We start from the raw sequence: 130,869 nt of genomic DNA on the forward strand, positions 1-130,869 counted from the left end.
ATGATGCGTGAAAGTCTCTCTGCATTCCAAGATGGAACTAATGGATCGCTGTCACCAGTCACAATCAGCACTGTTCATTCAAACATTTATCAATTATAATCAGTATATATATATATATCGATATAAGATTAGTGGTTATTATTAGTGACATGAATGAGATAAATCTTATTACCAGGGCATGATATTTGATTAAGCCTCTGCCTAAGTGAAGGTTTTGTTTTAGGTTCCTCCTCGGTCAGAAGCAATGCTGCAACGTATTCTAACAGTGCCCTATCCCAATCCTTAGTCATCAATGGCTGCATTAAATGACCAAAAGTTGTTGAATAAATATGAGTTTAATTTATAATGTGAGCAAATTAATTTGCACGTGATAGTGGTGCAGGAGGTGAACTGCGAAAGAATCATGCAATTTGGTGATTTACTATGGTGCACCAGCACCAGGAAGAATTTGTTTTTCACACAACTCGCTCCACAAATTCTTTTTTCAAAAAATTCTTAAAAAATTAATAATACAATCGTTCCAATAAATTTCTTTTTAACTCTTTAAAGAATAAAGTATTATTTTAATTTTTAATATTTTATTTAAGTTTTAATTTTGTCTAAAACATTTAAAATATTTTATTTTTGTTTTAAATATTTTATTTTATTTTTGTTCTTTAGTCAAAACTAAATTTTTTTTTTCAAAAATATTTTTTATTTTTATTCTCTTATTTTTTTCTATTTTCACTCTCAAATCACTGTAATCATGAGTATGACCATTATAATTACGATTTTTATCATTATCTTAGATGAAAATTATAATAGAAGAAATAGTATTTTTTTTAAAGAATTAATTTTGACCTTAAGATTAAAATAGAATAAAATACGATATTTGGGATAAAAGTAAGATGTTTTGAAAATTCGAGACGAAATTACGAATTAAACTAAATTTTAGGAATTAAAATAATATTAAAATATTTTAATTGTTTTAGTTAAATGATAATTAGATCTTTAAAATTTTTGACTTTAGACTAATTAATTCCTAAAAAAATTACTAATTTGGTCCTCCAAGATAGCAAACAGTGAACACATAATGTTTTTCTATCAATTCATCAACTAAAACTTAACGGTGATGCTTATATATACTGTTAGTTACTCTGACGTGTTTATCTATGAAAAATAGTCATGTAGATAACAATTTTTGGTACGAAACTTTATTTGTTTTAATAGAATTTATGATAAATACTTAAAAGATAATAAATGTTTCATTGTCAAAAACTATATTATTTTCCTGCTCATGTGACAAAAATGAGAATACGAGATATGCACCACTGTAAATAATAAAATATATAGACAATTTAATTTTGTTTTGCACTATTTATTGAGAAAAAATTATATATGTCCACCGTTTACTATCTTAAAAGACTTAATTAGTATTTTTTTTCAAAGACTATAGTTCAAGGTCAACCATTTCCAGAATTTAATTATCATCACCTTATTCTATTTTTTTTAAATAAATACTATTCACCTCCTGCAAATTAATTTTTTTAAAAAATACATTCGTCTCCAACAAATTACTTTTCTAAAAAAATTAAAATAAAAATTTCCGAGGAATTGCCTTTCAAAAATTCAAAAAAAAAAATTGTAATCGGGCTAACCAAACAAAACGAAAAACTAATCATGTTCATCAGTGTTAAACTCTTGTACTTATCACCTTCTAATTATTATATACAGATTCTAGCACTTATTAATGTGCCTAAAATTAACATAATACTAAACTTATGCCTAGATATAAAAATGAAAGAAATGAATGACAATGAGAGCGAGCGATTATACCTTTTTGTAAGCACTAAGGACATGCTCCGTCACCTGGTTTGGGTCATACCATGAATTTCGAACTACAGCAGTACCAAACTTATCAACAAGCACTCTCACCTGATGACATTATATATCATGATGAAAAATTAAGTAACTAGCTTAGATATAGTATAGTATATATAGTATCTCAATTAAACAATTTATAATTAATTAATTATTTGATTACCAGCATTATAGCAAGGGATGAACGCAGGATGGCATAAAAGAATTTCCTAGACGAACGTATGATTTCCTTCATGATTGGTGTTAGTGCATGTGCCATGAACTCGACAATCTTGGAGGACATGTTATAAAGCACAGAATTTGGAATGTTGCTTATAGAGTAGTTATGTTGAATTGGTAGATTTTGTTTAAGAGGAGCAAGTATTGCTGGGGAAACAAGGATGAGAGCAGCAACACGTTCAGGAGCCTCAAAATATGCATTCACTGCTACTGCTGCACCCGCTGAATGCCTGCAACAACATCAGTTGTAGTGATGTCATTTTCTTATTAATTAGTAATAATAATAATCTAATATTGTTGTTTTATATTCCATTAATAATATTCTTTATTTTTAAGTATTTATAGAAAATATTTTTTTCATTTTTTTAAGAAAAATTTTACAAAAACATTGTCATGCTAACTACCTGACCCATTATTGCTGCCAATGACTCATAACTATAATAATGAGGATAATGTTACAATAAAGAGGTGATTGTTAATGAAAAGTGAATTTTTTTTTTATAAAAGAAAGTGTTATAAAACAAAAAATAAATCATGTGAATTTTTAGGCTTTTTATTTTTAGTATTGTGATTTAAGTGGTATTTTTTAGTAATGTGAATATTTGATGTATTTTTTTTAGTGTGGATATGACAAATTTGAGAGTTAGATTTGTGATTTTAAATTTTTTTGTTGAAAAAATATAAATTTAAAGGTCAAAATTTGTAGTTTATAATTTTTTTCCACAAAACTGATCTACCAATTTATTTATTCCTTAAAAAAAAAATTTAGACCACATAAATCTAAAACTCAGATCTTTCTATTATCCCAAATTGGACCCTAAATTTTGTTTCTAAAACAAAACTGAGCTTTCAATTTGTGAATTCCAATTAAAAAAAATAATCTTCATATTCATAAAAAACATACTATTTTTTTGTAATTAAGCATAACACATTCTGAATTTTTATATCTAACAAAATTAGCCAAATTTTTATTCTTAACTTAATTTTATTTACATTTCACTAAAACACATTTCTGTATTAATTAAAATAACAATATATAAAATTATACTATTCATATAAAAATGTCTATACATAAAAATAATAATTAAAATGAAAATACTTAATTATTATATTAAATTGAGATATCTTTTTGTGAGTAAATTATCTCTGTTAATATTTACTTAACAACTAAAACAGACGAGAAGAGAAGAGAAAATACAATTAATGAAATAACATAACATACCCTACTAAAATAGCGTTGCCAGCAGTGTTTACTAAATCAAGGAAGGACAAGGTTGCAAGAACTGAGAATGCCATAGAGTATGGATTATAATTATTTAGAGCTTTTACTGAAGAAGAAGAAGTAGAAATTGGTCTTGATGTTAAGCCAAAGGCTGGCCTATCAAAAGCAATAACTTTTGAACCGCTAACCTCAGCCAAAGGTTTCATCACTTGTTCCCATGAGAATACCGAGGCTCCAAAACCATGCAACAGAATCATAGTAGGATGAGATAATAATTCATATTCATCAGCACAAGGATGTTGTATCTTGTGGTGAATTTCAACTCCATTGAAATGACAAAAACAACTATCGTCATCAGCTAAGAGCTTTGGATCCACTATTAGTTCATCTTGATCCATGCCAGCTACCACATTATTATTTCTCTTCTTCTTCGTTCCCATGTTCAACAACTGCGATGCCTTCAAAACCTGAAACCTGATGCATGCATGTAACAAATAAGAAACACACAATTTCAGTAACAATAATCGTATTTTTCATATTGTTTAATATTTTCATTGTCTACTTGTACTTTTTTTAAAAAAAAAATATTACATACTCTGTACATACGCAAGAATTGAAAAGAATTTTGTGGCTATTTTTTATTTTTTCTAGCAAGATGACTAACAAAATTTAATATTTTTAGTTAATACTTGATTAATTTTAATTTTTAAAATAAAAATTAGCCTAAAATATTAATTAGTTAATATTGATAAAAAAAAATTGTTTATCCTTATATTTTTTTTTAATATGACTTTTTTGTCATACATATTTAGTAGTAGTTATTGTCATGAAACCACTCATCCCAAAAGCTTAAACTGATGGGAGAAGGTAATATCTTTAACATTTCCCCTCAAGCAAGAGCCTCTCTTTTGGGTTTGCTTGATTTTCTATTCTTTTTCACTTTTTGGGTTCTCCAAGGATCTGAACTCTTGATCTTTCGGACATAGAGCTCTGATACCATGTCATGAAATCACTCATCCCAAAAGTTTAAGCCATAGGAGAAGGTAACATTAATGGTTATATCTTTAACAGTTATTATAATATCAATACTACTAACACTACTACATACTTGAGAATTAAGAAAATAAAAGAAATGAACTAACAGATATATTTAGAAAATCATATGAAAGAAAAGATGCCTTCGTTACAATACCTCTTTATGAAGATAGAATTAATCAACAAGTAATTATTAATAACACGCTATTAATTTTTCTATAATAGAGCACAAAATTTTCTCTTTATGACAAAAGATTGGAACCAAAATATATATGAGAAAAGAAAATCTAAAAAGGACTTGTATTTTACTTTTTAAGAAAATACTTGCTCTGTAGAATGGCAAGTCATTTGAAATACATATTGTTCTCTATTTATAGAAAAGTTCTTTCACGATACTACATTAATTGGTAATATCAGAAGGACAGCGATCCGAATCGGCATGTTTAATTTTATCTTTGACTAAAATATAATAATAAAACAATTTTATAACTCCTAATAAATTTTCCATATTTTGCAACCACGTATATTTTAGAATTTTCAAGGCCACAAATTACAATGTGGCTTTTACAATATCATTTAAATTTTAAAGTTTCATCAGAATGTTTGGCAAACTCTTAACGATAGCTTTTTTTTTATTTCTTAATTTAGAAAAAACTATAATAATTCCCGTAAAAAATTTTGAAAAGAGAATATATATATATATATATATATATATATATATATATAATATTAAAATATATACCAATAATTAAATCCAAAGTAATAAAGAATTTATTTACTATCATAAGTTTGCTATATTTCTTTTTAATTTTTTTTAATATATTACTAAGTTTCAGTACTTTTAAGTTTTAAGTGGTATCATTTTTTGATATATTACATTATTCAAACGTATACATTATGATGCCTTGTTTAGAAATTTATTCTCTCTCCACGTTTCTATCAAATTTTTTCGTTGTAATAATCCTGTCCACGTAAATAAATTAACGAATTTAGTTAATTCGTCTTAAGTATAAGACAAAATTATAAATTAAAATAAAATTATTAAAAAAGTTATTAAAAATATACTAATTTAAAATTTTAATATATTTATTCTATATTTGTTAAAAAGATTTTAAATTTTTTTATTAATAATAATTTTAAGAATATATATTAATTTAATTAAACTCATAAATAAATAAATAAATAAATAAATAAATAAATAGTGCTAAAGATTTCTCCTAGTTGTGGACAATAAACTTCCAAGTTCGACCACTTGTCGGTCGTTGAAATTATTCTTGAAATTCATATGTTTCTAAAGTGATTCATGATTCACATGCACCAAATAGAAGACCCTCTAACTTACCGATGCAACTAACGCATTAATTATCGGACATTAAATGGCGGATGCTACTTGTCAAACTTAGCATTAAGTAATTTTTGTTTGTTTTTAAAGTTTGAGCTGAAAATTAAAATTATTTTTTATTTTTTATTATTAAAATTATTTTTATTATTATAAAATATTATAAAATTATCTTTTTTATTTTTGTTTTATTTTTTTTATTAAATTATCTTTAATAATTAATAAAAATAATATTCAAAAATAAAAACAAAAACACCCCATTTTCACTATCACTCGATATTTTTTTTTGAATTTTCTCTCCATTCCTTTTCTTTTACTCTTTTAGAATTCTTTTTCTGCGACGTCTTCTTTTTCTGCCAATGGCTCGACACTGTCTTTTCCGACGAGGTATACAATTTCGCCTTCCAGTCCCACGTTGTTGTCTTTTACGAGATCCCTGACTACACCGCATATGTCGTCGCCACCGGGTCCTCCACCTTCTGAAGGCCGTACGCTCCCACATCTCCGCCACTGAGTGCTCGCACATCTGGTATTACTAGGTGAGATCCTCGCAGAAGTGAGAATTTTGTGACGCACAACAAGTTTTTCACCTTTGTTTTCCTCACTTGCAACAATACTGTTAGAAAGGATAAGAGAGAATAATAGAAAAACTGTTTATGTGTATTCAAGTTGTCTATTCAAGTTGTCTACTCAAGTTGTCTAAGAATGATACAATATAAAAGGGTATTTATAGGAGTTAAAAAAATCGTAATAATAAAGACGTAATATTCTATAATAAATATTCAAATATATTAAATAATTCTAATTGATTCTAATTATATTCTAACAAATATAAGGCTCGATTCCTTCCCCGCCAAATGGCAAAACCTGAACACAATTGCCACTTCTCGTCTGATACAACTCAATCTTTCCATCACTCACTATCACCACATATGAAGAAATCTCTCCCACCAAGTCCAACCCGAGACGAAACACCGGACTTCCTTCCTCCTTTTTTTGTTTTTTTATTTTTTTGAAGAACATAAAAATCATTTCGTTCTTTTTAATTTTTTTAATTTCTGTTGTTGTTGATGTTGATCTAAAGTTACGGTTGATAATTGTTGAATTATTGTTAAATTTAAAATTAAAATATGTTTTGTGGTTGTTATTGTTGTCGAATTGGTTGAAGGGGGAGGGTTTTTCGTTTAAACTGAAAAGAAGATGATTGTTGAATTGTTGTTAAATCTGAAATCGAAATTTATTTTGTGGTTGTTGTTGTTGGTGAATTGGCTAAAAAGAAAAGATTTTTTGTTTAAGTTGAGAAGAAGAATTGGGGTTTGGAAGAGGAGGAGTTCAAAGAGAGTAGGAGGAACGGAATGGGGAGAAAACAAGGAAGAGTAGATCTGGGGAATGGGGGTGGGGGGTTTGTTTTTGTTTTTGGGAAAAGGGGAGTTCGAAAAGGAGTAGGAGGAAGGGATGGGGAGAGAACAGGGAAGAGATATCGAGGGTGGAGGTGGAGGTGGAGGTAGGGGTTTGTTTTTGTTTTTTGTTATTATTTTTTAATATTATTTTTATTATTTGTTAAGGAAAATTTAGTCAACAAAATAAAATTGATATAGAAAGAAACGATTTTATAACATTTTGTAATGTTGAGAATGATTTTAATAAGAAAAAAAGTCAGAGACGATTTTGATTTTTACCTCAAACCTTTGGGACAAAAAAAGTACTTAACCCTAGATGTTACTGTTTTTTTTACATATGTAAGAATGAGGTATTCTCTTGTTGTGTCAAGTGCATATGTGAAAGAATTAGAAGTGATATTTTATATTGAATTAGTATATATTTTTGTGTGTTACACGAAATAAGATATAAAATTATATAAAAAATTTTATCAAACAATTAAACAAAAAATATATATAATAATTATTATAAATATTTTATTAATTTAAAAATATTAAAAATAATTAATATTTATCTTAACTAATTTAGATTAGTTGAATAGTCATCCTATTTGTTTATTTAAATAAGTATTTTGAGTTTAAATTTTGTTTTACGTGTATAAGAACATCTTTTATGTTAGTTCTAATTTTAATTTTATTATTTTAGGTTTTGCAAGAATATTTGTAGGATCATATGTCATAAATAGTAATTTAAAATTAAAAATAAAATTTATTCTTCTAATGTTTAATTTTAATTCATTTAGAATTTTATATTATTTTAATTCTTTTATCAATATATTTATACAAGTGATAAAATTTTATTAATTCTCTATTAAGATGATACTGTATCTCTAAAATGATACTAGTTTTATTTTATAAATCAACTCCAATATAGATTTCAATTTTAAATCAATTCTCTTCGTAAAAGTACCAAAAGTGATACTCTAAGAATACTCCTTTAGAGATGCTTTTAGTTAATTACAGACCCTTAATAGATAGAGCATCAATATGTGGTGGATTAGTCATCGTCCTGTCGAGTTAGAAAATTCTTAGAAAAAATATTTGCCTTTAAAATAAACTAATTTCTCATTAATAGCAATATACTTATGAAATTTTGTCGATGTTGAAATTTATCTAAGATAATTTTATTTGTTTGTGTCGTATTCATTCTTGAAGTAAAAAACAATATGATCAACATTGTTACTTGTTAAAATTTCACATTTTTTGACATGATTTTTAAATTTTCAAACTTATAGACTTATGTCATTACAAAAATTATTAGATTGATTAATATTTATTGGTAACATAGTGTACCGAAATACTATTGTTAAGTATTAGTTAGTGTGAAGAGAAACCAATAATAATTTTTGTATTAAATATATAATTTATTCTATTGAAGAATAAATTAATATTTTCTAAACTTATAAATACATTTTTTTTAATTTCTTACACCATTTTATTGGATAATATTTGCCATTAAAATATAGCAAATGACCACATTATCCTACAATATAATATACAAAGTAATTTCTTATCTTAAAATTAATTCTGATTAGCGAGATAAAATTCAAAATATTTTTTATTTTTTTACTCAAATTTAAATTTAAATTTAGAATTGATTAACAACTCATCTTTTTTTAATTTCAATAACAAAAATAAAATTGGCTAGGTAGAAAATATTTAGCATTTAATAATTTTAATCATTTAAATTTTAGTTACCAAAAATTAGGTTAAAATTAATTATAAACTTAATAATCAATAATATATATTATATTAGTACATAAATAAAAATATCTAATGTATTATTTATTTTTTTTTAATAGGACTAATGTATAATCTATTGAAGATTGATTTATTGTCCCAAATTTTTTTCATAAATTTTGTAATACGTAAATATAGTGATATCATTTTTTATTATTATTTGAATAATTTTTTAATTATGTAATTAACTTAATTAATAATTTTTATTATTGCTTTTATAATAAAAAAGAATAATAATTTATACTATTTACTTATTTTTCACTACTAATAAGTAAGTAGGTATTTATACTATTATATTTATTATTCGAGATGATAACTTAAGTTATTTATTTTGTAGGTTAAATAATATCTTGTATCTTAAATTCATTAAATATTAAGATAAAAAAATTGTGCAGTAAATTATATAAATAGTCATTACAAAAAAGAAAAAATTTATTTATCATATATAATAATTTTTTATATATGTAGTCAGGGACGGATTTAGAAATTTTAATTTTAATATGGAGGGACCAAATTTTAAATAATTTTTTTTCATTCCATATAAATAAAAAATAATTAACATATAGTTATTAGAGTTAGTTTTTTAAAAGATTTATCAAAATATATATATAATTATAAATTCTTTTTCACAATTTTATTTTTAATATGATAGTTATATAAAAAAATATAACAATATCAATAGTATATATTAAGATTATCTATTTTAATTATGTGAGTGATTATTGTTATTTTTACTTTTTTATTACATTAGTAAATAATATTTAAAACTAAACAAATAATTTTTTTTAATTTGAATTAAAAAAGTTCTTATAAATATATCTAATTTTTATATATATTAAGTGTTATAATATTAATTAGTATATTATTTGTTATAAAAATAATTCAAAATATTAATTCAAGATATATTTAGACCTACTAAGAACTCAATAAAAGAAAGATCAACCAGACTTATTGTTAGGATTCCAAATCTAGCTTAGATTCATTACTTTAAAGGCCCAATGCAGAAGTCCACATGTCCCCCTCGAATCGGTTCAGATTGGATCTTTGTTATTAGTTAATTCATCATAATGAATTGTATTTAATGAATTAAAAGAAATAAATCTAAACACTCTCAGAAACATACCACGTTAACTCCATCATTTAAATGCAGAAACCTGATTTTTATATAATAGAATAGATAATAAATAAAATAGATGAGAATATGATATGAGATAGATTTTAATTATAAAACTGATAATATATAATAAATTTATTATGAATCCTTATTGCTTGTTTGTTGTTAATTTTTAGGTTATTATTTAATAATTTTTGCTTATAAAACTATTAACTACCTAATAATATGGTTCAGTTAATAAAAATTGATGAGTTTGGAAAACTCTAATTTAAGTTGATGATGAACAAACATTATTAAAATAATAAATTACAAAATTATTAATTTGATCTTACTTCATATTTGCTTAATTAATAATTTTGTTGTGCAGATTTTACTTTGGGCCGAAAAACAAAGATGTTGATAGCCCAAAATAAAAATCAGCATTGCTACAGGAAGCTGAATTATTAAATGGGCCAGAATAAACATTATTGTTGCAAGCCCAAAACAAATGTTTTCTTGTGAGCTCTATGTTTGATCCGAAATCAATTGTATCAGGAAAGTAAATGTTAATCAATTGGGTCAGATTAAGCTTTATTGCAATAAGGCCCAAATTCAATTTTGATGAATATTTCCATGCATGATCCGAATCCAAAGTCCATCAGGAAAGCAAAAGTTAACATTTGTTGCTTGCCTCCAACGGATTCCATTCCTCACTTTGGATGGAATTCAAATTTAATTTAATGCATTGGAAACATAAGCAAGTGAGAGAAGATTGATTTGACTAAAGGCATCATTGCTACACGCCAACTAAGGGAAGTAAAAGCAAGCTATTTTCAATTAATTAGTTCAATCACTTTGAAATAGCTTTACTTCAGATTCTTTCTTCTCTCTCTCATCTCTTTCTCTCTTCGGTTATTGCACAGAAAATATTGGCAGCCATGGAAGCAAAAGTGAGCTACCGAAAAGGAGAGAAAGCAAGTCTCAAGACCATCAAGCTAATGATGGCAAGAAAACATACTAAAATAAAAGTGAGCTGTGGCTAAGATACTTACCAAATGTGGTTAGATTTGGTGAGGCTATCTTGAGCCTTTCATGCTCAAAAATGGAAGAAGAAGATTCGGCCAGCTAGAGGAGATTCTTGAAGCATGGCTTGTCTTTGATTCTGCTCAACCACCACAGGGAGTAGCTAGAGTGGCGAAGTGATGGTTGAAGGCAGAGATTGAAGCAGATGAAGTCATCATCATCATGAGGCATCAAGGGCCAGAAATCCATCTTGGAGAGGAAGCCAAGGATGGAGAGCCCGGATTGATGAAGGGTGATGATCAAGAAAGGTCTAGAGGTAATTGCATGTTGGTTAATGCATGGTTATCTCTTCTCTCTCTGAGTGGCCGAACCGGTTATGTGTTTGTTGAAGGAGGAAGAAGTTGGTTCGGTTTTGGCTTCAAGTGTGGAGGCTTTCCTCTTCTTTAAAAAGGGGGAACAACCACTGTTTGAAGCAAGGAGAAAAGTTTGAGAGTGCAAGGCACAGAGTTCTCAGAGCTACCTGAGCTAACAGTTTTCTCTTCTCCTTCAATGTATTCTGTTTTGTATTTTTCTGTTTAATTTTGTCATGTCTTGAGTCTCATGGAAAAAAGGCAAACAAGTGAGGTTTGTATGAAAAAGCCATAGAGCGGAAAAAGACAGAGAGTGCAAAATTAAAAGAAAAAGCCATAGATGTCTTAGAGTTCCTTTGTTCATCTATGTTGTGTATCATGATTCTGTGGGAATCCCCTTGTAAGTTGGATTAGCACTTTACAAGTTGTAATCAGATTGATTATAGTGAAATTCCATCATGTTTGTGATGGAGACTGGATGTAGGCTGCACTGCACTTAGCAGCCGAACCAGGATATATCTGGGTGCAATCTTCTTCTCTTTCTACTCCATTTCTGTTTTCTACTACACAGGAGCAAAAGTCAGAATTATCTCGTGTCAAGTGACGAGACAAAACAAAAAGTCTCGTGGCAAGGGACGAGACAAAACAAAGTTGCTCGTGTCCAGTGACGAGCAAAAACAGAAAAGTCTTCTCTGAAGGTCAGCAAGTGTTAGCATCAGAAAAAGGTGGCTAAGATTCAATCCCCCCTTCTCTTAGCCACTGAAACCATCAATTGGTATCAGAGCTTGGTCTCAAAGAGATCAAGCTTTGCAGCTTGGAGTAAAGATCCTCATGGCAGAAAATAGTGGCGCAAGTGTGTTGTCCTACAATCTTGCTGAAGGTCAATCAAGCAACAGACCTCCCCTCTTCAATGGGAAAAATTATACCTATTGGAAGGAAAGGATGAAGATATTTGTACAAGCCGTGGATTACAGACTTTGGAAGATCATCTTGGAAGGTCCTAAATTTCCAACTACCACAAATGCCCAAGGAGTAATCTCTCTGAAACCAGAAGCAAACTGGACCGAGGAAGATCGGAAGACCGTGGAGTTAAATGCCAAGGCAACCAATCTGCTCAACTGTGCCATCAGCTTTGAGGAGTACCGACGAGTATCACGATGCACAACGGCAAAGGAAATCTGGGACAAGTTGCAAATCACTCATGAAGGAACTACCATTGTAAAGAAAACTCGGACAGACATGTTAAACAGGGAATATGAGATGTTTGCAATGAAGGAAGGAGAGTCTATTGATGAACTGTTCGAACGGTTCAATATCATCACTGTTGGCTTAGATGCTCTTGGAATCACACATTCAGAATCTGTGCTAGTGAGAAGAGTGTTGAGATGTCTCACAAAAGAGTGGGAAACAAAAGCTTTAATTATTTCTGAGAGTAGTAACTTAGATTCCATGACACTTGATGATTTGAGAGGAAATCTACTTGCTTTTGAAAACTCCTATTTGAAAAAAGATTCAAAAAAGAAAGGAATTGCTGTTTCTTCTATGACTAACCCTCTGGATGATGAATCCAGTGATAACTCTTCTGAAAATGAGTTTGTGTTGTTTGCAAAAAAATTCAAGAAAATGGTGAAGCTCAAAGGCAAAGGCAGTGGCTCAAGGAAGTTGAAGAAAGACCTTAGCAAAGTAACTTGTTACAATTGCAAGGAAATGGGTCATTTCAAATCTGATTGTCCCAAGTTGAAAAAGGAAGAGAAGCCGAAAAGAGTGAAGAAGAAGGGACTGATGGCCACATGGGAAGATTTGGAAAATGACTCAGATGATGATGATGAAGAGTCTGAGACTAAATCACAGCCCTGTCTCATGGCAAATGAGATAGATCAGGTATCATTTCAAAACTCTGACACTGAAGACCTTCATCTTATGATAGACCATCTTTCTGAAAAAATAAGATGTTTTCTAACTGAGAATCAAGATCTTGAACAACAAAATTTCATTCTTAAAGCTGAAAATGACTTTCTCAAAGAAAAACTAAGAGAGGCCGAAACTGCTTGTGATCTTGTAGAAGAGAATAAGCAGTTAAAAGCCCAAGTTAGAAGCTGTGAAAGTGACCATTCTGTCCTTGCATATGTGAATTGTTTTAAGCAAAGTGAAGAGTTGCTTAAAGAGGTTAAAAGACTTAAGGAAGACTTAGCCAAGTTCACCCAAAGTTCTGAAAATTTGAATCAAATCTTGGCTAGTCAAAAACCTCTTTATGATAAAGCTGGGTTGGGTTTTTATAAATCTGAAAAATCACATTATGAAAACATTGCTTCATCTTCGAATGATGTTAAGTATCAAGACCCAACTTCCTTTAACAAAACAGCAACCCCAAGATTTTGTAGACTATGTAACCGAAGTGGTCATTTTCCAGTTCAATGTTTCTTTGGAGAAAGAATGATAGGTGATAAAGTTTACAAAGTTGTTTTTGATTACAATGATCTGGGACATAAGAGATGGTTTAACGTGAAAGGATCCAAGAAAATTTGGATACCTAAGGTCACTTGAGTTTATTTTGTAGGTCTGCCTAGCATCCAAGAAAAAAGAAAATATGTGGTACATGGATAGCGGATGCTCTAGGCATATGACCGGAAAGACAACCTTCTTCATAACACTTGATGAATATGATGGAGGACTTGTTACCTTTGGTGATGATGCAAAAGGAAAAATAGTGGCTGTTGGGAAAGTTGGTAAAAACTTTTCTTCTTGTATAAATGATGTGCTCCTTGTAAATGGTTTGAAACATAACTTACTTAGTGTTAGTCAATTGTGTGATTTAGGTTTTGATGTTATCTTTAAGAAGTTTGTTTGTTTGGTTGTTTGTGAGAAAACTGGGGATATTTTATTTGAAGCCAAGAGATGCAACAATGTGTATGGATTAACTCTTGAGGATTTAAAGGAACAAAATGTAACATGCTTTACATCTTTTGAATATGAAAAATGGCTTTGGCATAGAAAGTTGGGACATGCTAGCATGTACCAAATTTCTAAGCTAGTCAAAAGGAATTTGGTTAGAGGAATTCCAAACATCAAGTTTGATAAGGATCTCACTTGTGATGCTTGCCAATTAGGCAAACAAGTAAAATCCTCTTTTAAATTAAAAGATGGAATCTCAACCAAAAGGCCATTGGAAATGTTACATATTGATCTTTTTGGTCCTACTAGAACTCAAAGTTTGGGAGGTAAATATTATGGTCTTGTTGTGGTTGATGATTACTCTAGATTCGGTTGGGTACTTTTCCTTGCTCATAAGAATGATGCGTTTTATGCTTTTTCCACCCTTTGCAAGAAAATTCAAAATGAAAAGGATTTGAAAATTGCCCATTTGAGAAGTGATCATGGAAGAGAATTTGAAAATCAAGATTTTGAAAAATTCTGTGATGACTTAGGGATTTCTCATAATTTCTCATGCCCTAGAACACCCCAACAAAATGGGGTGGTTGAAAGAAGGAATCGAAGCCTTCAAGAAATGACTAGGGCTATGCTATGTGAAAATGAGATTCCTAAATTTTTATGGGCTGAAGCTGTGAACACAGCATGTTATATTTTGAATAGAACAATCATTAGAAAAGGGTTAAAGAAAACTCCTTATGAGCTATGGAAAGGAACCCCTCCAAATCTTAAGTACTTTCATGTTTTTGGATGCAAATGCTTTGTGCTTAATAATAAAGAAAATCTTGGAAAGTTTGATCCAAAATCCTATGAAGGAATGTTTGTTGGATATTCCACCACAAGCAAGGCTTATAGAGTTTATCTCAAGGAGCATAGGACAATAGAGGAATCCATACATGTTACTTTTTGTGATTCTAACTTAATTCCCAGTACTGTGATAGATAATGATTCAGATGAAGAAGGAGCTAGAACAAGCAAAGAAAATCCTAAATCTGTCCAGAATGAAGAATCTGCCAGTCCAGTTTTGTCTCGTCAGATTGAAGGAGAAACTTCTGATTTGTCTCCTGAGCAGGGACGAAAAACTGAAACAGTGAGACCACCAGAAGTTCATCAAAGCTCAACACCTGTCCGAAAGCCTAGAGAATGGAAGTCCATGAGGGGCTATCCTCATGACTTCATCATTGGTGATCCCTCTCAAGGTGTAACCACAAGATCCTCCACCAAAAGGCAAACCGAACCTAACAATCTTGCTCTCTTGTCACAAGTAGAGCCCAACAATGTCAAACAAGCTCTTGAGGATCCATCATGGATCAAAGCAATGCAAGAGGAGCTTGCTCAATTTGACAAGAATAAGGTTTGGACACTAGTACCTCATCCGAATGGTAAGAAGGTAACGGGTACTAAGTGGGTATTTAAAAATAAACTTGGTGAGGATGGACAAGTTGTTCGTAACAAGGCTAGATTAGTGGCCCAAGGTTACGATCAAGAAGAAGGTATTGATTTTGATGAGTCTTTTGCTCCGGTAGCTAGAATGGAAGCAATTAGGTTGCTTCTTGCCTATGCTGCCCATAAGGGTTTCAAAATGTTTCAAATGGATGTTAAGTGTGCCTTCCTTAATGGTTTTATTGATACGAAAGTATATGTGGCTCAACCCCCCGGTTTTGAACATAAAGAATTTCCAAATCATGTTTTTAAATTAACTAAGGCTCTTTATGGTCTTAGACAAGCTCCAAGAGCTTGGTATGAAAGGCTTAGTGCCTTCTTGTTGGAAAATCATTTTCAAAGGGGAACCACCGACACTACCTTATTCATTAAAGCATCTAATGATGATATTCTTCTTGTTCAAGTTTATGTTGATGACATTGTATTTGGTTCGGCCAATGTTTCCTTGTGTGAAGAGTTTGGAAAACTCATGACTAGTGAGTTTGAGATGAGTTTAATGGGAGAGCTTACTTTCTTTCTTGGCCTCCAAATTAAGCAAACTCCTAGTGGCACTTTTATTCACCAAGGAAAGTATGCAAAAGAACTTATCAAAAAGTTTGGCGTAGAAAATTCCAAATCAATGGGCACTCCTATGCATCCCAATACTAAACTTGAAAAAGATGATGATGGCCAAGATGTGGACGAAACAAGGTATAGAGGAATGATAGGTTCACTCATGTACCTTACCTCCTCTAGACCGGATATAGTCCAAAGTGTGGGTGTATGTTCAAGGTTTCAATCACATCCAAAAGAATCCCACCTTACGGCTGTTAAACGCATCATTAGATACATTAAGGGAACTTGTAATTATGGATTAGGGTATCCTAAATCTGATGATTTTTGTGCAGTAGGTTTTTGTGATGCAGATTATGCGGGAGATCGAGTAGATAGGAGGAGCACCTCAGGCATGTGTTGCTTCCTTGGAAGCTCACTCAACATGTGGTCAAGCAAAAAACAAGCCACAGTGGCTCTATCCACTGCTGAAGCCGAATATGTTTCCGCATCTGCATGTTGCTCACAATTAATTTGGTTAAAAACACAATTGGAAGATTACAAATTAAAAATCAATAGTATACCCTTATTTTGTGATAATATGAGTGCTATAAACATTTCAAAAAATCCTGTTCTGCACTCAAGAACGAAGCACATTGAGATAAAATATCACTTTATTAGAGAACATGTGCAAAAGGGTACTATTGATATTCAATTTGTAAAATCTGAAGACCAAATTGCTGATATTTTTACAAAACCTCTCTGTGAAGACAGATTCTGTACATTGAGAAAAAGTTTGGGAATGTTTGATTTAAGTTTCATTGAAAATCTGTGAATAGTTGACTCTGTTCAGTTTTTGCTCGTAGGTTTGGACGAGATGAAAAATAATGGCATAATAGAAGAGCTGTGGTCAAGGGGGAGGCAACGCAGAATTCAAATTTTTATGGGCCCCACCAAATTTCCATGACCCTACCATAACAATTTTGTTAGTTATCTCTCTATGCTAATAAGAATCTTCTTCCTTGTGTCATCATATCTTCTTGGAAGTGGTTATTGTCAAATCAAATCCCTCTCTCCATCTAATCCCTTGATTTAAGGCAACAACTTTTCAGTTTTAGATTTCAAAAGTTAAAAGGGAAATCATCTTTTTGAGTAATAACCACCCCATAATGGTCATTAACCGCCCACTAATGATCATTATTTCCATCGTTCTCTCTCTCCAAGCCACATTTAATGCGTCACCCACCTTGCTTCTCTCCCACTCCACTCGGTTATCAACCACACCCTTTCATATTTCATTCCTCCATTACTATGAAAAAGAAAACCGCGCCAAGAAAGAGTGAAAGAATTCTTCTTTCTCAGAAACCATCAACGCCTCAAACCCACACTCATATCCACATTCATTCAACCTCATCATCTTCTCCTTCACCACCATCCAAACAAACAACCACCATGAGAAAAAAGGTGATTGCCCACAAGAGTTCAGGCCGAGGCAAGAACAAGAAACCCGTAGTTGAAGAAGAAGAGCAAGAATCTCATACTTCTCCTACTCCTTCACCTCCACCCTTATCACCGAAGAAGACTACCCCCGGAAAAAGCTCAAAGAAGAATCAAGGGTTTGCACTAAATGACACGACTGAACCTCCAAACTTGGAATCCATGGAATTCCGAGACAAGTATGGCAAGACTCACTCTCATTTTGATCCAAGCAGATTTAACTCCTGCACCTCTTTTGAGTTTCACAAAAAGGTTATGGAGAAACGTCATTTGTGCACTACCTATCTTATTAGTCTCGAAAATCTCAAGAGCACCAACATTCCCTCTCTGTTTGAACTCCTCAACTGGAAGCCTCTGCTCCTCATCAAAAAACCAGTGTACCCAGGTCTTGTTCGAGAATTTTATGCTAATATGCGACTCATTGATGGCACCCTTCATTCCTATGTCAAAAGGGTTCAAATAGTCCTTGATGCTGAGACAATTGGAGCGGCCCTGGGCTTCAAGGATGAAGGTCCGCGAGCATATATGGTGGAGAAATGGGACACACAAGTTGGCGTTTCACACAATACTGTTCTCCAGCACATTTGCAAGAACCTTTCTGGATTGCATGGCACCATTCCAACCCACAAAGCCCTTGGACCAGTCAATTCCCTGCTTCACCGAATCATCACTCATATTCTGACTCTCCAAAGCGGCTCATACAACCGAGTAACATTTTCTGACTGTCTCATATTGTTTGCTTTGGTTACCTCTACTCCTATCTCCTTTGGTTATATTATGATTAGACACATGTGGGATTCTGTTAGAAGCACCAGAAAGGCTAACCTGCCTTATGGTATGTTTTTAACTGGAATTTTTGAGTACTTTAAAGTTGATTTGTTGAATGAGAAGGTAGAAAACGATGTGTCTACAATTCGAGGTGGAGGAGCAACTAAGGAAACCAAAGGGAGAAAATCGGACAGTGAGCATGAAGGCAGGCCAGAATCTTCCAAAACAATCAGATCCATTCAACAGATTTTGGGAGAATTTTCAAACATGGCAGACATGATGTTTCGATCTCATAAAGAAGCCCGCAAGCAAGCTTATGAGAGTGAGAAAGCTTGGAAAAATTGCAAAGAAAGGGTCAACCTGATGCTGGAACGTCTTAATAAGGATTTGGGAGATGATAGTGGAGGAGACGCTGAGGAAGAAGATATTAACTTCTCTGATGATTAGTGACTGTCTTTACTCTGTTTGATATTGGCTCCATTAGGCTCAATCTTTTTTGTATAAGCATGACTTGATACTCACTGCTTTAGGATCATCTCTAGGATACTTTGATACACTTTTGCTATTATATCTTGATCTTTTTGTTATGTTAATCATGTTTTGTGCAGGTGCCCCTTTGATGACAAAAGGGGGAGGAAATTTAGGTTCCAAAATTGAAATTGGAACGAAACAGGGGCTGGAAAAACAGGGGAACAGGGGTTGAAATTTTCAATTTTGAAAATTTATGATCACCCTTGTTCAAAGAAGGCATGTTGTTATTGCATTATGGTCATTACTGTTTGAACTGCATTTTTTTGGTTTATCATGATTAGTTTATTTGGCAATTGATTTATAATGATTGATTTACTTTGATGCCTGGCTGCTGATTCATCATTGATAAACTTGTTGGTTTAGAAAATTTATTTTTGGCAGTTCATTTAATTTGTGTAAAATATCAAAACTGCCTTGTTTTATTCTTCAAATATTTTTCATCATGTTGATTTGCTCTGATATCCTAAACAGGAAAATGTTTGAAAAATATTTGGATATCTTTGGTTTGAGCAGTAAATCAGTTTATGATATCAAATGAGTTTTGATTATCAATTAAAACTGCTCATAAATCAAGCATTTAGCATTATAAAATTTGCTAAATAACATTGTTACTTGAAGCTTGATTTTAAATGTTACAGGTTAGTGCTTCCCTTGGTAAAATAAGCATACATCAAGGGGGAGCTATGTGACATTTAGAAAGGGGAAGAAATTCAAATTTAAAGGGAGTACTTTTTACTCAATCTTTAAATTTCTTTCCATTTCAATTTTAATAATGTTTGTCATCAAGGGGGAGATTGATGAGTTTGAAAAACTCTAATTCAAGTTGATGATGAACAAACATTATTAAAATAATAAATTACAAAATTATTAATTTGATCTTACTTCATATTTGCTTAATTAATAATTTTGTTGTGCAGATTTTACTTTGGGCCGAAAAACAAAGATGTTGATAGCCCAAAATAAAAATCAGCATTGCTACAGGAAGCTGAATTATTAAATGGGTCAGAATAAACATTATTGTTGCAAGCCCAAAACAAATGTTTTCTTGTGAGCTCTATGTTTGATCCGAAATCAATTGTATCAGGAAAGCAAATGTTAATCAATTGGGTCAGATTAAGCTTTATTGCAATAAGGCCCAAATTCGATTTTGATGAATATTTCCATGCATGATCCGAATCCAAAGTCCATCAGGAAAGCAAAAGTTAACATTTGTTGCTTGCCTCCAACGGATTCCATTCCTCACTTTGGATGGAATTCAAATTTAATTTAATACATTGGAAACATAAGCAAGTGAGAGAAGATTGATTTGACTAAAGGCATCATTGCTACACGCCAACTAAGGGAAGTAAAAGCAAGCTATTTTCAATTAATTAGTTCAATCACTTTGAAATAGCTTTACTTCAGATTCTTTCTTCTCTCTCTCATCTCTTTCTCTCTTCGGTTATTGCACAGAAAATATTGGCAGCCATGGAAGCAAAAGTGAGCTACCGAAAAGGAGAGAAAGCAAGTCTCAAGACCATCAAGCTAATGATGGCAAGAAAACATACTAAAATAAAAGTGAGCTGTGGCTAAGATACTTACCAAATGTGGTTAGATTTGGTGAGGCTATCTTGAGCCTTTCATGCTCAAAAATGGAAGAAGAAGATTCGGCCAGCTAGAGGAGATTCTTGAAGCATGGCTTGTCTTTGATTCTGCTCAACCACCACAGGGAGTAGCTAGAGTGGCGAAGTGATGGTTGAAGGCAGAGATTGAAGCAGATGAAGTCATCATCATTATGAGGCATCAAGGGCCAGAAATCCATCTTGGAGAGGAAGCCAAGGATGGAGAGCCCGGATTGATGAAGGGTGATGATCAAGAAAGGTCTAGAGGTAATTGCATGTTGGTTAATGCATGGTTATCTCTTCTCTCTCTGAGTGGCCGAACCGGTTATGTGTTTGTTGAAGGAGGAAGAAGTTGGTTCGGTTTTGGCTTCAAGTGTGGAGGATTTCCTCTTCTTTAAAAAGGGGGAACAACCACTGTTTGAAGCAAGGAGAAAAATTTGAGAGTGCAAGGCACAGAGTTCTCAGAGCTACCTGAGCTAACAGTTTTCTCTTCTCCTTCAATGTATTCTGTTTTGTATTTTTCTGTTTAATTTTGTCATGTCTTGAGTCTCATGGAAAAAAGGCAAACAAGTGAGGTTTGTATGAAAAAGCCATAGAGCGGAAAAAGGCAGAGAGTGCAAAATTAAAAGAAAAAGCCATAGATGTCTTAGAGTTCCTTTGTTCATCTATGTTGTGTATCATGATTTTGTGGGAATCCCCTTGTAAGTTGGGTTAGCACTTTACAAGTTGTAATCAGATTGATTATAGTGAAATTCCATCATGTTTGTGATGGAAACTGGATGTAGGCTGCACTGCACTTAGCAGCCGAACCAGGATATATCTGGGTGCAATCTTCTTCTCTTTCTACTCCATTTCTGTTTTCTACTACACAGGAGTAAAAGCCAGAATTATCTCGTGTCAAGTGACGAGACAAAACAAAAAGTCTCGTGGCAAGGGACGAGACAAAACAAAGTTGCTCGTGTCCAGTGACGAGCAAAAACAGAAAAGTTTCTCTGAAGGTCAGCAAGTGTTAGCATCAGAAAAAGGTGGCTAAGATTCAACCCCCCTTCTCTTAGCCACTGAAACCATCAAAAATGATGACATTAATATTTTTTCTAAATCTAGTTATTATTTATAATTAAAAAAGAGTCATAAATAAATTTATTTCCTTAATAAATGTTAATTTTGTTGTGAAATCCTATATTACCTTTAAAATTTTAGCATAATTGAGTCTGATTCCTACATTTTGAAATGAGTTTACTCGAGAAAATTAAAATGTAAATCATATTATTACATAATTACCTTATTAACATAATTAGTAGTGCTTACTTAAACAATTAAATTTAGCTTCTAATGATGTTAAAGTCAACCTATTTTATTGTCTTATGCCTTCAAAGAATTTACAAGACTGATATAAAAATCTAACAATTGAGAAAGAAAATTCATTACAATGAGTATATTCATTTTAACAAATATTCTTCTATCCAATAGTACTAGGGATGGCAAAGTGGGCCGACCCGCCCCAACCCGCCCACCAACTAAGATGGGTTTAAAGTGCTAGCCCGTTTCACTTTATGGCGGATTGGCGGGTCGGCGGGCTAGTTTGCTTGACTCTTTTTTAAAAAAAAAATTTCATTAAAATTAACTAAAAAATAATAATTAAAAAATCAAATACAAATAAAAAATAATCAAATTATAATATAATTTTTTTACTATTTTTTTTATTTTTAACTTCAATAAAATTATTTAAAATAATATTTTTCAATAGAACCATCTTTATTTTAAAAATAAGTCACATAATTTGAACAAATATACGAAATTGTAAAATAAAATAAATAAAGTTAATAACTAAAAGAAGAATAAAAGCAAAAACAAAAAAGTGTTTGAAAATTATATAATTATTAATTTTATAATAGTAATCACTCTCTTATTTAATAAAAAAAAGAAAAATAGAAATCTTTAGCTCGGCGGACCAGCCCATCTCGCCCCACCAAAACTCACCAATTTGGCAGTGAGGATTTGACGGATTTTTTTATTTTGGCGGGCTCTAGTCCGACCCGCCTTTTTCAGCACTACTACATGTTCAACTTCTATCGATAGAGGTAGAATGCCTAAATTGAGATATTTTAAGCTATAGTATCCATCAAACAAACAATCAATGAAATACTTATATGTCTCCTCTGATTTTGAGTACATTTATATATAAAAAAAAATTATATATAAAGAAAAAAAAATTGAAATAGAAGAGGATAAAAATAATGATTTTTAGAATTTAGTATAGCCATCTATATATATTAGACCAAGAGACTATAAATATCAATTTGAATAAGTACAAAATTATAAAATAATTATGTCATTTGAACTATAACTCATTTGACCATAAATTTATTATTTTACTGACTAATAAATTAACCAAATTAATAAATTAAAAAAATAAATTAAAAAATACTAATAGAATATTAAAAAAAATAAATTAAAAAATATTACCAAATCAAATTGATATAAATTATAATAAATTATGTGATATTTAAATTTTTAATCAAATTAAATCAATTAATTAATATAATTAGTTTATCGTAATAACTTGTATTTAGTGAATTAAAAAAAATAAATAAATAAACTCTCATAAACATACTACGTTAGCTCTATCATTAAGTGTAGAAATTCGATTTTTATATAATAAAATAGATAGAATAGATTATTAACATTTTCTCAGAAAATTAATAAAATATTCCAGGATTAATTGTTCCAATAATCATGTATCAACCAAACAAAGGGATAAATTTTCAAAGAAAAAAAAAAAGGAGGATTCTGGATTGCTGGTAGTAACATTCCCAGAAATCTTACCGAAAGGGTCTTTACTCTCTAGTCATTATCTGCTCCACGGAACCTTTAACGCTGTCAAACTTTTCCAATATTTCATTAAGAGCTACTACATCAAATCAAAATCAAGTTCATTTTGATTAATTAACCTTAGTAACAACAAATCCCATAACTAAATTACAGAACTCTTATCTCGACTGTCATCTCTTGACTTCGATATTCATTAATGGTTGAATTTCCAGAGCCATCAAAATCCCAGAGCCGCCATCACACGTCTTTGACATTGATAATTTGATATTCATGAATGGTTGAGTTCCTGGGAAATAATGGCGGCCATAAAAAAAATCACAATAATAAAATAAAATAAAAAACTAATACATACAGCCAGCCACCAGAGATGCTAAAAGGTTTTATTTATTTAGTTGTTTGCTTACTGCTTGTCAAATACATACGATGCAATATTTCCTGACTTCCTCTTCACTTGCCTCTATCAAATAATATGGCAGCAAATTGGGTTTAGATCTTGTGAACACTAAAACCTGAATCCTCTGATGTCATATTCTCGTTCCAATTCTCATATTCTTCCCCACCAAAGACCACTTGCTTGATTCCAACAAAACTATCGTAAAATAAATAAATAAATAAGTATCGAAAAGAATAAGATTAGAGTAAACAAGTCAAACATGTTTTTTTTTTTTATAAAGTAAAAGCAAAACAACATAAGATTTATCTATAAAGCATAACTTTTCAATCTCTCAACATTTCTTAGAAGAAATATCCATTATAAAGATCATGAGTTTTACACCAAATAGATGTTAGGCATCTAATCTTATCCCATAAAATGTTCTTGTAAGAAAATCTGTCATGGAAGTACATAGTCCAAATAGTAGCGAAAAATGCACAATGCTGCAAACATTTTGGCTCTTTTTCTTCTAACAAACCTAGTCAATAGAAAATGTGAATTTGACACTGAATTTGCCTTCCACATAACACAAATAAGGGGAGATAGTCTTATTAGACCTTCGAACTGGAACATGTATTCATATTAATTTTGACTAGATGGAAATGGCATGTATTGGAGGAATGAGTGAAAAGTTGGAAGAATTTATAACTAAAACTACCAAAAGAGTCAAGAGACCATTTATGACTAGATGGAAATAGCTTGTATTGGAGGAATGAGTGAAAAGTTGGGACCATATTCTTTTGTAGGATTAGAAGACAAAGAAAAGCCATCAAGGAGACTGTAAGAACCTGGCATCTAGAGAAAGTGGAAGAATGAAACAGTAATAGAAGGGCAAGGGAGATGCAAATATCAGTGAGATATCACCCAATTTCCCAGCATTTGCTTGTATTATGCAGTAAAAGGACATACTGATCCCAGCGAGTGATCCCACCGAGTATCCAAAGTGCCACACCAACGGAAAACTTCATAATCTTTTCAATTGGTGTTTGCCACTCCTACTGAAATATGGAACAATGATAAGTAGTACAGAGATAACTAGAGAGTCGAGATTGAATGAGCGTGATGATCCTCATGTATCCTCAAGCTGGCATCAATGCTCGAGCTAAGTTTGGTCTCGGGAGGAAAATACACCCTTGACAACCTTGATCTGTGATCCCAACTCCCTCAATTGTCAAGGTAAGTGCAAAACCAGATTGCAATCGGAATTAGCTAGTCCTTCAAGTGCCACCATTTGAGCAACCAAGTCCACTACTAGAGTATCAGTCATGCATTATCTGAATCTCTTCAATCAATGCATTTCACTGGGATATGAGATCCACAAGCCAGCCTCCACACTACTGTTTCACATGTCGCTAGTGCCGTTTTATTTGTCAGTGTATTCTGGTCCCTTTTAGGTGCTTTGTTTCTTGTCTTTGGTACAAAGTTTACTATCATGGTATGTTCACAAGAAAATACCTTCCACTACTTCTGAAACTCAAGACATCACCTTGTTTCTCTTATTCAAAATAGGCATACATAGTAATGATCCTATGACAGGTATCTTCTCTAATACTCCATAAGTCACTCTAAAAGTTGAACTACAAGAATTTGTTAGCTTGGATTAAGCTTTTGTTCCTAGGTCAGACAAAATAATCATCTTAAATAAAGTTGAAGTTTGAGGAGCAACAAAAAGTTTGATTCAGCAGAAGTTACTAACCCAATGGTGACTCAGCTCTCGCTTTCTAACTTTAAAAACTTCCTCTCTTTACAGGACCCAAATACTAAACTTTAGAATATGACTTCATCTATTCACTAATAATATTCAGTGCAAATATGATATAGATTTGAAGTTAGCCTCTTATAAGCCAGGAGACCATGACATTATGATGTCTGTTAACTCAAGTACATGCAGCTATAGAAGAAATGAAAATTTTCTGGTAACTTGATAATCTCCAGGGATTACTAACCAAGTGAGATATTGTTGGCATTTCATATTTTTTGATTTATAGTTTCTAGATATCAACCAAGCATTGACCTAATGAATAAGCTCTATTTACTACTGTTATTGCTCATGCAAATTATAAAAAACTGTTTGTTTCCAGATGATTTTAGTTGGGGTGTTGCAGAATTGTAGTTTTTCTTTTCACTGTAAACGACTAAACTAATGTATCAATGGAATGGAGAGAAAGTAGAAATCATACTCAGAACTTATCTGTGTTAATGCATTTATCAAGACATCCAAAAGCAGCGGTTCACTGGTTCCAATATCTACCCTGTCATTTAACAATGAAAAATTATTAGTATTTGCACTTTAAATCCTGCTAATCTACAAACAGTTATTAACAAGGAAAGACTATACAACTAGTTCTGCACCATATTCGAGCCAAGTTGTCTTGAACCTCAAGATCCCCAATGTTGTAAAATGTAGTTGGTGTCACATTAGCTCCTTGAATAAAATCATAACTTGGCCGTTTCGTGATCGGAGATTGTGATAGCTGCAGGATTAATGATAATTCTATAAGCAACACTATCAAGCCTAAATTCCATTAAAAGAGAGTATTGCATCCTTGGAAGAAGAGAAAAATTTACTTGCATGTTCATCGAATTACATCCACCAAGACGTCCAACAATATGCCACGATCGAATAGTCTGCAATGACCCACATTCAACAAAACATCCAGGCAGAAGCATATGCATCATGATGAATATGCAAAAACAACATAGACAAAGTTCCTTACATCACATATTAAGGAGATGTCTTTTTCCAGTGGTGTATTGTAAAATTCAAGCCATATATATGAGTTTGAAAAATCAAATCTGAAAACACCAATGTCAAAAGCCAATAAGAAAAATGAACATTTAATTATTATATCACAGATACTGTTAATTAAGCAAAGTAGAGAACCACACATTCTAGCTATTAAGGAGGAAGAACCACTCCTTAAATACAATATCAAGCATCATATATTACCCGATGTGCAACTTTGGGCATCTCATAATACTCAAGTCCCTAACAATACACCGCCCCTGGAGAGTTGACGTCCAAAGCAGCTTCACTCTATCGACATTGACCAATGGTAGCCACTTGGCTATCAGTTATCAGTGTTCGATATTCACCTTAATCCAGCCTAGAGTAGCCCTTTCCATGGCACTGACAACTAGGCTCTAATACCATTATTAAGTACTTAAAAAAAGTAGGGAACCCCACCTCAAAAGCTAGCTATTAAGGGAGGAAACCACTCTTCTTATCCCATACTACCCTATGAGGGACTATAGGCACCCGATAATACCGAAGTCACTAATTGATACCAACACAAAGCAAATACAAGAGGATCAGGTGGAAATATTGTCAAGATGAAGGATAGGGTTGAGAACAAAACAAGTGACCCAAATACAGTTACAGAAAGGGAATACAAGATTTGGTTACTGAAAACAGAAGACAGCATGCGATAAATAGTAACCGGAAGCAAGAACAGCACCTCTGTCCCACCCCGGCCCAAAAAAAGAAGAAACTGGGAACAAGAAGAGGAGAGCATGGTACGGCAGTGTAGCACTAATTCACCCATGCAATGAGAACTACACAAAAGGAACTCCAAATTGAGTTTTGATTTGTTGATAAATATTTTTGAAAAATTAGAAAAATAACATAAATCTACTCGACATTAAAAATAGTCAAGTTCAGTGTGATTGATCATAAATAAAACTATAAAAAGTGACAAAGTATCATGACCCAAAAGAAGACACAGTACAACTTGGAACTTAAAACATCAAATCAACTAAAACAATGGGAGACATGACATTACTATTACTCCATTAGGAGGACCAAAAGTGTGTACCCCAATATGATTTACCAAGCAAGCTAGACAGATAGGATAGGTTAGGTACCATTCTTTGGAGTTTGGCAAGGATAAGATGACAAATTGGGCATGGCTATACAAGGGTTTAAGGTGAGAGTACATACACCAAGTCCTGCTAGAGCCAATAGCAGCAGGACTCGCATCCATCGCCAATCAGTTATGATGAATTATGGTTTTGTAGGAAGATAGAATCTTTGGTAAAGGAGATCTAAGAATTATGAGAATGAGTTAAACGGTTAAGAAAAAGGAGATTACATGGAGACCCAGAAAAGTAAAGGACAGAATGAATTCTCATTTTGTAGAAAGATGGTATTTAGTAAAAGAGATTAACCAATTATGAGAATGAGTAGAAGAGCTAAAAGAAAGGAGATTACATGAAAAACCAGAAATGATAAGGAATGAGCAGTGCCAACCCCTTTGAGGTTGCCTTTTATAACCATTAGCTAAGGTGACAACTGGCAAACAACCTGAGTGGAGAAACTAGATAAAAGGGCTTTATTAACAGAGGCACGAATAGTGTCAATAAATAAAGAATCCAAAGACCGAAGAAATTAATTGAGGGAAACAATAAAAGAACTACAAATGGCCAGAATAGAAATCGTGGAACTAGAGTTCTAGAGCAGTCAATGGTTTTAGGTGCACATTAATGGTTTTACATGAAACAATTTAAACTTTTCAATGGTCTTTACTGTCAAATTCCTTCTATACTACCTGTAATAAGAAAAATTATACCACTATTAAGTATAATCGTATCATATACTTTGGACCAACAGAAATACTGCTCTAGTGTCATACACGATAGTAGGAAAGAGAAAATGACAGAGTAGTATAAATAAGTTGACCAATCCAATCACTATACCAATTTACTAACACCAATAATTTCAATGTCTCGACTATATATCTTTAGAACTTCATAATGATAAATCCTCACAACTTTGCAAAAACTTCTCAATGCAACAAATTATGCAAGCTCCCAATCCCTCTAACGAAAGCACCTTATTGTAAGATGATTACTGCGAATATAATGACAATTTATAATTTAATAAATGAAATAAAACATCAATAAAGTAAACACACTAGTAACTCTCTTACAGAAAACTGAGAAAAACTGAAAACTTGACAAGAAACAGGAAACTGCATGCTGCCCAGTACAAACACATAACACACATTTGAATGTTTAAACATACTTGTTAACGGACACTTTCATTGGTACTCCTGATCCCGTCTTTGTGTGCAGTATTTTGTTCCTTTTTTTCCTAATTCTGTCTTCCATCTGCAAATCGAAATAGTTCATGTGACATAAACACAAACAATATCCCCAGCTTAACTGTTGGAATCTGTAGGTACAATAATTAGAACCCCAACTCGTATATTTAGGATAAATGTAGATGTTTGTATATTTGCAAATATATCTATATTTACAATTCAATGTATATTTTATAGGCCCGGTTCCATCATGTAGTGGTGAGACACGAATTTTATAAACCATTCTCTTTTTTTTTTTCTCTCTATCAACAGCAACAAAATTCAAAGAAATTTGAAGCTACTCCTCCATATTTTTCTTTTTGATCCTTTTACTAGGATGGTCCATTTTTCCCCCTCAATATGAAATGTAAGAAGGCCATCCTTAAAACATTGGGATCTAAATAACACCTACTTGTACCAAGATAACATCTTACTACTCAATGCTAGAAATTATGGCACCATCTAATACATGAGTTACTTACTTTGGATTGAGCCTTTTGGGGATCATCTAGTAAACTCCCAAGAATATCAGCAACTTCTGGATCTCTCTCATGATCTTTCTCTGGCCTACCTGTAAATGGTCCTTGGCCATAATACCCACCAACATCATTATCTTCTTTTAACCCCTCTAAATCAATGTCGTTTGTTTTCCTTCTTCCATATGTTTCTTGAGCCAAAGTCTCACTACTACCATCATCATCAGCAAGATCTTCCTTAATAAGATCTATATTGAAGTCCTCACCATTCAAGTTTGTAAACCCACCTCTAGAACAGCATAAGGGAGTCCAAGTTCTTGGATAGCTAGCGCTTTGTAGAAAAACCAATGAAAATTTCATGATTTGATTGTTATGGGGAAAAGGCTTGGTGCTTGCAATGGCATTGCATAGAGGAAGGCATGCAAAAGGATGTAAGATATTCATGTGTTGTGTGAGAAGCTTGTGAATTGTTTTCTGTTGGCTGAAGAATAAAATTTTAGCTTTAGGCCTCTATCAACCTGCAGCAGGATATTAGCAAGAATGAGTAAAGTATATCACATGAAACCAGCAAATACTACCAATGTGGATAGGATAGCTCAAAATAAGAAATTAAATAAAATGCAAAAATAAAGTTAACGCTGAGCTAATTTGAAATAAGTCAACCAAAGCCAACAAATTTGCAACTTGTAAGTTGTAGAAGAAAACATGTTAACCTAAACACATGTTAATCATGCAGAATACAAGCCCAAAATTAATGTCCATCATATGAAATAAGAATGAAGTGAAAAAAAGGTGGCAAAGGGTCATAGCATGTAAAAAGGTTTCATGAAGAGAGAAGAAAATGAACGAAGTATTTGAACAACAAATGCACCGCTTGCCTCCTTCACAAAATAAGCAGTTATTGAAATCAGCACCACTTAGTCACTAGTTCAACCACATACAGTTAAAGCTATCGACACCCCAAATTTCATAAAACTTATAAGCTGATAACAAACATATTTTGCACAATTCCACAAGTTCAACAAGTAAATAAACAACACAAGTTCCCGATTAGAAATTTGAAACGCAATTAAATGACACAAGGGAGTCAATTGGATCTACTTGAGGTTTCTTTCTTTGTAAAATAATCTAAAGCTTCACGATATGTTAAATTTTTCGTTTGAAGATGTTCTCCAATTATTACATATAAAACCAACGATGACCCTCAGATTGGACATATAAGGTTCTAAAATCCAGATTGGACATCAAACCACTCAAGCAACCAGGTCAAAAGTTCAGAGATCCAACCAATCGAACTGGGCATCAACCGGATTCCACCAAATTATAGTAAAAATCTGTTGTATTACTTAATATAATAGAGCAACTATGGGAGCAGGCCCCAAAGTTGGTGTGGGATGTTTTCAGGATTATTGGAGCATTTTTGCTTCAGAATGTATAATAATATATTCAAAATGTCAGTGTTTGACTTAAATCCTAATTTGGGACAACATTGAATCCTTTCGAAACTTTTTGGGACAAAAATAGTACTCAAAACGTTAGGGACCAAATTAAGATTTAGCCCAAACATTGAGGACTAAAATAGTACTTTACCCAAATACAAATGTCATTTCCCTCAAGCATGGACAAAGTAAAAGTTCAATAATCAAGTATGATTCTACAACACAAAACAAAAAGAAAGTTTTTGCTCAATAAATAAGGTTCAATATGTCATTAAACAAGTGATTTGAATCATTCTTTTTCTACCTATCTCAATTTATTGCTCAATCCTTTGCTTATTATTTAATATATACTATGCAAATAAGAAAAATCAGGCTGGTTTCTAAAGTAGTCTGAAAATTAGCTCAGGAAACCTAGGATAGCTGGAGCAACATATACATATTCGTAGCATCAACATATCGCATATTATCCTTACCAAATAAACTTTGGGTTAACAAGAGTGTTTGGTAAAATCATTTTTAAAATTTAAAAATACTATAATAGACATTAATATAAAAATTAAATTTGGATATTAATTAATGGATATGATTATATTAAACTCTTTAATTTTGATAAGCATAAGTCATCTTTGAAAAACTCCACCTTAGGTGCTTTCAAAAGCACCTCTATCTTTTAAAAGCTGCAAGCACAAGCACGTGATATTTTTTATTTACCAAACACAAAATGAGAAGTTCCTCTTCGAAAAGCTTTACCAAACCAAGTCTTAGTCTTGTATGCAAGAGGTAGGGGCCAACATGTAACACCTTAACAAATTATTAGCATATGAAATAGGAATTCTGAGAAACTAGATTCTTCGGGAAGTTCCAATGGCAGTTTCAATAATTTTCTAACATCGTATCCAGTCTAATTCCAAACTATTCTGATCAAGTTATAAAAATTCTATCCAATGTGCAAGTTTTGACAATTCTTTGCCTTGCATTTATCCAATTGCAAATATTATTCTTATAATGTATGTGGATCATAGATAATCATAGCTTCAACGGAGCATTAACTTTACTCCTCATATATACACAGGCATTTCAAGTTTAAACTTATTATTCTCAATTACATCTTCAATCATGAAAGCAACTATCTCATTCTTTTTATGGTTTAGACCGTAATTCTTTTCTGTTGTTTGTGTACCAAGATTTGATGGCATTAATAGAAGAAATAACTCAATTTAAAGTTACAAAGCATTATGACAAAATTAAGAAGTATACACACAAGATGAAACTGTAGCAAGTTCTGAGACAAAATTTGTGGTGATGACATTGGAGTTGAATTTTGAAAATGGAACCAAAATTTATGCTTTTGCTTCTACTGAAATAAATTCAAATAAAATTTTCATTAAGAAAATAAAACATCATCAGTGACAAGGATTTCGGCAGCATCAACAACAACAAGGAAAGTTTCAAAACAGAAGCTGCACCACTAGCAGCACTGCACCAGCAGCAGCAACAAGGCGGCAAGGAAAAACAATGTAATAAACAAGAAACAGAAGCAGAAATCAGTACCAGGAAGAGAGACCGACTAACAGAAGGCGGCAAAGCTCGCTGGGAAACAGCGAACTGGAGGAGCAGCGGCGAAATGGAGGAGAGGCAGCGAGATCGACGAGAAGAGACTGGCGCCGCCGTCGCAGAGAAGAGTGGTATCAGTCGGCGTTTAGGAGACAAGACGATGGAATCCGCAGTCGGACGTCAGCGCAGAGAAGAGGAAGAGTGGTATCGGCGTCGAAGAGAAGGTAGAATGGAAGAAGAAGGTGGCCTCAGCATCAAAGAAAGGGTAGAGTGAAAGAGGAGGACGTTAGACCTCAACACTCAACAGTGCCACAGAGGAGGAGATGAAGGAAAAATCTGTGTTTAGACAACTCTTTAGGCAAAGGATTCGGTGATAATGTGATACTGACCCGTGACATGTAATTTTATGTAAAACTAGACTTAAAAGATTAATTTAAAATATATAAATTATTTTAAAATTTAATAATTATAAAATTAAAAAAATATATACATAAATTAAATTTTTAAAGTCACCAAAAAATTAAATTTTAAATAAAATTATAAAAATATTCAATTTGAATTTATTTATTTGATTTTATATTATTATTTTTTATTTTTTAAGTAATTATTTTTGTTTATTTTTTAGATTATATTTAAATATTATAATATAAATATAAATATTTAATTATTTTATTAGTCTTTATAATTTTATTAAATTATTAATTAAAATTTTAAATTATTTTTAATTTTGTAATTAAATTTTTTTATGTCAAAATATTAAAATTAACAAAATATTTTTCTTAAAAAATATAAAAATTTAATTATAAATTTAATAAGATTATAAATCTAATTTTGAAGAGATAACACTATAGATTACTACTAATAAGGAGAATGATTCCCGAAAAATTAATTAGAATTTTGGAATGAAATTACTCTCATCAAAGATTTATGTATTTACGATTTATTTTGAAACTTCAGGGGTAATAAGTAGCCACTTATGCTTTATGCGGACAACATTCTTTTGACCTTGACGGTGTAAATGCAATGTAAATATGTAAAGAGTCTCCATGGAAATTGAAAAGTCATAATGACATATTAGGAGTCAAAGTTTTGATTAGTGGTCTTATATCTCATGAGATAAATTGAAGAATATATATTGACCTGTTAGTTTGTCGTCTAATATTATATCATATCGTAGATAACAACATTTTTCGTAAGAAACTAAGTCAATTTACGAAAGAAAAAAAAATTCCTCCAATGACTGATTAAAACTGAAGGACTAACTTGATAAATTAAAAAATTGATAAACTAATTTTATTAGGAATTTGATTATATGGTAAAAACGGAAATATTAATAATTTAATATGCAAAATATAAATTAAGAGATTATATTATAAGATGCATTAGAAAATAAAAGAGGGTAAATTTGAAGGGGCTCCTTGTAAGAGGTGTTGATAATTTTATAAAGAAAAGCATAAATAACTAACAATATTTTTGAATAATATGTGAACAATGTGAATTAATAAAGTTAAAAAAATAAATTTAGTTAGTAGTATTAAATTAAAATATAGTGTATTTTTATTTTATTGATAGTTGTTCATATTGTTCTAAAATTGTGAATTAACATGCAATAATCATCCTTGAAAACTAACTGTGAAACCGAAAAATACATTTTTCCTCAAAGTTTTTGAAATCCAAGAAATCCATCCGATTCATTTTGTCATACAACCGCCCAGGTGTGCCAATTAGTTCCTCTATCTTCTTCATGTCTGATTTCACCTCAGACAATACTTTTTTAACCTTTTATATGAGCATAGTAGCATGTATACACTTGATTTGGTTGTTGCAATAAGCCACTAACATGTATTGAACACTTGAAAAAATAGTCCCTTCTACCTTAGAAACACCTTTGAGATGTTAGAACAGATGATCTAATCAATAATTTTCTTTGAAGCGCTGTGCAATTAACACTTTACCTAACAAACATCTATCTATGAAACTAAATTGTTGACAAAATTCATCATACAGAAAATTGTCTAGCTTTTCTTTTGGCTAAAACAGAATTCTTTTAAGTTTCATCCACAAGTTCTTTGTTGATTCTGGTGTAGTAATATAAGTTATGTTGGTCCAAAGAAATCCTTCAATACATCTTCCAGACGTAGCATTCTTGTATATGGTGAATGCTTCTTCCATTATTTTGGCCTGGGAGAGCAACTCTGCTCTCTTTCTTCCAGATGGATGAGTGAAGAGATAGTCCCAAAGTGCCCACTCACCCTTGACTTTTCCCAGCTTCTCATACACTGTGGGCGCCACCCGTGGATCATATCCGGCGGAAGCAATTAAGAGCATGCCAATGTAATCCGCTTCCATTTCCATCCTGAAAACAGGATTTAGTTATAAAAATTTTAAAAAGGAAAAGTTTCCACTTCAACAAAATATCTACCAAGAGAAACAAGTACAAGCAGCATGTAGATGATTATTTAAGCATAATCCAAAATTTAAAACAACATTGACATGCTGATAGATGGCACAAAATAATGTCTCAAGGGAACTACAATTGAGGATGAATGAGGAAAGACATGTCAAAATTTGATTACTGTATCACAACAAACACCAGAGTTTTAAATGAATTATTAAATCCAATCTCACTCACAAATTTTATTCAGAAAAGATATCAACTATCATTCCCTCAATTGAAATTATGGTAAAGCATATGGTAAATGAAATGGAGTTCTTATTTGCTTGGAACTATCAAAATCTTCCATGAACTAATATGTTATGTGGAATAAAGCACTAAAGCAATCCACAACAGCATTCTACACTATTTTGAGAGCCATGACAAACATGATGTTAAGTAAAATGCAACAAGTATAATCAAAGAACCACAGAGGAAATTGACTTATTAGAAAGACATGAACCAAGTTATACAGTCGATAGAGTGGTAGCCTCAAGAAAAGAGAAGACATTATGGTGACGATTTCCGGGGTGACAAATCGATAAAGAATAAACTGCAGGATAGCAAACCACAATCTCTTCGTCATATATTCAGCGGTGTGTCGGGCCAAAGCATGACCAACCTAATTAAGAAGAAAAAACAGACAAATAAGCATAGATATCTTTCAGACAAATTAATAAACCAAGAACCAAGCATAGTTAAACAAAGCGCAATTATACCTCATGTCCAATTATAGTGGCAATCTCAGCATCACTCTTAAAATGCTCTAACAATCCGGTGTATACAACAATCTTACCACCAGGTAGCCAAAAGGCATTGACATCCGACTCATTGACAACAAGCACCTCCCAATTCAATCCATCGAGATATGAGGCAGCTGGCCCTTTCTTTCTACTTTGCTGAACCCAACTGTCATCAAGGATTTCATCTTCCTTGTGCCAACCACTCTCTGCCTTACAATAAGCACTAGCATTAGTCAACGATTTCAGAGTCTCCTCAGTATCCCCTTCAAACCCTGTGACATATGCTTGATGCATAACCAACATCATTCCAAGCTTGTTCCTTGCTCAACCCTCTCTGCAAGGTATCAATGATTTCCATTGATATCATCCTTATCCTCACACTCTGAGGGTGTATGGGAGGCAAGACCTTTCCCTTGAAACTCGCCTTCTGTTTCTCGAATTCAGCCTCACCAAGTTGCCTCTCCATGTCATTAGATAACAAAATGCAGCGGGTTCTCTTGGTATATGGAACCGTTTCTAAATCCCGAAAATGCATAGTAATCAATATCCCTGACAAAACCAACAGAACAAAGAATACAAGTCTAGGATTCCGCATATTTCGGTAGCGAACAATGATCAGTTGGCGAATCACTAGATACACGACGACCGTTAACCATGACATAACACCAGAAGCAGCATAATGCGCCATTGTCGTAACCGAAATGCGTCAAGTAATGATCTTTGGCATCTGAATCAGTTGAAGACTAATGGTGTTGGTAATATTGGAACGAAACAACACCGATTGTGTAATGCAGCACCGGGTTTTGAGTTTAGAATTTTTTAAGAAAATGAAGGGTTTATAGGGTTTAGGGTTGTGTTGCACATTTTGTTCACTTCCACAATTTTGTTGGTTGCATTTGAGGATTGAACAAATAAATGGAAGTGTAAGCGACACTAGAGAATAGAGTAACGCAGGTTTGATATCCATAGCCATTTTGAAAAAGAAAAAACTACTTAGGATAATAATAGTAATACAATCTATTTGATTAGAGTAGTGGTAACCTTCTGGATCTGGAACTCTAATACCATGTCCTAAAACCACTCATCTTAAAAACATAATCTGATAAGACAATGTAACACTAATAATCATATCTCTAATACTTTCTAAACCTTCATTGTACACATTGTACGCTTAGGTCATTAGCTCCCTATATTTTCTCATTTGATTATTTTAGTTTGATGATGTATCAATGTGAGGCTATTATTTATAAACAAAAAAGTTTGAAGAGACAACATTCTGGATTACTACTAATAAGGAGAATGATTGCTGAAATATTAATTAGAATTTTGGAATGAAATTACTTTAGTCAAAGATTTATGTATTTATGTACCAATGATTTTTCGTTTTATTTTGAAACTCTAGGAGTAATAAATGACTTATGCTTTATGCGGACAACATTCTTTTGACCTTGACGGCGTAATTGCAATGTAAATATGTAACGGAGTCTACATGGAAATTGAAAAGTCACAATCACATATTAGGAGTAAAAGTCTTGACTAGTGGTCTTATATCCCATGAGATAAATATGAAGTAAAAATTTATTTAATTTATTTTTATGTGAAATTAATATTTAAAATTTATTAGATAAATATATATTAAATTATTTAATAATTTTTAATTAATAAATTTACATGAACATAATTAAAATAATAACTGAATTTACAATGTAAATAAATATTATTAAAAATATAATTTTTTTTTTTTGAGAAAATAATAAATTTGATCTTTTCTCTTTTATTATAATCAATAGTTTAATACAAAAATTCTTAAAATGATTATAATAAATATATATTAAAAATCAATTATTAAGTCAAATTTTATGTTTAATAAAATATATATTGACCTGTTAATTTGTCGTCGTGTAAGATTTAATATTATATCGTATGGTAGATAATATTTTTCATAAGAAATTAGTCAATTTATGGAAAAAAGAAAACTCGTCCATTGACTGGTTAAAACTGAAGGACTAAGTTGATACCCAGATTTAAAAATTGAAAAACTAATTTTATTACAAATTTGATTATAGCGCAAAAACCAAAGAACAATTTGATTGGTATCTCACGATAAGCACTAGAATCAATGGAATTGAACTTGGAAATTGGAATGGATGTAATATGTTGACATGCAAAACACCGGGGTCAATGTAAAAGGTTGACATTTTGACTTTTTAGTGTTAACTGTTAAGTATATCGGACCTAAGTAAATTAGTCTCTGAATATGCTATTTTTCAGTTTTTAAATTGATCAATTAATCCTTCAGATTTAATTAATCTAGTTGACCGGTCAATGACTTCAACGGAAAATTAAAATGAAACATTAACCGTCACTTAGTATGACATTAGACAAGCTATCATAGTTAAAAAAAGTGTTTTAAATAGTTTGGTTCTCCAAATTTGATCAAGGTTTTATTGCCATGGTAAGATTGGATTAGTTTTAAAAAAGTATTTATTTTTTTATTTTTCTACTATTAAAAAATAATAAAATAATTGTGAACTTACTTGAAATTTTTTTTTCAAAAAATTATCGTAAATTTTATTGCGAATTTATCACTCATGAAAAATATGTAAAATTTTTGTTGCAAATTGTAAGATTTATAGCAAATATCGTAGCTATTTTTTGCACCAAAAAAAAAATATTACTTGTGAATTATTGTTGCAGATTTTATTTTTTGTGCAGTTGGCTGCATCAATTACTTAGGATTTTTATTATAGATTAATTGTTTACGAAATTTGTTGCAAAAAATTTAGCTGCTGTCTTTTTTGCAAATTTTGTTAGTTGTAAAGTATACTGGAATAATTACTTGTGAATTTGGCTGCAAATTTTATACATGCAAAAAATTCGCAGCTAAATTGCATTAAAATTAGACAAAGTTGTTTGATTTTTTCACAAAATTCCCTGCAACTTTTACAAGTTTTTTGCAGTAAAAGTCACTAGTAAATTAGCTGTAAAATTAAAAATTCACAGCATGCAATAGTTATCCATGAGCTCATATGCTGCAGATGTAACTTAGAAGTAAAAGTCGCACGAAACAAAATTACTTGTGAATTTCAGTCAAAATTCGAAAAGAAAATCGCAGCTAACTGACAATATTGTTACCCAAATTATTAATTAACGTGCAATAATCATATAGTCAATTTATATTCCAACAAAATGTACTAAAATTTAGTTTTTTTAATGGTGGGTTATTTTTACATAATATTAAATATTAGAATATAGAGCAATACTAGGGGCCAGCAATTTTTGTGATTGTTAGCCATTAATTAGCCATCAATGATGATTTGATGATGTGAGATTGGTGTGAGATTTCATCCAATGGCTCACCTTTCAATAAAACTGCTGGTCCCTAGACTTTTCCTAGAATATATTAGGGTAACAACATGTAAGTTATTCTACTCTCTCTAAAATAATATGTAAGTTATCCTTTTTGATGTGTCACATTTTAATTGGGTGTTTATTTTAAATTGAGTTACCTTCTCCACTCTTTCGTCGCGGTTGCACCTCCCAAGCATCACCGACTCATTAGTGTTTCATTTTTCTTTTCCCAAATCATTCTTCTAGAAAAGGTATTCCAACTCTCGTTAATTGCGTTTACTCCTCCTCACTCCTTCGTCGTAGTCATTACGCCTTCCAAGCATCACCGTCTCATTGGGTGTCTTATTTTCTCTTTCCAAATCATTCTTCTAGAAAATGGCCTCCAAACATCACTGTCTCATTGGTATTACATCTTCTCTTCCCAAATCATTTTTCTAGAAAAGGTACTCTAAGTCTCTTTAATTACGTTTACTCCTCTCCATTGTACTCCTTTGTCGTCGTCGTTATCCCAAGCATCACCGTCTCATTAAGTCTCTTGTTTTCTCTTCTCAAATCATTCTTTTAAAAAAGGTACTCCAACTCTCTCTAATTGCGTTTACTCTTTTCCATTCCTTTGTCGTCGTCGCTGTGCCTCCTAAATATCACTGTCTTATTGGGTGTTCCAGTTTATTCTTCTGTCAAGTTGTCATCATCTTCCAAAGATATTATTAACTCTCATAAGATTAAAGTAACTCAAGTTAAAATAAACACCCAATTAGAATACAATACATCAAAAAAGGTAACTTACATATTATTTTAGAGAATGTAGGATATCATTTGCTATTTTATAAATATAAACAAAAAAATTTGTTACTAAAATTGTGAATTAACATGCATGCAAGCAATAATCATCCTTGAAAACTAACTGTGAAACCGGAAAATATATGTACCTCAAAGTTTTTGGAATGGATACCGCTAGGGAGACAATGGACTATTTGTACAATGGGTACAATGGCTATTGAGTTATAAAATGAACATCTCTTATACTATCTAGAATAACCATTCGAGTATAAGGGATAATAAATATCTTTTCAAAAAATTAAACTAATTTTAAAGTTCACCAAGAATTAAACTCTTGACCTTTTGAATGTAGTCCTTTAATACCATATCATGATACCACTCATTCCAAAAGCTTCAACTGATGGAAAAATGTAACGTTAGTGATTATATCTCTAATACTCCATAAACCTCTATTGTACACATTGTATAAATATTTCATTGACTCCTCATACTTTTCTTTTTGGAATATAGGAAATCCATCCGATTCATTATGTGATAGAACCGCCCACGTGTGCCAATTAATATGTTACCGTCGAAAATTTTTTATACTAAATTTGATAATAATAAAATTTATTTTTACACCTCTATTTATCGTTGGATTAAGTTACAAAATTTTAAATTGACCATAATTTATTTCAAAAATGTATTTTCACTTATAGTCATAAAAAAGTTTACTACTAAATCCGTTGGTAACATCCGTAGCTAAATTCGAGCGCAATTCTTGTACTGTGACAATGTAACAACTAACAAGTATATATATAAACATAAAGAAGTAAGGGAAAAAAGAAGAAACAAAAAATTGCCAAAGGAAAAAAAAGTTGGAGAAAGAAAATTCGAACCGAAAAAAAAAAAGGAACTTAATCAATCCTAAAATGATATTATATATATCATTATTAACTACAAAAATATTATAATTATTCATCTCAAGTAACGAGTAGCAAAATGCAATATAAAAATAGAAACAATCTGCTTTAGTTTTATTTAATAAAAAAAATTCACATCATATATTAAAATATTTGATCATTTTAAATTGATAAATATTGAATCTGACAAATAAAAAAAATAAAAATTAAATAAAATATACATCGAAAAAAATTAATTTTAATGTACTTTTGAATGACTATTTTAATTTGATGCAAGTATAAAACTTCGTTAAAATTATTAAAAGATTACAAAAACTATTTTGATTAAGTACTTTCAAAATAAGAAAAAAGATTGACGAATGCACAACTTGCGATTTAACATTTTAGATGTGGGCCTTTGTTTTTTCCTTTTCAATATATTTTATGTTAGTAAAAAATTTCAACATTATGTTCTTTCTTGACACACACTACACATTCTATCAATGAGATGTATTTCACATAACCACATGTAAGTAAAAAAAAATCATAATTTTATTTCATTACTATTTACAAAGTAACTTAACCACAAAAAAAATGAATAATCATACGTTATAAATTCTATATCATTAAAAATATTAATAATAACTAATGAATAATTGTAAATCACAAATTTTATTGTTCCTAACACTCCTGTTTACATAATATATCCGTCACTAAGAAGTACAAATCCAATTAACTAACCTACAATTACTTATAAATACCCGTCAAATAGTTACAAATGACACAAATAATATCAGCAACTTGCTCCACATATTCAGCATATTTGGGTAGCGAAGAATGATCAGGAAAAACAGGATCACTTGGTGAATCACCAGAAACACAACCTTCAACCGTCGCCATAACACCAGAAGCAGCAACATTAACACCTTGGTAATCCTTCGCCTTCAGCATTTTTTCAGCGTATACCACTTCGCCTAATGCGCCTTCTTCGTAATCGAAATGTTTCAAACACAATTGGTAATGATCCTTCGCATCTGAATTAGTTGAATTTCTTATCAGAGACTTAATGAGCCTAATTGTGCTTGTAACGTTGGAACGAACAACACCAATTGTGTATTTTGCAAGGGTAATTAGATCTGCACGGTTTGTACCACCGGGTTTTGAGTTTAGAATTTTTGAACAAAATGAAGGGTTTAGGGTTGCGTTGCAAATTTTGTTCACTTCAACAATTTTGTTGGTTGCATTTGAGGAGTGAGCAAATAAAAGGAAGAGCAGCACCACTAGAGAAGAGAGTAGCGAAGGTTTGATATCCATGGCCATGTTGAAAAAGAAAAAAATTACAGAGGATAATAATAGTAATACAAACTGTTTGATTATTTTAGTTTGATGATGTATCAATATGAACCTATTTATATAAAAAAAAATTGAAGAGATACCACTATATCATAACACTATGGATTACTACTAATAAGGAGACATTCCCGAAAAACTACGAATGATTTTCCGTTTTATTCTGAAACTTGAGCAGTAATAAGTGGCCACTTGTGTTTTACACGGACCACATTCTTTTAACCTTGACGGTGTCTTATGTCAGGTTGTATGGGCCATTAAGTTGCTAGAATTAATCTCTTTAAAAGATGATTAGTATTACGGTTTTGTTAGATAAACAATAATTTTTATAAACAATATGAACAATAATTTTTATAAATAATAATAATAATTATTATTATTAGAAAAAGTAATTGTCTTTTAATTTTATATTTTTTTATTATTATTCTTAATTTTAGGACAAATTATGTATATAAATTATTTAAAAATTAAATTTATTAGATTATGTTAAGATAAGTATATGACGTGGATAACCATTAATATGGGCGACTTAAATTTTTAAAGAAAAAATTTAAGATTTCTACGAAAATTAGCTTTTAATAAAGGTTGAAAAAGATAATCTTGTACAAGTATAAATAAAATTTCATAGTGTGAAATATAAGAGACATAAAATATTTTCTCTTTCTCTACGTGCAATATATAAAATTCTTCTTTTACTTTTCTTTCATATACTACAACATATAATATTAGTAATATATTAATCATTCTTATTATATTAAAATTGTGGTGAATATTATTACTAGATTTATTTAATTATATTTTTTATTTTATATTACTTTTTTTATTTAATTATTTTATATTTATTTTACAATAGATTACAACTTTTTAATATATTAGATAAAATTATAACTTTTCTATATTTATAGAAACTATTCCAGGATATAGTGGTTTTCAATTGAAATTAATTCGTTATGTGATTTACGTAGAATTTCGTGCTGTACAGAAACTGCTATAGGATGTCTAAAAAATTTTGTTGACTAAAAACCTATAGCAGTTTGTGAAAAAAATATTGTCTTGTATAAACTAGTGGTGTATGCACAAGGGATTATTTAGATAGATAAATAATTCAAAAAATATAATTTTTTTATAAAAAAAATAGATATTTAAATAATGATAATAATAAATATTTTTTAATAAAAAAAATTTTAATTTAAAATAATTTTGATGGCAATACTAAAAAAAATATTGTATAATTAGTATTTAGTATTTTATTGTGTATGATATAGTAAATAAAAATAGAAAATAAATATAAAATGTGTGTCATGTATGTTTTATTGCTTATTTTTATTTTGCTACTCCTATTAAAACTCTCTCCATCTTTATGAGGTCTATAACTTGTTGACTTGTTGTACTATCAAAAAATATAGCAAGCTATATAAAAACAAAACTACATTAAAAAAAATAGAATTAAAACTGAAATTTTATACCACATATAATATTAAATACAAATTTAATAATAAAAATATAGTAACATATAAAAAAAATTATAAAGTAGCACAATGACCTCTTTTATAAATGGTTTTAATTTGATATAAATTTTTATTTTAAAAACAATTGTATAAACTTTTTTAAATAGTTTTATTTTGATATAGCATCAAATCAATGTTCTTTTATTTTTTATTTTCTTTTATATTAAATTATAAGAAAATGTAATGTTTGAGAAAATAAAATATATTAATTCTTTAGTTTAAAACTTATTCAGAATTAAGTTAAATATGTAATTACAGTAAAAATTATGATTTAAGTTAAATATTTTTATTTTATATTTTTTACACTTAATTTAACGAGGAGTGTTAGGGACAGTACTTTTGTTAAATTCTGGCTAGCACTTAACTATTAAAAGAAAATTGAATGATTCTACACCATTAGATACAATCTCATACTATTAAAAACATCATTAATAGCTAAAAACCACAAAATCTGTTGACCCGTAGACTTTCTCTTAATTTAAATCCTTAATCATAATTTAAATAAAATAATTAAGTTTAAAATACAATTTTATTGTTCTCTCTTAGATACAGTATAATAATTACACTTTAAATATAAATTAGTTGTATTTTATTATATCTAAAAAATTGTAGTCACCTAAAAAAAAATATCTAAAAAATTGTCTGCTAATATATTACTTGTGCTTTGCTAGGGCTAGTTGTGCTCTGCTAGGACTATTCTTTGGAGAATCCTAATTTTATGCCACATTGGTTTATTAGTGAGGCATAATTCTGCTGCATCTCAACTGAGGATTGCGGGAGAGATCCTATTTGTTTTCTCTATAATTGAGGATTCATCACAATAAGAAAATTGCTGAAGAGTTTCACTTTGTTCTTCATCACAAAAAGACATCTTATTTAACCAATAAATGGCAGCAGAGGAAGTAAGGCAAACACAAAATTCATATTTGTTAGGAGAAGAGGAGATAGTATAGATGGAAGAGCAAGATGTACGTGAAGGAATTGAAAATTGCTCAAGAAGTGTAATAGGAAGACTCATGGCGGATAGAGGCTTTAGTGGGGGCATAATGGAGGCAGCACTTAGTGCAATCTGGAACCATCCCGATAGCTTTCGAGTCAAAGCTCATGGTGACAAAGTGACAATGTGTTTCAGTTCTTTTTTAAACGCAAATCTGACGCCATAAAGATAGAAAAGGGATTCCCCTTTACTCTTTCAACAGGTTGTGATTCACATAAAACGATGGAGTGCAACTGTCAAAATAGAAGAAGATTTCACACGGATTCCAATGTGGGTGTAAATGTGGACTATCGAAGTAGAGAAGTGTTAGGAGGCAGTAAGTTAAGGGTTTATTATTCTATTCTCAGTTTTCATATTTACTTGATACATTCACTAGAATTTATTATTGACTTGAGCGTCGGAGTATTTTTGCGGGTATTCTCGCAGCCATGTTCAGTCCAGGCCGAAGTATTGCTCTCCTCCTCCGTCAGTAAACTGCTCGGAATTGCTAAAACTCGGCCACCCCAACACACGGACGAATCACTAAACAACATCAAAACTTAAACCAAAATACAGAACCAGACCCCTCACACAACCACCAACACATCCTACCTCCCACCAATATGCATAGCCCACAACAGTACATTAATTATGTCTTACCCGAACCAATTCCAGCAGTGAAAGAAGACCATGGAGGAATGCAAATTGTCTCAAATGTTGAACTCGCAATAGGCGGTCGCAATAATATGAAAGGAGGAAGCAGAAAAAGGCTAAAACTAAAACGTCTAGCAAGAAAGGAGGAAGCAAGAGAGAGACTATTTGTTGGAATCGGCCGTAAAAGAAGTTCAGAACAAAAGGAAGATGACTTGGAAGTGGATAGCATGAGCAATTCAGACACAAATCTTGCTGAAGTGGAGCACCGTGCCATCCCAAAATGGGCACCGCAACAATCATGAAGATGCTCACGTGAAACTGCCGGGTTTGGAGAAACTCCAAAAGTTCACAACATAAAAGAGATATGGATTTCCTATTCCTCTGAGGTGCTGTTTCTGAGTGAAACAAAGCAACAACGCTCATGTGTTGAAAGGCAATTAAAGGAATGTGGGGTAAGGTGTTCATGGATTGGATCATATCTACAAATCTATAGTATTTATTTGCATTCGATTCAGAATTTACGGATATAATCCGATCTATAACATGATTTGATTGAATCCACAATCTAACCAGATTGGATCATGAATATATATCTGATCCGTATATCCGCACTAAATAATATATATATGTTATTTTTATGTTTTATTTCTATTAATAATTATTATTCATATATGTTATATTATTTTATTTTTTGTTATTTAAAAAAGTTGGTTTAATAATATTTTAGAAATAAATATGTTTAAAAAAATAAAAAAAGGTTTATCAGCGTGAAAAAGAATTTTACTTTTTTTATGTAGAAATAAGTTTTTTTAATATGTTTTTTATTTTACAGATATATTCGATATCTGGTAAATATATGGATCAGATCTAAACATAAAAAATACAGATATTAGATCCAATCATACAAAATGCAGATATTTAATGCATATCAAATTGAGATTTTGACCATACCGAATTTGATAAGCAAAATTTTTTAATAGAAAATAACATTTTGTATTTTGGATATAAATAAGATAGATAATAAAATTAATTTAGTGTGATTGAGTGGTTAGCTTATTAGTCTTCTTAGTTCTTAAGTATAGAGAGTTTAAATCTTCCTTTTTACATGTAACAATCTATTAGCCAATTATAAATCTTTAAGGATATGTAAGGGGTTCTAATTGTATATATAACAATCTGTTAATTTTTAAAATAAGTAAATATTGAAAAAAATTATTTTGAAAACAAAGAAATTATATGGAAATCAACCATTTTTTCTTATTGAAAAATTATATAAAAAGAATACTTAGAAAGGTGGTTTAGCTTCATGATTTATTATATTTTTCATCATAAAATAAAGAATAATGATATATCATTCAAAGAAATGTGCTAACTATCTCAACAAAATATATGGCATTTAACATTCTTTTTCTGTTTCTCATCCACCTCCTTTGTCAACATCGATACCATCATCACCTATTGAGGCTGAACCCATAAGCATCCTTCCTCCTTTTTTTAACCGGTTGTGAAAGTCTTTTCTCCTAATCCTTACCTTTATCCTGCCCCCAGTTTCATATAATCCTTTGTAAGCATGATAATATCAACCTTGCATGCATAGTCATAAACTTGAGGTTCAATTGACTAAATAGCTTTTCACTATATCAGAGCAGCACTACCTTTTCTCCATCTCTCAACAGTATAAAGCAATCAAACGCCTTCCAACCTAATCCATCACGAGCAAACTCCTCAAAAATACATTCAATAATACTTTTTTAACCTTTTATATGAGCATCATACACTTGATTTGGTTGTTGCAATAACATGTACTGAACACATGAAAAAATAGTCACTTTTACCTTAGAAATACTTTTGAGATGTTACAACAGATGATCTAATCAATAATTTTCTTTGAAACACTGTACAATTAACACTTCACATAACAAACATCTATCTGTGAAACTAAATTGTTGAAAAAATTCAGCATACAGAAAATTGCCTAGCTTTTCTTTTGGCTAAAACAGAATTCCTTCAAGTTTCATCTACACGTTCTTTGTTGATTCTGGTGTGCAAATATAAGTGACGCTAGTCTAAAGAAATCCTTCAATACTTCTTCCAGACCTAGCATTCTTGTATATGGTGAATGCTTCTTCCATTATTTTGGCCTGGGAGAGCAACTCTGCTCTCTTTCTTCCAGATGGATGAGTAGAGAGATAGTCCCTGAGTGCCGAGTCACCACCGGTGACTTTTCCCAGCTTCTCATACACTGTGGGTGCTACCCGTGGATCATATCCGGCGGAAGCAATTAAGAGCAAGCCAATGTAATCGGCTTCCATTTCCATCCTGAAAACAGGATTTAGTTATAAAAAATTGAAGGAAGAAAAAGTTTCAACTTGAACAAAATATCTACCACGCGGAACAAGTACAAGCAGGATGTACATGATTATATTTAAGTATAATACGAAATTTAAAACATTGACATGTTGATAGATGGCACACAATAATGTCTCGAGGGAAATACAATTGAGGATGAATGAGAAAAGACATGTCAAAATTTGATAACTGTATCACAACACCACAGTTTCAAATGAATTATTAAATCCCATCTCACTCAGAAATTTTATTCAGAAAAGATATCAACTATCATTCACTTAATTGAAATTATGGTAAAGCATATGGTAAATGAAATGGAGTTCTTATTTGCTTGGAACTATCAAAATCTTCTATGAACTAATATGTTATGTGGAATAAAGCACTAAAGCAATCCACAACAGCATTCTACACTATCTTGACAGTCATGACAAACATGATGTTAAGTAAAATGCAACAAGTGTAATCAAAGAACCACAGAGGAAATTGACTTATTAGAAAGACATGAACGAAGTTATACCGTCGAGAGAATGGTAGCCTCAAGAAGAGAGAAGACATTGTGTTGACGATATCAGGGGTGACAAATTGATAAAGAATCAACTGCAGGATAGCAAACCACAAGTTCTTCGTTATACCTTCAGCGCTGTGTCGGGCCACAGCATGGCCAACCTAATTAAGAAGAAAAAACAGACAAATAAGCATAGATATCTTTCGGGCAAATTAATAAACCAAGAACCTCCTACAAATCTTAAACTGAAAAAACAATTAGTTTAACAAAGCACAATTATACCTCATGTCCAATTATAGTGGCAATCTCAGCATCACTTTTAAAATGTTCTAACAATCCGGTGAATACAACAATCTTACCACCAGGTAGGCAAAAGGCATTGACAACCGGCTCATTGACAACAAGCACCTCCCAATTCAATCCATCGAGATGCGAGGTAGCTGGCCCTTTCTCGTGGCCTTTCTTTCTACTTTGCTGAACCCAACTGTCATCAAGGATTTCATCTTCTTTGGGCCAACCACTTTCTGCCTTGCCATCAGCACTAGCATCAGTCAACGATTTCAAAGTCTCCTCAGTATGCCCTTCAAACCCTGTGACATGTGCTGATGCATAACCAACATCACTCCAAATTTGTTCCTTGCTTAACCCTCTCTGCAAGGCATCAATGATTTCCTTTGATATCATCCTTATCCTCACACTCTGAGGGTGTATAGGAGGCAAGATCTTTCCCTTGAAACTCTCCTTCAGTTTCTCGAATTCAGCCTCCCCAAGTTGCCTCTCCATGGCTTTAGATAACAAAATCCAGTGGGTTCTCTTGGTATATGGAATTGTTTCTAATTTCCCAAAATACATAGTTATCAATATCCCTGACCCAACCACCACAACAATGAATACATGTCTAGGATTCTCAAACCACTTCCTTGGCCCTCTAGGCCTGAAATGATGCACATTGTAGGGATCCACATAATAGAACCTCCTACCCCCAACATTAAACTGGTTGTGCAAGTTCCTATTAAATCCACCACCCCATGTGACTACCCTAGTAGGAATTGAAGAAAAAGACTTGAACCCATTGGCATTCGACACCTTAGAACCCGAATCCAAATACCTAGATTGGAATATCCTCGAACCACGTTGGAAATTTTTATTTTGGGGAAGAACCTTTGAAGCCAAGGTCCGAAAACAATCAAGAGCAACCTTTCCCTTTCTATAAGAACCCATGCTAAATACACAGGGATTACAAAAAGGCCTATAAATGGAAAATTTCAGAACTTATGGAGGTGAAATGAATTAAAGAGAAAAACTAAAAGAACATGAATGAAGTAGTAGAAAAGGCTTCGAATGACAATGATTACAAACAACCCTGCAAAAGAGAGAGAAATGAAGGTTAGATAAGAGCATGAAACATTAAGCTACTTAACTCGATTTTCATTAATTCCCGTCAAAATCAAAATCCAATTTTTAAAGTTCAATTGTAAAGAAGATAGAACCTTTACAACTAGCCTGGCATGAACTCAATGAATCATGCAACACAAGCAGAGAAGAAGGTAGGTTGCTATATATAACATGGAATCAGCAATGAATAAATAAATTGAATCATGATAATCAAACCAATAGAAATGAAGAGCAACTCACCAAAGGAGAGGGTTAAGGTTCGAAGGCGAATAGGGAGACGCAAACAATCGAAAAGAAGAGAGCATCTGAGAATGAGAGAGAAGAGAAAGAAATGGGGATCGAGAAAGAACGAGAAGAAACGGAAAGGAATGAGGGACGGGATTAGCGTGATTATTGAGACATAACCCAATTCCCGTTCACTGTACTAAAATATTTTCCGAATAAATAATCACTCTACCGAATCAATTTGATTATTGTGCCAAAACTTTGATCAAGTAAATCACCGTTTATTTTCCGTGCACCAAAGATTATTAAAAATTATTAAAATTTATTAGTTTTAGTTATTATTTAATTATTAATTTTTAATTTAATAATCTAATAATATACTTTATCTCGTATATTTAAAATATCGATGATTGACTAATAACCAAAATTAATAAAATTTTGATGATGTTTTAATAAAAAATAATAATATTTGAAAAAAAAACAAAATATAATACTTTTATTTAGGGATGTACATGAGTCGGATCACACCGGATTTGGCTTAACCCAGATCCGACTCGAAATATAGACTGATCCTAATTTTTAGATCCTAACCCGATCCTAGACCCGATGAAACCTACGCATCTTTGGGTCGGGTGAAAATCGGGTGAAAACCGGGTAAAAATCGGGTCTTTAACATGTAATAATTACTTAATCTCCAACAATTATTTCACAATTTACATAGTAAAACTCACTTAAAAAAAATATAACAAGAATCAACCATTCTCTAAAATTAAAGCATAATCATAATCAATACTAATATTGTCTAATAACACCAAATATTTAAATCAATATAAATAACACAATATTATGCACTAGTCTAAAGTTTTATACATTTTAAACATAAAACATTAACTTATAATCTTATAATGACTAATAACACAAAATATTATGATTTATAATATTTAAATTTCACATAACAATAGCTATCATCCATCATTAATAACACAAAATATTAATTGTGTATGATGGCCGGGTCACCGGGCCGAGTTCGTGCGGCTCGAGTTATGGCCCGGACTCGACCCTAAATAATGACCAGGTCTATTTTTAAGACTCTTATCCGATCCTAAATCCAATAAAATTACACTAAATTAGCCTTTAAAATATTCAAAATCAAGCCGAATCTTCGAGTTGGCCGGGCCATGTATACCGCTATTTTTATCACCCAAAATTTGTTTGCTTTTTTTTAAGAGGAGGAGCACAGATCAAGTGGGCTCATCCCAATCTGGGCCCAGATTATGAGTTCGTTTTTGGTTATTTAACATTATATATACTACTTCGGACAAAAAATGTTATATATAATGATATATTAGTATAATCTACTCTTATTTGTTATGTTGCTTATGTATAAAATTATAAAAGTCAAATTAGTTTAGATGAGATAGGAGTCATAGGACGTGGAGTCCTGTGATCTACTCGGATTCAGAGTGATTGGAACCTGGAAAGAGTATTTTGGAAGCTACTCAAATTTACAAGAGAGACCGATGCTAATTCATTCTAGGGGTATAGTTATTAGAATCAAATTGTTCAACAGTATTGAATTTAGAATTGGTAGATATAAAATAATTAAAAGGTTAAAATTAAAATTTAAAATATATATTATTGTTGACACTTTAACAATAATCAAATTTCAATGCAATTCCTAAAACAGTAGTGCTAGGGGATTAGTACATTTGGTAATTTATATTCATTAATTAATTATTATTAATATTTTTAATAGTATAAAATTATATCTAATAATATGAAATTATAATAAAAAGTGTTGGCTCTCCTAAGATATTCTCTTCTTATCTTTTATTTAAATAAACTAATAGAAGAACCAAATTACTCGATTTTTTTAAATGGATTTTAAAAATGTGATTCCTCTAAATTATATAATATATAAATCGACCTAGACTTTTGTGTTTTAAATAATATATGAATCATGTTACCCTGGAACGATTTATGCATAAATTTTACAAAATGTATATAAATCGTCCTAGGCCACCATGAGTTACATTTTTTTTATCCTAAAGCTCATTACCCTAGTACGATTTATGTGTAACTAGTCATCCCTCAAGACCCTAGCACGATTTATGTATTACTATAGTAAGGCACATTAGGATGGACGATTTACATTAAAAAACACAAAGCCCATGACTATGGAATAATTTATGTGCCAAAGGAGGTTATAAATAAAGGAAAACTATGAATATCGATCCACAGTGAAATTGAGAGTTTTAGGAAGATGACTGTGAAAATGTGTTTTTGTAGTTCATTGCTAGAGAAAAATTGATGAAAAAGTAAGGGTGTAACGTTCAATAGTAAAAAATAGGTCAGAGTGTTCGTAAATCCTTCAACGAATCTAAAGAATTTACGAAATGGTATATTATAGAAGTAAATAAAATTCATATGAATAAAATTAAATAAAAAATAAAAAATTTTATACACAGTATAAATATAACATAAATATAGTACAATAAAATATACAAAAAAAATAAAAATATCATAAAAATTAATAAAAATAAGAATTTATATAACAATATTTGTCATATAAATAAAAAAATATAATAAAAATACAATAAAAAATTATATGAACAAAATCAAATAAAATAAAGAAAAAGATTTCATAAAAAAATATATATATAAAAAATAGTATAATAAATAATAAAAAAAATAGTATGTACTCTAAAAATATAAGATCAGCATACTAAAAAAATAATATAAAAAATATAAGATCATATTGTATTTTTATGTACATGATAAATATTTTTTATATTCTTTTTTAGTGTGCTGATCTTATATTTTAGAGTACGTATTACTTCTTAGTTCATATGAGTTTTTTTTTATCATTTACTAAACTATTTTTTATATGTATATTTTTTATAAATTTTATTTTTATTTGATTTTATTCATATGATTTTTATTTATTTTTATTTTATTTTTTATTCATATGACAAATATTGTTGTATAAATTCTTATTTTTATGATATTTTTATTTTTTTTGTTTATATAAATTTTTTTATCTTTTATTGTACTATATTTATGTTGTATATAAAATCTTTTATTTTTTTATTTGGTTTTACTCATATGAATTTTATTTACTTTTTATCGTAATTTTATTTACTCATATGAATTTTATTTATTTTTTTATTTACTTCTATAATATACTATTTTGTAAATCCTCTAAACTCAGTTGAAGGATTTACGAACACTCTGACCTACTTTTTACTGCTGAACATTACACCCTTACTTTTTCATCAATTTTTTTCTTGTAATGAACTACAAAAACACATTTTCAGCTATTTTCCTAAAACTCTCAACTTAACTATGGATCGATATCTATGGTTCTCCTTTATTATAACCTATTTTAGCATATAAATTATTCCATAGTCATAAGCTTTGTGTTTTTTAATGTAAATCGTCCCAAACCATATTAATACATAAATGGTGCTAGGGTCTTGAGAGATGATTAGTTACACATAAATCGTGCTAGGGCAATGAGTTTGAGGATAAAAAAATGTAACTCATGGTGGCCTAGGACGATTTATATACATTTTGTAAAACACAAAGGCTTGAGACGATTTATATGTTTTTAAGCATTGCATTTCATGCATAAATCGTCCCAGTGTAACATAATTTATATATTATTTAAAACACAAAAACCTAGAACGATTTATATATTATATAATTTAGGAAAATTATGTTTTTAAAATCCATTTAGGAGAATAAAGTAATTTGGTTCTTCTCTTAATTTATTTAAATAAAAAAGCCTAAAAATAACATATATAAAAAATAGACATTAAATGCAAAGGACATACCCAATTACCCATGGTTGTTTATGTATTCCTTCACTTAATTTGAAGCATATAAACTCAATTACCACTCAAAAGTTATTATGTAAACAAGTACAGACTTTGATATAACAAAATTAAGAATGATATTAACTAAATCAAAAGGCATGGTGATATAAACAAGCAAAAGAGACTTTTTTTTTTTTTTTTCACTGGAAAGGGAGGAAATTCATTCAACGGGAACCAAAAGGTCCAGCAACGCCAAATTGAGTACATGAATAGGAGCATCCTCCATCCACAGAGAATTTGAATTGACAGGTGCTAATTGTGCTACTTCATCAGCAATTTTGTTTCCACCTCTCTTTACATGATTGAAACTAACTAATCTAAAATTACTTACTAGATCTAGAGCATTAACAATGAAAGTTCCAAAACAAGAGTCCAAATTACCTCCTTTTTTTGAGAGCATTCACAACCTCTATATTGTCACTCTCTAATGTAATATTAGAAAAACAACACTCCATTGCTAATTTTATACCAACAAAGACTGCATAAGCCTCTGCCTCTCGGGGTTCAAGTGGGTACGGTATGACCCATGAAGCTGCTGCCATTATTTGGCCTCAATTGTCTCTAACTACCACTCTCACACCACCATTAAAATTTCTGAAGATTGCAGCATCAACATTAACTTTCAGGAGTCAGGACAGAGTCTGGTGGGCACTCCCAATTTTGCATTGATGGACGCTGCTGCTCATTCCCTCTTGTCCTCGTTTCCTCTCTGATCTGGGTTTGCCAAAATTCCTCAAAGAGTGATCTAGCTTTTCCCAATCTTCTTCGATCTGCAGCACCTTTTCCTCAAACACCATGGAGTTTCTCGCCTTCCACAATTGATTCAGCATGTTACGGAACAAAACAAACACTCCTTAATACGCTTCTCTTCCATAGAATTATGATTCGCAAGTTTATAGTGGTCACTTCCAAACTTAGAAATTCAATGTTTCTTCTCTTATGATATCCACATAGATTCACACACAACTTACTTACTTGATAGATAAATAAACATCACAAATTTTTCCTCATTTCATTATCCAATAAATCTAGATATTTCCAATCTTGACCCAATCATCTTCCTACTTATCACTATTGATAAGCTCAAAACAATGCGCATAGCTGCTGCCAGAGTAAGCAACACACCTGAATAATTTCCCCTTGAACAGCTTTGCAGAACAATATAAGAACAATCCTTTCCATCAAAACTACTATGAGAGTTATTCATCTTCAAAACATATTATCTAATCACTATAACTAATCATCAATTTATCTAAACCAATTAGCATCAATTTATCCAAAACTACATTAAAACTGAAAATACTAAGCATGAAAAATTAATAGATATTAAAGAATAACTGAAAAAAAAAATAAAACAAAAATCACCTACAGAAGCAGAAGTAGAAGTCGATTCAGAGGTGGAGCAGCTTCAGAGTTCGGAGCTTCAGCACAGCCACACCTAAATCAACTTCATCATTACAATTACAGCAAAATGACAAATTAATTAATTAGGTAAGAAGAATGTAAGAAGCTGTGAAGGATAGAGTGTGAACCACGGAAGACAGGGCCAGGGGGAAAACAGGGGAATGCAGCCAAGGACTCACCACAGCGGCTTGGCGACGGAACCGGCGAGAAGGAGGCGACGAAGCAAGAAGACGACGATGTCCGAACCAGAGGCGGCGATTGCTGGTTGCTTCTGTTTCTTCTCGACTGATCCGGCGACGACGAGACCAAGGAGGGCGGCGACACACGAAGTCACAAACTACGGGGGAACGCCAGCGATTGTGATTTGTGAATGAAGACCAAGAAACTGGAAAAATGGGAGACTCTGTTTTGGACACGAGAAACTGGATGTCAAATTTCAGTCCTTTTAAATTTTAATATTTTTTGGAGATACGGCTAATTAAAATTTTTAGGGATAAAAAATAAAATTTTTGTAATATCTTTTTTTAGAAATATTTTTATTTAATTTATTAAATTTTAAATTTATTTTTTAATTTTTATATTTATCTAAAATCAAACATAATTTAATATATTTTACATTTCATACAGTATAAAAATTTAAATCAAGTTTAGTCTTTTAATTTTACTTTTCAATTTTAGTCTTCTTTCTAAATACAATTTTAGAATTTTGAGGTTAAATAACCTTGTTTATATTTTTTATTTTAAATAAATTTGTCAATCTAGATTTTAAAAATCGGCCAAGTTATTAGATTTCTATAAGAATTGATCAGATTAAAACAGATTCTATTAAATCTAATGTAAGAGCGGTTTAAAAAATTGTTCGACTCAGATAGATAATCGAATAACTGACCAAATGACTTAGTTGAACCAATTAAATCAAGTTGAATTTAATTACTATATTGGGAATAGGGATGGCAAAACTTTTCGAGACGTGGGGATCCATGTAGAGACTGTTACGAATGGGGATCCGATTATGGAAAATTTTTTCCGTGGGGATGGAGACGGGGGATAAAATTCTCCCGCGGGACCCGAGCGGGGATTCCCGTCCCATCCTCGCTAATTCCCGAAGTTCATAAATTTACTAAATTGTCTTTAATAGTTTATTTCTCATATGTATTTTTTAGTCATTTCACACACACAGAAACCCAAAACTCCTAATCCTCGTTTGCATAACTCTTCTTTAATTCAGAAATCCCTAACGCTGTCCATACTCCATTCAACTTCTCTGCAGCCACCTTCTCGCCGCTCTCCCTTCTCACCGCATCGTCACAGCCATGATCCTCACCGCGTCGTGCTCTCTATTTGCGGCGTTCCTTTCCGTAACTTTGTTGTCGTGTCCATTCTCTTCTCTGTTGTCGCGTCTCCCCTACTTTGTCCACTTCTCTATCATCTAGCTTGCCGTTGCGTTTCCCCACTACGTCATTTCGAAAGAAGTCACCATCTTGCGTTCCCGCGAGGAATGAGGCATGGGGAGCAATATTCCCCCACGGTGGGAAATGGGGACGGGGACATAGAGTAAATCTGGAGGCGGGGATGGGGAGTAGGGAGGCATCTCTCGCCCCAGCCCTGTCCATTGACATCCCTTATTCGAAAGTCGTCTATCCAAACTGAGTTTAATTATTATATTCAGAGGCCTTCTATTTTTTTCATTATTTTTTTAAGTTTTATTTAGTCACCAAAATTATTTAAAAAAAATTGAAAAGATGACAATGGTAAATTTTAATAACTTATTTAATACTTCTTTCTCAAAAAATTATAAATATTTAACGACACTGAATGTTATTTGGATGTGTTTAAGTTAAGCACATCTTGACATTTGCTTAAGCAACTCGGTGAAATAACCACTCTATCAACTTCGTTGTTGGAAAAAAAATTATTTGTTTTATTTTTTTGTTTATTTATTTTATTTATTAAAAATCCTCTACACGGAGGCGCCAACCTACCCGCACTCTCCCAGTCTCGCTCTCTCTTTCTCAGCTCTTTTTTTATTATTTTCATCCAATCATCCCAAACCAAACCCCATTTCTTTCTCCAAAATCAGCATAATACGATTGACAAAAAATCGATTGCGCTGCTATTTCCAACCAAAAGGATTAAATTTTTGTCCCCAGATTTGAAAAATAAAAAATGTCATCTTTCAGGTTTCCGTTACAATAATTTTCTGAAACCAAAACATGCCAATATTTTTTCCTATTTAATTTTTATATTTATATTTATATATTGGAGAACCAAACAATTCGAATATTTCATTGCTTTTTGTCCCCCCACTCCACCTCCATTTCTTTTCTTTATTAAAGTCCAGGAAATTCTCTGCTTTTTATTTATTTATTTATATTTTTATGTTTAATTTTTTTTATTATTGTTATTGTGATTGCAGGGTATTAAATTCTCTTCGGCGATTCAGAATTTTAGCTGGAAAATCTCTTCTTTGACTTGTAAATGCAATTCTGTAGATACTTTCCACCTTGGTTTTGTCAAATTCTTGCGTATATGGGGTGAGTTCTATGCTCTTTTTTTCTGCTTCTATTTGTTTGGTAGCTGGAAAAAACAAAAACCTCGATTTCCATTTGAATCTCGCATATGCCGTTCTTCTTAATCTGAACTGAAATGCTTTTTCTTTTCTAATTTAATATAGAATTGTTATTTATTAGTATAGTTTCAGTCCTTTTAGCTATCTGTGCAAGTGAATAATCAGCCAAGTGAGTTTTTGAATTTTTGTGTTTAGGGTTTAGGGTAGGAAACATCCAAAATCAGTAGTTATCTTAGTTGATGTGATGCTGTAGTTCTGGAATTTCAAGAGACTACAATCTATTGATTTGAAAGTTTTATTATTTTTCATATCAAATACCTTTCTAGGCAAGTTAAGGTCGTAATATTTTTTCTATAGTTTTGTTGTGTTTTTCTAATCATGTTTGGGAATCTTTGCTTGTACTTGCTTTGTTTCCAAGCAAGCATAATAAATAAGATGTAGTGAACAGGGTTAACCCTTGATAAGGCTTTATTGTTTGTCATTCTTTCATTGGATTCTTTGGAAGTTTGCCATTAAGATATATAGATAGATTTTGCTTCCTCTATAGGGTTTTATAGGGAGGTATGTATTCTAGATGTTGCTTTTTAGCACATTTTGGTGTATGCTCTGGGAAGAAACCGTGCTGGTCATTTTTACTGTTTTGTTGTGCCTGCTTTCGCGCTCTCTTGCTTTCTGCTATGGAAAAGTTAAAGCTCAAATGCAAGGGGGTTTTCTGTGTAAGTGAGAGTCGATTATATGCTAATTTTGATTTCAGGAAATTTATTTTTAAGGTAAATGGTGGATTTCTTTTTTCTTTTTAATTAATATGAGAAGAGTAGAAGGATTTAGTTGTCAAGAAACTTGAATAGTTCAGGTCCCTTAGGCTTGGTTTATCTCATTTATAATAGATTTAATTGTTTTGTGTTTCAGTGTTTAAATTCAAGGTGTGGTAATTGGGTAATAAAAATTCGAATAAGTGGAGTACTGGTTGTTAAATAGATAATTATGTTGTAAGTTTTGGGATACTTTACTGCATAACTTTCTATTACAAATACTTCTTATATGTGTATATCAATTACAAAAATTGGATTTGTTAGATTTTTGTTGTATATGTTCCAGTGGTAATCTATGCACAAAATGATTTGTGCACGCGTGTTTAACATTAGTTTCTTTTTTGCCATGGCATTATTCAACACTAATCAAAATATGTACTGTTTAACCTTTAATGCATGGTTATAATCAAACAGATATAATCTTCTGTAACTGAAATATGGATTGAATTGACTGATTCAAACAAATAAATTTTTTAATACCAATAGCTTGTATTTTTTTCAAACAAACTATAGTAGGCGAGTTGCATTTTCAAGAAGAATATTGAAGTTCCTAGTTCAAAACCTTAAAGAGAATAATAGTTAAGGAGGTCTCTTAGTTTTAATGGTGCGTTTTAGAGGTTGGCCTCATAATAGTGTATGTGGTATTAGCCTAGTCAATTGATTAATATCAAGAACGTTTAATTATTATGTTGATTCTTATAGTCTTACCAAATTTTTAATTAGGTCCTTACAATTTAATGATTGGCTCTCTATATTAGATAAAAGTTTTTAAATAGGTCCTCTACTCTTTTAGAAAAAGCAATCTTAGGATATTCCACAATTCATCCTACATCAAGCACGAAAAGAATATTCTAAGAATATTTCATATTTTTTTAACAAAAAACAGTTAGCAAGGACCTCATTGAAATTTTTTATCTAGTATAAGGATTCAACAAACATACAAACAGACTACGCAATTACATTTCTCTTTATTTTAGTTTCTGCTTAAGGGATACCTTTTCTGTGGATCTATTCAGAAGTGCTGCAAATATAGTGAAGCTATCATGCTAGGTTGTGTTATTCAATTTGAGTTGTAATGGGTACCTGCATTGCTTTATCATTAACATCATGTTCTAATTCAACACGAAAAAACAAAGTTAGTTACTAGTTGGTGTTAATCATACTTTTGGTTGAATCTGCTTTGTAACAGAGCAGAGGTTGCCTTGGATGCTTCACAAAACCTTCAGTAACTATTCCAATGGACGAGCCATCTAAAGGACTAAGAACTCAAGGTCAAACAGTAAATAAAGACAACAGAACAGAAAATATCTGGAGCAGCAGCACTTTTGAAATGGATAATAGTGCTGCTCAGTCCCAGAGAAGCATCTCATCGATCGTAATGTCAAATAATCCTTCTGATCCTCAAAGTAGTACCGGGAGTGAAATTGGTCCGGCTGAATTCGTCAACCATGGCAAGTTTTCATTTATGTGCTGCTTCATTTGACAGTATTAACTATTAAACTTTTATCAAAGTATGCATATATTCTATTGATACTGACTTTCTCTGGAGAGCCTCATTTGAATTATCATACTGTCATGTGCGGCTATCATTTGCTTAATATTCCCCTTTTGAAAAAGACATTGAAAACTAGTTTTTCCCATCTTTGTGTAGGAGTAAAATTTCTTGCTTCTATGTATATAGTTCTTTATTTTTGTTTCATATGTTTTCTGATGTTTTATTTTTATTTTTTATATTTTTTTTAAACATATTCTTGCATATCAATCATACTAGTTATTTTTAATGACAAAGAAGTTTCACCTGTGCAGGTCTTCTTCTCTGGCATCAGACAAGGCAGCAATGGGTTGGGAATAAAATCTCCGAGAGTCAGAAGGAAGTTCGAGAACCGAGAATAAGGTATATCTATATATTAGCTTTCTTAAATGAGGACTTAGTATTGGGCTGTAATATCAAACATCTTACAAAGGAAATGGTAGCATTCCCTATTTCCCTTTCATCCATATTCAAAGGGAGTTATGTTTGGTATCTTTGACTACTTGCTTCCAAGTATAATCTGCTAGTTTACATAAATTAGTGATCACTGTCCTCTTTGGGAACTAGTTTATGAATCAGTTTTTAAAAAATTTCATGGAAGAAGCACCCATCCATGCTGACAAGATTATTATTAGTTTGTTGGGTATGCTTTAGCTGTATAGCCATCTTTTTACCAAATGTCTCCTATCTATATGGTTGAAGTCTTAATTTAAGAGAATGCCCTTTGTATTTGTCAATTTAAAAGGGTTAAATTAATCTGTTTTGCTCTGTAAAATTGTGTTTTGTCCTTGTATTTTTGTTTCTGTTGGTCAAGGAAAATTAAAATGTCTGGCTTTGGTCCTTGCCTTTAGGTTCTCTTTGTTAAATGTTGGCGTGCTAGACAGATATCCAATTCTAGCATGCCGCATCTGGTTTGCCATGTCAGCATCTAACAGAGACAAACTAACCGCAAGGACCAAAACCGAAGATTCCTAATTTTTCTGAACCAAGACCAAAACAAAAATATTACAGAAAGCAAAATAGAAAAATCACAAATTTCACAAGGACAAAAATTTGACTGTTGATCTCATGCATAAGCACTCTTGATATATGAAGAGACTGGTAAACAGACAGAAAGTTAGCATTCACTCCCCAGTTACTCCTTTGAAGTTTATGTCAATCTCCAATTCTGAGTTTATTTTCCACAGTTCGAACGCCACCTACGACAACCTTCTCGGAAACAACAAACACTTTCCTCAACCAATCCCTCTGAGAGTAAGCACCTGCTGCTTCATCTATTTACAGTCTTCTCTTACACTATTAGTTCAAAGTAAAGTGACTGCTTAAAGAACAAGGTTTTCATTTTGTGTCATATCCTTAATTGATTATTTTGGTGTCAGGAAATGGTTGACTTTCTTGTTGATATTTGGGAGCAAGAGGGTCTATATGACTGACCAAGGATCTTTTTTTTTTTTAAACAAGAGATTGTTGTGAATGGTGTAACTGTTTGCAAGCTATTGCTACTCCCTTTCTGAGGCTTCTATTCTAAATGAATTAGATTAAATTAATTTATAATGTCCATTGATTAAATTCCTACTGCAAATTATCTGGTTTCTCTTTTCTTGTAAATTTTTTCCGAGCTTGAAATGACGATGATAGCATAGCAACGGTGCCAAGCAAAACTAGATGAATATTTAGAAAGACAAATCATCGCCAGAGTCATTGTATTTGTGTATTCACATGTGGTATATTTAGAAGACGACGTATATTTTTCCTTAGTACTTAAAAAGTCAAAATACACAGTTTTGTCACTTGTGTATTTACGTAGTCATACATGTATACATTTATTGTATTTAATATTTTTAATTATTTTAGAAGTAATTAAAAAATATAAAATAAGAGAAACAAATTAAGAATGCAAATTAAAGTAATGTTAAACTATTTGAGTTGATTTTATATAGTTTTTTAAATATTTTTGTATGGAAAAAAAATTCTAATTAGGAGAATAGATGAAATAGAAAATGTTAAAGGTGTTAATTCTTCAAGAGCTAAATCAATAAAGGTATAAATTTTAGAGAGAAATTTAAAATTATCTACATTTTTATTGTTATTTGTTAGTTTTTTTTGTCCATGATATTTTCCAACTTGACATGTCAATAACTAATTCATTACGATTTGAACTCCATTTAAAGGTGATCAATGAATTGTTGTATACACAATGCAAGATTTGAATTTTCATACTTGTTTAAGGAATCAAGTATGCTGACCACCTGACCATCCAAGATGTGTTTGTTAGTCTATTTTTTACAACCACTCAACTCCATATGGCAGTTATCCTCAACGGCCTTAAGCTTGTTCTTCTTTAAACACAAACACAAACCATAAGGGGGGTCGTGGGGACAAAACGGAAATGAAGCTGATCAAAGTCTGCACAAATTGTCTTATACTTACCCTCCTTTGGACTAGTTTTACAAGCCCAATCCCAATCCCAACTCCTACACCATGGCCGGAGCAATTCCACGCGCTGCTGTACATGAACCTGAGCAGCACGCGGCTCCAACTGAGTGACCTGTGGTATGACTGGCCAAAGGGACGCAACGTGAACATATTCCAGAGACAGTTAAGTGATGTGTTGTACGACATCGAGTGGAACAATGGCACCACGTTCTACTACACTTTGGGGCCTAACGGAACCTGCAGGGTGGAGGATTTCGAGGTTGGGATTCCCAGGCCTGATTTCATGGTTGATGGTTCTGTTTATCTTGGAACCCAGGTCACTGATGGCATCCTTTGTAATGTTTGGGAGAAGATTGACTTCATTTGGTACTACGAGGATGTCCTTTCCAACATCCCTGTTCGCATGGATTTCTATGACGGTATGTGTTATTCATTCTTTTACTTTTCTTTACATTTTATTTTAGGACCAAGATAACATGCTAGTCTAGACAATATCGACCATTAGTTAATTCAACTTCTAGATCACACATTTTAACCATTTGTGTTCAATTTAGAGTGAAGTACCAATTTGGTTTTTGTTTATTTTTTAGAACATAATGCGACTCTCAAGATAAAAATAATTCATTTCTGTCTTGTTCTTTATTTCTGAGACACAATGTAGTTTTTGTAGTATTTTTTTTGTTAACTCTAAATAAAAAAAAACTAACATTTCAAGTTTAAAAATGAATAAAGACCTAATTATCTCTCTAAATTTAAATTAGTTAAAAATTTATTTGTTCTTATTTTTTAAATAATATCTTTTTAAATTATTTTTTATTTATTATATTAATATTTTTTTAATAAATAATTGAATATATGATATAATAAATACAAAATAATAAATTATTTAAATTTAAAAATATTATTTATTATAAAACTAAATAAATAATTCTCTAATATAATTTTTAAATATATAAATAATAAATATTAAAATAAAATTAATACTTTAATAATAATAATCCTATGATATACTATTAATATTATGATTTAGATAATTTTTATAATAAAATGAAAACTAATGAATATATTATTTGATATATAATAAAAAAATTTTGAACAATAACAAATTTAATTTTTTATTTTTTTAAACTAAATTAATAATTTTATTTAATATCTTTTGCACTAAAATATATTATGAATAAATTATTGATACTAAATAAAATAAAATATATAAAACAAAAGAAATAAAATCCCTAATTTTCATTCTCGGCTTAGATCTCACAAATTAGTTTGATTTGTGTGTGAGAGAGAGCGCACGCTTGAGGAGGATGAAGTTGAGGCAATGAAAAACTAGAAAACTAAATTAACTATGATCAGTGGCTGGCGGAGTTTGAAATGAAATTTTGGGAGGGTCAGATAGAAAGTAATTATCAAGATGCTTTTGATATGGACTCTATTTAAAATAATCTCGTCTAACTTCATCTCTCTGATTTGGATGATATTGCCAAATTTAAAACTTTTCTTAGGGTATCATTCCAAAGAATTAAGGTCAAACTCATCAGATGCAACTCTTTAAATTTTTTAATGTTGTATCTTACTTTTTACGTGATTCATTAAAGTAGAAAAAATATCTACAAGTGTTAATATTGTAAAAGTTATATGTTTTCTTTCTTGAATATTAGCCATCCTCTTAAAAAATGTATCATCAACTCTTTGATTTTTTATGATTATTTTTTATAAAAATTTAAATATATATCCGATAAAATTTATAATATTTATTGAATTTTTTATTAATGTATACAAATACAATAATATTAATACTTATTGAATATTCTAATATTTTTTATCATATAAAAAATTAAATTAAATAAACAATAAAATATAAAATAATATTAAATTACATAAATAAAAAATACTTAATTTTTTATATTTGAACTCAAAGATAGAGGAAGTGTTGCTTATTGAATAGAGAGTTGCGAAATGCGAATACACTTAATTCAGTCCAAATCTAATATGTTTTAAATGTTTAAAACTAAAAATTATTGTATAATAGAAACAAGAGATGAAGATTGAACTTTAGTATTTTAAGTCATAATAAAATATTTAAGCTAATTGAATTATTTTTTATTTTTTAAAAAAATATTATTAATTTTTTTAATAAAAATTTAGGGAAAACATGGCCATTTTTTATCTGAACTATCTGAACTAAGCTCCGTTATTGATTATGATGGTGGTGAAAGTGGAGGTGGCAGGGACAAAAGAGGAAGTACTGTCACACGTATTTGAAATAGAAATAGTGAGTGAACGAAGGGAGATGGTGGTAAGTAATGGTGATGAGACAGTGGACGGATAAATTTATAATTTTATAAGAAAAGATAAGGATAAATTAATATTTTTATGTAAAATTTATCAATTGTCTAAATAAATTAACTATTAATTTAAAGATTAGATCATTATTTTATCGCAAAAGATATAATTTTTTAGGGCATTTTATTATTAATAGTTTTTAGGTATCATTTTATCAATTAAAACTTTTTAATATTAAAACAATTATTTACTCTAAAGCTTATTTGATACATAAGTTACTAGCTAAAACTCTAACAAACTAAGTGTGCAGCAGCTATTAATTCATGGATCGAATTGTATTCGGAGATTTATGTAAATATTTGTATTCGATTTGAAAATTATAGATACGATCTGATTTTTATATTGATCGGATCGGATAGATCCGATCCACACCATTTAAGGATCGGATCACGAATATCTGTTTTATATTTATGTATTCAATTCGCTAATTTGTATAATAATAATTAAAAAATAAATAAATATATATTTAGTATTATATTACTTGTTGGTATGTTTTAGTTAGTAATTATTATTCATATATTGTATTATTTTATTTTTATTATTTAAAAAAAGTTTAATTAAAAATATTTTAAAAATAAATAAGTTTAAAAATATAAAAAAATATTTTTATTGAATTTTTTTCGTTAAAATATGATTAAAAAAAGAAATTCAATTATGCAGATATATCCGATATTCGATTCTATCTGATCTGCACATGTGCGAATCGAATCGAGTCGGATCTAACACTAAAAAATGTAGATATCATATCTGATTCGATTCGATAAAAATTATGTGAATCAAATTGAATTTTTGGTCATAAAATGAGGCTGCTTATAATTGGCGGTGTTGACGTTGTTTTTCAGGAATATCGATACACGTGATGACGTTTGAGGTTGGTGCTGTTTTGCCGGATTCATCGGTGACCCAGGCACCCGTATATTGTTTCAATCAAGGCCAGGCATCTCCGCTATAGCTAGTACATGCACGGTGCCAACACGTGATATTCACTATCGTGCGTCGCTGTTTTTCTTCTTATGATTTTATATTGTATGTCAATACTGTTTCTAAAATATAAATAAGAGGTAAAAAAAATAGAGGGATAGATGTAGATATTTGATCTCTATTTTTAAAAAAGTAATAAAAAAAATAGAAGATAAAAAGAAAAAACTGGGGTTCAAATAAATATCTAAATTCATTATTTTTATATTTTTATTTTGAAGACAATATCTAAATATAAATAGACATGACTTTTGGTTAATATTTTTTTTTAAGTAAAAAGAGTTCAATACAATAAGATAGAGTAAAAAAAAGAAGCAATAAATTATAGACTCTTTAATAGTGCAAATAACCTCTAGTCATCTTTGACATTATCATCAACAATAAAAGAATTCACTATCAAACCATTCATCAAAGTTTGCAAAGGACCTATTAATAATTTTCACTACACTTGATTTCTGATTGTTAAAGATTTTATCATTTTTTTTCTAGTCAAATTGTCTAAAAGACAGTGAAAAAAATTGAACTACCTTTTTCTTTCTACTTTTGTTGTGGTAAATCCGTCCAACTTTTAAAGTATTGTTTGAGAGTACATGAAATAGTCCACATCTTTTCAAGAGCGAACAACTAAGCACACCAAACTTGTCAAGTAAACTCACATTTAATGAACAAGTGAAAATCAGTTTAACAGATTTATTACATAATACACACACATGATCATCTTAGTCAATAATACCTAATCTACAAAGTCTTTCTTTTGCATTCACCCTGTCAACCAACCCAAACCACATAAACAACTCAACTTTTGGTGGGACAAATCCTCGCCAAATTGTACTACTTAAATTATAGCTTGTTATATCCTCCAAAAGTACTTCTGCCGCAATACCTACACAAATGAGTTAGTTGAAAAAAATACCTTGTTTATCAAATGTTCAGATCACTCTATCCTCTCTTTCAGTTGTTAATTCTACTGATCGCAGAACCTCATGAAGCTGGTTTACTAATTCTAACTTCTACTGAAATAACTCTCTCCGCCATTAAAAATTTAAGATCCACTCTAACACATTCCAAAATCCATAATCCCCTATAACAGAATCCCTAAAAGTTTAGACCGATAAAAGTCTTGGAAACGTATCTTAGCACCCCACTTGGTAGCCAACTGTCCTCCCAGAATCGTATCATCTTGCCATCCCCAAGTTCCATAGAGAAGCCTCTGATCTGATCATCTTGTCTCTTACTTGTGACGCTAAAAATTGTAACTGATGTGTATCCTTTCACGGGCCACCTCTTGCAGGTATCGGTTGTCTACAAATCATCTCGAAAGAATTCATGTTATTACATGAGCAAACAATTTTCTATCATAGTGGGCAATCCTCATTCGAAAACCTCTACCACCACTTAAACACTCCTAATCCACCTGCCTTCTTTGGGGCTTAAATAATTTTTCTTTCACCAGAGACATCACATTTCTCCATCCTCCTTGTTCCGCAAGAATTACCTCTGTAAGAAAATAAACTTTTTTGCTACTACCCTCCACATTTTGTACAAGTTAAGGTAGTAAATAGGCATGTTATTAAAAACAGATTTAATGAGAACCAATTTATCCAATTTTATTGAGGATCTTTATTTTTTATAGACTTAACTTTTCTTCCACCTTGTTGATTATTGGTTTTCATGTCTTGACTAGCTTTGAATTCGCGCAAAAAAAAATACCAAAATATCTGACTGATAACAACGTCTCCTTACATTTCCAAAAATGACACATTTGTCGTGTCTAATTCTACTCACAATTTACTAGAATCAGGCTGAGCTTATTAAAGTTAATACTCAACCCTTATATCATTTTAAAACAGTGCAACAGCCTCTTTTAGTTAGTGTTGCTTCACTTACCTCTAAAAGTTTTATGCTAACAAAACACTATCCATAAAAATATGGAAATGGATAAGTAAATAATTTTTAATTAGTTAATTTTAAATAACTGTAATTAATAATTAATAATTTTGTATTTTTAAAAAATAAAATTTAAATCATCATTAGCTAATAATAATTAATTAGTATGAAGTACAATTGAAAAACGGTTATTGAGTTCTTGTTGGCTAGATTCTTATTAATTATCTAGTAAAATTATATATATATATAAAAGAAAACCATGACGTATCACTTATGCAATATGCTAACTACACCGAGCAATGAATAACTTTGTTTTAGATAGTATTTATTTTCAGAAATTAGAACTGAAATTTGAGAATTAGAATTTAGTATTATATTTGTTAGTTAGATATTGAAAATAAAATTTTAGTTTTATGACATAAAATTTTAATTTTTTTAGCACTTTTAGAAAATAGAGATATAAAAGACCAAAATTTTTAAGAATAGAAGCTAAAATTTTAATAATATTTCTTCTAAAAATTATTCTCATTTAACTTTTTAAATTATAAATCTATCCCTCAATTTTTATAGTTATCTTAAACTAAACATAATATTGAGACATAACTCAATTCAATGCATTTTATATGGGTTAAGTATTTTTTTCGTCCTTAAAGTATGTAGTCAAAATCAAAATCGTCCCCAACCTTTTTTTCTTATTAAAATCATCCTCAACGTTTTTAAACGCTTTAAAATCATTCTTTTTAAAAATTTTAGACTAAAATATCCTTCATTATCATCTCTCTTCTTCACCCTCCTCACTCCACTATTCCTCATCCTCCTTGCTTCATTCTCTTCACACAAATCTTCAACAACAACACTAACTATTTTTTTGTTTCAAAAAATCAAATAAAACTAACACAAAATCAACAATAACAATATACAGATTCAAAACTCTATCTACAACAACACCACCACATTCAAATTCAAGACAAAAAAATTTTAAAATTCAATCTTTCAAAATCAAAGAAAGAGAACGCAGATTTCAGGAACAAATCGTGGGTTTCCGTGCTTGATCTTCTTCCCCTATTGGAGTAGCATCATCGACTCCCTCAGTTTCTCTTTTAAACACAGTTTATACTATAAAAAATGTTTCCAATGTACCATATAGTCATTAGAAGCATGGTGAATAATTATGCTATAGAAAATAGTCAACTAGAGCAGTCTACATGTACACTAAAAATTTTAATTTGAATGGAGTAACTCTCTAAAGTCGTCTTCGACAATGATATCATACACTAAAATTGTTTATAAGATTTCAATTGCATTAATTACATATCTGATATTAGTAAAATTACATTTCGTTAATCTCTAACTCTTTTTCATTAATGATGCACTGATGTGGCCTTTTAGTGACATATGTCATCTGGTCACGTGTAACGATATAATGTCATCAAAAACACATCACATACTGACTGAATGATATATCATGTGTTACAATACTATTTTATTATATGTCACAATATTATTCGTCCACATGTTATTCACAAAATTATCATTGTAAATGCATTAAATTGATTCCTAATTTTGTACTAAATAACTTATTTTAGTTTTTAAAATTGAATTTCGTACACTAAATTAGTCTCTTCGTTAGATTTTTCTCATTTTTTTATAAATTTTAAATTTTTAATATTTTTGTAAAACTAATTTTAGTTATATGTTCAAAGTTGTTTAAATACAAGTACTTTTATAAATTTTAAAATTTAGTTTTTATCATATAAATTTTTTTTATATTAATTTAATATTGATAAATTTTATAATATATAATTATATTATTTAATAAAAATTATATGATTGATTGAAATATATATTTTTTATTTTAGGCCAAATAATTTGTAATTCATACAAATAAAAAAAAGTTGTGTATGTTGATTTTTAATTTTCTTATTATAAACGCACATATTTCGAGACAAAAATAAAAAATGTGTGTTTAATTAATTATTTAATTTTTTATTAAAATAATATATTTATTTTTATATCCTAGTCTAAAACTTAAAGTTAAGCCTAAAAAAAGACAAAGTCTAAAGTCATAAAATTTACACGTTCGACTTCTTCGAAACAATTTTTTGGCGGGACTAGAACTGTCTCTACTAATAAAACTTATATACTTAAAATATGAGATCATAACAATTTCTATAAATCTCAACAATCTCTCTAATAAAAGAGAGTAACAAACCCATCGTCAAAGATAACATTATTTTAAATGAATTTGGATCATCTAAAGTTTGAATTTCACTTTAGAGAGTAAAGTGTGATATTCTCCTCTTAAATAGTTTTTCTTTCATATTTATTCTTGGTCCCACCTATAAAATAAATGGTGAGAGATCATATTTTACTCTCTAAAATAAAATTCAAACTTTAGAGAATTCAAATCCATTTCAAATATGGTTATTGACTTTACATCTACACTTATAAATATCATGATACCCTTAAGTATTCATCGAACTCCAATCTACTAAAAAATCTGCCTAAAATCCTTACTAACTTAAGTATTGGAGTCTCTTGCAGGTACCACATTTCACCTCTTTAAAACACTTATATATTACAAAATTTATCTGTATTATTGTTAAAAAATTGTATTATTAAAATTGAAATCTTTAAAATATTTTATAAAAATACTTGTATTTAAAAAAATATAATTGAAATTAGTGTGTTAAAAGGTATTGAGAATTTTAAATTTATAAAAAAAATTAGTAAAAAGACTAATTTAATGGATACTATTTAATTTTAATGACTAAAATGGGTCAGTTAATACAAAATCTAAAACCAATTTGATGTATCTATAATAATGACGTAGCAAATGCACATGAAAAAAATAAATATTGTGACATGTTACATTAGTCTATACTTAGTCAAATAGTATTATGACATATGACATAACCATTAATTTAGCATGCTATCGTCTCTGATCAACCTTTCATGGACAAATTATGATGTGACATATATTATTAAAGATTTATATTATTATGCCATATCAGTAGATCATTAATAGAAAATGAGTTAAAAATTAATGTGATGTATTTTTGTCAATTTCAATAATATAATTAATATAATTAAAATTTTAAGATCGGTTTTAATGCATGATGTTAATCTCAGGTAATATTACGAAAATTTACTCATTTTAAAGGGTAGGCAGCGTCACAAAAAATATATTGAATCTTGATTCCAAAGTTTAATTAAGATTACATCCTAAAAAATGATTTAAGAAATAACAAATAACTACGTATTATAATTTATAATTAAATTATTTTTAGTGTAAAAAATATTAAAGTTAACTGCATTTTTTTACAAATTGAAGTTATTTATAATTAAAAATCTAACTAGATCTTTAGTCGTATGTATTTTAAAAAAAATTCTGTTAATCTTAACGTTTTGATATAAAAATAATTTAATTATAAAATTAAAAGTAGTATAAAGATCCAATTAAAAAAAATATAAAGACTTAATTAAAAATTTAATAAAATTATAAAAGCTAACAATAATTAAACTTTATTTTTATACAAAAATAAAAATATATACAAATATTTAAAAAATGACGTAAATAAAATAAGACAACTTATTTGTTTTTTTTTTCCTTCTTCTTCCTAGAAGATGTGTGTAGTCATGAGCGTTACAGCAAATCAAATTGGCTCAAGTGGCTTGAATTTGTTTGGTCAAGTTGTTGTAAAATTATTAATTCTTATACTTTTATGCATTCCTTGCATTTGAATAGTTTGTACCTTGTATTGGGTTGGGCTTGTCGCTTTGTCTTGTGATAACGCATAAAAGTAGTTAGCTGCTTCCCAAGTTGGGTATAAAATAATATTGTGGATCATATTAAAAGTGAAATTAAGGTGTTGATTCATTGCAGGTTCATGAACATCTTCCTTGCTTTTCAAATCATTTGAATAACGCAATTTCCATCATTATCACCATAATTATACTCCCATTTTAAAAGTTGCAACTAGTGAGTCAATTTTGTCCCACTAACAAAAAATAAATCAGTCAATGTTTTTACGTAACAAATTAATAAAAGATGAATACCTTTTGTAATATGTTTTTTGTTGGATGTTTATTAAAATTAAATATTTTTAAAAAATTTGGTCTAAAATTAAAAATACTAAAATGCATGCTTACCGTTAAAAGACCATACACAAAGCTTAAATATTCTAAAAGAATTAGTAAAAAGGGGTAAACATTGTAGCTGAATTATTAATTTATTATCCTTGGTCAAAAATACAGTGAAGTACAGTGTCCTTTTTTCTTCAATTACCCCAACAAGCCCCAACCTCTTGTGTTTCCCCATTTATCACTAATCTCCTCTTTTCTTAAACAAAAGAAAATTGTTATGTTATGCTATTATGAGGATTGTACTATAATAATAATAATAATAATAATAATAATAATAATAATAATAATAATAATAATAATAATATATAAGTTTATTTAAAAATTTAAATAATTTATTTAAAAAATTGAAATTACTTTTATAACTAAATAATAACAATAAAAAAAGTTGTAAATAAAAATATAAAAAAATTCAAATCATAGTTACTCATTATTCATAAACTGAGATGATGATATGTATTCTATATTCTTCTATTCCAATCCACTCCATTCTCTCATCTTCCACAGAAACATTCAAAGTCCAAACATGCTTATCTTTTTAACATGACCTGTGCCCAAACCACTAAACATATCATTTTCTTACAAGAAACATTGATAATAATATATTTAAAAAATATTATTATTTATTTGAAAAAAAAATCATTGTGGTTTCTGGTTTGTGGTATTCATGGTAGGAAGAAGAATAATGAATAATAAGTAATAACAAATAAGAAAACCCCACTTTCTATGGACACATACATTGCATGTGCCAACAAAACACAAACCCCCCAATTCAATGCATTGGTCTTTTCTAATTCTATGAATCTCTCTCTCTCTCTCTCTCTCTCTCTCTCTCCCTCAAGTTGTTGTAAATAAAAACCTTCCCTTTCTCAAACCAACCGTTATTTTTTTTCCTCCATTCACACAATTTCCATCTCTTCTTCCTTCTCTCTCTTTTTTCCCTATGTTTTAGGGTTTCAACATTCTACAATCAAAAATCAATCTTCTCTACCCTAAATTCATCTCATGCTTTATTGCTCTCAAGAATCAAACACAGCCAAAACTGAAGTCACCGCCTTGTTCTTCTTCGTGTTCTTCTTCGTCTTTTTTGCTCTCTTTGGAGGGTTCTTTTGTGGAGAACGGTGCGGATCTGACCTCTCACGGTTTTTTGAGCTGTGCCAATGTCTAAAGTCTTCGGCTTTTCCGGTGAGTTAATCGATTCATGGCTTTGTTTCTTGTATTTTGTGGTTAGAATTGAGAAACTTCAGTGTTTGATAATTTGTTGTTTTTATAAGTAAATGATGAAACTTTATCATGTGTTTGCTTTGAATATCTTAATTTGTGTTTTGTGATGGTTCGTCATGTTGTTAACTGTTACGTTACAAAAGTTTCCGATTTTGAAACTGTGTAATCAAATTGCATGTATAGGCTGAGGAAGATGATATAGTTTTTATACGTAGGTACTTTTTTCTCCGTGTTTGATAGAATGGATAGGTATCTAGTGGTTCTGATAAAGATATGAACACTAAATGGAGATATAGATAGAGTGTTTTGTCCTTGATTTATGTCATGTATTGCTTTTCCAAGATGGCTGAGCCATGAGTATTTTATCTGTGTACCTATGATGTTATTAATCTCGTTAAAACTTGAAAGTGGATCTGAACCTGTTGTTGATTTCTAAGGATGAGTTTTCAAGCAAATATGTTACTTTTGTTGTAAGGTCAAATATTTCTTCAAAAGGATATGTAGTTCTTGTTGTTCCTTTCAGTGGTTAAATCTTCATGTTTTGCTACGTATATATGAATGATCTCTGTGTTTCTGATTTTGTTCCTGGTTTGGTTTTCAGGAGTTGATAATTTTTGCCCTGGTGGGTCAATATATACCTGTGGCAACCCCAAGGAAGCAAGTTTATTCCTTCCTCTTGGTCCACAAGTTGATGTTTACTTTCCACCTCGGAAGAGATCGCGGATCAGTGCTCCGTTTGTTTTCAATGGAGAATGGCTTGAACAGAAACAGAAGACATCTATTGAATCATTACCAGATGAGTGCCTCTTTGAGATCCTTAGGCGGTTGCCTGCAGGACAAGATAGGAGCGCCTGTGCTTGCGTTTCCAAGCGCTGGCTTATGTGTCTAAGCAATATTTGCAAGAACGAAATTTGCTGCAACAAAAGTGCTGCACCAGAGAGCAGCCTTAGTGTAAAAGAGGGGGATGATGAGGAATTTGGTGGCGAGGGATACCTCTCCCGGAGCTTGGAAGGAAAGAAGGCAACAGATATTAGACTTGCAGCAATTGCAGTTGGAACTGCATCTCGAGGAGGATTGGGGAAGCTTTCGATCCGTGGAAGCAATTCAGACTGTGTGGTGACCAATCTTGGTCTCAAAGCAGTTGGTCATGGATGCCCTTCTTTGAAGTCTCTTTCTCTCTGGAATATTGCTACAATTGATGATGAAGGCTTAATTGAGATTGCAAATGGATGTCAACAGCTGGAGAAGCTTGACCTTTGCAAGTGCCCAGCAATAACAGACAAGGGTTTGATTGCAGTTGTGAGGAAATGCCCAAATCTGACAGAGTTATCGTTGGAATCTTGTCCTAACATTGGTAATGAATGTCTAAGTGCTATTGGGAAAAGCTGCTCCAATCTGAAGTCCATAGCCATCAAGGACTGCAGTAGTGTTGGTGATCAGGGAATCGCTTGCTTGTTTTCTTCGACGACTTTGCTTCTGTCGAAGGTGAAACTACAAGCATTGACTATTTCCGATCTATCGCTTGCTGTTATTGGACATTATGGAAAGGCAGTTACGGATCTTGTCCTCAATTCCCTCCCAAATGTCAGCGAGAGGGGTTTCTGGGTTATGGGCAACGGTAATGGATTGCAGAAGCTGAAGTCACTTACAGTTGGGCCCTGCCTAGGACTAACAGATGTTGGTCTTGAAGCCGTGGGGAAGGGTTGCCCAAATCTGAAAGCCATCCACCTTCGCAAGTCTACACTTTTGTCAGACAATGGGTTGGTATCATTTGTGAAGGCCACTTCATCTCTAGAGAGCCTACAATTGGAAGAGTGCCACAGAATTTCCCAATTGGGTTTTCTTGGTGTTCTTTTCAACTGTGGTGCCATATTGAAGGCAATTTCTTTGACGAGCTGCTTTGGGTTCAAGGATCTGAATATGGTATTGCCCCCATCATCCCCTTGTGAATCTCTTCGGTCCTTATCAATCATTAACTGCCCTGGTTTTGGTAATGCTACCCTCTCTGTCCTGGGAAAGCAGTGTCCTCAGCTTCAACATGTTGAACTGAGTGGACTCGATGGTGTGAGAGATGCCGGGCTTCTCTCATTGCTCGAGAGCAATGAAGGTGGTCTGGTCAAAGTTAATCTCAGTGATTGCGTAAATCTGACTGACAAAGCTGTTTCATCATTGGTAAATCTGCATGGTTGGACTCTTGAGGTTCTAAACCTTGATGGTTGTAAGAATGTCAGTGATCCTAGCATGGTGGCAATTGCTAAAAATTGCCCATTGCTATGTGACCTTGATGTTTCCAAGTGCACGATCACTGATACTGGGATTGCAGCCCTGGCGGAAGCGAAGCAGTTCAATCTGCAGATTCTTTCTTTGTCAGGTTGCAGTTTGGTTTCAGATAGGAGCTTGCCATCTTTGAAAAAATTAGGCAGCACCCTTTTGGGACTAAACATCCAGCACTGCAACTCAATAAGCAGCAGCACAGTCGACATGCTTGTTGAACAACTCTGGAGGTGTGACATCCTCTCATGAGCAAGAACAACTAATCTCCCTCCCGCAAGTTAGCCCAGGATCGGAACAATCTCGACGCTAGTTGGACAGTTATGATTAGTATTGCACAGTAGTTTTTGGGTCCATTAACTTTTGGGTCTTGATCATCATCCAGTGACTCGGGTTCACTTTTTTTCAGGGCTTGCAGCCATTTCACCACAATTTTTTGCAGGTTTCCTTTGAAATGGTAACCTGTTCTAAGGTTTTTTGGCCGTCCCATTCATGGGATTGCCACCTTAATGGCTGCATTATCTCTGAGAACATAGTTACCTGGTTCTGGATTTAGGAATCTTTCTTCACCATGTTTATGGTTTTTCAGCTACTTTTACCAGAGTCTTTTCAATGTTGTTTTACCAAATATGCCACAATGTTTGGGTCTCCCTTTTACTCAAAGGGCACAATAGGTTCCACTTTGTGTTGTTTTCAGGTTGCTTGCAGTTGTTGAGTTCAGAGTTAATGATGCCTTGTCCTTATAGTGGCTTTGGCCATGGCAGCAAGTTATACAGTTCTGCCATGACAACCTCTTCTCTCTCCTTTGGGAAGTTGGTTGTTTTTTATATTCCAAGGTCCTAGTTTTCTCAAGGCTTCAATTTTTTTTATGGACTTGTAACTGCAACTTCTATACAATGTAATGATGTTCATATGTGCCCTTTGTGCTGTAATGCTATGGAAAGTTATGAATAAAATTTGTAGTTTGGTTCCAAATGCAAATGTGTTAAGGTATGCGTGTATATACTTTATGGTTTTCATTAGTATGTTGATAAATCATCAATTTTTCTCACAGTATGCTGATAAATTATGCTTGAATCCTTTATAGAGACATTATTCATTCCGTTTACCATGTCGTTTCCACTATTACAACATTTAGAGTTTTGATACAAATGTTTATTAAGAGTGATCACAAATTTTCTTTATTCATCATTCATATATCTAACTATTTTAATGTATTTCATGAAGTCAAAAATTTTATTGTTTGAAATCATGTAGGCGAGAGTTTCTCATTTTTAGTTGTGATGGGAATATCACTTTCAATTTGCATAGCTATTTGAATCATCATGCCATAATTAGTTACAGTCTCCTTACAAGTCTATGTCTTTTTAAGTTTATGTTTTTTGGCAATTAAATTAGTTCAACTCTAACAAAAATCAGTTTCATTTTCGTTAGTAAGAGCATGTTTGTATTCTGTATTCTTCATTTTTTTCGCGTTTTGAATTGTGCAAAATTTTATCAGATAAATAGCATTCAAATTTTGTAATCATGATATAAATTTTTTTATTTTGACATTGAAATTTTTTAATCATAATGTATTTTTTTCGTCGTTAAACCAATTGTGTGATATTTAACGAAGAAGAATAAAAAGATAATGATGATGAAAGAACAAGAGAAAAAAAAGAAAAAGAATAAATCAAATGAAAAAAGAAGAGGAGGAGGAGGTGGTGGTAGTGACAATGATGACAATAACAAAAGAAAAAGAAGCGTGTTTAAAGAAGATGAAAAAAATCACGCGTACAGTACAGTAAATACCGCATGATGTGAAAAAAGGTTACAACTTGGTTAGACTTGATTAGATAATTCATTTTGTTGTAGAGTTTTTCGAATTAATTAACAACCTAGCATTGCTACTAAATATTGTGTTTGAAATATTCGCTATTTTTTAATTAAAATTCTCAAGTTACTTTTTATTCTCACGATTTTAGGAAAAGTGTTCGAAAATCTTTTTAACAAATAAACTAAAATTTTAGAATAAATGGTCAAACTAGTAAGGAAAAGTGCTCGAAAATCTTTTTAACAAATAAACTAAAATTTTAGAATAAATGGTCAAACTAGTATTTAAAAGATCACTCGTTCTTTAAATTAGTTTTTATAATTTTTTTTAATTAAATTCGTCCTTTAAAATTTTAAGTTAGTTATTTTAGTCTTTTCATTGCTAACGGCGTTAAAATTTGTTGATTGACACGTTTAGTGACACCACAACACACATCTAGTAGTACTAATTGGCAGCTAACATGATAATTTTATGAATTTAGATCAATTCAACCCCAAATCTAGGGATTCCAATGTCTTAAGTTCTCCCCTACTCCCTAAGGCGCGGGGATCCCCATGGGACCATCCCAAGTGGGGATCCGACTGTAAAAATTTTTCGCAGAGATAAGGACCGGGTACGAAATTTCCATGAGGCAAGTGCAAGGATCGGGCGGAATTTTAGCTCCTGTTAATTTTCGAAATTCATAAATTTATTTAATTGTCTTTAATAATTTATTTTTCATATAATTTTTTTAGTCATTTCACATGCCATATATGTAGAGAGAAAAACCTTAAATTTTCAATCCTCATTTGCAGAGTTAAATCTCAATTTGGCCCTTGAAATTTGGTCTGATACTCAGAATGATCTCCACAATTTCGTTGGCCCCAATTAGAATCCCCAAATTTATAATTGTGGCTCTAACTTGCCCCTGCGATATTCTCCGTCACCGAAATGCTGATCTAGAGCAATTGCATGACATGGTGGAAACTACTTAAACGATGGCGCATTGGTTTCGCGCGCAAACCCTTTGGAAACCACATAGTGTAAGGGTTTTTTTTATTTTTGGCAACTTATGATCGTCATAGTGGAAAGAAAAAGAGTTTTAACCCACAAAAAACTGAAATGACGTGGTTTCCAAAGTGTTTGTGCTCGAAACCAATGGGCCGTCGTTTAAGTAGTGTCCACCATGTCATGCAATTACATTAAATCAGCATTTTCGTGACGGAGATGGTCGCAGAGGTAAGTTGGAGCCACAATTTTGATATCCTTAGTATTGTCCATATTCCATCCAACCTCTCTGCAACTACTCCTTTGTCACTCTCCCTTCTCACTGCATTATCATCCCTCATCGTGCTGTCAACCCTCACCGTGCCGTTTTCTCTGTGCGCGGTGTTCTTTCTCCTCTTTAATGGTGCATTCGTTCTCCTATCCGCCACTCTGTCGTCGTATCCATTCTCCTCTCCACTGTCGCATCCCCCACCTCGTTCCCTGCTCTATGCTTTACCTCGCTGTCGCATCTCCTTACTGCATCAGTTCGAATGAAGTCGTCGTCTACAAATTAATATTTTTGTATAAAATGGATACTTGCAGCTCTACTCTTATAAAAATTAATAATTAGTTAGAACTATTAGAGAGATAAAAAAATGGAGTCCCATAAGAAATGAACCCCACGGAAAATAGGGATGGGAGCAATATTTCCCATGGTAAGGATCAGAGGCGGGGCGGAGAGTAAATTTGGGGTAGGGACGAGGAGCATGGAGGCATTTTACGCCCCTATCCTATTGTCATCTCTTCAATTAGATTTTTATTTGATCTAATTTCATAAATTTATCATGATAATAGTCAATTAAGACTCCTATGTGTGTGTTGTAATATTACTTAACGTGCCACAAATTTTGGCACCGTCAACAAAAAAAAAAAAGACAAAAAAATAACTTGATTAATTTAAAATTTTTAAAGAACGAATTTGATTAAAAAAATATTTTAGAGACTAATTTAAAAAACAAATGATCTTTTAAGAACAAATTTACTTATTTATCCAAACTTTTATTATAATAAGATACCTACAAGTAGATAAAATCATTTTGATTAACAAATTCATAAACAATCCTTCATTTAAGAATTTTAATAGTATTAAACTATTAATTTTAAGGACTTGACTAAAATATAACCCTAAAAGTATTGGTTAAGAGAATAAGATAAAAAATAAGTAAATATTTTTTAGCGAATTAGATGAATACAAAATTTTGAAAAATAATATTTATATTATTAATTATGTTAGGTATATATAAAAATTAATTATTAAAATTAGTTATATATTAAGATAGAATACACATTAAAATATATCTATACATATTTATATATAAATATATGATATTTGATTTTAACGTGTGAATAATATTTGTTATATTATATATTTTATAAAATCCTTTAAACTTGTAATAGTCTAAATAAGTATCCGTTAACAAAACTCTTAATTTTAATGATTAAAATAGCAGATATTATGAAGGAGACCACTTTAATAAAAATACTAAAAATATCTTTTTTTTAAAGATGTTTATATATGTTATGTTATTATTGAATATCTTTATTAAATTGGTTAATAATTTGTTTTTTAATAAATCAGAACAAAATAAGTTTATTATAACAACAATCATAAATCCAATTGTCTATATTATAATTATTAGATTCGATTTGATCCGATTGAATTATACAATCTAAACCGAATATATTTAAATTTGTTGATAAAAAGACAATTATATCCTTAATTTTTTGTTTTTCGAACATTTAAATTCCTAAAATTTAAAAATACAATTAAATTCCTAAAAAAAATTGAATTTATTGTTATTGTTATAAAAAAAGTTGATTTTATTCTAATTTATTAAGAAATTTAAAAATAACGGTTTATTAATACGTCAAATAATAATACGATACGTATAATGTCTTTACAAAAAGATGTTTTATGCATCTTCGCATCCTATTATGAAATCTAGCCATTCACATTTTGTTGTTTTTGTGCTGGGGAAATGAATCTGTGGTCTGGTTTACAAATCGTCCAGGTTGCATTTAATGTGCAAAACACGGAACTTTAAGAAGCTTTTGGAATCTGTTACTTACATAATCTTAGGTTGGTGGAACAACAATTATTGACAGAAGAAGGAAAAAAAAAATGTATGGCACATGGAACTTCACATGCATTGTCATGCTTCAAGGTTCATGCACAAGCTCTATATTACTTCTTAAGCATATATGAACCCTCTTTTATTTTTTGGCCCCACAAAATAAATCATTAATAATTGATTCTGCGAAAGACATGTCCCATTTTCCTCCACTAATAAACTAATTTGACATTTTTTTAAATATGATTGAACTATTATTATTTGAATTTTATTATTAAAAATTCGATTAATCTTATTTTATCATTGTAGGTTCATGAAAAAATAGAAGTCTTCTAATATTTTTTTAGAATTTAAATTCGAGATTTCTTATCAAGAAGCTAAAATAATTATCAAATTGAATAAATAATTTGATATTGAATTTATAAATAGACATATTATAGTAATTAACAAAATTATAAGCAGCACTATTAAATTTTACATGATAAATTGATAGAAAAATATAACTTATCCATTATTTTTTATTATAAAAGACTAAATTGATATTTTTTTTTAGAAACTAATTAATTTGAGATTAAAATCTTCAACGTAGATTTATGAAAAACAGAAGTCTTTTAACAAAATTATCTTTTTATTTTTAGAATTTAAATTTAAGATTTTTTTTATCAAGAAACTAATATAATTATCAAATTGAATAAGTGTTATCGGATTCTCTAAGCATAAAATCTAGTATTCTATTAATAAAATCAATAATGTTATTGACATGCCAAATATGATTAATACATGACAGAGCTTGATTTCAGACAAGAAATGTCAATTTGGTGTTTGATTAGAGAAGTATTTATGATTTTATTCAATAAATCGATTGATAAGATGAGGTTTTGTGGCAAATCTGGAGTGGTTAATTAAGAAGGGTATCCAATAAAGTGAAGGTTTCTTTTCTTTCTTAACTACTACTAATCATTCATGAAACTACTATTTTAGTTTTTTAAATTTTCAGTTTTAGATAAAATAATATTCTCTAAAAACAATAATGACATTATAGTCTCAAAAATTAATTTTATTTAACAATTAGTATCAACTATCAAGTATGAAAATAATACTCTAAACAAAATCGATTTTCAATATTAAAACTTGCAACCATACACTACAAGGGAGGCGCGAAATGGCGGTGGTTTTTTTCTTGATTAGCGGCGGTTTTAAACCGCCGCAAAATAAATGCCGGCGGCTAACCGGACCGCTATGGATATGGGCGCCGGGATTGGGTTTGGCGGCGGTTTCCAGCAACCGCTGGTATAACCGCCGCTAAATCAAAATTTTGCGGCACACCAATAGATAACCGCCGCCAAACCAGACTGACACGATTTGCTTCATATTTACCGGCGGTTTTCGAACCACCGCGATTTATCTCGATAGGTCCAAGTTGCCACACGTTTAGCGGCGGTTTTAAACTGCCGCTAAATAATACTATAATTTCGGTCACAAATATCGACGGTTTAAAACCGCCGCTAAATTAAAAAAAATAAAAAAAAATTGGATTTCTCAAAAAAAACACACATATTTTTTAAAAATATTATTGAATTATTTTTTTATTCTTTTTAGATTTTTTATTATTTTAAGAGTGAATATTTTCAACCTTAGAATCTAAACTTTTAGCAAAACAAAATAATATATTCATAAAAATACGAAGAAAATAAATCTCTTTCAAAGAGTTGCTTAGTCTAATTCAATAAAATATTTGCTTCAATCAAAAAGATCTCCAATCCTAATATTCTATTCTTCACTCTATCATTCCACGAAACTCATCCCTGCAGTGATGTCTGATGGCAGCTCCTTGCCTTGCCGTTGAAACAGATCGCCTTCATCTTTTTCTTCTCTGCTGCTGCCTCATCCTCCATCGCCTTCCTCTTCAACTTCTCGCCTTCCAGCTCTGCTTGGAGTTCAAGCAACTTCCTATGGATCTGTGGAGATTAAGCACTACACAGCCAAGCTCATATATGCAATTCCTCTTTTATGGTTTTTACCTTTAAAAAAAAGCTAACATGTCTAGTGAGACATACATATATGCACAATATAGATGTAATAAGAAAAATCAATTCCCAAATTCAAATCCAATAAATCCAAATCGATATAGACAATATTTTAAATAAAATTGAATTGGATTGGGAAGTAAAAGTGAAACCAATACTATGCAAATTGTAACAAAATTATATTAAATATCCTATATAAATCGATCTTGGCATGTATTTAATATTTATAGTCCAATTGTATGTCTATATACGAGTATAGGAGGAGTGTCTCATAAATTGCTCTCTGCCTTAGTTGTTGTCGTAAGTAACCAATATAACTTACTAAATCGTTAGATCAACGAAGATTTATTTTTGTCTTACTAGTTTGTACCCAATAACAGTTTAACTTCATATACACCCTCATAGTAAATTATTAGACACTTACAATGATTTACATGTAAGTTTTGAGTTTACTTCGTCAACAACAAATTAGAAAAGAGGACACAAATGCATATATTTTTCAATCAAGATATTCATGTAGAATTAATTTTCAACCAATTTATGTCTGATAAATCCAACAAGTAACTAATAAGATGAAAATGCATTCAGGATATTTCATCAGTATATAGGTTCCCTATAAGATTGAGAAAATGTAAGGATTAGTTTGATAAATTTACCTTTGTGGATTTGAACATGATTTGTGCAGGGCAGTTAAGGAAAGCCTGAGACCCCTTCGTTAGGCCATGAGAACCCATAAGAACAGCTAAAAGCTTCACATAAGTTTTCCATGGATTCACCATTTGCTTCCTTGTGAAGCCTTGAAGGTAAATCAGGAAAAGGTAAACAAACCCTTGAATAAATGTGAAGTACCAACCATAGCTGAAAATTAATAAACCACCAAATCATTATTAGTCACAAATTAATATCACTAACAAATAAAAATAGTACTAATTAATTCATCGTATATCTTGCTGAGGATATATATATATATATATATATATATATATATATATATATAGTCTTACTCCTAAATCCTAATATATCTATCTATCTATCTTGGTCAGCCTATATATAATTGTTGCTACACATTTTAATCAGCACGAATCCCTTCAGTCAAGTTTATTATAGGAGCCAAACTGTGACCAACCTTGCTACAATCAAGTATATATATTCTAATAACTTGGGGATATGCATTTATCAAAAAAGCATTTAAGCACCACAAAATTGACAAAATTGGAAATTAGAAACAAAATTTTTTATCTTACCACTCTAATCTTGTTGGAGGTAAACAACTCTTGGACATAGTTGCGTTCCTTTGAACTCATGCCACCATGATAACTCTATTTTAATCCAAGTCAAGCATCAGATTTATAATTCAGCAGCAAGGCTTAATAGAATTATCTACATATTGAAAGAGAAATGCACAGCTAACCTTTGCCGAGATATTGTTATCATTCAAGTATCAACTAATCATATCAGTTTCAGACTGCAACAAGAAAAGAAATAATTGATTCCCAACAAGAAAAGCATTATAACATCACCACTAAAGAAAGTAAACTTATGTAATTAACTATCTTCTATCTGAGCAATTAGCCATATGTAACAACTAACAAGTACTACCATCACTAGTAAATAAAACTGGCATGCAAATCTATCATCTGCAATGGCCTAAAAACAAAAGTTATTGCATCTTGTGCAATAAAAGCAACCACTCTGCAAGAGTTCAACTTTTTTTTTTCACTATCAAAACCAAACCAAAGTAGCATTCAGTTGCAGAAACTCACCTTCACTGCACCTTGTCTAAGCTGGTTCAGTGTTTCAGCTGCTTCCTCAGTTGTCTACAATTGTTTAACAACGAATCAAACAAAACGATTAAATAACCACGTCTCATACATCCATCAGAATAAGTAAATTACATCAGATGAAATACCTGACTGCTGCTTAAACTACCTTTTCATATACAAGGTTAAGACAGCAGAACAATAGATGAAAATTCCAAGCTCAGAAGCAGAACATAGATGCTATTAGCATACAAAGAGCATAATGGAGATCAACATGAACACCTTAGCGTTTCTTTATATGATTTATACACGTACCTAAGTCCCTTTTTTTAATAATTCCAATTCCAAAAATGGAAAGCACAATCCATGACCAATTGAACATTCCTCTAATAATGATAATGACCCTTTTTTTATATTTTACCTCATTAGTGCTAATAACTAGTTTACTACTATTTCGAATTAAAATTTGACTTGATTAGAATGTTAATAACTTAGAAGTTCTGATCCTGATATATGGTAGATAGCTAGTTATTAGTACTGAAGTTAAGTCATTTCTAACTTTATGGAAGAACTCTAATAAAGCAACGCATGAAGGCAATCGATCCACATGATTCAGCTGAAATTAAGCTGAGCTGAACCTTAAGGCTCTCAATTGATAATGTAAGTGTGTAATAGATTCTCATAAAAAGGATGGTTGGGGACCTTATTTCAAACAGTTTCATCCATAACATTATGTCAAAAACAGACTTGAACATTATTGAAACTGAATCAATCAAATAACTTTTTTCATTTATTTACTCTAACTATCAATTTTAATACAAAGCACACAATAAATAAAAAAAGTAGTACCTTCAAATTCCTAACTCTAAATAGCAACAATTAACCCCAATTAATAGAACATATAGACAAATTCTGAATCAAAGTAACCTGAATCAAAATTTTGAACCAAGAATGAAAACAAGAAAGAAAGATCAATGTGGAAGAACGAACCATTAACAGGGGAGAGGCCACGATAGCTCAGATTGGCGCACGGGGGAGGAGGGTGTAAGGGTTTCACGCACGATCGAGGAGATGGAAAACTTCGACGCCGGTGAGAGAAGGACAGAGGGCAGCCGCGTGACTCCACAACCACACAAAGGCGCAGGGTGAATCGAAGATTAGGGATTTCAGGCACCGTGGATGAGGGAGTATGGATTTCAGGCACTGTGCAGGAGAGTCGAAAGCTTGACGCCGAAAAGATGAGGATGGATCAGCGACGCACGGTGGAGCAGTAGTGCCAGGGTTTCATGCGCTACCAATCTCACTTTGCGGGTTTCTGCAAGATTGGGGAAAATATTAGTTATAAGATAACAAAAAAAGGCAAAATGAAAATTGAATTATGATAAAGATCCAAATTAGCGGCATTTCAGATGCAGTCGCCACCAATGGTGCGGCACATGAAGGATTGGTACTTCTGCTGACATGTTTTGTGGCGGTTAGCTGAGCGGCCGGCAATTTTTTGCCGCTATGTTCCGTGTTTCTTGTAGTGATACTTAGAAATGATATATTTTTTACCTTTTAGATTTGGTAGTTTTACCATAACTGATTTTTATATTTGATAAACAATTTATATATTTAATTGGATTTTTTGTAGAAAAATTTCAATAACTATTTCAAAGATGCATGAAAAAAGAGAAAAATTTATTGAGAGCTCTTTTTTCGTTTGCCCAAGATTCTAATGCATAAACCTTAAACTTATATATTGATATTATCTTTTGAATTTATTTTTGTCATTGACATAAATTTTTGAATACTATTTTAATAAATATTTTTTTCAAATTGTAACTTTATCGAAAACTATACTCTTATCATTTCTAAAATAATTAAGATGTGAGTTTAGCTATATGTGTTTCTTAGCTTGCACATGCTATAATTATTAACTAAAGTATTCTTTTAGAAATATATGTACGAATTTTACATTTTTAATTTATTTTTATATATTTATTAAAATAAGTAATTTAAAAGTTTTTTTTATAAATAATATCTTAAAAATTTTGTTAATTGGTATTATAAGAACAGAAGATAACAACACTAAAAAATATATTTTATAAAATTATTAAAAAACTTAATCTTTTTATATTTTTAATATATTAAATACATAAAAAAATTTATTATTATATATTTAAAATGTATTTTTAACGCATAAGTTAGTTAATCCTAATTTTAATACGGCTTTTTAAGATTAGATTAGATAAACCTATAAGATAAGATTTGTATTATGTAAGAGTGGGATGGATTTGAACCGGATTAAGAGAATTTGGTGATGAAATTAAGAAGGCAGCAGCAGCTTCTACGCAAATTACTTGGAAAGTTAGATTCAATGCATTGTGTTTGTTGAAAATGACATGAGAAAAGCGTAGTAGGAGAGAGGGTAAATGTGAGCCACCACAAAAAAATAAAAGGTAACCAAAGTCAACGAAAATTTATGTCGTGAGAGAATTTTAGTTATCATATTAGATAATAGTAACACGTATGTGGTTAAAATTACTTACCATATCATTATTTCAACTAGTGGATTAAATATTTCAACAGCTAACAATTTTTAAGAATTAAACATTTTATAAAAACATATAAAGTAATTTTTTAATATATCTATTAAAATGAATAATCAACAAAACTTTTTTAATAATAATTAAGATGTGTTATTAAAATATATATTAACTATTATTGTTGTTGTGACATTGATTTGGGTGAGATTTGTGAAAAATAGTTAAAACGCAAGATTTGGAGATAAATAAATTTGTGAAAAAAATATCTCTATTAATAACAAATAAGTAATACAAGAACTAATAATGAGAAATAGAAGTGAAAAATCAGTGTTGAGACCTTCACTAATGTCATAAAAGGATGAATGAACCTTTTCTTTTTAAGTGGACAAGGGTTGATTAAATGCTGTCGAGTGTTCTGGTAGAACACCGAAATGCCAATTTGCTTGTGAAGTTAATGAATAAAGTGAAAATCACCGAGAATAATTTAAAGAGAAAAAAGATAGACTTTTGAGCTTCTAAGTTTCAGAAAAAAAAAATCTTTTCAAGAAGTGATTTGTGGTCTTTATATAGTGTAAAATAATTTTGAGGAGAGAGTCTATTGTCCAATAGTTATAGTGTAATGTTTGGCCTATTTCTTTTATCTCAAGACTTGTTATTAAATAAGGTTATTGACAAAAAATATTTTTAAATGTTTCTATCATTTTAAATATTTTTAACTATAAATGAAAAAATTTGATTTCCACAAGTTAAACTAAAGTTGTGTTAGGTGTCCATGACAAAAATATCTATGAATAAAAGAAGTGTTCATAAACACTATAAAATTCACTATCTTTATTTATAGGGAAAGTGACACTCCCCTCTCCTGAGAGATACTAAAATGACACTTCCCTCTCTTCTATTTGTAAAATGTACAGTTTAATCCATTTAGTTAAAAATGTTAACAGAATATTTCATTTAAAAAAATTAAATATTTTATTCAACAAAATTAATATTCTAATTTACCATACTATCCCTTTATATTTATTTACTGACTAAACTCAATTTCTGAGTTAGGATTCCAATTCCCTCACAGTCCGTTCCAGATTACTAGCTAAGCTCATATTTAGATCAGCATTTAAAGATTGTTTTAACTTTTTTGCTATCCATGTAGAATTAGCATTTCTCTTCTCAGATTTTCTAATACAAGTATGCCTTGGCTCATAACTCTTGATCATAAAAGCAATACCATCTGGAGAAGGAGAAGCATGAATCCTCCAAGGACAATCTTTAGAAGCACAAATAGCAGTCACTTTTTTCATTGTCACTTTTCACTCTTATTATATTAAAATTCTCTTGAATTATGTAATCTCTCAAAAAAATTATTGAAGGGTATATTAGAAAAAATAATTTAATTATTAATTTTTTAAAAATATTTTAGTAAAAGTATAATTTAATCAATAAAAAAATAATTTATTAAAGAGTATTTTAGTAAGCAAAATTTAATGACAAAAAAATAAAATTTTTTACTAAAGGATATTTTTGTAAAAATAATTTTGTTTTTCAAAAAAAAATGAATAAAGTTAACATTAGTTAACACAAAATTTAAAATGGATTAAAGAGGAATTTTTTTAAAGGTTATAGGGGAGGAGAATGTATATTTTATAAATAAAGGGGAGAGGAGTGTCATTTTAACATCTCTCAGGAGAGGGGAATGGCATTTTCTCTTATTTATACTACTCATCATTTTCCAATTATTTTTTATTTATTATTTTAGGTATAGTTACCATTGTTTATTTATTGAAATTAAGTGAAGAAGTTTCAAATCTTCGATCGGTTTTATGTCAATGTATGTATCTTTTTTTTTGTCACATTGATATTCCGTGCAATCTAACATTTCATGGAACAACTCACATATATTATTGATCAAAAACCAAATTTATTCTTATATTTGAAAAAGAGAAAAAAAAATAGAAATAGAAACAAGCATTACTTTATTTTTTCATTTTTTTTTTGTCTTTGGTTGATTAAATATTGGATGACAATGGGTTAGATGAAGAATTTGTATGCTGAAATTTTTTTTTTATAAAAGTAATATGTAAGTTGTAATTTATATAATTATGTGTATATTATTAAAAAATGTTTGTGAACTCGAATCAATTCATAAATTTTAAGTTAGTTGTCCACTAGATAAAATTATTAATAAGTTAAATCATAAATTGAATTCAATTTTTTTTAGTCTAACTCTTAGTCGCCCCAATTTGATTTTTTTTTTTCGGTCAAGCTACATTAGGAGAGGCTCAAAGACCTCTCATTCGGAGAGTTGACAAAATTTTTTTAATAAAAGTAATATGTAAGTTATAATTTATAGAGAAAATGCCACTCTCCTCTTCTGCGAGATGCTAAAATGTCACTCCCCTCCCCTCTATTTTATAAATGTACATTTTTCTCCCTTTTAACTTTTAAAAAACTTTCTCTTTAATCTATTTTAAATTTTTTGTGTTAATAATGTTAACTTTATCCATTTTTTATGAAAAAAAATAAATTATTTTTTGAAAAAATATCCATTAACAAAAATTTTATTTTTTATCATTAAATTTTGCTTACCAAAATATCCTTTAATAAATTATTCTTTTATTAATTAAATTGTATTTTTAACGAAATATTTTTAAAAAAATTAATAATTAAATTATTTTTTTCTAAGATACCTATTTTTCAATAATTTTTTAATTATTAAATTGTGATTTTACTAAAATTTTTGTTAACAATTATTTTTATATTTACTATTAATTTTTTTATATTAATATATATTATTTTAATATTAAATAAAAAAATCTTACCACTGGTAATATGTATAACAATTAATATTTATTGATATTGAAAAATAATCTTACTAAAATTTTTTATTTAATGTTAAAATAATATATAGATATCGAAAAATTAATAGTAAAATATAAACAAATTGTTAACAAAAATTTTGGTAAAATTATAATTTAATAATTAAAAAATTATTAAAGGGTATTTAAAAAAATAACATAATTATTAAATTTTTTAAAAATATAATTTAATCAATAAAAAAATATTTTATTAAAAAATATTTTATTAAGCAAAATTTAATAATAAAAAATAAAATTTTTGCTAATGAATATTTTTTTAAAAAATATTTTTTTTTTTAAAAAATGAATAAAGTTAACATTAGTTAACACAAAAAATTTAAAACGGATTAAAAATGAGGTTTTTTAAAAGTTAGAAAGGAAGAAAATGTACATTTATAAAATAGAGGGGAAGGGAGTGTTATTTTAGCATCTCACAAGAGAGGGGAGTGGAATTTTCTCTAATTTATACAATTATGCGCATATTATTAAAAAGCGCTCGGGATTTTTTTTTTTTTTTTTTTTTGGACTTGAAGCGCTCGGGATTTTAAACCAACTCATAAATTTTAAGTGAGTTGGCCGATTGGACAAAATTTTTAATAAGTCAAGTGGTAAACTGAATTCAATTTTTTTTAGCCTAACTCTTATTCGACCTAATTTGATTTTTTTTTTTTTTTTTTGAGGGGCTCAAAGTTAAGACCTTTCATTTGGAGAAGGGGACAAGTGTTATTTGAGGTTTATTGGCAATTTGATTCAATTTAGTTTTTGGACGTGGGCAATTTGATTCACTTTTTTCTTTTTTGGTATTATATATTTTGATTCACTTTTAATGTCAGCATTATCAATCTTTGTTTTTGGTCAACGGACCTAGGATCCATCTTTCGTTTTTAATCAACGGACCTAGAATTCATCTTTATGAATGATTAATTAACCAATGGGCAATGGCCAATTGGCCATCCACTATTTGGGCTCTTGGAGAGTTATTTTATTAACGCAAGTTGGCACAGATGGATGAGGGTCTGTGTCCCTTAACCATCTCTCCCGGGTTCGATACTCACTGGAGGATGGGAATGGAGTTTGCTTGCTTGGGAGGGTCGCCCACTTTGTGTGCCTCTGCAGTACCCGAGGGATTAGTCATTGGGCTTCCGACCTGATGGATACCCTGGTACACACCAAAAAAAAAAAAACTTACTAAGGAATTACTTGATTCTTTTGCTTTATTATAATGGACGGCTTGGATAATTGCGATCCATGGTTACTAATTCGAGGATTTTGGTGTTGAATTGTTGATGGATTTATTAAGTTGCTTTTTATTTTTATAAACTCTCAATGAGACGGCATTTTCTTTTACAAGGTCATTGGAAAAGAAGACATGAAACTATATTTTGTAGCATATTGTAATATAGAAAGAGTGAACTAATGGTGTCTAAATTTCAATTGGTTAGAGGTTTATTTATTTTTATTTTTTAAATAATATTTTTTTAAATTATTTTTTATTTATTATATTAATATTTTTTTTAATAAATTTATTGAATATATGATATAATAAGTACAAACTAATTAATAAAATTATTATGAAACTAAATAAATAATTTTTAAATATAATTTATTATTAATAATAATAACCCTATGATATATTATTAGTATTATGATGTAGATAATTTTCATAATAAAGTAAAAACTAATGAATATATTATTTGATATATACTAAAATTTCTTTTGAGTAATAGCAAACTTAATTTTTATCTCTTTAAACTAAATTAATAATTCCATTTGATATCTTTACACTAAAATATACTATGGACAGACTACTAATACTAAATGAAATAAAATATAATATATATTATGGACACTATTTATAAACTCAACAAACTCAAAGTATAAATAATATTATTAATATATTAATAATACATATTGTCCTAAAATTATAAATCAATAAAGATTTATCAATATAAAAATAATATAAATTAATTAAAATTTTACGTATATTAAAATTTAATTATTTTCATAGTATAACTAATTAATAATTAAATTTATATATATTTTATCAAAATCATTATATATGACTATATATACAAGAAATTGAATTTTAATTTACACAAAATTTTAATTAATCTACATTATTCTTATATTGATAAATTTTTATTAATTTGTAATCTTATGATAATATGTATTATTAATGCTTTGAGTTAGTTGTGTTTATAAATGGTTTCCATAATTTATCCATATATTATGTTTTATTTCATTTCGTATTAGTAGGCTGCTGATAGTGTATTTTACTTCAAAGATATCAAATAGAATTATTAATATAGTTTAAAAAGATCAAAATTAAGTTTGTTAGTACTAAGAAAAAATTTACTATATATCAAATAATATGTTTATTAGTTTCTATTTTATTGTAAAAATTATCTAGATCATAATACTAATAGTATATCATAAGAATATTATTATTATTATTAATATATTATCTATATTTTAATGTTTATTATTTATATAATTAAAAATTATATTTAAAAATTATTTATTTAGTTTCATAATATATGATATTTTTAAATTTGAATAATTTACTAAATTAGTTTGTATTTATTATACTATATATTCAATAATTTATTAAAAAAAATATTAATATAACGAATAAAAAATAATTTAAAAAAGATATTATTTAAAGAATAAAAACATATAAACCCTTAACCAATTTGAATTTACAAATAATTAGATCTCTATCCATTTCTAATAACCCAGCCATGTAACCTAATATGTCATCGTTTTTCATCAACACTTAACGAAAAAACACCTACAGTGGAAAATAGAGAACAAGTACCAAAATAGAATGTTTTTATTTTAAGAAATCACATTATCATTGTGAAAAGTTAAATAGGGACCAAATTAGTAAGTTACTCCTATAGAAATTAAAAGACTCTCTGTGTCCTAATATATCAACGGACTGAACGGAGTATTGGAGTTTGTGGATTTGACTCCTCTAAAATACACAAAATGGCACTCTGTACAATGATAATGTGATCTCGTAAAATTACATAAAATTTTATTAATTCTATGCTGCTTAACTCTTCACCGCATTTTATGTAGTTTAGAAAAGTAAAACTCGAGGTTACCGAAATGATGTTTCTCTTATAATTTTAAGATTCAAATTACGAGCATAAGCATTTCAATAAAATGAGAATAGAGTGAAGGCTTAAAAACTCCGCCATACCAACTAAACCCACATTCATCACAATCACAATTTGCAGAATGAGTAACAAGTCATTTAAGTTCATTTATAAAAATAGTTTAATTACACCACTAAAACTAGTAACAATAACCCTGAAAATTCCATACCAATTTTCATAGATAAACTATACGTTTACATATAAAGCTTGCTAATAAAAATTTGGTGATACTCCTATCTTTACATGAAGGTGGCATTGTAAATTATTAGATGGTTTAATATGTTTGACTGAATCATCTAACAGTTCACAATGTCATCTTTTATATGAAGACGATCATAGAAACATTTCCATAAAAATCTCTCCCCCCACCCCCCTTTTCCAGGTCCTCTTTTTCCTTTCTCCCACTTCACCCTCTAACCAAACACACCAAGTAACTAAGGGTAACAATTAGAGCTGAAAATCGATCTAGTCTTACCTAATAGTGCCAATAGAGATATTTGATCCGTATAATTTAGCACAAGGTGACCACAAAAACAAACATCTTGTACATTTTGACAATGTCAGTTGTTTTAACAAAGCAAGCCCTGAACAAAATTCACTTGTACCATCATCAGCTGCCAAACTTTTTCTTCAATTTGTTTTCATCAAACTATATCAACTGAACAGAACAAGTGCTGCATACCCAAAATTAAGATCAACTACAATTTATAACCTGACAAAATAGCTACATACATTGCTGCAAGCAAGAAAGGAGAATTTCATAAGGACCAAACCAGCAAGCTTGAGAGAGTAAACACAGAAAAAAAAAGTGCTGCTTGGACAAAATGACAACACAAACCATAATGCAAATCTGCAAGCCTCCATTGTCAATTAATCTTTGTTTATATGCTTTTTATGATATTCACCAGATGAATCTATCCATTTCTCATGTAATATGCTGTTCTGCTTAATGCTCAGCTGTGATCGGTTTTTGCATGAGCTGAGGGTTCTCTTCAACTTCTGTATCACCATTTACCTGAAGTTCTGCTTCATCTGGATCGTCGGAAGGGACTGCCCTAGGAGGTAGAGGTTCAATGTTCCCACTGATTGAAGTAGTATTCTCTTCATTTTTTGTAGCCACCTTAACTTTCTCCTCTCCGGCTGTAGCACTAGTTGAGTTGGTATCTTTTTTTGTTGCACTAGGCAAGGTCTTATCGCCCTTCACCACCTTAGATTTAGTCGTTGCAGCTGTTGAATTGGAAGATAGTATCCTTTCAGAAGCTAGTCGAGTAGGAAGAGATTTCCTTGGCGGTTTCTTTTGCTCAACTGGAACAGTTTCTTTAGTCAATTTACCCTGAGATGCCTTCTCGTCCAGACTTAACCGACCCTGTTGAGAACTGCTGCTAGTATTTCCATCTGAGTCTGGATTTATTGAGCCCTTTTTCCGACCAAGCTTGGGGGATTTTGCTCTTGTAGTTGGTATCTACGTCAGTAATGTCCAAATTATTATAATATTAAATTTTCTGATTTATAAGACAAAACATTACACAACAAGAATAAAAGAGAATATGAATGATCCAGAAGAATTTAAAATTATATAGTTGAACTCAATCAGATAATTCACCCAAGGATTTAATTTGAATGCATTTTGCCAACATATAAAAGTTTTAGAAATAAATCTAATTATGTAGCTACATCAACCTAAAGTGTGACCCAGCCACCCACTATATTAAACAAAAATTATTAAAAACAGAATCATTTCATTGAATGGCAGTGTCACAGCATACTGTATCACGATCCAAATCTAGAGGTTCCCCATGGATATTGAAGAAAGCAGTTAACTGATATGAAGAGTAATATCTGAATTGGTAATTCTAGTTTAGTTTTGAGAATGCTTTGAGATCTGCCAAATGAAATTGACATCATAATGAACATCAATATAAGAAGTATGCATCTCAACTCTCATACATATGACATAAATAGCTAACCTTTTATTTCACCTATCAACCATTTTGTGATCACAGGATACTTAAGAACATCAGAGAAACTTATACAACAAAGTGACAGACAATGATGTCTAGAAGTGGATACAGTAGGAAGAAAGCTTCCATCGGCAAAATAGCTTGGTTCCGTGCACCCTTTCATTCACATAGCAGCACAGATATAGAATACATACATAAAATATAGCTTCAGATGAACACAAAATCTTCTGCAACTATTTAGTGCCTACTGCAGAAGCATGAATCATGCAGAGGACCATACATATTCAAGAGGGAGAGAGATTACCTTCTTGAGCTCCACCTTAGGAGGAGGAGGCTCCTGGTAGAAACTTGGCATTGGAGTTGCTTTAAATGTTAGACTCTTCCTAAGCATCTTAATCTCGGCTTCTTGAGTCTCCTACAAAGAAGTTAAAGATTGGCATGATTAAATGGCAAACTCCACAATCTAGATTTAATGTCAGATGTCAAATATTCTCACCTTGGATTTTGCTTGCATGTTATTCTTCTCCACCTCCTTTTGATGAATCTTTTCCTCAAGTTTGGTGTAAAACTGCTCTCCAAAATGCCAGTTTGTTTATTAGCTACAAGGCTACAACCTTATTTGGGAAAATAATAATAGTAAAAAAAAAATCCAAAGTAAGTGCTAACATATATTTACCTCTTTTCTTCTCTCAGCTCGCTCACCACACTTGAAACTGAATCCATAGTTCGGAAGTGTCCCCACCCTACGTGGTTTGTCATCTTCTGCACCGCTATTTCAGAATAGATTAAAGATAAACCACGATAACACAGCATCACATTCCTCTTTTCACTTATGCGGAACAATAATATATAAGCCCACTTTTTAAAAGGATACACTGAAGATTCTGTTTCTCCGTGAGCTTTCTCAGAGGGTCCCTTTTTCACTGATTTTGTTTTTGTATTCTCCCTGTATCCAGTACATTATAGTCCACCAGTCAGCTAATTACAATAATCAATTCTATGTAAGTTTCATATGATGAAACATTCACAAATAAATGAAAACATTACGGACGTTGGTATCTCAGAAGATGCTGCTTCGGATTTTGAAGAGTGCTAAGATAAACAAAACACAAAATCATCAGTGATGCATTTAAATAGACAGAATAGAAAAGGAAAAAAGAAAGAAGGTATATAAAGCATGAATGGGTTATCTGAGTTCCCAAGTAAACATTTTGGAAAGCAAACAAATTTAACCAGTGTCTACCTTGGACGATTGATTCTGCCGATCATTAAATGACCTGGTTTTAGCAGGCTGTCGTGGACGAGCTGAAGCACCATTTGAAACAGCAGATGTGGTCTCTTCAGCTTTTCCATCTTTTCCCCTTCTCACCGAACTAGAATGTACACCTCTGGAACTTGGTGCTTTGGTATTGTTATTCTTCACAGGAGCCTTCCGTGCTTTTGATTGCTGTGTTTGGTCTTTGGCTTTCGATTCCTCTTCCTAGAATTGAGCACACACATGAGATCTGAATAATATAGCTAACTAATGAAACCAACTCCAGTAAAACAAAAACTTCTCAGTTCTCACCTTTGAATTGGTAACATTATTTCCTCTCATGTAGTCATTAGATTCTTCATTTTCTCTCGTAGATGAGTCATCAGTTGTAATGCTATCATGCTGGTTGGAATTTTCAGTTGGAGACGCAGCTTCTGTATTTTGGGTGACACTGTGGTCTACATCATTCAAAGCGATGCCATTCTCTTGTTTTTCAGGTTCCTCAAAAGCACCATTTTGGTGGACCTTTTCTATCCCATCATCAGGTGAAAGGTTATTTGGATCCATCACTCGCACAAAGCTACAATTTTCACAAAAACAATGAATAGCCGCTTAGAGATACAAGAATGTTATAGTAAACAAATTTATCATCACTAGTGCCAGTGTTGTTTTCTCACAAAGGTTCTTCCTTTTCCTTATCCACATTGCAAATTTAAATAAAGGGTATACTCTGAAATGTCCACTTACCCACTTGAAGGAACTAGGACTGAGATGATAAAATAGAAGACCTGTAAGGTTGTTTGAAAAGTTACTTACCAGTCAAATTGAATAAAGCAACACAGTCATCATAATTCAAAAGTATTGCTTTTTTTTATTTTTTTCCCAAGTGAGAAACGTACAAATTCAAAATCATTTATCACTGAAAAATATATACAAACAATTCATTTTCCATGGGATGGAGATTCATCAATAATGTCTAATATTTTGTTTGTATAGTCTCATAAGTAATGCTCTCTTGTTTACCTAATGCACAAAGAAAACTTCGGCAGAGTGAAAATTCATTCCTATCAGAATAGATGAAACAAAACCAGACTTCAAATAATTGAAAGTGCTGATACAATTGAAATTGAAACATCCAAATTGACACACTTATGCTGCATTTGCTTCATCAACCAATGAGAAAAGGCACTTGTTACTACTAAGCCAAACATGAACAATACACGATTGATGACTACAACTGCAAATAAATCCAATGCCTAAATACACAAACAAACAAAAAAACAAAATAATCAATCAAATAATAACCCCAATCCCCATTTTTGTGACCGCATATTCGTCATCGTCATCATCACCATCATAATCATAATCTTAGTCATAATAATAACAAAACAAATCGGCACAAAAATACTAATCTCACTTAAGTTGACGGTTTTCAAAATTAAAAGAAAAAAGAACATTCGATCAGTTTCTGACAGTAAGCGAGTGAAATTCAACGGAGTCAAGATAGGTTTACCTGGTAAAAAGGATAGTCAAAATGCCATGAAAGATTGGATAGAGAACACCATTGATAGATTGATAGTAGAGAGAGAGAGAGAGATCTAAGAGATAGAAAAACGCAGAATTAGAGAAATGGTGAAGAAGAAGAAGAAGCAGAGGATCACGATCAGAAGATCCACCACAAACACACACTACTATTACAGCATCAAGATCCGTAACACTGAAACTGTAGTTGTTGCTCGTCGATTTATCTAATTTATTTTTTATTTCTTTTTTTTAATATTGATAGTATTTTTATTGTATAATTATTTTTATTATTATTGAAAAAAAAAAAAGAGGTGAAGAAGAAAGATTGCAAGAGAGAGAGAGTGAGAGAGAGAAAGAGAGAGAGAGGGGAGCGGTTTTCAAATCCAATAACGAGTGAAGTCGCTTTCTTTATTTTTTATTTATTTTTTTATTTTTTTTCTGTGAAGTCAGAGAAGAAAGAGAGAGAGGCATGAAGTGAAGAGTGAAGAGTGAAGAGTGCAGTTAACGGTGGAAAAGAAAACATGTCTTTACGGTTTCCACGGAAATGAGCAGGCACGGTTACTTAACTTCCTTCTACTGTGCCACCCACGTACCACGTGATTTTCAACTGGCCATCACAGATATCAAAATTACGCCAGCATATTATGCTTATGCATAATTATCACGAAAAAATATAAATTTAATTTTGATGCTTATACAAAATAATTTTATAAATATTAATAAAAATAATTATTTTTTATATTAATGATTAAAAAAATATAATTAAATAATTATACAAAATATTTATATTATTAATATATTAAAATTAAATTTATAAAATATATATTTAATATTATAATTTTTTTAATTTTAATGCATTATAAAATAATTATATATATATATATATCAATAAAAATAATTATATTTTATATTAATGGTGTGATTCAAATAAAAGAATAAGATTGAATGAATATGTCAATTTATTAAAATTAAACTTTTTTATTATTTTACTTTAAAAGATTTTATTATTTTTAATTATAATAAAGTTAGTATTTATAATTTTTTGTTATACTGATAATAAAAAACTAAAAACTGATTAAATTCGTTATTTGACTTTAATTTTAGAGATTTTTTTCCTTAAACAATACAAACACTACAGCGGAAATAAAGTACAATATTAGAACATTAACTTCTTTGGAAAATGAAATAGATAGAAATAGGAAAAATATTTCTATTTTGCAATATATTTTGTTTAATTTTATCTTCATCCACATGCATGTGAGTCACTTAGGCGGTGTTTATTTGTTTTGAGATATTGAGATAAAAATTAAGAGATTGAAATAGAGATTGGAAGCTTGATACTTTAATGTTATATTTGTTGACTCTATTTTCAAAATTTTAATATTTTAGTATTTTCAAAAAGTAGAGATACAAAAAGTTAATTTCAATATTTCAGTATTTTTAAAAAGTAAAAACACAAAAAATTAAAATTTTAATAATATTTTATACTTAAAATATTCATATCTCAATTAATTAATTCTAATTCTAATTTTATTTTTTATAAAAATTAAATTAAAATTTTATTCTTATTTTAATTTTTATCTTTCATTTTATACTAAATATAATAATAAAACTTATTTTAATTTTTATCTATCAATTTCTTTCCGTCTCAATCTTTTAATCTCTATCTCTTTTCCAAATGCTACCTTATAAAAAACAATGTTTTGTATATTTTTTTGATACATTAATAACAATATTTTAGAACATCCCAAACTAAAAAAGAAGAAGTGTTATTATTTTATTGATTGATGTGGCAAACCCGTCTCTAGCTCAGTGGTTAAGAGCTCATATCAGGTAGTTTGGAATATAATAGTAGTTAGCATGTGCAACTTGAGAAATTATATAAAATAAAAAAAAGGAACATTGAAAAATTAACATGACCGGTAATGAACAAATGATTATATAGCACCAAATTAATTACTCTAAAAGGATAATTAATTAGTTTCTAATATGGATGTATTTGCATGGATATGATTATGGTTGATGACTGATGAGGACCTGGTTTAGTCTTATGCCTATTTGTCTTTATGAAAGATCGAATAATACTTGGTTGTTAGTTGTTACACTTTTAATTAAGACTCTTGTAAGTAGCATTTGCATATAATTTAGGCAACAACTAGGAGAGGCCTATTTGAATATAATTTTGCGGTATCTAGTTATTAAACGAAAATTTTGTGGATTAAAAATGACTAAAACTTTTCTAACTTTGTTTATATATAAATTAAAGTTTACTTGTTACACCGACGATAATATAAAATAATTTATATGGTCATCATTTAAAATTTTCTTTTAAATGATTATTCGTCTATTCAGATAGTAAATACTAAAAACAATTATTTGAACAAATTAAGTTTGGCTAATGTTAATGTGCTTGAAAAAAGAAAGAAAAAGTATAATGTTCTTTGAAAATTAATTTGCTGTTAAAAATAAAAATATAAAATATCTTTAATTTTTTATTTTAAATCTTAAATATTAAATATAAATTATTGATATAAAATATAATAAATAAAAAATTAAAATCTATTTAATTAACAAAAAGCTTAGTATTCTTTACTTGATGAAAAAATATTAAGTGACAAATTATTTTTGTAACGAAATTTAATTAAATTTTTTTATGTATTTTCTCTTTTTTGTATTAATGTTTTTGTGTTAATAAGTTATTTGACTTAATTAAACTTAATTACTAAAATAATTTATTTGGGAGAAAATTCAGGTGAGGTTGACTTTACGTGAAGTTGATATTTAAGAGTCGTTAGATGAAAATTTAGTCAAATCATTTAATAGCTCACAGGTATCAATTTCACGTGAAATCGACTGGACTTGAGTTTTCACATTTTTATCGAATAAAAAATATTTAAGGATTAACTACTAAATTGGTTTAATACAAAAAAAATCTAAAGATAAACAAAGTTGGTATGTGTTGGACCCCTTTCAATTTAATAACACCTTTTTGTGCAGGCTGTTCCTAGTTAGCCTTATTAATAATCAATTGATGTAATTCATGCTTTCTTTTCATGTGACAAATAAAGAGATTAAAGCGTTAATATAATGTGGCCAGAGGCCACTATTTATATAGACTCTACCAAAGGAATTGCACATTATAGGGCCACATGTAGGGTCAAACAGAGTTTAGTTTAATTAAGCACTAATATTATTTTCTTGATTTGCTAATTAATTTGCTTAATGGATTGTAACACCAACATGACAAGACATGTATACTTTTCTGCCAAGTTGGATGCCATAAAGATAGGGCTTGGGACCGTATCAAACAAAGATTGATTTTGTTGTGGCGTTCATGGAATATTATTTAGTATTTTTTTTTTTTACTTTTAGATGCTCTGGTTAAATGATAGAATAAAATATTGTATATTTATGTATATTGTTAGAAGATCCAAATTTACAGTAGTACCCTTGGTGATTTTATGAATTGGTTTCTCTATTAACATGTGTCAAGTAAAATCATCTTAATATATACATTATTGCTAAATTTTGCACTAGATACAAAGATTAATAACAATTAAAATATATATCAATTTCACCAAAAAAAAAAGAAAGCTAAAGAAAAAGAATGCAACAAATCCATGATGATTCAAATAATAAAAAAGTTTTAATCACTAAGTCTAGTATTCATTAATGAAATTATTGTATCACAAATAGTGATCAATGATTACAAACAATTTTATCTGAATTTCTCTTGCTCTATATATCTTTGGTCCTTTACCCACCTTTATTAGGAACATTTGAGGGCAACTTAATTTATTTACCAAAAGTTCGATTAATTTAACTTGAATTAACTGAGATTTTATAAAAGATATTAGGGTCTCCCAATTTATTTATTTTTTTAATTTGAAGACAAGAATGTAGATACACAACAAGTGTATGTGCTCCAAACTTCCAAATATCTTCTTCAGGAATTACAAAAAAGAACATAGACTCTATTACGTCCTTTTTAAAGTATAATTTTATTTTTCATCTCTTGTGAGTTTGAGTTGGGAGATCAGATCCCACTTTTTGTTATTTATTTGTTTATTTATTTTTGGGTCATCCACTGGACCAACTTTTATTCAATCATTCGGTGAAATTTTATACCTTTGTAAAATGAAAAAAAAAAAAGAAGCAAAATATTATAAGATCAACTGAAAAAAAAGAAGAGAGAATTGATTTCTTTCATGATGCACAGAAGATAACCTAGGAATATACAAGAAGTGGGTGGTGGGTGTCTTTAGAACCTTCAATTTCTAAGCTCACTATTGCTTTCCTTTGTCCCAAGGAAACAATGACATGCATGTTAATCCAAGCAACCAAATGCCTCAAAAAGACAAAAGCCTACGTTGATTGATAAATCATAATAATATCAATTATTTCATTTCATATTAACATTAACAAGTTATTAGGACGTGCGTGGAGCATAAGTTTAGATATCTATTTTAGCCTCCTTTTTTCCTACTGAATCATTAATATCTGAACCTTATTTCAGAAATTCAATTATATATATAAAAGCTACTAGTTTTTTAATGAATATTTTTCATTCTTAAAACTCAATCCTAAAACTATTGGTTAATGAATTAGGAAATGTGTGAAGAATTTGCTTTAAAAGTAATGTAAAAAAGGGGGTTTATTGTCACTTGACATTTGTTGAAACTACTCTATTGTTAATTTCATGGATTATTCATATTGAGACGGTTGGATAATGCTGCATTATGGTAATTCAAACACGTGTCTTATTTGATGAATTCACCAATCATAGCAAAACAGATATTGATAATTTGAGATAATATTTTATAAAAAAATTGTCAAAACCGAAGCTATCTTTTAGATACCACATATTTGGTTTGTTGTTTAGACTACTAAATTAGTATTTTCATTCGTAATAATATTACAAAAATATAAATTTTTAAAATTATATTAATTTTATTTTGATATTATAGCTTATAATATAAAATATTTATAAAATTAAATTATTTTTATAAAAAAATTATAGAAAGACAAAAATTTTGTCAATTAAAATGACCAAAGTTTTCGTAGTTCGTAGATAAAAAAAATCAAATAATAAGATTTTTAGTTATTACTTTTATGTGAAAGAGTTAAATTTTTTTACTAATAATTAATTTTAACATTCGTTATCTAAAATTTAAAAGAATTTAATGTGTATATTTTTACATTTAATTAGATATTAAGTCTATTGAACAAATAGAAATAATTAATTTTTATGTTTACTTTTATATTTGAAAAAATATTTTTTTATGTATATAAAAATATAATTATATATTAGTATAAAAAAATTTATAGTGATAGTTATAAAATTAACTTAAAATTATTTTTTAAAAAAATAATTAAATCTTGATTCTAACTTTTAATCACGATATTAGTATTCTCTCTATATTATATGTAATAAATATTTGAAGAAGGAAGAAAAAGTGAAAATATAAATTAAAAAGATAAGCAGTAAAATTTTAAAACTAAATAATATATATATATATATATATGTAATAATAATATCTTTTATTTAAATTATATTATGTTGTTAATTTTATTTTTTGTATAACAGAAAGTTAGAGAAAAATAGAAAATGAGAAAAAAGAGAAAGAATATAAAGAAGAAGAACGAGAGAGATCGTTAATTTTGGAAGAAAAAATTTATTTTAATTATAATAAAAAATTATCTAGTGACATATTTTGATTTGTCAAATTACTAATATAAATTATAAATTATATATAGAGTGTGAAGAATACACAGAAATAAAAAAGGGAGAGAGGTAAATAAAAAAATGCAAGAAGAGAATCTATTAATTTTGAAAGGTAATAGATCTGCTAGAACTTGAGAAGGGAGTTGAATCAAGTTGAGTTCAAAAGTGAAATTTTTTTGCTCTGTTTTTGTAGAAGCTGATTATGTAGGAGATTTTTTTCTTTTTGTCTCTAAAACCAGAAGTAAACAGAGAAAGGAAGAAGAAAATGAGACTAGCATATATCCTAGTTCGGTTTTTTAGTACCATGAAATCTATATTCAATCTCCACTACAATAATGGTAGAATTTTCACTGTAATCAACTAGATTATATACACCAATATCAATGAATTACAATCTTAATTCATCTAGTATCAAATTTTAAGTTTATACCCAAGTCTAGCTACTACCAAATGTTGTTCCAACTTGACAAAGAGAAATTTTATGGTTCAATTAGTCACCAAATATTATTTCAACTTGACAAGGAACACTAAATCTTAATTCCACAAAATTAAATTACACAGAAACTATATTAGCTTTTTCATGCATCTCTCTTATCTCTTCTCTCATTGCTTTTTCATATTTTTCTACTCATAATAACAAGTCTTTTTTTTTTCAATTACAACAAAAACATGAGATAACCCATAACACTAAAATTTTAAATGAAGCTCAAAGTTAAAGAAAAATAATTTATGCTTAAATGTAAAAAATAATACTCAAAATATCACTCTTTTTTCTTTATCTTCAATTGATGTTGTGAGACTAGCTTTATTGGAACTCTTCAAATTTTTTCACTGCCTCTTCTAATTTTTGATACATTTTTTTCGTTGCAATTATTTCCTTTACTATACAATATTTTTTTATTTTGTTCCACTATTTCTGCTATTCGAAAAACTGCTCCATTATCTCTATAGTCCTTGAAGTTTTTTCATTACCTCTATAGTTCTTGCATATTCCATATTTTCTATCAATTTCTGAATTTTGATCCTTTATTGTTCTTAGTGTAGTGTTGTTGTTCTTGTGTTCTTATTATTTTTTTAGTGCCCCAACTTTTTCATAATAATGTCAAATGTTTCACTTTTTTTTGTTTCTTCTTTTATTCCAACTATGAATTTTCAGAATCCTCTCTCTTGACTTCTATTATCTGAATGTTGCTCATTCAGGATATTTGGCTGAGGCTTTATTTTTGTGCATTTAAAGCATGTTGAAACAACATGAATTTTGGTTGATGAGAAGTGAAATAATCGACCTGTTGTTATAGAATAACTAAATAAAAAAATAAGGAAGAGGTAATAAATATAAAATATGAAATATAATTTGATAGTTTTAATAGTAATGTTTACTAGAATTATTATATTAATAGATATATTTAATAATATTGTAGTAAAGTATAAGAGAGAATAATATAAGAGAAAGAGAGAATGAAAATTATTTTATTACTATAATTATGTGTTACGTACTGAAGTTTAACCTCTATATATACATGTAAGGAAGCTACCTTTTTTCCATTATTATTAAATACAAGGACTTTGGTAACAATGAACTTCAGTATGGAAAAGGTGAACCACCCATGGTCATTCATTATTGTTCTTATCGTAACACTCCCCTTGAATGACCATTTAGGATCATGCCTCGTTAAAATCTTACTAAAAAAAATTCAAATGGGAAAAAACTTTAGTGAAAAAAAAGAGTACAAAATCCTTTGTGATGGGATTGTCTCATTAAAAACCTTGTCAAGAAAAATCCAATGGAAAAAAAATTTGACCAAGGAAAAAAGAGTACAGCCTCCTCCTCTTGTCGACATCATTTATTGTCTCGAAATCGGCACATCCCAATCTCATGTACCAATCTTTCAAAGGAGGATTTTGGGAGTGACTTTGTAAATAAATCTGCCAGATTGTCACTTGAGCGGATCTGTTGGACATCAATTGTCCCTTGATTTTGAAGATCATGAGTGAAGAAAAATTTGGGAGAAATATGCTTTGTTCTATCACCTTTGATGCATCTGCTTTTAAGCTGAGTAATGCATGCTGTATTATCTTCAAACAGGACAGTTGGAGCTATCTTATGGTCAATCAGTCCACATGATGACAGAATATATTGGATCAAACTCCTGAGCCAAAAACACTCGCGACTAGCTTTATGTATCGCAAGTATTTCAGCATGATTAGAGAAGGTTGCTGCTATCGTCTGTTTTGTGGACCTCCATAATATAGCTGTACCACCATATGTGAACAGATATCCTGTTTGAGATCTCCCTTTATGTGGATCAGACAAGTATCCAGCATCTGCATAGCCAACTAATTGTGACTTGGATCCATAGGGATAAAACAATCCCATATCAACCGTCCCATAAAGATATCAAAAGATTTGTTTGATTCCACTCCAATGTCTTTTGGTTGAAGAGGAACTATATCTTGCTAGTAAATTCACAGCAAATGATATATTAGGTCGCGTATTATTAGCAAGATACATTAGTGCTCCAATGACACTAAGATATAGTACTTCAGAACCAAGGATATCTTCATTTTCTTCTTTAGGACGGAATTGATCATTTTTCACATCCAAAGATCTTACGATCATTGGGGTACTCAAGGGATGTGACTTATCCATATAAAATCTCTTCAAGATATTCTCTGTTTATGTCGCTTGATGAATAAAGATCCCATTTTTTGTATGCTCGATCTGCAGGCCGAGACAAAATTTAGTCCTTCCAAGATCTTTCATCTCAAACTCTTCTTTCAGAGTTTTTATAATTGTTGGAATCTCTTCAGGAGTTCCAATGATATTCAAATCATCAACATACACAGCAATTATAATGAACCCAGATATAGATTTCTTTATGAATACACATGGACATATATCATCATTCTTGAATTCATTTTTTGCCAGATACTTAGTAAGACAATTATACCACATTCGTCCAGATTGCTTTAGACCGTATAAAGATCTTTGCAATTTGACTGAGTATAACCCTTGCGAATATTCATTGGATGGTTTAGATATCTTTAGTCCTTCAGGGACTTTCATATAGATATCCCGATCTAATGAGCCGTATAAATAGGCTGTTACCACATCCATTAAATGCATATGCAGTTTATGATATGTAGATAAACTGACCAAATAACGCAATATTATCGCATCCACTACAGGAGAATACGTTTCTTCATAATTTATACCGGGCCTTTGTGAAAAACCTTATGCCACAAGTCGGGATTTATAGCGTACAACTTCATTTTTCTCATTTCATTTTCTTACAAATACCCATCGGTATCCAACAGGTTTTACATCTTCTGGTGTAAGGACTACAGGTCCGAAGACTTTACGTTTTGCAAGTGAGTCTAATTCAGCCTTCATGGCTTCTTTCCATTTTGGCCAATCATTTCTTTGTCGACTGATCTTGGCTCAAGATCCTTACTTTCATGCATGATATTTAATGACACATTATATGCAAATATTTCATTGACAATTGTCTTATTTCGGTCCCATTTCTCTCCTGTAAAGACATAATTTATCGAGATCTCGTCATTTTCACAATTTTCAGGTACGTGAACGTCTTCTGGTGTTAACACTATATTAGAATTTTGGACAACTGCAGGTGTCTCTGTTATGTCTTTTTCAATAGAAATATTATTTACCTCTTTTCTCTTTCGAGGATTTTTGTCCTGGGAACTGACAGGCCTATCACGCTTCTGGCGTGAATTTACTTCAGTGGCTACTTGTCGTACTGGGATATCAATTCGAATTGGGGTATTTTCTGCTGGTATATAAGATTTAGTTATCCTCTTTGTATCGAAAAATGCGTCAGGCAATTCATTTGCTATTTTTTTGCAAATGTATAATCTTTTGAATTTCTAGTTCGCATTGCCCTGATTGAGGATCAAAATGCATCAACGATGATGCATTCTAATTTAGTTTCTTTTCAAGAAGCTTATTCTCTCCCACTAATGTTGAAAATTTTGATTCATTAAAATAACAATATGCAAACCGGGCTTTAAATACATCTCCAGTTTGTATTTCAAGATACCTCACTATAGAGGGAGAATCATATCCAACATATATCCCCAATTTTCTTTGGGGTCTCATTTTGGTGCGATTAGGTGGTGCAATGGGAACATATATCGCACATCCAAATATTTTTAAATGGGAAACATTTGGCTGCTGGCCAAAAGCTAATTGCATAGGAGAGAACTGATGGTAACTCGTTGGCCTTAAACTAATAAGTGCTGAGGCATGTAAAATAGCATGCTCCCAAACCGAGGTTGGGAGATTTATTCTCATAAGCAAGGGTCTAGCAATTAATTGGAGGCGTTTAATAAGTGATTCTGTTATCCCATTTTGTGTGTGAACATAAGCTACTGGATGTTCAACACTTATTCCATTAGCCATACAATAAGCATCAAACGCTTGGGAAGTAAATTCACCAGTATTATCAAGACGAATTGCTTTTATTGGATTTTCTGGAAATTGTGTTTTTAATCGAATAATTTGAGCCAGTAATCTCGCAAACGCCAGGTTGCGAGAAGATAATAAGCACACATGTGACCATCTTGAAGATGCGTCTGTTGGGACCATAAAATATCTAAAAGATCCACATGGTGGATGAATAGGTTCACATATATCACCTTGAATCCTTTCTAGGAATTCAAGGGACTCAAATCCAATCTTTACTGGTGATGGCCTTAAAATTAACTTTCCTTGAGAACATGCAGCACAACAAAATTCACTAGTTTTAAGAATCTTCTGGTTCTTTAGTAAATGTCCATAGAAATTTTCAATAATTCTTTTCATCATGGTTGTTCCCGGATGACCCAATCGGTCGTGCCAAGTTATGAATTCATTTGGGCTAGTAAACTTCTGGTTTACAGTGGCATGTGATTCAATTGCACTAATCTTGGTATAATATAACCCAGATGAAAGTGAGGGTAAATTTTATAATATAACTTTCTTATTTGAATCATGAGTTGTGATATATAAATACTCATGATTTCCTTCATTCATAGTCTCAATATGATATCCATTTCGGTGAATATCTTTAAAACTCAACAAGTTTCTTCGAGACTTGGTAGATAACATTGCATTATTTATTATGAATTTTGTTCCTCCAAGAAACAAAATTATAGCTCTTCCGGGGCCTTCAATCACATTGCCTGAGCCAATAATAGTATTAACATATTCTTCTTTTGGCACAAGATGAGTAAAATATATATCACTTTTGAGAATAGTGTGCGAACTTGTACTATCCGCAAGGCATACATCTTCATTACATATCCTTACCATTCTCTTCAAAGATAAATAATAATAAAATAAGTAGTATGCACAGTTAAATTGAATACTTGATCGAAATTATTTTTCTAAAAAATACTGCATATAAAAATAATGTCATATACTAAACGTTTATTTTAAAACATGACATATTTAATGATTTCAAAATTCATAAACATTAATATTTCATCATATTTGAAACTTAAATACATAAAAAATAAAACTTAACAATATTATTTATTTACATGAATGCTTAACAGTCTCATACATTAAACTATTCCATCGTTGATCAAATGACCAATATTTCCTTCAGGATCATCAAAGAAATCAGATACATCATAATGAGTGGTGAAATTTTCAGCATCATTTGATACAAAATTCGACTATTTTCCCTTGTCGTCCTTTTTCAAAGATGCCTGGTAAAGATCGACTAGGTGCCTTGGGGTACGACAGGTACGTGACCAATGGCCCTTTCCACCACAACGAAAACACTTATCCTCTGTTGATTTATTCTGCCCGATATTTATTTCTTTATCCCACTTCTGGTGAGATTCTTTCTTTTGAATATAATTCATTTTCCTTTCATAATTTTCTTGTTATTAAAACCTTGCCATTTACCTCTTCTAGAGTAATTTGCCGCATTTACTTCAGGAAATGAGGCGACGCCAGTTGAGCGCGCTTCATGATTTTTTAAGAGCAACTCATTGTTGCGTTCAGCAACAAGAATGCAAGAAATTAACTCAGAATATTTTTTTAAATCCTTTTTCTCGATACTGATGCTGCAGGAGCACATTCGAGGCATGGAAGGTTGAAAAAGTTTTCTCCAACATATCATGGTCAGTTATCTTTTTCCCACATAATTTCATTCGTGAGGTGATTCGAAACATTGCAGAATTATATTCAATTATAGATTTAAAATCTTGTAGACGCAAGTGCGTCCATTCATATCGAGCTTGAGGAAGTATCACCGTTTTTTTATGATTGTACCTTTCTTCAAGGTCTTTCCAAAGATCTGCAGGATCTTTTAATGTGAGATATTCATTTTTCAATCCCTCGTCAAGATGACGACGAAGAAAAATCATGACTTTGGCTTTATCCTTCTGGGATGCATTATTTTCAGAGCCTTAATGGTATCTTCAAGATCCATTGAATCAAGATGAATTTCAGCATCTAGTATCAATGATAAATAATTGTTTCCAAATATATCAAGATCATTGAATTCAAGATGAGAGAGTTTCGACATAATGAAAATTTGTTACCTGAGTCTTCCTAAAATTTTGATCAAAGCCTCGTGTTGATAACGTGTTGTAGAATAACTAAATAAATAAATAAGGAAGAGGTAACAAATATAAAATATGAAATATAACTTGATAGCTCAATTAGTAATGTTTACTAGAATTATTATATTAATAGATATATTTAATAATATTGTAGTAAAGTATAAGAGAGAATAATATAAATAGAAGAGAGAATGAAGATTGTTTTATTGCTATAATCGTGTGTTACGTAGTGAGGTTTAACCTCTATATATACATGTAAGGAGACTATCTTTTTTCCACTATTATTAAATACAAGGACTTTGATAACAATGAACTTCAGTATGAAAAAGGTGAGTCACCCATGATCATTCATTGTTGTTCTTATCGTAACACCTGCATCATTATTAGTTTATTACACATATTAAATTAACTTTGGACTTTTAATCCAATAAATATTTATTATCATATTTATATTCTAAAATCAATCTTATCGCAATAGAAAAAAATATTTTTTTTTAATTTTAATAAGGAAATGTCATGTGAAATATTTTGATTATTAAATTAATTAGTAATATATATATATATATATATATGTATATATAATATATAGCTATATTTTAATTTTAATTTAATTTAAAAATAATTAGAGAATATCATATTGCATATTTAATTGTCAAATTTGTAATTAGTCATTGATAATAATATATAGGACAGATAAAGTGGTAAAAAAATGAAAGAGATAGAAAAAAAGAGAGAGAGGAGGGGAGAACCTTTAATTTTAAAGGAAAGATTAAATTTCAATTGTAATGAGAAAATGATATATGACACATTTTGGTCATAGTTATTAAAACCGGATCGGACCAACTTCACCAGTGATCTGGCCGATTTGGTTAGCCAATTAGACCGTACCTATATTTGAACCGATCAACGGTGGTCAAATTCGTTAAAAACTGGCTGGTTCGTGCTTCAGATCGCACCAGACCCGCGCGGGTCCACGGTGCGCTCGCGTTCGAACAGGGGCAAGCAAGTTTACACCATCTCTCCTTTGTCATTGTGCTATCTTACTTCTTAATTATATATCTGACAAAAACTAAATATATAATAAACCATCAATGAATTTTTATTTTTTTATTCTTTTAAGCATAGATTAATATGGATACCAAACAAGTAACAACACATAATATATAAACATATTGATATTAGTTGTGTCATCTTTTGTTTTTACTCATTCATTTAAATTGAAAAAGTATTTTGTACTAGTGACTAATTTATTATCTCTTTTTGCACCATAAATTATATCTAAGAATTGATATTTGATTGTTATTAATATATTTTTTAAAAATATGCATTTAATTTTTAATTTTAATTTTATTTTTATAATTTTATACTTTTATTTAATTATAACTGGGTCAACCGGATAAATCAGTAATCCATCGATTGAACCAGTAACCCAATAACTCGGTCATATGACCAAATTAATTACTAGTTCGGTTCTGATGTGATAACTATGATTTTGGTTGTAAAATTAGGAATATATAATAGATTACCAATAATTTAATGTTGAATTAATATTTAATTCAGCCTTTAAATTTGTACGCAAGTTTTAATTTAGTCTACAAACTTTTAGTTGTCGATTTTTAGTTTTAATTAATATTTCAAACTTTGTAAACGTGACTCACATTAGTCTATAGAATAATTTCTAACATACAGATGTTAATAGAGTCATGACATAAACAATCAGATACAACGTTGAAACTTGTAAAATGATATCACTTTAGTTTTGGCACTCAAATAACCAAAAAACAACGCTAAATTATTTGTTTTGCAAGAAATTTTTTTAATAAAAATCATTTACAGTGTTATTTTTTAACTATTTAAGTGTCAACCAAAATGACATTATTTTATAAAACTCAACTTCTGTATATAAAAAATTGTTTCAAGAACGAATATAAATTATATTTACAAAATTTAAAAACAAAATAAATACCATTAAAATTTCAAAGATTAAATTAAAACTTACATACAAATAAATTCATAAACCAAATTAAATATTATCACGTTCGAGCTTTCTACTTTCCTAGAGACTCAATAGGTGGTTCACCTCTTTTTATTTCTCCCCTGGTTCCATTGACATTGTTTTTAATGGTGTATGAGTAGTCTTTGTCGTGCTCATTAATTTACTCATTTATTTATTAACTGTCTAAAAGTAATAAACGTGAAATCAGTTAAAATGACGGTTTATAATTTAATTAAAAATTTTGGAGTTCAAATATTAAAAATAATAATTTTTATATATAAATTATATATAACAAAGAATATTTAAAAAAAAATATGCATCAATCCTTTTTATATCCCTATTATATACTGTATAAGAGAAAAATTTCTAAGTGTATCGAGAATATTAAATAGCAAAATTTTACAAGAATTTAATATGTGCAAACTCTGCACAAGTAACTACTTATCTAAACGTATACAACTGACACCTTTTTCATTTAACACCTCAAAAACAAAAAGGTTATGAAAAGAGAGAGAAAAAAAAGGTAGAATTATAGTGTTATCTACTTATCTTGGTCCTGAAAGTTGAACCCCACGGAGAAAAGCTTCAGTATTAGTATCTGATGGTGCTGATGAAGAAGTTCCAGCCTCACTAGTTGACATAGAAAAAGGAATTGAGTGAATATTAGATCCTAATGGAGAAAATCTTGATGGTGGCTTAGGAACAGTGCAAAGACCTTCAAGCATTTGCACAACTTTGCTCATTGAAGGCCTTAGATTCATGTCTTCTTGTATGCACCACAATGCAACTTTGATTGCAATGTCTACCCTCTCATCATCTTCATCTGCTTTCAATTCTGAATCAACAATGTCTCTTAGTTTCCCTTCTTCCATCATCTTGAATGTAAAATATGGGAAATAGGATTTCTCCGAGCTTTCGCCCGGATCATAGTTTTTCCGGCCGCCAATTATCTCTAACAAAACCATACCATAGCTGTATACATCACTCTTCTCTGATATGGCGTAGTTTGTTATCCACTCTGGGGCGAGATACCCTCGAGTCCCCCTTAGTGTTGTGAAAACATGGCTTTGTTCGCGCGTCATGAGCTTAGCTAGACCAAAATCTGAAACTTTGGCATTGAAGTTCTCATCTAGAAGCACATTTTCTGGTTTGATATCACAATGAACAATCTTTGAGTCGCAATCTTCGTGAAGGTATGCGAGTCCTTTCGCAGTTCCAAGCGCTATATTGAACCTTGTGTCCCAATCCAATGAAAATTCTGCTTTGTTTTTGTTGAATATCCATTTATCCAAGGAGCCATTAGCCATGTACTCATAAGCAAGAAGCCGGTGAGTTCCTTCGGCGCAAAATCCTTTAAGCCGAACCAGATGGTGATGATGAATGCTACCAATTATGCTAACTTCAGCTCTGAACTCTCTCTTCCCCTGGCCAATTCCTTCCAACTTTTTCACAGCTAGTTCTGTTCCATTTGGTAGGACTCCTTTGTAAACCGAGCCGAAACCCCCTTGCCCAAGCTTCTCAGAGAAGTTATTAGTTGCGATTTCAAGATCGTTGTAGCCATAGCGAATTGGCATGCCAGTTAAGTTCTCCAAGAAAGTGTCACCATCCGAATTCTCTTGGGGAGTCTCGGCTGAATGTTCACTTTTCTTGTAGTATCTTAGGCCAAGAAAGATCATACCAGAAATAACAAGCAATGTTAAAATCACAATTATCACAACAATCACGGTTTGCTTATTACCATTTCCACCATCACCTTTGTCAGTGCCGCCATCACTAGAGACCTTAATGTAAGAGACAAAACCAGTATCCTTATCGGACTTCTCAAAGCTTCCGATCCAATCCAATAGAAAACAGCTTCTTGAACTTTCTTGGAAGAACATAGCAAGGCATGAACAATTTTCACTGCAGGAAGTCTTGCAACCAATCAGATCAGTTCTCGAAAAGGGTGGAAGGAACCCGAGCGCAAAGTAGTTTAGTCCATCGTCCACCTTAACTAGCTCAATTGCACCTTTCGAGTTACAAGGAGAGGCAAAACCCGGTTTGCAATTAGGCCTAGAGCTTAGAACAGAAGGACAGCTGCACTTTCTGTCACCGGTGCATAAATTGTAGGGATCACAAGGCTCCGGTGTGCTGCAAGAATATTCTGGAATTCTTCTTGGCGCGACGCCATCCAATCCTTGATTTTGGAGACTGTAGAATGTGATAATGCCATCACTTCCCAACACTGCAGTCCAAGTATCATTCACAGCCTCATTATCTTTGAAAACAAATTCCCACAACAATGACTTATTCTTGTCATAGAACCTCCAAGAATTCGCAACAATGGTTGCTGAAGCCACCTCATTGCCACCTCTATTGACGATTCTGCGGCTATCACTCTGCATAGACCAATATGGCATTGGTTGCAGAGTTTGTAACACGGCCGAAAGAGTGACATCACCGGACGATCCAATCTCAAGAACATAGGTAAAGTTGTTAGAATCAGGCTCACTAACAAGTTTCATTCCCTTATGGAATTCCTGCATTGGAAGCAATGTATCCGTCGGATCATCGAAGCTCTGCCAAATCACTTCACTGTCATTACTCCCAATCAAAACCAAATTCCCAGTGTCCTTCAATTCCATTGAAGAAACCCCTTTCCCACTTGTGTCACTAGACCAAACAATTTTCCCCCCTTTCTCCAAAAAAGCATTACCCTTCTCATCAAACACAAATTTATCAGAATTCGAAACAGGAACCGCTCTATTCGCGGACCAAACAACCTTGGAACTAGCAGTGTGGACCACTGCTAATAGAAACAATGTGGTATCATTTTGGGTTCGATCAAACCCAAAGGTGAATTCTCCATTGTTGGAAACAAGAAACTTTCCATCCCTATCTACCCAATTCATTTCAGAACCTTGTAGACCTGGAAATACCTTTCCTACCCTTAGAATACTAGCAAACACAATCTCACACTGTAGAAGGATACACAAACAGAAGAAGGTATCCATAATAACATTGAATTGACACCAATTTTTTGCCATGAACTTGTCCGAAGACTTCTATCCAAAAACCTAATGTCTAACAAATAACTCTGTTGTTGAAGCTATGAAATTCAATGATAATGCTGAGATTATTATATAACAAGGTTCAAAAAATAAAGAACATAAATGTGTTCTACTCTTACCACTTACCAGGAACATGCTACAGGATATGTTCTAAGCTGAATTTTTCTTACTTTGAGAAGGAAAAATCAAATTAAAAGGTGGAAACTATGAAAAGAAGCTTTTAAAAGATAAGTAGTACTAAATTACATTGTTGACCAGGGAAATTGACCAAGACAAAAAGGTTTACCTTAGTTTCATGAGTCTTGATCTCATACCTGAAAACCATTGATGAAATTCAGTTTTTTTCAAAAAAAAAAAAATCTTGAGATGAAGAAAGAAAGAGAACAGGAAAGAAGGGATTCAAACTATGAGCTGGAAGGATGAGCACTGTGTAGTTTTTGGGAGTTATTACTTATTAACAGAAAAATGTGTCAAAGTAAATCTTTGAAAATTTTAAAAATCTTTTTTTTTTTAAATTTAGGAGTGAGACACGAATTCGCGATTAAGTGAGTACGGAGAAATTATGTTATTTGAAATATAGTTGGTTGGCTTTAAAAATACTTGTTAAAAGATAGAAAATTCTAAATTTAATATTTCAATTTTAAAAAATTTATTTTTTTTTTAAAGATTTATAACTAAATTTATTATTAAATATTATTAAGGATCTATTTAATATTTTATTTTCTTTAAAACCCCACAACTATATTGCAGAATTCTCCAAAAAAATTATCTGTTGTGTTACTCATTAAATAAAGGTAAAAACTCAAGTGCAGTCGAAATCACGTAAAATTGATAACTGAGAGTCATTAGATAAAAATTTAGTCAAATTAGTCAAATCATCTAATGATTCTCAGTTATCAATTGTATCTAAATTGACCATAAATAAACAATAATAAAACCCCAATTTAGACGTGTTTAATTTGCTTTCAACTTTTTCCCATCTCATTTGAAAGGAGTGGGAATTGAGAAGGTGGGAAATGAAATAAAAAGTGGTGTTTACTATTTCTACCTCAAGTCCTCAACTCATACAACACGTTTGCCATTATATAATAAATAATAAATTTAGGACATTATTGATATTTGAATTTAATTTTGATGTATTTTATAAAATAATTTTATTTTTTTATATTAATTATGTAAATAATCATATAAAAAATAAATAAAATTGAATGATCATATAAAATGTTTTATATTATTAATATATTAAAATTAAATTCTTGATATTTTATGTAAAAGTTATGCAAAATTTTATTTGGTATCATTGGTTAAATATTTTTGTGGTTTATTTACATATCTGTTCCTACATAATTTCATGATCAACGATAAAAATTATTAAATTAACATATAACAATGTTTTGCAAAATTTTTACATGTAAGAATTCGTTCCCAATTTCAATACTATTCATTTCGTTAAGAGATAGTGGGAGAATATTTTAAGTTTTTAACACTTATTATGTTTTACACTGATTCTATCACTTTTATTTTTGGAATAATATAATGTATATTTTAAATTTAAACACTCTTTTCTTTATCCTTAAATTTTAGTGGTATCAAATCCACATCTACTTTTGGATAAAGAATATTAAGATCACTGAAAAATAGTGTTAGCTAACACAAATTAATACATTGTTAATGATTCACGTTATGCATTCTTTTTGAATGGGAACTTAAGATTTTCTTCTTTTTAAGGCGTATCAATCGTTTCAAAATAAAAGTTTTTTATTTAGACCGAATGGATAGTTGAATTAGTTTGTCGAAATTTAATCGTGTTTTCTATTGATATATCTCTTTTAGATTTGTTATCATTCAAACACTGTTTCAGTCAAAAGATGAACTAATTTACCCAATTAAACCTTGCACTAGTAGATTTTATCTATTTATGTTTTAATTGAATTTTAAAAATAATACTTTAAAGCAAATTTATCTCTGAAATGAATAAAAATTAAAAAAAATAAAAATTCAAGTACAGTTAACTTAATGTAAAATTGATAGTTAAAAATTATTAAATAAGGTGATAGATTTGTCATTTAATAACTTTTATTTATCAACTTTACATAAAATTAATTGTATTTAAATTTTTACCATGAAAAAATATAAAATTACTCATATATATAAACAAAAAATATTATAAGTTAGATTTTCCGTTACATAGGACAAGTGGTTAAATCTACTATACTGTTTTTACCCAAAAGGAAAAAATTCTACGATATTGTTGAAGCAAAGTAGATCGACAATAAATGAAACATTGAAGTGTGACTTGAATGATGATAATGTCACAACTAAAGAAAACAATATCATCCTTCATTCGTCAACAACATTAATAGCAGGAATAATCATCTGCTACCCTCACTCTCCATGCCCTTGATAGGAGTCCTCGATCCATAAAAAATTCGTGATTGAAATATTGAATAGGTTAGTTCGTTTTATTTTATTTATTAAGATAATTCTAAATTTTTATTCCGTTTCACTTAATGACGGATTTGTGCATGGGTTGGTAAATTGGCGGATTAAGTCTGTCAATTTCTTTTTTTATTTAAATAAATTATTAAACTATTTAATATTAAAAATATATAATTTTATAAATATTTCAATAAATTTATAATTTTTAAAAATATAAAAAAATTATAATTTTTAACTTTACAAATATTAAAGTTTTTATAATTATAATTATCTAATAAATATAATCATCAACCAAATTTTTTAAAATAAAATAATAAAACCAAATGTTCAGTTGTTCGCTTGAATGAATGGTCAGTTGCGCAGTTAGGTGTGAGCAACGGTGGGATGTAAGGAATCTGGACTTAAGTGCGAGCTTGGCGAGGGAGAGTGCAGCCACGAGCGTTGGTAGGTCAGCAGGTAAGACCACCTACAAGAAGACTTCGATGTTGAAGTAAGTGTTTGTATGATGAGGCGGTTAATTAGGGTAAAAGGATGACATACCTGAGTGAGGGGTAGATCCTCCTCCCTTTATCTGTACTCGTCGGGTGGACCCTTTCATTTGGCCCCTGCATTTGGAAGCATCCACCAATTGTCCAGATCGCCAACTGCCCAAACCCTCTCCGAAAAATGGCTCCCCGAGAGGTGAGTTGGCTCGGGCAGGTTGGGGACCGGCCAGGTTCGGAAGTAAGTCGGGTGGACCTCCGGCCCTTATGGGGTTGGGCCAGAACAGTGCCCCTAATGCAGCAATTTTGACAAAAAATCTGCTATAATATTTATCTCTTTGGGTACATGTTGGACTACTACCTTTTCAAAATCCTTGTACAACTATTTGGTTCTTTTTAGATATTTCTACAATAACGGGTCTTGAGCTTGGTATGTCCCGTTAACTTGGGCTGTCACGACCTAAGAGCGTTATTAACTTCAAGCTTTGCCACCCCGACCTCCTTGGCTAGAATCAAGCTGCCGATTATAGCTTCATATTCGGCTTGGTTGTTAGAAACTGGGAATTCGAATATATTGCTCGTAAGTTATTCCTTCTAAGCTTTCTAAAATGATCTCAACTCCTCCGGACGCTTTGGTTGGAAGCTCCATCTACATGGAGCTTCCACCATGTGCTCGAGATCTCGGGAGCATCTCCGGTCACTTCACCAAAGAGATCAACTTTTGCTTGTGCCTTGATTGTGTGACGGAGTTCGTACTGGATATCATACTGAGACAGTTCTATTGCCCAAGTCATCATTCGTCCCAGGCTTCTGCAAGATTTGTCGGATCGCCTGGTCGATTCGCAAGGAGTTCGGGTGTCCTTGGAAGTATTGTCTTAACCTCTGAGAGGAGATCAACAAGAAAAAAGCTAATTTTTCTAGCTTGGTATATCTAAGTTCCACTCCCTAGAGCACCTTACTTATGAAATATACAAGCTGTTGTTGCTTGTTCTCTTCTCGGACTAGGGTAGCAGCCATGGCCTCTTCTGTGACTGCCAGGCATAGGTACATGGTCTCCTCTTCTTTTGGTTTATCGAGAACTGGTGGCTCCGACAAGATTGTCTTAAAGTGGTTGAAAGCTACTTCGCGGGTCGGGGTTCACTTGAAGGCCATCCCCTTCTTCATTAAGTTGAAGAAAGGTAGCACTTTGGATGCCGAGGCGCCGAGAAAGCGACATAAGACCGTCAATCTCCCCGCTAGCCTTTGTATCTTTCACGCATCTAGGACTTGTCAAGCGAAGAACAGCTTCACACTTATCCGGGTTGGCTTTCACTCCTCTCTGTGTGATCGTAAATCCAAGAAATTTTTTCGCTTCCATGACAAACGCGCACTTCGGGAGGTTCAACCTCATGTTGTGCCTTCGGAGTGAGTCAAAGATGACTTTCAGGTCGGTTACTAAGCTGCTTGTTTCGGCCGTCTTCACCAGCATGTCATCTACGTAGATCTCTATTGGCTTGCCATTATGGTCCCTGAAGACCTTGTTCATCAGTTTTTAGTATGTTGTCCCCATGTTTTTTAGCCCGAACGGCATGACCTTATAGCAGTAAGTCTCGCCTGGCATTATAAACGCCATCTTATTCTCGTCAGGCCGGTGCATCGGAATCTACTTGTATCCTGAATATGCATCCATGAAACTTAAAAATCTGTAGCCTGCCGCCGTGTCCACCAAGGCATCAATGTTGGGAAGAGAAAACGAGTCCTTGGAACAAGCCTTGTTGAGATTTAAGTAATCAACACACATACTCCAATTTTCGTTTGCCTTTTTCACAAGCACCACATTTATGAGCCATGTGGAGTAGTCGAGTTTCATGATGAAACCGGCTTCCAACAGACTAGCCATTTGCCTGGCTACCTCGTCAGCTTTTTCTGATGACATCTTTCTTCTTCGTTGTGCAACCGGCTGGGCCTTCGGCTTCACGGCCAGGTAATGTGAGATGAAGCTGGGGTCTATTCCTAGCATGTCGGCTGGAGTCCAAGCAAAGAGGTCTCCATTAACTCTGATAACATCAATCAAAGGTTCCTTTAACTCATGGGGGAGGTTACGGTTCACGAACGTGAACTTATCCTTTGTATCTTCCAGGTCACCTTGTGGTTCGGGCCTCGGGTGCTCGTCAACCTTAGCGTTGAGGTCCGCCAAAAACACCTCAGCTGCCTCCTTTGATTTCTTTCTTAGTGTTAAGTGGCGTTGTCACAAGCAACCGCCGTTTCGAAGAATCCCCAGATCGATCCCAGCGATCTGTCTTCGCTACGAACTTCATTATGAGGAGCTTTGTGCAAATAATGACCGATAGTTCGTTGATGGTCCTCCTCCCAAGGATGATGTTATATGCCGTAGAATCCATCAAGACCACAAACTCAACCATTGTGGACTTCCTGCTCATCCTAGAACCTACACAGATTGGTAGGATGATAGAGTCGTCGAGCTTGATGTAATTGTCACCCAACCCTACGACTCTATGACAGTGGTCCTTGAGGTCGTTCTCCTTGATCCCCAGGGTATCGAACACATTTCAGAACATAATGTTCAAATCAGTCCCTGTGTCCACCAAGATTTGTTTGACCAAACCCGTCCCGATCCTTGCCATGATTACCATTGATGGGTCTTCGGGAATGTCATCACACCAGCAGTCCCCAAGGCCAAACGATATCTCAGGGAGTTCTCCAGCATGAATCTTGTGGTTTTTCGAGGACACGGCTAACACCCTGGCGTCATTCTTCGCCGCCAACCTTGACTTAGGTAGGGTGTTTCTTCTGACCACTATATTTACCACCACCGTTGGGGTTGTGTCCGGGTTCTCGGGGTGACCTTGCCTTGGCTTCACAGTTCGACTTCGATCTTCTTCGGAACGACCTCTCTGCCTCCTCCTTTGTTCTCGGATGAATTGTGAGAACTCGCTTAGCTTTCTTTCTTGGCTGACCTGCTTCAACGCATATTTCAAATTGAAGCAATCCTGTGTCTTGTGTCCAAAACCTTTTGTAATAAACACAGTAAACGTTCTTATTTTCTCTGGTCCTGTCTTTCAACTCCCTTGGTTTGGCCAAGATGTCCTTCTCTGCAATCTTCTGGTAGACTTCTACTATAGGAGCGGACAATGGAGTGTAATTGGTGAACTTACCCACCCGAAAAAATGGTTTGTACGTCTTCCCAAATGCCCCTTCTCTCGACATACTTCTCTTGGCTTTTCGATGTTGCCGGTCTAGGGAGCCGGCGGGTTAGCTAGCTACTATTTGTTGGCAGCTACCACTTGGCTGACCTCTTCATCATTGATGTACTCTCTTACCACGTTTTGAATCTCCTGCATCGTCCAGACTAGTCTGATGGTTAGGTGCTTTCTGATGGACCTTAAGGGTGGATGGATGGAAAGAAGTGGCTCCTATTATGATGGGATCTTGGCATTTCTTCTTTCGATCTTCCCTTCGTTCTACACTGGCTTTCAATCTGCCATGGGTGTAGGTGAGGGATTGAGCGTCAGTTTAATCGCATCCAACGTCCTTCTTGGCGCTTTGTTGGCGATCTTCTGATTTTCTTGATGGGGTTTGGGTACGTGAAAGGCTCGGATGAGCCTTTGAACTTGAGCGAGAGTCCTGGCTATGCTCTGGATGGTAGCGATCTCTCGCCTCAGCTCCCTCTCCATGTTCTGGACCCTGTACCTAAGCTCTTACATTATTCAAGAGTTGTCACGGTGCTTTTCCAGAGATCGAGCATGGGTGTCGCCTTGGTGAGAGGGGGTCCCTCGACATTTCCGGGAGGTTTCTGAGCTCACTCTACTCCTAAGGTTGCCCCCTGGACGCCCGGTAGCTCCTCCCTCCTCTCGTACTTCCTCCGTACAAGGGATAAGCTCCATGCTTGCGTCAGGTTTCCACAGACGGTGCCAATGTTCGGTTGTTCGTTGGAATGAATGGTCGGTTGGGTGGTTAGGTGTGAGCAACGGTGGGATGTAAGGAATCTGGACCTGGGTGCGAGCTTGGCAAGGGAGAGTGTGGCCACGAGCGTCGGTAGGTCAACAAGTGGAGCCACCTGTAAGGACACTCTGATACTAAAGTAAGTGTCTGTACGATGAGGTGGCTAATTAGGGTAAAAGAATGACGTACGTGGGGGAGGGGTAGGTCCCCCTCCCTTTATCTGTACTCGTCGGGTGAACCCTTTCGTTTAGGTCCCTGCGTCTGGAAGCATCCACCACCTGTTCAGACTGCCAGCTGTCCAGAATTTCTCCGAGGGATGGCTCCGCGAGAGGAGAGTTGGCTCGGGCAGGTCTGGGACCCGCCGGGTTCGGAAGTAGGTCGGGTGGACCTCCAGTCCTTATTGGGCTAAGCCAAAACACCAACATTGTCCAAAACAAAACAAAAATTGTCCAAAATATATAATTAAACATTGTTCAAGTCTCTAATCAATCAAATATAGTCCAAATTATAACTTAAAGTAAAACGAACAAACATTTCAAATACAAGAAAAAAAATAACGTTACAAATTCAATTATCATCAGCTAAAAGTCTGCCATACAAGCCCGCCTCGCCCAACTGAAACTCGCTAAAAACTATGGATTAGACGTTACGTAAGTTGGCTCGATGGGTTTTGGCTAGTTTTTCACCCGTACTCTCAGGTCAATCTACTCACTCTATTTTCATTTTTTCACTAGAGGAATTTGCTGTATACTTTATAGATCGATTTTAAAATCAAAACCAATTCTATTCGAAATATATATAATTTATTATGATTTTGAATTTGACAGAATTCATATGTAATTTTATTTGAACTGATAAATTTCAACATTCTTACAAACCACAAAATAAGGATGATAGTTGATGTGATCATTAAAAGATTTCAAGATTCATCATCCACAACCATTTAACTTGTTCTCTGACAAGTGAAAAACCAATTTACATCACATATAGTTACTAACTTGGTTTTTTGAAGAAAGACAAAACATATCAAAGTAAATTGTGATGTTGTAAGGGAGAAAGTTAAGTTTTTTTAAGGGTAAACGCAGATCGAATTGGATTGAATATGACTAAATTTTGATTTGGTCTATACTAAAATTATCGGATTGGATCTAATATCCACAATTTTTTAGTTTGGATTCGATCTGATCTAATCCGCACATTTACGAATCGGATCGAATATCGGATATATCTGCAAAATACAAAAATATTTTTAAAAGCTTATTTTTATTAAAAATATCAATAAAATTCATTTTTTCTATTCTTTTAAATATATTTACTCTTAAAATAATATACAACATATATGATAATTATTAGTTGAAATAAAACATAAAAATAATATTTATTTATTTATTTCTTTATTTTTGTGCATACGCAAATATGCATATTGGATATACGGATACTTACACAAAATCTATAATCCGATCCTATTAATATGCGAATCGAATCCAATCCGATAACCTTATAGATTCATATTCATAATTTTCAGATCAAATTCGGATAAACACGGCAGATATATGAATCCAATCTATAAATACTCCTAATTTTTTGTCACTTCTGTCTTTCATATAGTAGCTTAATCCAATTAAATTTTGTATGATTGGGTCAGATGATTTATTTTTAATAAAACATAATGAAATCATACCCAAACATCTCTAAGAGTTAAATCACTAATTGATTCTGTGTTGTACAAAAAAAAATTATTATAACGAATTAATTTAAGTTAGATTAATGATTAGTTTATTTATCTATTTAAGTAAAATAAATGTTAGAAATTTAAATTTTACTTATGCGTGCAATATTTTATTGGACGATGACAAACCTTTAATGATATTCTAATCAGTGACAAAATAATTTTTAACATCGGATTGAAAAATCCCGTTAAAAAAAAAATTCATAAAATTACATTTAAAACTCATTTAATTATCATAAAAAAAGATTGGATTAATTACTGATGTATTTGAATAATTCATTTAAATAACATTTGTTCTGAAGAGTGACAATGACATCAAATAAATGAAAGGAAATATCTTTTAGATATATTAATGAAAAGTTCGTAACTTCCACGAATTTCCAATACATTTGAGTTGCTAGCCATCAAAGTTTCAAAGTCAAAGTTAATATGTATAATTGAATTCATTCATGAACCAACATAGACTAGTGTCTTCGATGGAAATGTGAGGCTAGGACCACTATATATAAATGGAATGTTAAAGTGATGTGTCCATATATATTTTTTTCCACGCAGGATTATTTCAGTTCAATAGTTTAGGAACTAATTCGTCGAGAATTTGAGTTCTATTTAAGGGTTTGTTATTAATTAATGAGTTATTATATGTATAAAATAATATTCGAATACTCAACATTTACTTAAACAGACAAATAAATTAATCAATCGATCAATCCAAATTAGTTATATGTCTATATAATTTGAACCTGTATATATATTTTTAATTAAACAATGTGAAAAATAAAGAATAAATAAATTGTGACATTTATGGAAAACTCTACGCTCCAAGTAACTCCAAGAACTTTGGAGCAAACATGTAACAATAAGGGCAACGACGAACATCTCATTGTTAAAACCAAAGCCACCGTGTCTAAGTTCACTTGACGTGTACCTAACCCAACATCAACAGGGGGATTCAGGAAACTTTCATGTTTCTTGTGTGAGTTGTGTGTAAGCCACTAAAAATCCAATTTTCTATAAATGATTATCTAAACACAAATAAACAATATCATCATCTCCTAAAAATTAATTGTTTGACAAAATGCATTTTTTCAATAAATGATAATTAACTTGCATGGTGCATTTGATTCTTTTTTAAAATATTTGAATAACTATATATAAATTATATACAAAAATAAGGAGAAAATTTGATTTTTATACCTTTTTCTAATTTTCTCATTAGCATAAATAAAATAAACAAAAATCTAAAAAAATCGCTTAGTATAAAATTATCAAATTTTAAAAATAAAAAATCTCTAGAATCTTTTTTAAAAATATATAACGGCGTATTTAGTACATTTTGAGAAATGGAAATAATCTTTAAGAAATCCTGATGTTTTATTTAATTTTGAAAGTCATTGTTTCATATTTTTTTGAATCATTATGGTAGACAATAATACCTAAAAATAAACCTAAAACTAACTTATATTCTGTCTATTTAATGATGGATAATAAATTTGTTAGTTTAATGTTATACTTAGAAAATAAAGTATAACAAATATTTTTGTACTACTCTATGGTCATATGCACCCAATAATTGTTAGTGCAAGTGCAACAATTTGGCCAAATAACATGATTCATACTTGTCCCTCTCTCTTTCATTCAACTACTTATAAATAGCACCATGCACTATGCTTCAATCTATCTTCAGCATATATCACAAGAACAAATACACATTAATTACTACCATTTAATTTACTCAATAATTACCTTCCTTATATTCTTCTTCTGTGTGTTCCACATGGCTCGCATAAATTCTGTTTTGTTCATCACCCTTATTATTGTTATTGTGTGTTGTTCCTCATTCTTGGATGCAAGAAAGATTAGTGCCAAAATGGGAACAAAAGATGTGTCTCTTTTGCAGGGTACCCTACCTTCTTCAAGTGAGAGTTATTCAAGCTTTATTAGTAATGGTCATGGCAATGGAGATAGAGTTCTTGTTGAATCTATACCAAGCCCTGGTGCAGGGCATGTGACACCTTAATTTCTTATAAATAATACTCTTTTTTATATATATATTTATATTAATATTTTAGAACTATTTATATACTAAAGTTAGTTACCAATATCACCCATTATATATTTATGTATAAAATATATGTATTGTTTAACGGAAAAGTCTAGGGAGTTAACAACTTTTGTATTTTGTGGTCAGCACTTAACCATAAAAAGAAAAGTGAATGATCTCCTATCATTAAATATAATCTCATACCATTAAAAATACTATTAATAGTCAATTGATAGTTATAAAACACAAAAATTACTAACCTCCTAGCACTCCTCATTTGAGTGTACACATAACATGATTATTTTAGAAATAAAGTAGTGACATATGTATAAGAAATATTAGTGTTTTTATTTTTTGCTTTTAAAGTTTTATAAAAAGTTACGCAGCAAATCATAAATATAATATATGATTTTGCTATTTTTATTTTTTTTAATTTTTTTACAAAATTATAAAAATATAAAATGCTGTAAATAAAAACAAAAATAAAAGTAGAAACCAATCAAGTACATAATATTTACTTTATATATATAGAATAATATATCATATATAGTTTGGCATATCTATGTGGAAAATTAGTTTAACTCATCTTATAATCTTATAAGAGCAATGCTAGGGGCTAGTAATTTTTGTGATTGTTAGTTATCAACTAGCCATCAATGATGATTTGATGGTGTGAGATTGGTGTGAAATTTCATCCAATGATTCACCTTTTTCTACTGATTACATGCTGGCCAAAATTCAATAAAATTGCTGGCCCTAAACTTTTCCATCTTATAATTTCCCAAAAAATGGACCCAAAATCCACGTGTCAAATGAAATAATGAATGACCATGAAAATAGCTTGATTTTCCTATTTAATATGTACCAAATTGAAGAAGGGCAGAATTAATAGCATATAGCTTGATTGTTACCCCATCAAACATTGAGCACAATACATCATGTGAACTGTGAAGAAAGAAAATCTTGAGTGGAACTCTTAGTACAGAAAATGTGTGATGCCACGGATAGCGACGGTAAAAAATGCTTTGTATTATTTTTTTTAGAGCAATGCTAGGGTCAGCAGTTTTATTGAATTTTGGCCAGCATGTAACCAGTAGAGGAAGGTGAGCCATTGGATGAAATCTCACACCAATCTCACACCATTAAATCATCATTGATGGCTAGTTGATGGCTAACAATCACAAAAATTGCTGGCCCCCTAAACTTTTCCTTTTTTTTATTTCTCCCGTATCTTTCAATTTAACGAGTTAATGATTAATTTGCTATGAATCTAAGTTTTATTTAAAAATTTATTGTTGACTAATAATTAATAAATTCTTATATATATAAGACGATATTTAAATTCTCGATATTTATTTAAACAGACTAACGAAATAATTATTAGACCAATCTAAATTCAACAAGAATGTTTTGTATTATGAATTTATGATGGTTTGGGGTATATTCTTGCACTAGCTAGTATAATGTCTTGGACTTTTGAAATTGTCCATTTAGAATGCTCTTTTATGTCTTGGCCTCTTGGACACTTTTTGTACTTATAAACAAAAAAAATCAAAACAATTTTTTTTAAATAATAACTAATTTCTGGTATTAACCAACTTGGATTGGTCGAGTGGTCAGCTCACTCGTTCGCTTGAATAAATGTTGGGGGTTTGAATTCTGCCTTGTACATGCAGCAACCCATTGGCTAGCGATAGACCCTTAAATGGAGCTCAGATCCGCAACGAATTTAGAGGATACCGTGGATAACAAAAAAAAAAACTAATCCCTCGTATTAATACAAGGCTTAAATATTTTAATACAGAAGAATTAATGTGTATATTTTTAAAAGTCTTAATTGAAAGACAGAAGTACATATCAAAGTAAGCAATTTGTTAGAGATAAACATTTCTTTTTAGTAGAGAAATTTTTTTGTTAGTAGTAGGAGTATTCGCAGTACAGTTTGAAACGATTGAGTTAAAAATTCATTCAATTCGAACACTAATTTTATTTGCGGTGCGATTTTGGATTGGATTATTTTTTAAAAAAAATCTGATCTAATCCGATGCAATTTCAAGCGGTTTGGATTGGATTGGATTTGCGGTTTTGTAAATTAAAAAAATTAAATACATATAACAAGTCTCAACATCAAATTTTAAATAATCAACAATAACATAACAAGTCTCAACAATATCTTAGAAAAACAACAATAACATAACAATAGACTTCATGGGATGGAGATACTGACTATAAAAAATTTGAGTTTTATGAGCGTCCTACCAACCATGTAGTTGACTTGGAAAACGGACTGTGTACCTGCCAATTTTAGATGTTGGCAAGTTATATTTTTCAATCCAGTTCATCAAGTATTTCATGATTTGTTGCTTAATAATGTTGTCTTATACAATTTTATATTTTTTAATGTCTTGAAATGATAATTTGTAAGAATTCTATGTGTTCATGTCTTTGCTATACTTGCCAAAGTGAACAAGCACCTGAACGATTTTTTTCACAAATTGATCACCACGGAATCTTATAAAGAAACATACAAGTATCACATTAATTCTCTACTTGGCCAATCTTTCTAGAAACAAAGTCAGTATAACAGGCTATTGGCACCACCAATCAAGAGAAAGTCAGAGAACCTTCAAACAAAGAGGAGGAAGGATGCCAATGAAGGCACCAGTTCTACCAAGAAATCTAAACCAAGTTCAACCTGTTTTATCAATTTTTAACAAATCGATGGTGGTTTGATATCTAGTGGTCTGAGAGCAAAACTAACTCCTCTGTGTAGGTACCAGTTTTCTAGAAGTGTATCAAAGTGTCTTTGATTAGATTTGATTGAAAATAAGGAAAGAATTTAAACTTTATAAATTAAAGAAGAAATGGAAGAAACAAAGTTTTCAAAAAAGAAATAGATTAAAAATGAAGAGGTTTGTGTTAAAATTAAACGAGAACCATAAAATGTCTCTGATTGGATCAAAAAACTTAGACTTAGAAATTAAAGATACTGAAATGTAAATTGAGCAAAGAAAATAAACATTACTTGAAAAGTAAATTGAACAAGAAAAGTAAAGTTTTACAGAAAGTGTAAATTGAAATTTAAAGACGATGGAAGGAACCTTACAAAAATCAAACTCAAATGCAAACTCATGAATTTGCTGGGGATGTGAGTGTGTTTGAGTGTTTTCTGAGTAAAAGTTCCAACTCTTATTCTCTAAGACTTCCTAGTATTTATAATCTACTTTTGGTAATTGTCAATTAATTACAATTAATTATAGTATCACAATTTTGAATGCATTCTCCTTGGTAACCGTTCCCGCCTAGACGTCTCTCGAAATTTCCTCGTGTGATACAAGCCCCAAACTTCTCTACTATCATAATTACTCAAGTCACTTATTCGAATAACTTATTTCGAGTATCTTATTCGATCATTCCTACTCGATTCATCAAAAAGACCCCGCAATCAAACCCGTGTCGAGAACCTTAATCCGATGCTTGCACACGTATCCTCTTTGAAAACCATTCATATCTTCGAACAACTTTCCTTTATCGAAAATATTTTTTCGATCAACACAACCATGAAAAGACAGGTAAGACAATTCACCTATAAGTACTGTCTGTAAAAGAGTTATACCAAGAGAGAGTGTGAAAAAAAGAGGACTTTTGATGCTGCTGCTGCTGCAAAGGCTGTCAAAGCTGCTAAAGATCCTAAGAATGCTACTGCTCAGACCACTGCAACTGCTATTACTGTTGCTACTTTAGATGCAATTGCTACTACTACGCATCCATTACTACTGCTACTACATCCACAACTATTGCTGCTGTTACTGGTACAGTTGCTGCTACTGTTACTACTACAAATAATGTCTCTGCAATAGGTATTGATGTTTCAGCTGGTCACGCTTCAGAAATTGATCTGTCACAGCTAAATTATTCTGAACCAGAAGACTCTCAAAAGGTTTAATAATAATTCTTCACTAAACTTTTTTATTAAGTCTTCACTAATAACTCTAAAAAAAGTTTAGGGTATTTGGTAGTGGCTTATGAGTTTGGGTTTTTCTTTCTTATATGTCTTTTGTGTAGTTAACTAAAGCAAGTGCTAAACCACCTCCAACACCCTCTATAGCAGTGGATCCAATAAAGGGAGCAAATTCAGCCTCTATCTCACGCTTCACAAATTTTCTAAAGTTTGTACCCACTCATGGATTCAAGCACCCACAGAAGAAGTGAAACTTAAGACTAAAATATCAGTTTTGCGACCTAATACTGTTCATCTTTTGTTTAAAAAACTGTAACTATGCTTACTATAAGCTACTTTGTTTATGTTGTTAAGTTTAGTCAAGTATGTCATATTACTTGCTTTTGTCAAATACTTATGACTGCATTGTGTGAAAACTATAAATACTATGTGGTATTTTGATTTTGATTAAGTAATATTATGGTTGGTTTGAATCAACCTTGCTATTAATTATTAACTTGTATTGTCTATTCATTTTACATGATATTACATTATATAAAAATAGCATCAATAATAAAACCATAGAGTCCAGAGAGCCACAACCACAAAAGTTAAAATAGACTAAAACATTTTCATTCATTATATTACATTATGTTACATTGCCACATTCTCAACTCTTTAACAACATCATTCATACAAAAACAACAAGTACCAAAAACCCTGAACCAAGAACTTGAATCATGAATTTCACATTTCTAAAGTCTGCTTCCATTTTGTTTAGCCGCCGTGCAAAGTTCATTTTCATTTCACCATCATCATCTCCTGGAACAACTTTTTCAGCCAGCTCCTCTTGCACACAATCTGTCCAAACGAATAAATCACACTATTTTTTTTCACTTATCTGTAATCAATCCTCTACAAATTAATATGACAACCACAAAAAATTTAAATTACAAAGAAGTTACCTTCACTCATATTATAGTTAGGACAATCAAAAAAGGACTTGTTAGGATGTGTCTTTGTCGCTGACCACCTAAGCACAAAGCAATAACCATAGCCGCACCACTCCGGAACCCGCATATGCCTGTTTCGCGTTGTGCTTCTTGTCCAGTTCTCCGATGATAACCGGTTCGAGCTTCCTGCAACGTGACTCCCAGTTCCTATCATGGAGAATGACTATGGATGTAAACAAGAGATAAAGAGCGAGAAGTCAATGGAGAGAACCAGAATGAGAAGAAGCATAAGAAGCTTTAGGTTTATAAAGGGGACAGGGACTAAATTAGGGAATTGCAAAACACTATCTATGCTTTATCTATCCGTTATGTAGATCCTAGGTGGCTGTGGCTGTGCCGCATCAGCAAGTCAGTTACTGACTCACGCCAAAATTCGAGTGAAGGGCCAGTATCTAGCCCGAAGCGCAATCTTGAAGACCAGAATAGTGCAATTAGAATTTCATGGGCTAAATATGTGCACGAAACGAATCTCGGAGACCACTATAGGGATTTAATCTAAAATAAATAAATAATATTTTGAACATAAAATATTTATTAATAAATAATAATACATTAATAATATAAAAATGTATAACAAATTGAACATGTTATAAGTATACTTGTAAATAAAATTAAAATATTATAGCACATTGTGCAGTTTGGATTGAATTGGATCGATTATGAAAAGTAGATTCGAAATCTAATCCGATCCAACGATTTGCAAAAAATAGAATCTAATCAAATCCGAATTAGTGCAGTTTTAATTAGTTTTCGATTTAGATTGAATTAGATGAGTGGTTTAATTTGGATCGGTTTAAATCTAAGCACCCCTAATTAGTGGGATGAAAAAAAAGTCAATAATAACAGAATTAACAAATTTTTATTCGAAGCTAAACTTT

The 130,869-nt window shown here is 31.0% G+C and overlaps 10 protein-coding genes, 1 long non-coding RNA gene and 1 pseudogene across 29 annotated transcripts in view; 3 read left to right on the plus strand and 9 right to left on the minus strand.

Annotated features, from left to right (window-relative positions):
- Positions 1-4,671, minus strand: part of LOC112697481 (uncharacterized) — a 5,034-nt gene extending 363 nt beyond the window's left edge. Inside the window, exons 1-6 of the mRNA XM_072221437.1 lie at positions 4,646-4,671; positions 3,302-3,775; positions 2,024-2,309; positions 1,816-1,914; positions 173-296; positions 1-70 (exon numbers count right to left, since the gene is read on the minus strand). The exon at positions 1-70 is cut by the window's left edge and continues 363 nt beyond it. Coding sequence (XP_072077538.1) covers positions 1-70; positions 173-296; positions 1,816-1,914; positions 2,024-2,309; positions 3,302-3,741 — 1,019 coding nt within the window. The 5' untranslated portion in view covers positions 3,742-3,775; positions 4,646-4,671. The remainder of the gene's footprint in view (positions 71-172; positions 297-1,815; positions 1,915-2,023; positions 2,310-3,301; positions 3,776-4,645) is intronic.
- Positions 4,672-23,318: 18,647 nt separating this feature from the next.
- Positions 23,319-32,830, minus strand: LOC112697482 (uncharacterized). Of its 5 annotated transcripts, none has more exons than XR_003151242.3 (9): positions 32,432-32,830; positions 29,448-29,959; positions 28,908-28,993; positions 26,602-26,680; positions 26,453-26,512; positions 26,237-26,358; positions 26,065-26,136; positions 23,856-24,040; positions 23,319-23,737 (listed from the first exon to the last, which is right to left on the minus strand). XR_003151242.3 is itself a non-coding variant. In XM_025750678.3 (8 exons), the coding sequence occupies exons 2-8, from the start codon at positions 29,883-29,885 to the stop codon at positions 23,938-23,940; spliced, it is 960 nt and encodes a 319-aa protein (XP_025606463.1). In that variant the 5' UTR covers positions 29,886-29,959; positions 32,432-32,817; the 3' UTR covers positions 23,820-23,937. The 5 variants fall into 5 exon arrangements, 1 of the variants encoding a protein (XP_025606463.1); XR_003151243.3 differs by having other exon boundaries at positions 23,874-24,040; positions 32,432-32,817; XR_011874633.1 differs by having other exon boundaries at positions 23,874-24,040; positions 26,223-26,358; positions 32,432-32,782.
- Positions 32,831-35,134: 2,304 nt separating this feature from the next.
- Positions 35,135-36,299, minus strand: LOC112698302 (mitochondrial metalloendopeptidase OMA1-like; annotated as a pseudogene).
- Positions 36,300-41,370: 5,071 nt separating this feature from the next.
- LOC112698303 (pectinesterase inhibitor 1-like) lies at positions 41,371-41,943 on the minus strand. The gene has a single exon (XM_025751607.3). It carries the CDS (start codon positions 41,941-41,943, stop codon positions 41,371-41,373), a length of 573 nt encoding a protein of 190 aa, XP_025607392.1.
- A 4,982-nt stretch (positions 41,944-46,925) lies between these two features.
- LOC112697484 (mitochondrial metalloendopeptidase OMA1) lies at positions 46,926-49,850 on the minus strand. Its single transcript, XM_025750681.2, has 4 exons — positions 49,601-49,850; positions 48,248-49,328; positions 47,978-48,126; positions 46,926-47,430 (listed from the first exon to the last, which is right to left on the minus strand). Exons 2-4 carry the CDS (start codon positions 49,184-49,186, stop codon positions 47,178-47,180), a joined length of 1,341 nt encoding a protein of 446 aa, XP_025606466.1. The 5' UTR covers positions 49,187-49,328; positions 49,601-49,850; the 3' UTR covers positions 46,926-47,177.
- Positions 49,851-53,570: 3,720 nt separating this feature from the next.
- Positions 53,571-55,314, minus strand: LOC112697485 (uncharacterized). 2 transcript variants are annotated; one of them, XR_011874634.1, is made up of 3 exons: positions 55,047-55,314; positions 54,833-54,910; positions 53,571-54,272 (listed from the first exon to the last, which is right to left on the minus strand). It is a non-coding gene; the product is annotated as an uncharacterized lncRNA (long non-coding RNA). The 2 variants fall into 2 exon arrangements; XR_011874635.1 differs by having other exon boundaries at positions 54,833-54,901; positions 54,996-55,295.
- A 1,383-nt stretch (positions 55,315-56,697) lies between these two features.
- On the plus strand, positions 56,698-62,083 carry LOC112697486 (uncharacterized). 9 transcript variants are annotated; one of them, XM_025750685.3, is made up of 6 exons: positions 56,775-57,047; positions 57,284-57,401; positions 59,438-59,699; positions 60,055-60,142; positions 60,967-61,033; positions 61,159-61,361. In XM_025750685.3, exons 3-6 carry the CDS (start codon positions 59,486-59,488, stop codon positions 61,210-61,212), a joined length of 423 nt encoding a protein of 140 aa, XP_025606470.1. In that variant the 5' UTR covers positions 56,775-57,047; positions 57,284-57,401; positions 59,438-59,485; the 3' UTR covers positions 61,213-61,361. The 9 variants fall into 9 exon arrangements, 5 of the variants coding, with proteins under 5 accessions (XP_029143515.1, XP_072077540.1, XP_072077539.1 ...); XR_011874639.1 differs by having other exon boundaries at positions 56,781-57,047; positions 60,631-61,033; XR_011874637.1 differs by having other exon boundaries at positions 56,832-57,047; positions 59,443-59,699; positions 60,631-61,033.
- On the plus strand, positions 62,035-65,707 carry LOC112697487 (uncharacterized protein At4g14100). Its single transcript, XM_025750686.3, has 2 exons — positions 62,035-62,634; positions 65,404-65,707. The coding sequence occupies exons 1-2, from the start codon at positions 62,169-62,171 to the stop codon at positions 65,511-65,513; spliced, it is 576 nt and encodes a 191-aa protein (XP_025606471.1). The 5' UTR covers positions 62,035-62,168; the 3' UTR covers positions 65,514-65,707.
- Positions 65,708-71,961: 6,254 nt separating this feature from the next.
- On the plus strand, positions 71,962-76,039 carry LOC112697488 (EIN3-binding F-box protein 1). The gene is made up of 2 exons (XM_025750687.3): positions 71,962-72,754; positions 73,395-76,039. The coding sequence occupies exons 1-2, from the start codon at positions 72,730-72,732 to the stop codon at positions 75,314-75,316; spliced, it is 1,947 nt and encodes a 648-aa protein (XP_025606472.1). The 5' UTR covers positions 71,962-72,729; the 3' UTR covers positions 75,317-76,039.
- A 5,496-nt stretch (positions 76,040-81,535) lies between these two features.
- On the minus strand, positions 81,536-85,262 carry LOC112697489 (UDP-galactose/UDP-glucose transporter 2-like). 5 transcript variants are annotated; one of them, XR_011874640.1, is made up of 6 exons: positions 84,756-85,262; positions 83,769-83,822; positions 83,417-83,470; positions 83,250-83,324; positions 82,662-82,863; positions 81,536-82,012 (listed from the first exon to the last, which is right to left on the minus strand). XR_011874640.1 is itself a non-coding variant. In XM_072221440.1 (6 exons), the coding sequence occupies exons 4-6, from the start codon at positions 83,285-83,287 to the stop codon at positions 81,778-81,780; spliced, it is 399 nt and encodes a 132-aa protein (XP_072077541.1). In that variant the 5' UTR covers positions 83,288-83,324; positions 83,417-83,470; positions 83,769-83,822; positions 84,756-85,260; the 3' UTR covers positions 81,536-81,777. The 5 variants fall into 5 exon arrangements, 2 of the variants coding, with proteins under 2 accessions (XP_072077541.1, XP_072077542.1); XR_011874641.1 differs by having other exon boundaries at positions 81,536-81,952; positions 84,756-85,261; XR_003151246.3 differs by having other exon boundaries at positions 81,536-81,999; positions 84,756-85,258.
- A 7,569-nt stretch (positions 85,263-92,831) lies between these two features.
- LOC112697490 (protein WVD2-like 5) lies at positions 92,832-97,587 on the minus strand. Of its 2 annotated transcripts, XM_025750688.3 has the most exons (10): positions 97,039-97,587; positions 96,273-96,313; positions 95,838-96,105; positions 95,514-95,750; positions 95,322-95,362; positions 95,145-95,216; positions 94,947-95,040; positions 94,767-94,838; positions 94,575-94,685; positions 92,832-93,771 (listed from the first exon to the last, which is right to left on the minus strand). In XM_025750688.3, the coding sequence occupies exons 3-10, from the start codon at positions 96,090-96,092 to the stop codon at positions 93,256-93,258; spliced, it is 1,398 nt and encodes a 465-aa protein (XP_025606473.1). In that variant the 5' UTR covers positions 96,093-96,105; positions 96,273-96,313; positions 97,039-97,587; the 3' UTR covers positions 92,832-93,255. The 2 variants fall into 2 exon arrangements, with proteins under 2 accessions (XP_025606473.1, XP_025606474.1); XM_025750689.3 differs by lacking the exon at positions 96,273-96,313 and having other exon boundaries at positions 97,039-97,520.
- Positions 97,588-111,653: 14,066 nt separating this feature from the next.
- On the minus strand, positions 111,654-114,836 carry LOC112697491 (G-type lectin S-receptor-like serine/threonine-protein kinase SD2-5). Its single transcript, XM_025750690.3, has one exon. The coding sequence runs from the start codon at positions 114,376-114,378 to the stop codon at positions 111,898-111,900; it is 2,481 nt and encodes an 826-aa protein (XP_025606475.1). The 5' UTR covers positions 114,379-114,836; the 3' UTR covers positions 111,654-111,897.
- Positions 114,837-130,869: the final 16,033 nt, after the last annotated feature.

This window comes from Arachis hypogaea, chromosome 16, assembly GCF_003086295.3.
Source record: "Arachis hypogaea cultivar Tifrunner chromosome 16, arahy.Tifrunner.gnm2.J5K5, whole genome shotgun sequence".
In the NCBI taxonomy this organism is placed as follows: domain Eukaryota; kingdom Viridiplantae; phylum Streptophyta; class Magnoliopsida; order Fabales; family Fabaceae; genus Arachis; species Arachis hypogaea.

Excerpts from the sequence above, each read along its gene's own strand:
- LOC112697482 (XM_025750678.3), bottom strand. The coding sequence starts at position 29,885 with ATGAATATCTTACATCCTTTTGCATGCCTTCCTCTATGCAATGCCATT. Across the intron at positions 26,513-26,601 it reads ACATCTCCTTAATATGTGAT|ACTATTCGATCGTGGCATAT; the intron begins GTAAGGAACTTT and ends GGGTCATTGCAG. Across the intron at positions 26,359-26,452 it reads GTAATTCGATGAACATGCAA|CTATCACAATCTCCGATCAC; the intron begins GTAAATTTTTCT and ends TTAATCCTGCAG.
- LOC112698303 (XM_025751607.3), bottom strand. The coding sequence starts at position 41,943 with ATGGCCATGGATATCAAACCTTCGCTACTCTCTTCTCTAGTGGTGCTG.
- LOC112697484 (XM_025750681.2), bottom strand. The coding sequence starts at position 49,186 with ATGGGTTCTTATAGAAAGGGAAAGGTTGCTCTTGATTGTTTTCGGACC. Across the intron at positions 48,127-48,247 it reads CCACTATAATTGGACATGAG|GTTGGCCATGCTGTGGCCCG; the intron begins GTATAATTGTGC and ends CTTCTTAATTAG. Across the intron at positions 47,431-47,977 it reads AGGCTACCATTCTCTCGACG|GATGGAAATGGAAGCCGATT; the intron begins GTATAACTTCGT and ends TCCTGTTTTCAG.
- LOC112697486 (XM_072221439.1), top strand. The coding sequence starts at position 57,346 with ATGCAATTCTGTAGATACTTTCCACCTTGGTTTTGTCAAATTCTTGCG. Across the intron at positions 57,402-59,442 it reads CAAATTCTTGCGTATATGGG|AGGTTGCCTTGGATGCTTCA; the intron begins GTGAGTTCTATG and ends GTAACAGAGCAG. Across the intron at positions 60,143-60,966 it reads GTTCGAGAACCGAGAATAAG|TTCGAACGCCACCTACGACA; the intron begins GTATATCTATAT and ends TATTTTCCACAG.
- LOC112697487 (XM_025750686.3), top strand. The coding sequence starts at position 62,169 with ATGAAGCTGATCAAAGTCTGCACAAATTGTCTTATACTTACCCTCCTT. Across the intron at positions 62,635-65,403 it reads TCGCATGGATTTCTATGACG|GAATATCGATACACGTGATG; the intron begins GTATGTGTTATT and ends GTTGTTTTTCAG.
- LOC112697488 (XM_025750687.3), top strand. The coding sequence starts at position 72,730 with ATGTCTAAAGTCTTCGGCTTTTCCG. Across the intron at positions 72,755-73,394 it reads TAAAGTCTTCGGCTTTTCCG|GAGTTGATAATTTTTGCCCT; the intron begins GTGAGTTAATCG and ends TTTGGTTTTCAG.
- LOC112697489 (XM_072221440.1), bottom strand. The coding sequence starts at position 83,287 with ATGTCCAAGAGTTGTTTACCTCCAACAAGATTAGAGTG. Across the intron at positions 82,864-83,249 it reads CCTCCAACAAGATTAGAGTG|CTATGGTTGGTACTTCACAT; the intron begins GTAAGATAAAAA and ends ATTAATTTTCAG. Across the intron at positions 81,937-82,661 it reads TCATGTTCAAATCCACAAAG|ATCCATAGGAAGTTGCTTGA; the intron begins GTAAATTTATCA and ends TAATCTCCACAG.
- LOC112697490 (XM_025750688.3), bottom strand. The coding sequence starts at position 96,092 with ATGGATCCAAATAACCTTTCACCTGATGATGGGATAGAAAAGGTCCAC. Across the intron at positions 95,363-95,513 it reads GGCAGAATCAATCGTCCAAG|CACTCTTCAAAATCCGAAGC; the intron begins GTAGACACTGGT and ends TGTTTATCTTAG. Across the intron at positions 93,772-94,574 it reads CTAAGGTGGAGCTCAAGAAG|ATACCAACTACAAGAGCAAA; the intron begins GTAATCTCTCTC and ends TTACTGACGTAG.
- LOC112697491 (XM_025750690.3), bottom strand. The coding sequence starts at position 114,378 with ATGGCAAAAAATTGGTGTCAATTCAATGTTATTATGGATACCTTCTTC.